Source organism: Mesocricetus auratus, unplaced genomic scaffold (assembly GCF_017639785.1).
Source record: "Mesocricetus auratus isolate SY011 unplaced genomic scaffold, BCM_Maur_2.0 Super-Scaffold_6730, whole genome shotgun sequence".
In the NCBI taxonomy this organism is placed as follows: domain Eukaryota; kingdom Metazoa; phylum Chordata; class Mammalia; order Rodentia; family Cricetidae; genus Mesocricetus; species Mesocricetus auratus.
Window position 1 is genome coordinate 70,693,713 of NW_024429184.1, and position 144,179 is coordinate 70,837,891.

The 144,179-nt window shown below is 39.5% G+C and overlaps 1 pseudogene; it reads right to left on the reverse strand.

Moving 5' to 3' along the window:
- Window positions 1–111,707: 111,707 nt before the first annotated feature.
- LOC101824140 lies at window positions 111,708–112,242 on the reverse strand (annotated as a pseudogene).
- Between the last annotated feature and the right edge of the window lie 31,937 nt (window positions 112,243–144,179).

Consider the following 144,179-nt stretch of genomic DNA (forward strand, 5'->3'; position numbering starts at 1 on the left):
TCTCTAAAAGGGCTGAGCTCCTCTCTCAGCACCACCTTACTATTTCCTGTCTCCTGTCTGTCCACAGTCCTCCAAATCTCTATGGTTAATTTTGGTCAGCTAGTGGCTAGCTCTGCCCTCTGACTCAAAGCAAACTTTATTTTCAGAATGAAATCAAAATAACATACAACAGGATCCAATTCCCAATTTTTGTGCTGCTGAGCTATATGAATTTGAAAAAGTATTGAATCTTGCCATGTCCAGAAATGTTATTTGCAAACCCAGAATGACAGGGTAACAATAGCAGCTCCAGTTTGTTATGGTTATTCAGTGAGATTGTTTTTTAGCTTGAGGAGTAGAGAAACTATCTTCACTAGGAATGGCTCAACACCTCTTTTCAAGGTGCGATCAAATAACTAGGACATCACCAATTCACTTCAGTCTTTAATTTTTTTTGAGATTTTGATTATTTTTATATGAATTAGGGTTGTGACTGTGATGGGGAAGTCCTATGTATATGTCAATAAAGAACTGTTGGCCAATAGGGAAGCAAGATAGGTGGGACTAGGAGTCCAGGAGGACTCTGGGAAGGAGAAACAGAGAATCATCATGTAGCTGTCATAGGGATAAGAAGCTCGGAACCTTTTCTCTGGTAAGAGAAATACTGAGATTAACAATTATGGAGTAAATACTTAAGTCAGAGCTAGCTAGTAAGAAACAAGCAAGGCCAACAGCTTCATAATTAATATAGCCTCCTGTGTGTTCATTTGGGACTGATGCGGCTCTGGGACCAGGCTGGCAGGAAGGCTACTCCCAACATGACTGAGTGTTTATCTGTGCATCATGTGCACGCTTGGTACCCATTCAGGCCAGAAGAGAGTATTAGATTCCCTGGAACTAGAGTTACAGAAGTGCGCCTCTATGCTGGTACTGGAAATCAAATCTGGGTCCTCTAGAAGAACAACCAGTGCCTCTCTCTAGTCTTTGATAGGCTGTTTGTCTGCCTGTCACCACCCTGATTTGCTTCCATGCAGTTTGCAGAAGATGATGACACAAACCCAGACAGTACACATGCTTTGTTTTGGTCCCACCTTTTCTCTGTCACCATTTAAATTTTTGACTTAGTTTTATTTGCATCAACTTCTTCTGTGTCATATGAGAAGTTTTACATGCAGATATCATCTTCAAATGAATGAGTCATTTCAAATAACTACACTAAAAGCAGTATTTATGACTTGAGAAAAAGGCAAGAACAATGGTTCAAGACTAACTCATTTTGTGAAACTGCTACAGAAGTTATTGTGTTAACTCTGGAAATTCATAGAGACAATTTATGAATGCAAGAAAAACAGCCCAAAGGCAGAAAACCTCATGTAACCTCAATAAACAGCAAATTAGCACAGGAATTCCTGAAAGGAAAGCCCTGTAAAGCCCAGGTATTTGTTATAGCAAGTGACATCACATATTTAATGTGCTTTATAGTGAAGGAGACTAGAGCAATGCTTTTCAGTTAAATTCAGGATATAAAATCTACTTCAATTGTGCTAATAGAAAAGCTTAGTGTTGATTATGGCATGACTTTGAAACTTTTAGACATCAATCCTTTTCATTAGTCATCATCACCATTAAACTTGAGCACTTTCAATAAAAGTAGGTTTTATTTTCAGATGTTAAAATGTAAAAGACTATAACGCAATGAAATACCAAGCAGAAATGCTCATGTTCATAGAGGATCTATGGACAGTCTAACACACGTAGCTTTACTTATCAGTATTCATGTGATACTGGAACATGTCTGAAATAGCTTTTTTATTCCTAAATTTAATACTAGAACACTTCTGTTGATGCTACACTATCCAGCAAATGGCTTAAAATCTTATGTTACTAAAATTTTGATCTCAATATTCCCTCAATGACTCTGCAAACTCTCAGCACAAGTGGGGACAGAAGTTGGGAGATGGGAATTGTGTTAAAGCCTGTCGATAATGGCAAGTGGTGTGACATTTCTTTAATGTATCTTGGGCTTGTTGGGATGAGACCATATTGCAGACCTCTCTGCACCAAGCAGAAGTGACCTTGGAAAAGAACTCGTTATAGGGTAACCCAGTCCTGAAAGGGTAGAAGGGGGCATTGAAACTTGGCTTCTTTCAACTTATGTCTGCTTTTTATTTCAGTGGAGAACTGTGTATGGGTTTATGGAGCACATACTGAGGTATTATACACCAGCTGTCTACCTGTACAGATGGCTCAAAGGGAAAGTCCCCATAGTCAACTTTCTATTTTTATGAAAGAATTCCTAAACTTCTTTTGGTGGATGGTGTAAGTTAGGCTGATGCCTATTTGAAATGCCTCCTGCATTGCAGTGTCTAAGCTTCCCACAAAACACTTAAAGCAACATGACATTTAGAGTTCTGTTAAAAACGAAGAAAAAAATCACCATTTCCACAGGGTTTCAACTGTAAGACTAGAAGAGATGAATGAAAAATTAAAGTAGGCCATGGAAGATATTTAGTCTCCTGAAACAGAAGCACTTCATCTACCAGAAACATGAGTCATCTCTCTATTTCTAGTCAAATATTTACTCTGGTCTCAAGGACCCTAGTGGGCTCTGGTATATCTAAAGTGACAAACAACATCATCACCACCAACAAAAAAGAAAACAAGATGCACAGGGATTACTTCACACTGAGCACTTATTTTCTTAATTGCTCCAATCCAACACTAGAGAGAACACTGTAGAAGAGGCAGTTAGAGTTCCCGCATTTGATGAGTTCCATAACTGTAGAGGTTTGGGGGAGGACTGATTCATGACAAACCCTTGTAGAAGAGGATACATGCAGAGGCACTAATACATTCACATATTAGTTAGAGTAGAGGCAAACCTAGGTGTTAGAATAAACAAGGGCTTCATAGAAGAGGAAAGCTAAGATGCATTACATTCCAAGGGAACTTACTGATGATATTACACCTTTATAGGCTTTAGTAGAAGAGCAAGTCTTCAGGTCTGAGATGAAACTTCATTAGAAGAGATAACCACTATGTAGTGCATGATGAGGGTTCTGCAGGGAGGCATCCTTTTTTAAAGAATATTGGGGACAGGGAGTGGAAGGAGAGGGAGAGTGGGAGAGAGACAGAGACAGAGACACACACACACACACACAGAGAGAGAGAGAGAGAGAGAGAGAGAGAGAGAGAGAGAGAGAGAGAGAGAAAGAAATAGGATTCACTTGAGCACTTGAAACCACAAAGTCTACCTCCATTTCTCCTAACAAGGCCACACTTCTTAATGCTACCACTCTCTAGTAACCAAGCATTCAAATCTATGGGGGCTCTTCTCATTCAAACCATCACATCACAGCACAACACAACAGTTGCTTATTAAATTTCTATTCAGGAAGATAGACTGCTATGGTTTATGGCCTGCCTTCTGGGAGAGAAAGGGGGATGTCAGAGAGAAGAGAGAGACCCCATGAGCTAATAGATAATGAGTGAGTTCTTTAAAGTTTTTAACAGTAATTTATGATTTCATATCCATATTTGATATGGATTCATGTGTTGAAGGTTTAACTCCAGTTGGTAGTGAGATTTTGCAGGGTGGGAACTCTGGGAGATGGGGCCCACCTGTGGGAAGGGGTTGCATGGGCATGAGCTTGTGAGGGTTGTAGCTGGTCCTTTTCTCCCTCTCTATTCCCTGTATGAAATGTGGTGTATAATGTTGTCTGTCACATTCTCTTGCCACTGTAATGTTCTCTGCAAGTGCATGGGGTAGCTGAACCTTATCAAAGCAAATCCTTTCCTCTTTACCTAATGCAATTATCTATAAGCATGAACTTCAAGGAAACTTTCTGCAGGAATAATGAGTAAAGAGAAGATTATGAAATTTTATTTAGGTTTGGGTAATATGGTGAGTTGAATGAGACATCACCTATAAGCCTCAGGTCTTTGAATAACTGCTTTTCATTTGGAGGCTATTTGGCAGGAGGATTAGAAGGTGTGGCTTTTCTGGAAATATGTCACTGGGAGCAGGTGTTGAGGTTCCAAAGAAGTCATTCCATTCCTAGTGTGCTTTCTCTGCCTTCGGCTTGTAGATCAAGGACTATGGATTTCACCTGATCCTGCTAACATGCCTTTGCTCCACCACTTCAGAGAGGCAGTTTGCCTCCCTGAAACCATAAGCCCAGTTAAATGATATCTTCTTTCCATAAGCCCAGTTAAATGCTATCTTCTTTCATAAGTTGCCTTGTTCATGGTGTTTTATCACAACAACAGAAAAGCAAGTAAGACAGGTGACAAAAAGGTTTATATAGTCTTTACGTATCTTGAAGACTCTGTACTTGGAGTGCATTGTGACTGAAGATTAATGAGGAATGGGACACCTTTGAAAGCATGAAAGAGACAAAAGATGACAAAGAATGCCCCATGATGTTTTTCTATTTCATTTAAAGGTCATGCACACACCTGGAAATGTTCAGTGCACTTGGTTCCTTGTGGTATACTAGCAAAAGCACCCGAATTTTCTATTTGTTCCCCTGTCAAGTCACCTGGAAATGCTGTTAACTCAGCGGCAGGATCCTTATCAGAGGTCCCATCATTCCTGAAGGTTCTAGAAAACACAAGCTATTCCCATAACATGCATAGGAAAGCTCACAATAGAGAATGTTGAGATTCTACAAGGGAAAGCATGGGTACCTGCTGTACAAAGGGAATTAGTTAGGAATTGTACTAATTAATCTCTGAGAGGAGACCAAGGGGGCACCCAGAGGCACCCACACAATGACCAGGTCTCCTTAGAACGAAGACAATTCTTCAGCTATTTTAAATGACCAAGGAATAGAAAATATTGTCCTTAAGGCCTAGCTGAGTAGCAAATCTTGTACAAGTTATATGGTTTGAACCCTATGAATACTTAGAATCCTTATTTTAAATGGATGACTATCAGTAGAATAAATGGAAATTTTCTCTAGGAAATATGTTCAGAAAAGAATTAGCAAAAGATGGGCTATGTGTATAAGAACACTTTCTGCTGTCAACAAATCCCATACATGAAATGCCTAGGAGTATTCTTACCTTGCATCACTGTATTGAGGGGCCAAAGAAGGTTCTCACAGAAAAGCCCCTGCTGTCCACATGTTTTAGATAACTACCAGCTTCCTACCTGCAAGTTCCTTTTCAGCCCTCTACCTTCTCCTGCCTTTAAGAATCAGATGGCTGCAGATCCAGACATATACATGTCTTTCAGGATTCTGCTGATGGGAGCAGAGACCTCCCTTCATACAGAATGCTATATTAAGGCCTCAGTCCTTGGTCAGATTAGACACCGAGCCTGAGGACAGTTCCCAACACTGCATACGATCCTTTTGAATAACTTCAGACAACACATTAGTCTTCTTCTGAGACTTGCCAGGTCACAAGACTACAGTGAATTTACCAGATAAACCAGAAAGTGTAGTTTACAAAGTCTAAAGAAAACCAACGATGCACGGCAAGGACTCATTATTTCTAGAGAAGTTAGAGGCAGATAATACTTTAATAGATTAAAAACTAAAATTAAAACAGTAGGGAGTATGATGCATGTGAATTTAAGAGACTTGCTAGAATGAAAGAACACAAGTCTGTATGGAAACTAGGTTCTATATAAGAAATGAAATGATACAAAATGTTAAATTATGGTATGAACATGAAAGTGCAAAATGATTCCAGTTGCAGAAGGGAAGGAAAACAGGAAACTAAATACTCTAAAAGGCAAAGAAAGAGGAAGACTCCACTTAAATTATAAATATTGTAAGGATGAATCTGACCAATGGATAGAAGTTATAATTCTGAGTAAGTGGAAAAGGCCCCTGACATTAGTAAAAATTGTAAATTTTGGTTAAAGTACTTGCACTCATTTAGGAAATGCTAATGAAAAGAGTCCTACCTAGACAGACTTGAGCTAAGTGTTCAACTAGCAGTATAATATATAATTCTAAAATTACTCTGCAGCAAGCTGCCTTTGTGCAGACAAACAAAAATGATTCTGATTTATAAAACTTAAGTCCATATTTTCTCCTAAGTTTCAAGGCAATGATGTGATTCAAGAAATTATCAACTGAATTATTATTTGTACAAAAGATAATTATGAAGGTTTGTGATATCCATGTGTGTATATTAAAACAAAATTATTTAGAGATATACTTCAGCCAACTGAGAGTAGCATCAAAATAAAAAGCCACAAGAGTAGATACATGGTATGTCCGGAGAAAGTGCCCCTCCACACAACATGTATCTGTTGAATCCCTAATTCCTTGGGTAGTTATATTGGGGAAATGTGTCTTTATGAGAGGATTATCCAGTTTGGGTGATGTTCTAGCAGTAGATGAACTGATGACCTTATAAGGTCACCCTAACCTTGCAAGATGATAGCCATCTATATGCCAGGAAAAGAATCTTTATTTAGAATGCAATCTGGCTTGCAATGTTATCTCTAGCTTCCAGTCTTAACTGTGAGAAATAAGTCTTGTTAATTTCTGAGTCCCCTAGTATATACTATCAAGCTATGGCAACTTAAATGAACTAAAGCAGTGTGTAGGAATCCATGCATGGTGATAAATAGAAACAGAAATAGAGAATTAATCCTGTATTATTTAGGGTTTCTATTCCTGTAAATAGACACCACAACCATGGCAACTCTTATAAAGGAAAACATTTAATTGTGGTGTCTTACAGTTCAGAGATTTAGATCATTATTGTCATGGTGAGACATGGTGGCATGCAGGCAGACATGGTACAATAGCTGAGGGTTCTTACAACTTGATTCACAGGCTACAGGAAGTAGTCTGAGAGCATATATGAGAACTCAGAGCCTGCCTCTACATTGACACACCTACTCCAACAAAGTCAAATATCCTAATGGTGCTATTCTTGTTTTGGGGTCATTATCTTTCAAACAACAACAAAGTCTAAATAGATGTAAAGTGCTTAAATAATAAAATATTTGAATGACTACTGAAATATTTATACATTTTTGAAAATTAATTTTCTTTACTTGATATGTTCAGAGCTCTGGTTTTTGTCTTTCATCTTATACTGGTAAAAACTAGCTTTTGAATAAATAAGAAATCAGGAAGACAACAGTAATATCCTATTTGATGTATAAAAGGTATAATTCTGTTTCCCTTCATAAACAGATAAAAGTGTACTTCTTAAAATTCAAAATTAACACAGATAAGAAAAGACCAAAAAAAATAGTCACTCAAAATTGACACAGCAGAGGCTTAGAAACAGAAATGGAGCAAAGGCATTTTAAATATGACAGAATTAAAACAACATTGTTTGTGACAACTAATGAAATAATAGTTTTCTGGTACTTTATTCCACACAAAACTGAAGTAAACCCTAACAACAGAAATAGTAGGACTGATATCAGCAAAATCACAAAGTCAGTAATTCTGAGCTCTCCTTTACTGAAAACCAAGCAGAGACTGTCAGAACCAATTTTCTCAGAAAATGGGAAGACAGCCAAGCATCTATAATACTAAGCAACTGGAAAAACCGTGAAAAGTCAACTTTACAATGGCAGGAAATGTTCCTAGCATTTTTACTTACCTCACCCTTGTTCTGCCTGGATACCACAGCAGTTCTGAAGACAGAAAGATGCTTTCAGGGAAATGTGATCTGGATCACTGATTTTGGATGAGTCAGAGACTGAAATCAGCACATCTATATATTGTCCTGCATCTGGTACTATTGAAGAATTTCTAAACTCTGGCAGCTGCCTTAAAACTCTTAGAAAAGCTAGTATAGCTCACAAACATTGTGGGCTTACTAAAGGAAAGGATTGTAGTCAAAACAATTGCTGAAGAATGCTTAAAGGATAAGAGCAGTTAAAATCTCTGCAAGAAATTAGGATGGGAAAATGCTTCACAAGAACAGATGGTCAGGTCTGTCACTATAATATTCCACTCTCCTGGTACCAATGGGCTGGCTACCAAAGGTATTCCACCAATCATTAATTAAGAAAATACCCTGACCAGCTATTCTGGTGGGACTGGGTAAAACAGGCCCTGCATCCGGGCTTGTGTTTCAGTACCTGGAGATTGCCTGGGAACTGCACAGAGCTTCCATCCTGGCAGGAGCCAAGCACCCCAGATTCCAGGGCTGCTCTCCCACCAAGGATACCAGGAAACCAGCCTATCCAGGGAAGACCAGGGGAACAGCTGTTTCAGCAGGACCAGGTAAAACAGGCCCTGCATCCAGGCCTGCATTCCAGTGCCTGGGGATTGCCTGGGAACAGCACAGAGCTTCCAATCCTGGCTGGAGCCAAGCACCCAGATTCCAGGTTTTCTCTTTCACCAATGACACCAAGAAAGCAGCAGATACACCAAAGGGACCAGAGGACCAGGTGGGAGGCTAAGCACCTCAGATTCCTGGTTTTCTTCTCCATCCATGGGACCAGAACCAGGATGAGGAATAGAAGAACTACTAGATTATTGGACTTGCTAGCACCCACCAAAAGGAACTCTGGTCCCCTAACCACCAGACTAATAAGGGGCTCTTTCTGCACCCACTAGAAGAAGAGATGGGAAAGGGACAATACAAAAACACACTCTGCAACAGAAAAACAAATATGACACCCCCAGATTCTAGAGACTCCACACCAGCAAGACTCCAACATTCCAATGCAAATGAAGCAGAAAAGAATGACCTTAAAACCACCTTCATGAAAATGATAGAGGCCCTAAAAGATGTAGGGAAATCCCTCAAAGAAATGGATGAAACAACAAACCAAAAAATGCAAGAAATGGAAGAAAAAACAAACCAAAAAATGCAAGAAATGGAAAAAACAAACCAAAAAAGGCAGGAAATGGAAGAAAACAGCAAAGAAAAAAAATGCATGAAATGGAAGAAAAAACAAACCAAAAAAGGCAGGAAATGGAAAAAAACAAACTAAAAAATACAAGAACTGGAAGAAAAAGCAAACCAAAAAAGGCAAGAAATGGAAGAAAAAGCAAACCAAAAAAATACAAGAAATGGAAGAAAGAACAAACCAAAAAATTCATAAAATGCAACAAATGGTTGAAAAGATAAACTGAAAATTGCAAGAAACAATGCAAACAGTGCATGGGTTGAAAACTGAAATAGAGACAATAAAAAAAAAACAAAATCTGAAGAAAGGCTGGAAATAGAAAAGCTGGGCAAATGGTCAGGTACTACCGATACAAGCATTACCAACAGAATACAAGAGATGGAAGAGAGAATTTCAGGTGCTGAAGATACACTAGGAGAAATGGACTCATCAACTAAAGAAAATCTTAAGTCAAACAAATCCTTAACACAAAACATCCAGGAAATATGGGACTCCATGAAAAGACCAAATCTAAGAATAATAGGTATAGAAGAAGGTGAAGAAAACCACCTTAAAGGGGCATAAAACATATTCAACAAAATAATAGAAGAAAATGTTCCCAACCTTAAGAAAGACATGCCAATGAAGGTACAAGAAGCTTACAGAACACCAAATAGAGTGTATCACAAAAAATTCCCCTTACCACATAATAATCAAGACCCCAAATATACAGAATAAAGAAAGAATATTAAGAGCAACTAAGGAAAAAGGCCAGGTAACATATAAAGACAAACCTATCAGAATCACACCTGACTTCTCCATGGAAACTCTGAAGGCCAGAAGGTCCTGCATAGATATTCTATCAACATTAAGAGACCATAGATGCCAACCCAGACTACGATACCCAGCAAAGCTCTCAATCACTATAGATGGAGAAAACAAGATATTCCACGACAAAACTAGATTAAAGCAATGCGTATCCACTAACCCAGCCTTACAGAAAGTTTTGGAAGGAAAACTCCAACCCAAGGAAGTTAACTACAACTAGAAAAACATAGGCGTTAGATAATCCCTCTCTACCAACAGCCAAAAGAACAAAGGGGTAAATTCCACACATAATTCCATCAACCACAACCATTCTAAATCAAAGAAGAATGAGCAATCAATGGGCATTAATATCCCTCAATATTAATGTCCTTAACTCACCCATAAAAAGATTCAGGCTAGCAGAATGGATTCGAAGACAGGACCCATGTTTCTGCTGCATCCAAGAAACACACCACAACCTCAAAGACAGACATTACCTGAGAGTTAAAGGTTGGGAAAAAAATTTCCAATCAAATGGACCCAAGAAACAAGCAGGGGTAGCAATCCTAATACCTAACAAATTAGACTTTAAAATAAAATCAATCAAAAGAGATGAAGGAGGTCATTACATACTCATCACAGGCGAAATCCACCAAGACGAAGTGTCTATCCTGAACATCTATGCCCCAAATTCAAAGGCATCCACATTCATAAAAGAAACATTACTAAAACTTAAATCACATCTAAAGCCCCACACACTTATAGTGGGAGATTTCAACACACCACTATCACCACAAGACAGGAATACCAGACAGAAACTCAACAAAGAAGCAAAGGGTCTCTTAGAAGTAATGACCCAACTGGGATTAACAGACATCTATAGAACATTTCATCCACATAAGAAAGAATATACCTTCTTCTCATCACCACATGGAACCTTCTCAAAAATGGACCACATACTTGGCAACATATCAAACCTCAGCAGCTTCAGAAAATTTGGAATAACTCCATGCATCTTATCAGACCACCATGCTTTAAAATTAGAATTCAACAACAACACAAATTGCAGAAAACATACAAACTCATGGAAATTGAATAATGTACAACTGCACCATTCCTGGGTCAAAGAAGAAATAAAAAAAGAAATTAAAGACTTCCTAGAATTCAATGAGAATGAAGACACAACCTACCAAAACCTATGGGACACTTTGAAAGCAGTGCTATGGGGGAAGTTCATAGCACTAAGTGCCCACATGAAGAAACTGGAGAATAGTTATACTAGAGAATTAACAGCACAGCTGAAAGCTCTAGAACACAAAGAAGCTAACTCCTCCAGGAGGAGTAGACGCCAGGAAATAATCAAATTGAGGGCTGAAATCAATAAAGTAGAAACTAGGAAAACAATACAAAGAATCAATGCAAAGAAGAGTTGGTTCTTTGAGAAAATCAACAAGATAGACAAACCTTTGTCCAAACTTACCAAACAGCAGAGTGTGAACATGCAAATTAACAAAATCAGAAAAGAAAAGAGGGACATAATAACAGACTCTGAGGAAATTCAGAGAATCATCAGGTCATACTTTGAAAACCTGTACTCCACAAATTTCAAAAATTCAAAGGAAACGGATGACTTCCTGTATAGCTATCACTTGCCAAAATTAAATCAAGAACAGATAAGCAATTTAAATACACCTATAACCCCTATGGAAATAGAAGCAGTCATCAAAAGTCTCCCAACAAAAAAAAAAAGCCAGGTCCAGATGGCCTCAGTGCAGAATTCTACCAGAAATTCAAAGAACAGCTTATGCCAGTTCTTCTCAAAGTATTCCACACAATGGAAGCAGAAGGGTCTTTGCCAAACTCTTTCTACAAGGCTTCAATAACCTTGATCCCCAAGCCACACAAAGACACAACTAAGAAAGAGAACTTCAGACCAATATCCCTCATGAACATTGATGCAAAAATACTCAATAAAATACTGTCAAATTGGATCCAAGAACACATCAAAACAATCATTCACCACGATCAAGTAGGTTTCATCCCAGGGATGCAGGGATGGTTCAACATACCAAAATCCATCAATGTAATCCACCATATAAAAAAGCTGAAAAACAAAAATCCCATGATCATCTCACTAGATGCTGATAAAGCCTTTGACAAAATCCAAAACCCCTTCATGATAAAGGTCTTGGGATAACAGGAACATACCTAAACATAATAAAAGCTGTATACAGCAAACCAACAGCCAACATCAAACTAAATGGACAGAAACTCAACACAATTCCTCTAAAATCTGGAACAAGACAAGGCTGTCAACACTCTCCGTACCTTTTCAACATTGTACTTGAAGTTCTAGCCAGAGCCATACGACAACAAAAGGGGATCAAGGGGATACAAATTGGGAAGGAAGAGGACAAACTTTCACTATTTGCAGATGATATGATAGTTTACATAAACAACCCGAAGAACTCTACCAGGGAACTCTTACAGCTGACTAACACCTTCAGCAAAGTGGCAGGCTACAAGATCAACACAAGAAAATCAGTAGCCGTACTATATACAGATGATAAAAGGGCTGAGAAAGAAATCAGGGAAACATTACCCTTTACAATTGCCACAAACAACATAAAATACCTTGGGGTAATGCTAACCAAACAAGTGAAAGAACTGTATCGCAAGAACTTTGAATCTTTAAAGAAAGAAATTAAAGAAACCCTCAGAAAATGGAAAGATCTCCCATGCTTTTGGATAGGTAGGATCAATGTAGTAAAAATGGCAATCCTGCCAAAAGCAATCTACAGATTCAATGCAATCCCCATTAAAATCCCAGCACAAATCTTCACAGAACTTGAAAGAACAATAATCAATTTTGTATGGAAATACAAAAGGCACAGGATAGCCAAAACAACCCTGTTCAACAAGGCATCACCATCCCTGATTTCAAGCTCTGTTTTAGAGCTATAGTCCTGAAAATGGCTTAGTATTGGCACAAAAATAGACATGCAGCCCAATGAAATTGAATTGAAAACACGGATATTTACCCACACACGTATGAACATCTGATCTTTGACAAAGAAGCTAAAAATATACAATGGAAAAAAGAAAGCATCTTCAAGAAATGGTGCTGGCATAACTGGAGGCTGGCATGTAGAAGAATGCGTATCGATCCATGTTTATCGCCATGCACAAAACTTAAGTCCAAATGGATCAAATACCTCAACATACATCCAGCCACACTGAACCTCTTAGAAGAAAAAGTGGGTGGCACCCTTGAATGATTTGGTACAGGAGACAGCTTCCTGAACATAACACCAGAAGCACAGACAGTGGGACCTCCTGAATATTCACTAACCCCACATCTGACAGAGGAATCTGAGGAATCTCCATACTGATTTCCAAGGTAGCAGAATAATTTGGCACTCCCAGCAGCAATGGAGGAGTGTTCCCCTTTTACCATATCCTCTCCAGCATAAATTGTCCTTGGTGTTTTTGATTTTAGCCATTCTGTCAGGAGTGAGATGGTATCTCAGAGTTGTTTTGATTTGCATTTCCCTGATGGCTAAGGATGTTGAGCACTTTCTCAAGTGCCTCTCAGCCATTTTAGACTCCTCTATTGAAAATTCTCCTTTTAGTTCTGTAGCCCTCTTTTTAATTGGGTCCTTTGGTGTTTTGGAGACTTGCTTCTTGAGTTCTTTGTAAATTTCAGAGATCAGCCCTCTGTCAGATGTGGGGTTAGTGAATATCTTTTCCCATTCTGTGGGCTGCCTTTTGTCTTGTTGACTGTGTCCTTTGCCTTGCAGAAGCTTCTCAGTTTCAGGAGGTCCCATGTATTAATTGCTGACCTCAGTGTCTGTGCTACTGGTGTTATGTTCAAGAAGCTGTCTCCTGTACCAATTCTTTCTTTTCTAAGAGGTTCAGTGTGGCTGGATTTATGTTGAGATCTTAGATCCATTTGGACTTAAGTTTTGGGCATGGCTATAGACATGGATCTAACCGAATTCTTCCACAGGCCCGCATCCAGTTATTCCAGCAGCATTTGTTGAAGATGCTTTCTTTTTCCCATTATTTATTTTTAGCTTCTTTGTTGAAAATCAGATGTTCATACATGTATGGGTTAATCTCAGGGTGTTCAATTTGATTCCATTGGTCTACCATATCTATTTTTGTGTCAATACCAAGCCATTTTCAGGACTATAGCTCTATAATAGAGCTTGAAATCAGGGATGGTGATGCCTTCAGGTGTTGCTTTGTTGAATAAGGTTGTTTTGGCTATCCTAGGTCTTTTGTTTTTCCATACAAAATTGATTATTGTTCTTACAAGGTCTGTGATGAATTGTGCTGGGATTTTAATGGGGATTGCACTGAATCTGTAGATTGCTTTTGGCAGTATTGCCATTTTTACTACATTGATCCTACCTATCCAAAAGCATGGGAGAATTTTCCATTTTCTGTTGTCTTCTTTAATTTATTTCTTTAAAGTCTCAAAGTCTTGTGATTCAGGTCTTTCATTTGTTTGGTTAGCATTACCCCAAGGTATGTTATGTTGTTTGAGGCAATTGTAAAGGTTTCTCTGATTTCTTCCTCAGCTCTTTTATCATCATTATATACTAGGGCTACTGAGAAAGAGAACTTCAGACCAATATCCCTCATGAACACTGATGCAAAAATATTCAATAAAATACTAGCAAATAGGGTCATCAGGCACGTGGCTTGCCGTGATCGTATAGTGATTAGTACTCTGCGTTGTGGCCGCAGCAACCTCGGTTTGAATCTGAGTCACAGCAGTTGTTGTCCTTCCCGTCTGACGTGCTGCTGTCTTTCAGGGCGTTGGTGGCACACGCCTTTAATCCCAGCCCTCGGGAGGCAGAGACAGGCGGATCTTTGTGAGTTCGAGACCAGCCTGGTCTATAAAAGCTAGTTCCAGGACAGCCTTCAAAGCCACAGAGAAACCCTGTCTCAAAAAACCAAAAAAATATATACTAGCAAATAGGATCCAAGAACACATCAAAGCAATCATTCACCATGATCAAGTAGGTTTCATCCCAGGGATGCAGGGATGGTTTAACATTTGAAAATCCTTCAATGCAATCCACCATATAAACAAGCTGAGAAACAAAAATCACATGATCATCTCACTAGATGCTGAAAAGCCTTTGACAAAATCCAAAACCCCTTCATGAGAAAGGTCTTGGAGAGAACCGGAAAAACAGGAACATACCTAAGCATAATAAAAGCTATATACAGCAAACCAACAGCCAACATCAAACTAAATGGACAGAAGCTCAATGCAATTCCACTAAAATCAGGAACAAGACAAGGCTGCCCACTCTCTTCATACCTCTTCAATATTGTACTTGAAGTTCTAGCTGGAGCAATATGACAACAAAAGGAGATCAATGGGATAGAAATTAGAAAGGAAGAGTTCAAACTTTCACTATTTGTAGATGGTATGATAGTTTACATAGGTGATGCAAAAACTCTACCAGGGAACTCCTACAGCTGATAAATACTTTCAGCAAAGTGGCAGGACACAAGATGAACTCAAGAAGAAAAAAGTTTTTTAATTGAAACTCCTCATCTTGCAAAACTGGTTTCACAAATAAAGATGGGAACTCCATGACATTATAAGAGGAGGTATATGATTCCAATCACATTGATTTAAGCATCAGATAAACCAGGTAAGAACAAGAAAGAAAATGTTCTGCCAATGTCTCTTATGACTGTGGAGCAAAACCCCTCAACACCCCTATCAATCATGTGTCTTGAATGTCTGTATATGTAAGGTGAATAATCTGGAAAGGAAACAAAGAAACTCTCCTAAAATAATAAAATGTCAGGGAATATATTTATATAACTAGTTAAAAGCTTTTTACACTGCAATTTACAAGTCTACAGTTTAGAGAACTTAAATAAGACCTAAGTAAATAGGAAGAGTCACTGTTTACAAGTGGAAAGTCTTTATACTGTTAAGATGTCAAAGTCATTGCAGGTTTGCAAGCTAAATGTAATCTTTGAATTTGACAGCCTCTACTGCACAAATAGGTCAAGCTTTAGGGAATGCAATGTGATACTTAACATCCCTGAAGATCTTGTCATTGGAGACCTTGTGGTGGTATATTATTTGTGATTTATTAAAGCTTGCCTGAGGATTCAGAAAGCAAAGTCAGCCACAAGCCATAGAATCCAGTCACACACCTTTAATCCCAAGAGTCAGAAGCTAGGAGGTGGTGGTACATACCTTTAATCCTAGGACTCAGGATTAAGAGACAGTTCTCTTTGAGTCCAAGGCCACCCAAATCTACACAAGATTGATCCATTCCTGAAGAGAAACAACTTGCACAAAGATGATCTTAGCATCTGGAATAGAATACCTTTAGTCCCAGGACTCATGAGAGGTGTGTAAGACAGGAGCAATGTCTCAGAATGAGGCATTCATTCTCCAGAAAGGCTGAGAATAGGAATGCCCCAGCCCTGTTAAAGGTAAGAGTCCTCTGGTAACTTGACAGCTTTGCTTCCCTGATCTTCAACTTGAACCCCAATATCTGTCTTTGGGTCATTTATTTATTCATGTCTAAAACATTTGTGATTTTTTTTCTTTGAGCTGAGCAATTAATAAAACTAAAGAAGTGACAAATCCAGAAAGCATGTTATATACCCCCAAATGACCATTTTAATACATTGTTAAATGCTTTACCAGTCAAGTCTGTTGATCATTATGTACTTTGTTTTTTAATATAATTTAAAATTGAATTAAACAAAGCAAATTTCCAAGCAGATATTTTTGAGCCAAGAAAAGTGATTTTAAAATATATGATGGAAAGCAAACATTTTCAAACAGTTAAAGCAATTTTGAAACAAAAAGTTAATATCTCTACCAGGCAAAAATCACAATAGTCCTGAAAATGAAATACAGAAGCCCAACCAAGCAGAAGAGAAGAAATCCATGTCTCTCCCCAGAATGTATCTATATCTCTATCTTTATATAATCAGTTGACGTTAATTTCATATAGGATGACAAAAGGAAATTGCTAAATATTCAGATAATCATGTTATCTAAAAAATACTAGCATTGATTAACCCTTTAGCAGGCAAAGGAGTTATGTAGTACCTTGTAGGGAAAGTACAGTACCTTTAAAATTGTTGGCATGTCTGAAGTTCGAAAAAGAGTAATATCTAAATTTTAAAAAGGGTAGAAAACTTTGTGAAAAGGTTTAATTCAAGGCCTAATACTTTTGATGTATATTACCACAAAAAGATGAAAAGGAAGTGAGAGAATATCTTTATGCCAAAGCATTTATTGCAGTAAGATAGGAAATGTTTACACAGAGTGGTAAGAATGAGGCTAAACCTCCTGTAGAAAACTGTCAGCAGAGTTAGCAAAAAACAAAACAAAATAAAACAAAAAAAAACAGAGTAAAAGTTGGAAATATTTATGGCTGAGCAATATGTTTGACTTACAATAATGAAAAGTTTATTAAAATGGTAATGGCATGCCATATTTTAAGTAATTAATTTTCTACTACACAGTTGAAAGATGGTGGAAAATATTTTTTTACAAACACTATAGAAGATTGCAGGAATATGCATACCTCACTGAAACTGAGCTCATATTTTTAATTTGTTTTTTTTTGAGACAGAGACAGAGTCTCTCTGTATAGCCCTGGCTGTCCTGAAAGTTGCCCTTAGACTAGGCTGGCCTAGATCTTACAGAGATCTGCCAGCCTCTGCCTCTTGAGTGCTGAGGTTAATGATGCTTGTCACCACTGCCCAGATATTGAACATATATTCTTTATCATTCATATTTTGAAAAATGTCAAATGTGGAATACATCCTGAAAAAAAAAAGCAGTTAAGAAAATACAGGTTTTTTTTTTCACAGAAGTAACAGAAGAGAGCACACCTAAAGAATGGCTATACTCACAGAGAATTATTTTGATAAGGACCTGGAGATGAAGTTCTAATCCATGATGATAGCTCTTGAAGAGCATGACCTGCAGGGGACACTGAAAATACCACAACCCTGAGTCTATCACTTTATTCATTTATTGTTCTTAAAATTTTATTTTGAGATTATAGTTAACAACATTTCTCCCAGTCCTTTCTTTCCTCTAAAACCTCCCATATACCCTTCTCTTCTCTCCTTCATATTCATGACCCCTTTTTAACAATGTTATTATATGTATATGTGTGTATACATATATTTTCCTTAATATAACCTGTTCAATTTGTATATTTTCTTGGATGTGTGTTTTCAGGACTGACTATTAGACGATGGACAACCAGCTGGTGTGTTTTTTCCTGAGGAAGACCTCTTCAGCGCCCAGCTTTCCTCAGCTGCCTATGGTTCCTTGTGCAGGTTTGTGTGTGTGTGTCGGGGAGCAAGGTCATGGTCTTTCCTTTGTCCACTTTGGCATGTCCACTTTTTCTAACCACATTTAGATATAATGGTGGTGAGACTTTAATGTATAGATTCGGCTAATACTAGGAGACAAAAATATCATAGCAAATTCCCTGACCTTCTGGCTTTATAGTCTTTCTGTCCCCTCTTCCACAATGTTCCTGAGACATTGGTGGATTGTAGATGGATCCATTAAGACTGAGCTCTGTAACTCTGCATATTCATTGGTTGTGATTTTCTGGTTACCTTCATCTATTGTAAAGACAAGTTTCCTTGGTGTGTGATGAGTACTATCCTTATCTGTGGGTCATTACAAATGTTTATAGATTGTTTTTAGGAATATTGCTGGTTTAGTAATCATTTTAGTTTCTCCTCCAATATCCATGACTTCACTAGTAGTGAGTAGTCAGCTAGGTTCTAATGTGAAGCATGATTTTCCACTGTTGAGCAGGTCTTAAGTTCAATTAGTGAACTGTGGTTAGGCCCAAGGTATGTGTGTCACTAGCTTTATTGTGCCATGCTATTCCTTATGTGGTTCATAGGCATCATAGCTAGGTGGGACAAGTTGGTTGCTTCCCTCCTTTGGAAGCTTTTCAGGGCTCCTTTTGGTACCAACAAAAGTTAGTCCTCAGGGAAGAGGCATTCAGGTCAGTTCCAGCTCAGGAGTCTCTGAGCCCTGTTTCTAGAGTGCGCAATGTCTTTAGAAACATGGAGTTATGTTCCACCAATGGAGGGTAACACGGCAACAGCAATAGGCTGTATATTTTTGGAGAATCTTGGACAGTCCTGGCCTATAACTCAACAGAGGACTTCTCATACCTGGCATTAGATTTTTTAAATGGTCCTTGGCTCTTGAAGAGAGAACTATCAGCACAGATTTAAAAAGTTCACAAGTTCCAGATCCCAGTTTTCAAATGGTCATTTTTTAAAAACTCTGGCTTTTGAGTTTTTTGTATTTAAAAGATACTAATCTTCTATCAGATGTGTAACTGAAAAAGAATGTTTTTCGGTGGGCTTTCTCTTCACTCAACTGATTGTTTCTTTAGCTGTGCAGAAGCTGCCTAGTTTTATGATGCTATCTAGTTTCATGAGATCTCACGTGTCAGTTGTTGGCCTCAGTTCTTGGGCAAATTGAAAGGGACCTCAAAGTCAGCACAAAACATTCCAACACCAAGGTCTCTGCACAAAGGAGATTTATTTTCCCCAGTGGGATAAAGTGCAGGGAATAAGAGACAAAGATAGGAGAGAGGAGGTGAGGGAGAAGGGAGAGCAAACAAAGGAGAGTGTTGAGGGATATTTGTCCCAGGGGGACAAAGAAGGCCTCTAGATAGAGAGGAGACAGATACGGCCTGCAGGAGAATTGCAGTTTATAAAGGGAAAAAGAGAAACCCTGTGTTAGGATAAATTGGTTAATCTTGATTGAGCATGATAATTAGGGTAACTAAAAGGGGCTTTTGATTGTTGTACTTCAATACTTTGATATCTGGACCTTGTTAGTCAACCTCAGGAGGAGGAAGTGGTCAAATAAGGGAGTAGACCTTGTGGCCAGCTTTTGGGGTGTAATTTAACACTTTTTAGCTAGGCAAAGGAAATGGGAGAGAAGGGCAAGGCCAGCCAGACTGGTGTTTGCCATGCTCAGGTCTGCTAGAGCACCTTCACAAATGGAGTCCTATTCAGGAAGTCTTTTTTTATACTATATCATGTAGGGGACTGCCTCTATTTTCTTCCGGCAGTTTTAATGTTTCAAGTTTCATGTTTAGGTCTTTGATTCATTTGGAGTTGTTTATTGCCTGACTGGGTCAGGTTTCATTTTTCTGCATGTGGGCATTGAGTTTTCCCAGCACTACTTGTAGAAGACAGTTTTTTTTTTCACTCTTCATGATATATTTTTTGTGTCTTTGTCAAATAATGGCTGAGATTACATATACTCATGTTTGGGTTTTTGGTTTGTTCCATTGATCTATATGTCTGGTTTGGTGCCAGTATTCTGTTTGCAATAATTTTGTTGACTACTTTTGAATCTGTTTCTCAGTGATACTGGAATGTAGCTTTCCTTTTTTGATTTTGTTGTGTCTTTGTCTCATTTGGGTAGTGGAGTCACACTGGCTTCATGGGAGGAGTTTGGGAATGCTCATTTTGTTTCTTTTATTCTTTCCCTTTTGAATAGTTTAAAAAGGATTGGCTGTAACTCTTTGAATATTTGGGAGAAAACTGCTCAGAATCCATCTGGTCCTGGACAGCTTTTAGCTGGAAGGGTTCTTATTACTATTTCAATCTCCTCCTGGAAGGGTTCTTATTACTATTTCAATCTCCTCATTTGTTATGGTTCTGTTTAAGTTGTTGACTTCTTGATTTAACTTTGGTGGTTTGGTTGAATTCAGAGATTTATCTATTTCTTTTAGGTTTCCCAGCTTAATAGAGTGCAGTATCATGAATTTCTTTTGAGTCAGTTGTGATATTTCTGTGTTTACTTCTGATTTTGTTAATATGGGCCTTCTCTTTCTTTCGGTTAGTTGGGACAAAGGTCTGTCAATTTTGCTTATCTTCTCAGAGAATGGAACTCTTAGGTTTGTTGATTTATTGTATTGTTTTCTTTGTTTCAATTGTGTTCATTTCATTGCCAGTGGACTAGTTTTGTGTTTGGGTTGCTTTTGGCTTTCAAAATTTGGGAGTTGTATTATTAAACCATTTATTTGTGTTCTTCCTGATGTTCTAATGTAGGGACTTTGGGCTATAGATTCATTTAAAAGACTATTTTCAATGTGTTCCAGAGTACGTTTCGTATGTGTTTTTATTTTTTTCTTGATTTCCTCTTTGATTCATTCATTATCCAGTAATGAGCTTTTTAATTTCCATAAGTTTGTATATCTGCTGTAGGGTTATATTATTATTATTTGCTGTCAGCTTTAAGTTTTATTGCATTGTTGTCAGATGGGATACAGGTAGTGATTTCAATCTCTTTGTATTTGTAAAGATTTGTTTTGTGTCATAGAATGTCTGGTCTATTTTAGCAAAACATCCCTGTGCTGCTGATTAGAAAGTGAATTTTTGGTATTTTGGCAGAACATTCTATAAATATCTGTTAAGTTCATTTGATGCATGCTGTCAATTGATTTTGAGGTTTCTCTGGTAATATTTTGTCCATATGACCTGTCTGTTGGAGGAAGTGGGGTAGTGAATTCATCTATTGTTAATGTGCTGAAGTTAATCTTTGTCTTTAAATCTAGTGATAGAATTTTTTATGAAATTTGGTGCCAGCGTACTTGGTCTATCCATGTTTAGGATAGTAATGCCTTTTTTGACTGATTGTTCTCTTGATTAGAATGAAGTATCCCTCTTTATCTCTTATGATTAGTTTTAGTTTCAAGTCTATTTAGTCAGATACCATGATAGTGATGTTTGCTTGCTTTTCTGATCCCCTTTGAAACATCCTTTTACTCTAAGGTAGTACCTGTATTTAAAACTAATATGTGTTTCTTGGAGGCAATGGATAGGTGGATTGTTTTTATCTATCTACTCAGTCAATTTATGACTTTTGTTAGGAAAATTGAGGCTATCTATACTTAAAATTAATATTGGAATGAGTATGTTAACTGTGGTCATTGTGCCATTGAGTTTGGCATTGGTTTGTGTGTGTGTTATAAGTGGTATTTTTGTGTTCTATTAATTCTGTCTTAATATGTCTTGCCACAGTGTCTCTGATCTGTTCACCTATCCCTTCAGGGCAAAATAATGTTCTTGTATTTTGTTTAGGTTTAGTTTGTTGGACATAAATTATTTTAGGCTGTTTATATTGTTGAAAGTTTTTTTATTCTTCTTCAATCATGGGCATATTAATCTAGGATGACTGTCCTTGTATTTTAGGACTTGTAATGCTTTGTTTCAGGCCTTTCTGGCTTTCAAAGTTTCTGTTGAGAAATCTTCCGCTATTCTGATGGGTTTCCTTTAATGAGTTTTTCTTCTCCATTTCTTTTCTTTCTTTTTTTGTAGTTCTCAATATATGTTCTTTGTTACATATATTTCATGTTTTAGCTATGGTATACTGTGGGGATATTCTGTTCTGACCTTGTATATTTAATGTTCTGTGTGCTTCTTGTGTCTGTATGGGTGTGCCTCTCCTTAATTTAGGGGAAGTTTTCTTTTTCTTGTGATCATGTTGAAGATCTGATCTGTGCCAATGACTTGGGATTATTCTTTCTTATCTCTGACTATAATTCAAGGATTTCATTTCTGTTTTATGGTATTCTACATATACTGTGTGTTCCTTTCCTGTGGTTTTTTAAAAATGTTTCATGTTCCTTGCTCATTTAGTCTAGATCCTCTAACTTCAAGACTTGATATTCTGTCTTCTGCTGGATTCAGTCTACTTGTAAGGCTTTCCTTCGAGTTTTACAGTTGGGATCTTAGGTGTTTCAATTCCATCTTCTTTTCAGCTTGCGTTTTCTTCAATGTTTCTATCTCCTGATTGACTACAGTTGTCAAGTTTTGGATTGTCTCCATCATCTTTATGATTGTGCTTCCTTGGGTATCACTCAGATTCCTAAGTGCTTTCTCATTGATTTTATTGAGGAGTTTCTTTGTATCCTCTTAAACTCCTGGAATTCCTTAATGATTTCCCTTTGAATTTTGTGTCCTAGAATTCATCTAGGACATCACAATGATAAGCATTTCTGCAGACTGGTATGTTCTGGAGAGATGCTGGTTTGATCTTTCATAATGTTGATTTTGAAATGAGATCTGGACATGTGGACTTCCTTTGTCATGGAGTGGACGCAGGTTGAGTCTTGAGTTTGGAAATGGCATGCGTGGAACATAGGTAGGTGCATAGAGGGACTGGGCTTCCTGTTCCAAATCTGCATTGTGGGGCTAAATCTCTCTGACTGGAAAGGCTGGATATGACATGGGAACATCTTGTAGTTTGAGTGAAAGGTAGTGAAGATCTTTGCCTAAGTCTAGAGTTTCCTTGTAGTAGTCAAGGCCCAGGTATTTTGTAACACAGGCTGTGGGACTTTGGCTAGATTATGGAAAAACGAAGATGGAGAATTGTGGTTAGGGGAACACACCAGTGTTCTTGTAGTGAACTTGTAGGTAGATGCAGGTAAGTTTGGTCCTGGTAGAAGCCTGGAGTTAAGCTGAGGCACAGGCAAGCTGATTTGGTATACTTTTTATTGTTGAAAGAACACAATGTTAATTTATAATAGAAAATCAAAATAATTTACCATATTGAAGGAATGATAGTGGAAATCCATAAAATGATGTGAAAACAACAGAGAAAATGATTTGGTGAAATTCAGTGCCTATTTGATAAAATCTTTCTGGAAATTAGAAATATTAAAGAAATTATTTGATGTGATAAATAGTGTCTATAAAAATGTGCAGCTGATACTATTTTAATGGTGAAAATCCAGATAGTTCCCTTTACTAAATCAGAAAAAGAAGGATGCTTTGCATTGCACTAGAGTCTCAACCAGAGGGAGGTCTGTATAAACTTACATGCATATGCATATAAGTGGCAGTTCCTAATGAACCTCCATATGTTTGTGTATATACAGTAGTTCTTAATGAACTTACATGTGTGTTTGTGTATGTATACATATGGCAGTTCCCAAGTTCCAGTTCCTAGAGAACAAAATGAAGAAAGACAGATGACATCTTACAGTACATTGTAGGCAGCCTGGGTTTTTGATAGTGGTTAATAAATTGATTGAAATTTTAGAAGCAGATACTATCTCTGACTTTCAATGCTGTTTGCTATACAAATACCTTTCAAGAATTAGACTGGAAAAATTAGTATTTTTATTTATTCTTTAAGAATTTAATACATACATATAATACATTTTTCATCATGTTAATGCCTCTCCAGTTCCTTCCAGATCCTCACTTATATCCTATCCCAACTTCATGTTCTCTCATCTCTTTCATTTTCTCTCAGTAACACTGAATATAGTTAGTGCTGTCCATATGCACATGGATGTGGAGCTATCACCTGCAGTATGGTTAACCTATCAAGGGCCACACCCTAAGGAAAACCATCCCAATTTTCTGCCCTAGAAGCTATTGTATATAACTCCTCAGCTAGAGGTAGGGGCTACTGTGCTCCTCGCCCATCCAGTCGAATCTCCAGCTTTCTAAAGATGAAAAGGGATATCTATCTATCTTATCTATCTATCTACTTATCTATCTATCTATCTATCTATCCATCTATCTATCTATCTATGCAGCTATCTGTATCTACTAAAATCTAGAATAGCAAACAATTGGAATTTGGAATTCGTGATGATTTTAAGATTTACTATGAAGCTGCTAATTATCGAAACAGATTGCTATTAACATATGAATATTAAAATATATAAATAAGGTAGAAAAAGCTTGAAATAGATTCATTTACTCAACTAACTTTAACAAATCACAAAAGTAATTTTGTGAGATGAGAAATTTAATTCATAAATGTAAAAGAGCTAAACATTTATGGTTAAATCACAAATGTTACCTTAAATTGTACATGGATACTGATTCAAGACAGATTATAGATATTAACATAAAATAATTAAATAGGCAAAACACTCCTTCCAAAAATAAATAAGATAAACAAAAATATATGTTCACAAAGAAATCAGTAAACATCATACAACTTCCTTTTGTAATGAACAAGGACTGATAAATAAACTAAATTATCCACCAATAGAATATTGAATTACCAAGCAATCACACAACAAAATTCCACTCAACAATTAAAAGAAACAATACACGAATACATTTAATTACACAGATCAATCACACAGATTTTTATGCAAAGCCAAAGAGCACAAACTCAAAGACAGTAGCATCTATATGAATTCTGATAAATAAAAATATAGCCTGCCACAGAAACAATCATAACATTAATTGCCTAGAATGCTGTTCTCTATGGCAAGGGGCCAGGTAAACTCTTAGGATCAATGGAAATCTTTGATATTTTGTTAATGTTGTGACTTACAAAATTGTGTGCTTTGGCAGAACTCGGGATTTTTATTTTGTGATTATCACATTTTATAAATTCCTACTTATAAATACCTGCAAACAAACATAATCATCAAGTGGTACAAGGAACTGCTTATTATAAAAAGCTGGTGGTAAGAAACAGCCCTTACAAATTGAAAATATGCTAACCCAAACCAGTAAAATAACAAAATAATCTTCAAGAGAGTTCAGAAGCAATTATAAAAGCAAATTATTCATGTTGAGAACAGCAGATAGGAGAAATAGGTAAGGACTCAGACTGAGGAGATTCTCAGCCTCGAAGAGCCTGGCTTTTCTTACAGAGGACCCTGGTTAATTTCCTAATACACATTCAGAAGTTCATAGCTGTCTGTAACTCCAGTTCCAGGGAATCTGATTCACTCTTGGCCTCTGTGGGTACTGCAGGCATGTGGCATACCTACTGACAAGCAGGTGCATACACATCAATAAAAATAAACGAATTTTTAAAATTCAGTTTTTGGTAGGATCATATGGCTCATTCTTAATGCTCTCAGAGGTAGCTAACCCAGAAAATATTATAAAAGTAATGCATCAAAATGATAGCAGATCATTTCTCAAAAGTGAAACAAAAGGAGTCACCATGTCTTCCGTAGCCTGTCATTTGCAGATGTAGATGTGGTTTCAACGATAAATACTTTCAAAGCTTTTAGATGCTAAGATTCAGCTTTGCTTGGTCAGAAGTGTTGATGCTGTGCAGGGAACCACATACAGGTGTTCTAGTGCATTGAGTGTTCATCTTCATTCTACTTGTTTCTACATGCATTAAATACTAACAAATGTAAAATTTTGAGTACTGAGCATCCAAGTGGCATATATAAAGATTTTTTTCATTTTGAAGCTTATTTTTGTTGGTCATGTTTTTGCTTATAAAGACAGATGTTATATGTGAAATGAAACTGTGACATTGCCATGTCAATTGTAAGATATAAGAAAGATCTAGGTCCTTCAGATGCCTAGAACAAAGAATGCCAATTAGAAAGCAAACCATCAGATTAAGACCAGGGTCATCTGCTGGAAATACAACAATGTACATTGTGATTTTACACCAACAACATCTTTAGATGAAAACATAATGAAGGAACTAAATCTCTGTTTAACTGTCTCAGTACTACAATGGGTCCCCTGAAACCCAAAGAAGTTACTTTCCTACAGCAGCATCAGAAACACCTTCATAATGGTGGACATAACAATAGAAAGTGATTTTATCCTTTTTCTGGATGTTAGAAGTCCAAGACCTAGGAAGCAGATGTTTATTTCTACCAATACTCCTTCCCATGGCTTTTGAATGTCACCTTTCCCCATGTCTTCACATGCTTTTCACACTGTACCCCTGTCTCCTATGTACGTTTTCTATAAGGGCATCGATCAGTTGTGTTAGGTTAAACACACAGACTGAAGTTCACTTCCATTTAATCCCCTATAAAGTCCTTGTCTTCAGATATTATCCCAGTCCAAGATAGCAATTACAAACTGAACATAGAAATTTTATGGGGGACATAATTCAATTTATAAGTGTCTGATGCTCCAAATGCATTTCCTTTTCATAGACAAATGTACTTATCTCACCCAAACAGTTCAGAAATATTTAACCAATTTCAGTATCAAGATCAACTTCAAAATTGAACCTAAATGTTCACCTATATAGGTATGGGTGATACTGAAGGTATAACCCATCATGAGGAAAAGCTCCTATCCAGTTGTAAACCTTTGAAACCGGACAACTGATGTGTTTTCAAATTGCATGCAATGGAAATATACAAACATGTTTTTAACAAAAGAAAGGACACAGGTGTAAGAAATAGATGATGGTGCTAAGAAGTATGAACGTAAGCAAGGAGAAGTTCATTATAGTTGAAAGTTCAAGTAAACCTCTTTGCTTCCATGCTTCATCTCATAGACTCGTTGCAAGGGTGCTGAGGCACTCAGTCAGGCTCCCCAGGGTTAAGTCTGTGCCTGCTTGGTTTGAATAATGACCTTATCAATTCTGGAAATAACTTACACTATGCTTGCAAAGCTATCTTTCAAAATTGATGGAGAAATAAAGGTATTTCAAGACAAACACAAATTAAAGCAATTAATGATAATGAAGCCAACATTGCTGAAAGTTACTTTACCGAGAGAAAAATGAAAGACAATCTAACTGCAGATCAACAATTTAGACTTGGAGAAAAAACAAACAAAGCAAAACAAGAAAACCTGTCCACCACCACATAACAACCCACAGAAGTCAGCAAATAAGAGAAAACAAAGCAAATTGTTTTCCAGTTCTATTTCTGTCATGGACTTAAGGGTTTGGTGATTGATAATTGCATAAAGTATATTTAATAATGAAATTGTAGAAGTTAGCATAATGCTTCACAGCTTCTGTTTTGATTGCTGTTTCTAGTTGTGTGTGTTTATTAAGTGGTGTAGACCTTGGGTCTGGTTACTCTGGTGTATGATGTTTTTATATACATGCATGGGTTTTTTTTATAACCAAGTTTTTTAAATAAAAAAAACAAACAGGAAAAATTCAAACAAAATAACAACAACAAAACAACTCTAGAAGCTAGGCAGATAACCTCGAGCCAGGCCAAATGGGGTGTCCTAGTGGTGTCTTGGAAACCTCTACATAGGCTTCTAGGCAATCTTCATCATTTCTTGCAGGAAAGCATGTGTTCATACCAGAGAACACTTTTGGTTCATTCTGTAGCACTCTATATATGAGACTTCTTCCACTTTGGCTCATTTCCATTGTCTTTAACACACACTTGGATCTCTGTTGCTACAGCTGTGTCTTGTATTCCTGACTTCAGTAGCCATAGCTAAAAGGATACATGAATCACATGCCTAATATCTCAATGGTTGTTCAACAGCATCCTTTCTATGGAGATCATGCCTTTTCATCTCTTGCAAGAGATAGAATGATCAAGAATGTTATCTTCAAGGTGGAGGGATAATGACCCAGTGCTTTTCTGTTTACAAACTACAAAGGAAAACCAGGGTGTTCCTTCAGTTCCTTTCTTAGCAATCTCCTTGATGAATATCCTCATTACTATAGATGCCAGAATGCAACATGCCAATTCTTTGGCATCTTTGTAACAAGGGTCATGATTTTTTGGTTGCTGTAAACTGTTCTTCATTTCCACCCAAGATCTTACCACAGGTAACTCTAGTTTCTATATTTCTACTGATAGTTTCCTCAAGACAACCTGGATATTTTTCTTAAGTAGGAATTCTTTCTGTTTTTATTGAAGGTAGACTCTTGTCATACAATATATCTTGATTACAGTTTTCCCTCCCTCTACATCTCCCAGTTTTTCCCCACATCCCCTTTCCTTTGGATCCGCTCCCTTTCTGTCTCTAATTAGAAAGGAATAAGCTTCTAGTAGATAACAACCAAACATAGCAAAATAATATATACTAAAATAAAAACCATCACATTTATGCTTAACAAAGCAACTTAATAGAAGTAAAAGAGCCTCCAAAAGCAGACATAAGAATCAGAGACCCACTTGTTCACACACCCAGGAATCTCACAAAAATACTGAGCTGAAAGCTATAATATTATGTAGAAGAACTCGGGCAAAGTCATGTAGACCTGCCCTGTGCTGTGAGGTCAAATGAACCTATCATGAAATTTAAAGGCAAACGGATAGAACTAGAAAAAATAGTTTTGAGTGAGGTAATCAAGACACAGAAAGATAAATATGGTGTATGTTCACTTGTATGTGTGTCTATGGATTATAGGAAGATTATCATTTACTTAATAGCAGACCTAGAAAGGTTAGGTATAGAGGAAGAGACTAGGGGAAACACATGGATCTCTCTTGGAGGGAAATAGAATACATTTTATGGATGAACTAGGGGCAGGTGAGGACAGGAATGGGAGGGTTATGTGGGGAGAGGGAGGGAAGACAGGATTGAGGGAGGAAATTCAAGGGGAGATATCAGGAGTTGAGATGCATTTGAAGAATGGCATTAAAACTGAGTGCAGTGGAAATTCCACAAGATATACCAAGAAAATCCAAGTCAAGCCTTCTAATAATGGAGGATACAGAGTCCTAACTGGCCTTTTCTTGTTACCAAAGGAGGCATTCAGTTGAGTTGTTTGCCAAGGGGGTTCCCATGGAAACCCCCAAACAACCCAGGCTGTCACTAAGGTAATGGATTGCTCCCTAAAAACTGACAGTGGAGGGGAGTATTGTTGAGGATAACACCCACACAACTCTTTTGAACATGGAGAAGTTGAGCTGGTTCCTACATGGAAACTTCATTCCTACATTCTGGTGTCCTTGGGCTGTAAGGCAATCTGCAGGCTACCAAAGAAAATGTAAAATGCCAACCCAGCCGCAAACCCATTGGCCTACAATTTGTTCTTCCTGCAAGATACGCTACAACAATGGTGGCACATAGGTTGTAGGAGTAACTAGCTAACATCTGATTTGACATAGAGCCACTCCATGAGATGGAACCGATATCTCACACTGCTTGAGAGTCTGAGAAGAATCAGGTACTAGACACCCCAGAGAACTCACATAAAACCAAGCATTACTGGTATTTTAAAAATATTAATAGAATGACTTCTGATGATATAATGCTATACTCATAGATCAGTTCCTTATTAAAAGTCATCATCAGGGAAACTTCCTCCTGCGGCAGATGGGAACAGAAATTCAGAGACCAACTGCTAGACATTCTTCCGACAGACAGAGAGAGAGAGAGAGAGAGAGAGAGAGAGAGAGAGAGAGAGAGAGAGAGAGAGAGAGAGAGAGAGACAGACAGACAGACAGACAGACAGACAGACAGACAGACAGGAACACAGAGAGAGAGAGAGAGAGAGAGAGAGAGAGAGAGAGAGAGAGAGAGAGAGAGAGAGAGAGAGAGAGAGAGAGAGAGAGTCCTTGGAATACACAGCTCCAAATCCCTGCCCTTAGAGTTAAGAGAATTCTGATGAAGGCGAGGTGGAAAGACTATAAGAGCCAGAGGGGATGTAGGAGAGAACAAGGTCCTCTGAATCTGGGATGACCTTGTTTTCTTAACATGTGCCTTCAAACATCTCTAGCCTCTACTATTGTCTGGTTCTGAAGTATTTGTTTTTAAGTTGTTATAGTGACACTATATTTCTTACTACCAAACTCTGCTTATTTACTAGAGGTAACATAGCAATTGCATGCCAGTGATTTAAACACATATATGTCCATGGTTCAGAATGACTATCTATGGTGTCCTCTGTGCAAGGCCATAGCCTAATTTCCTCCTCTTTGAAGGACATCATTCATCACATTAGACCTAAACCATATAATAGCATGGTTATAAATCAGCTCCTTAGAAGCCCTATTCTGTAAATTCAGTCACATTCTTAGGTACTTGGGTTTAAGTTCTGACATAATGAATTCAAGGTGGACATAGTTTGGCCTGAATCCATGCCAAGGATCTGTGAACACACTAACCTCCTGAATACTGATCTCAAACTTTTCCAAACTCATTTGTCATTTATCATTCACCTCATAATTAGCTGTCAACTATTACTGTTTTTCCTTCCTTCAAATGTTGTCTTTGAATAACATTGTAATTTTTCCTGGTGTTCCACTGTGTTTAGAACAAAATGTTCAGTTTTATCACACATAGGGGTTTGTTGACTGTCTTATTTCAAGAATGTACAAAACCCCTATGTGTGATAAAACTGAACATTTTGTTTATTGAGGCATGTACTAAGCAAGTAAACATAAATACAACAGTTGGCTTTAGCCAAAGGAACATATAGCACAGATACCTACACCTGCACAAACAGACTGAAAAAACATCAGATTGTTTAGGGATATAAAATAAGGAATATATAAATAAATGCTTGTTTGAAAATGTATTCTAGGCCAATGAGATAGCTCAGTCACAAAATCTTATCACATGAGTTTGATCTTTGGAAGTCATATGGTGTTAGAAGAGAGTAAGTTGCTCTGTGATTCCACATGTGTACTGTATAATGGATACACACACACACACACACACACACACACGTACGTGCACACACACATACACACACGCACCTACACGCACACACACGCACACACGTACACACACAATTAAGTCTAAAATATTGTGATGTGATTTGTAATGGCTTGATGTGTTTTTCTTTCTTTTGATTTTAAAGTGTAAAAAGCAGTGGAGAAATGGAAAGATCATCTCACTGACAAGCAAAGACTAGACAACACATTGCTTTCTTTTCCCCTTCCCTTTTCTTCTACTGTGGTTTCATAACACATCACAAAAGTTGGTGTACTTTTTACTATAAGATTCCACACTCACTTAAATGTGATGTTTCCTCGTGAAAAACTTGGTCAATGTAATGTTGATCATTGAAAATTTCCAAAACTAGATGAATTTCTTTCATAATTTGAAGTTATAAATCCCTTATTCACCATCAAAAAGTCCCCAAGGCAAGTGTCAACATACTCATTCTGTGGAAATTGGTTGAGGCACTTGGAAGGAATTCAGAAGATCCCATAATATGTACTTGATTTAGAGAGCTTCTAGCATCCCAGGTTCTCCAAGAAACTAAGTTATTGGCTGGTTCATAAGGAGGTCAAAAGCATTTCATTGTCCTAGATCCAAAATTTACAGATATTTAAATACAAAAGGCAGGAAAAAATCAGGAACAATATCAAACCTATTTATTTTATAATCTTGAAGAATAAAAATCAAGTTTAAAATACAGTTAGCATTATGTATTGATAGTTAATAACTGGACTATTTACATAGTAAATAAAAATTAGTAAAAGAAAGTCCCAAACAGAAGAGCAAAACGTCTTTGATTTGTCTTCTTATTTTTAGTGTTAATTTATTATCTAGCTTATAGAGTTCTTTTCATAGACAGCACTGAAATTTGGTTAAGCAAGTATATTGTTGAGAAAAATAAGAACATAAAAATAAGTTTCTCAGCCAGGCGTTGGTGGCACACACCTTTAATTCCAGCAGGCAGGAGGCAGAGGCAGGTGGATCTCTGTGAGTTCGAGGTCAGCCTGGTCTACAGAGCGAGTTCCAGGACAGCCTCCAAAACAATACAGAGAAACCCTGTCTTGAAAAACAACAACAAAAAAAATAAGTTTCTCACATCAGAAAGAACTCAGGTAGAATTCAAAACTAATATGGCAGGCCATTGTGTGCTGGTGGGGATGGAGAGGGATGCCTTTCAGGGGTGATATAGTTGATGTAGGATGGAGTTCTGGAGAGAAGCCCCCAGATCTCATTTCACTTTGTCACAGGGTCCATGCAACTTCCTCTTACTGTATATTGGCTGATTGACACAGAACATATGTTAGCTTGGTGGGAGAGATTACACTCCTTAGTTGGATGCAGATTATATTATCATCTTAATATTATTAGGTGCATGGTTAAGAGGGGCGCCTGGAAGAGGAAGGGAAATGGTCTTAAATTAAATACTTACTTCAGCTGTCTTATGGCTTTACTTTGCTATTCATAGCCCTTCTTGAGGTCATAAAGCCTTCAAAAGGACTATTATCAACACTTTTGAACAGCCGCCTGTCTCCTTGGCAGCCTTTATCAAATGATTCTTGGCTTGTACATCTAGTGACTGCTTTGAACCCAGTTGAAGTTAAAGAGATCTAAATTGTCACCATGTATACTGGCCTCATAAAATGTCAGAAGCAATGGCCTTCATAGTCTAAGGAGATGAACTGAAATTCACCAGCGAATGAAAGACATAAGAAGAAATAAACATTATTTCATAAATGAAGGGGTCTCCTTAATATCCTTTCAGCCTGATGAATAATTTATGAAGTGTCTCTAACTCTGATCAAAGATCTGCTTGTTACATGGTTATTTTCTTCCCATATGCAGACCTAAGCTTACATGGTGCTGTGTCTACCCACTATCCTTAGGTCTCAGGAGGTTCACGGCTTTAGACTAGTGTGGGTGCTGTTCTTTGGTTGTGTTTTAAGAATGTCTCCTGAAGGTTTGTGTGCTAAAAACTTTATTTCTAGTGAGGAGAAACTGGGGGATCGTGGGAACGTTAAGAGGCTGGGTCAAATAGGAGGTTATTTAATTCATTGTAAGGATTGATGATTTCTCATGGCAGTTTATGTGAGCTGTCCTTCAAAGCTCCTACAGAGGGGGTCATGTAAGTGTGTCTGGTGCCACTGTTTACACTTCCACCTCTTGCTCCCTGTGCTCACTCTTCCCCTTCTGCAAGTAGCTCTTGCACTTTCTGCTGCTCTGTGGTGCTGTGACAGAGACAGCCACTAGCTCTAGGCTGCTGAACTTTTTAACCATCCTCAGCAAAGACTATGGTGCAGCTTCTTTTCTTTAATACAACATGCAGCACCAGATATTCATGTCTTGGTTGTGAAGGTTAATGGCTTGAAGTTGGCACAGATGGTAGATATAGACAGTCTTCTTGGTGATTATATGAAACTGTTGAGTAAACTAAAATTGAAAGAGTGTACCATCTAGAATTCAATACAAACAGTAAAAATTTTCTTGGTGTTTCTGGTACTCTGGTTGCTTATTTATTTTCAGCTTTTTTAAAGAACACTCAAAATTCCTTACCCATATTCTTTCTAGTCCCGGGCTTCTTAAATTGCTTTTGAGAAACAAGTAAACCTTGTTGAGAGTTTAAATTCATCAAATCTATTTTCATACATCCAGGTGCACCTTGTATTGAGACATTCATCTCAGAAACTTGGTTAACATTAAAATGACTGCTAGGGAAGATGAGGCAGGAGCAACTTGTAGCACAAAGTGTTCTAAAACTGGTTTAAATCCAACTAATTCTTCAGGTGGGTTTACTCAGGAGAGAGAGACATTATACAAAGAAGGGGAAAGGGAGCAATAAGGATACTAGAACTCCATCAGGAGTCTGAGAGAAAGATAACATCATTAAGGCTATGAGGAGGAGGAAAACAGGGAGCCAGTGAGTATGCAAATGATGAATGGTGAAAATACTAAATATTCAATCTGCTGTCTGAGACAATGAAGAATTGCCAGCTAAAGTTTATAAATGAAGAAATAATTGCAGATACTTAAACCTATACATGCTTGAGTCCCTTAAATGTTTAAATATAAACTACAATATTATCTTATATACTTCATATTATATCTAGAGTGCCTACAATGACTGAAACAATGTAAATACTGTGTAAATATCTACTATAGTATATTGTTTAGTGATAATGATGAAAAAATGTCTTCACATGTTCAGTGCATGTATTTTTCCTAGTATTTTCAATACATTAATCAATAGCTGAATCTACATAATTGGAATCTGATGAGGCAGAGATGTCACTGAAAATGTCATTACTTTTAGTAAAACCATTCATGTTCTGGGGGGCATTGATGACCTTGTCATTACTAGTAGTTGGTGTCAGAGTCAAGTGCTTGCAGTTTTTGTCCTTTTCTTCAAGGAAATAAATAACCGAACCGCCCCCAGAGAATTGTAAAACTAGCAAAGAAATTTTATTTAAAGAAAATCAGGAGAAAGAATCAGAATACGTGACAAGAAAGCAATGGCCATATGAGTGAAGGTATGCAAGGGCCCAAATTGTTGCTAAGAACTTCCATTTACAGGGCTGGATATGAGGAGTTTGGTTACTTACGGGTACAGTAAAAATGGTTCTCTGGTTTTGATTGATATATTAGGTCATCATTTTTCTGCTTCACATGTACTTTCACAAAATGTATATGCATACCCTAATATGGGGACACAGTTCAAGTTGGATTGACCTTTCATATTTAGATGCATTGAGATTATGTTTGTATAGAAACTGTCAAGACTGATGTTTGTTAAGATGAGGAGAAACTTATCTCACTGTCCACAGAGAAGCATTTTTACAGCCTCATGTAGGCGGGGGTCCGAGGCTACAGTTGTATTTTGAGAGAAGGGTATGTATGCATAGTATATTTAGGTAAAGGAGCTACGGTGCCAAGTGGATTATTAACTAGTGGGACACATTGATATCCTGAGAAGAGTGAAAATGAATAAGTTTCCTGGATGGAATGGAATGTGGTAGTGGGAGGTGAACCAGGTCAAAAGGGATATGGGCTATGAGACTGAGGGAGGGAAGAGGGGAGAGTCAGCTAGAATTGAAGGTCATATGGGGGGTAGTATGGAAAACTAGCACAGTGGGACCTTCCCACCATATATGGACGTGATCCCAGTGAAATCACCAAATAATAAGGTAGATGGAATCACAATTGTTCATCTCTTGTCACCAAATGATTTTTCCAATACCCTGACTATGTTGCACTCAATTGAGTTGTTGGTCAAGGGGGTCCCATAGAAATCTCCAAACAACCAAGGGTGTTGGCAAGATAATAGGTTTCTCTACTCAAACTGAAAGTAAGGCCCCATTGCTGAAGAGAACACCAAAGCAACTCAATGAACATGAAGAGGTCAAGTTGTTACCTTCATAGAGCCTTCACCCCCACATTCTAGTGGCTATGACATGGAAAGGTACTCTGCAGGTTACCAAAAGCAAAATATAAATCCCAAGCCAATCAAAAAACTGTTAATTTTCAGTTTGTCCTCCCTGCAAAATATGCTAGGGCAATGGTGGCACAAACCTTGTAGGAGTAACCAACTAATATCTTATTTAATGTAAGTTCCACTCCATGAGATGGAACACACACCTGACACTGCTTGAGTGACTAAGAACCAGAGGCTACTGCTATTATAAAAAAGGTAAGAATAAAATGACTCCTAATGATATTCTGCTGTATTCTTACATGAGTGCCACATTCATCTATCATCTTTCCTCCTGCATCAAATGGGAAAAGATGTGGACACCACAGCTGGACATTACATGGAGAGAGAGACCTTGGAACACAGAGACATAATTGAGATGTTTCCACCAAGTCCTTTCCCTCAGTGCTCAGGGAAGCCCAGGGAAGAAGAGGCAGAAGGAGAAGAGGAGACAGAGGAGATGGAAGACAACAGGAGAAGAAGTCCCTTTAAAACACCTGGGTAAAAGCCATATGAATTCACAGGGACTGAAGCAGCAACCACAGGACTGATATGGGTCTGTACCAGGTGCCCTACATATGTACAATAACTTTCAGTTGAAGTAATTCTGTGAGACTCCTGAATGTGTAGACAAGTACGTCTCTGATTCTTCCACCTTCTTTTGGGGTTCTTTCATTTTTCTATTGACTTGTCCAAGTTTGAAGATGATTTTTTGTTTTTATCTTATTATATTTTATTTTTATGTTTTGTAGTTATCTCTTAGAAGCCTGCTATTTTCTAATGAGAGTCAGAAAGAGAGTGCATTCAGATGAGAAAGGAGGTGGGGGAGAAACTAGGAGGAATAGAGGGAAGGGAACTGTATTCAGATTATATTGTATGAGAAAAGAATCTATGTGTAATAAAAGGGAAAAATAAAAGGTAGAGAGGAGGTGTTACTAATCCAAACCAAGCTATTCTCTATGCTTGCTTTCTTTATCATTGAAGGAACCACCTATCCTAACATATATTCTTTATAGTAAAGCCTGGAAGGATATAGCAAATAATGTCCAGCACTCCAGAAATTTCACATTTATAGAAACCTAAAGCTGATATTACTAGAACACAGGGAAAAACAAACTGACAATGCCATAATATCAGCATTCAGTTTTATCTGTAAGTATGTACATACTTCAAGAATCACTGTGCCCCCAAGTAAACAGAATCAAGGATGAGATTTTAAAATCTAATACAACATAAAACTAAAGATGGAATAAATATGTTTTGCCAAAGACAAATGTGAAAATTTTCTAATTAAAACATTTAAAACTCTCTGGCCATCCCATGTGGCATTGAGACTCAGATGTGCTACCTGTGTTCCCCTTCTTGACCCCTCCATTCAGGTTACCCCAACCCTGTTGTCTGCTTGCCAGAAATGCCATTCTTTACTAGAATGCCTTCTGTTCTTTTAGACTTGTCAGATTACACCCCAACCCCCCATGAATGTCTTTTCCAGTCACCACACATGACATGGAAACCTGTTCATTCCTTCCTCAACTCCTTCATTTGGGTAACTCCAAAGCTCCAGGGCTGCTTGCTAAGGAACACCAGCTCTTCTTAGCCTTCCTTTCTTCAAGATTCACCAGATTCATACATACTTATCACTACCTAACCATGATGCTCTAGCTTTTTCAAAGGGTATGGGGACCCAGGTAGGATACTGACCAGCTCCTCTCTATTCAGGTTTCCTCAAAGTTTCTCTTGGCTGCCATCAATTCCTCTCACATGGCCAGAAGACCCAGGCCCCTCCCACCCTTTTGGATTCAATAGAATTTACCTACTGAGAACCTCTTTGTACCCCAAGTAGCCTTGAGATTCAAGGCCAGTCTACATTGTCGGGGGAATGTTCTAATCTCATTGACTAAGCTGCTACAAGTACTTTAGTGCAGTTGACAAGTAGAAGACCTTGGATAGAAGCTGGAGCCCTAAACACCAGACAGAGGAAATAAACATCCCAAGGCTGCTATGAATTAGCTCCTCCTGAAACTGTAAACTTCGCTGAAAGAAGAAAGGTACTGGAAAAAAAGACAAAGAACAACTCAGCTAACAAACTCACTCCAGATGTGCAAATTCCAGTGCAGAAATAAAAAACAATGTGAAAACACAAAGCATTATGTCTCTCTCTCCAAAACACAAACCATACAGCAATGGTCCTTAGTGAAAATGACTTGGAAAAACTTCTACACAAAGAATTTAAAAGAATGATGGTAACCATGGTCAAATAACTCACAGAAGAAAAAGATAATGAGATCAATAAAATAAGGAAATTGATTTTGAACATAAAAATAAATCTCAGATTACTGAAGAAAACCCAAATTGAAATATTTGATGCCAGAAATGAAAAACTTAATAAGCCCATCCAAGCCTCAATGGATAACTTCAACAACAGAATAGGACATGCTAAAGACAGAATCCTGATGGAAGACAAAGCAAAGGGATTGCATCACTCAGTAAAGGTTAATGAGAAATTTAAAAATCAAAACCCAAAAGAACAGAATGTCTTAGTTAGGGTTTCTATTGCTGAGATGAAACACCATGACTAAAAAGCAAGTTGGGGAGAAAAGGGTGTATTTGGCATATACATCTACATTGCTGTTCATTATTGAAGGAAATCAGGTCAGGAATTCAAACAGGGCAGGATCCTGGAGGCAGAAACTGATGCAGAGGCCATGGAGGAGTGCTGCTTAGTGGCTTGCTCAGCTGGATTTCTTATAGAACCCAGACCACCAACCCAGGGAGAGTACCACAACTAGGGGCTGGACCCTCCCTCATTGCTCACTAAATGAGAAAATGCCTCATAGCTGCACCTTTTGGAGGAATTTCCTCAACTGAGGCTTCTTCCTCTCTTTTAGCTCTAGCTTGTAATAAGTTGACACACAAAACCAGTCAATATACAGAACCTTGGGGCAGATGGGGGAGACTATGAAAAGAAAAACTTTGGAACTGTCGCATAGAAGAAGAACACCATAGCAAAGTCATGGAAAAAAGCTTCAGCAAACTATAGAAGAAAATTTCCCGAAGCTAGAGAAAGTAATTCCCATTCAGGTACAGTAGGCAAACAGAACACTACGTGTACTGTACCATAAAAGAAATTCTTCATTGTATGAATGTGTGTTCTTTGGGTATATGCCCAGGAGAGGAATTGCTGGATCTTGAGGTGACTCATTCCCATTTTCCTGAGAAACTCCCTAACCGATTTCCAGAGTGGCTGTACAAGTTTACACTCCCACCAATAATGGAGGAGTTTTCCTCTTTCTCCACATCCTCTCCAGCATAGACTGTCATTGGTGTTTTTTTTTTATTTTAGCCATTCTGGCCAGTGTAAGTTGATATCTCAGAGTTGTTTTGAGTTAATTTCCCTGATGGCTAAGGATTTGAGCACTTTCTTAAGTGCCTTTCAGCCATTTTAGATTCCTCTGTTGAGAATTCTCTATTTAGTTCTGCACCCCATTTTTTAAATAGGATTGTTTGGTGTTTTGGTTGCTAGCTTCTTAAGTTCATTGTATATTTTAGAAATCAGTCCTCTGCAGATGTGGGGTTGGAGAAGATCTTTTCCAATTCTGTTAGCTGCTGTTTTGTTTTGCTTACTGTGTTCTTTGCTTTACAAAAGCTTCTCAGTTTCAGGAGGTCCCATTTATTAATTGTCGATCTCAATGTCTGTGCTACTGGTGTTAGGTTCAGGAAGCTGTCTCCTGTACCAATTTGTACAAGGTTACCTCCCATTTTCTCTTCTAAGAGGTTCAGTGTGGCTAGATTTATGTTGAGGTCTTTGATCCATTCGGGTATATTTTTAAGTATATTCATAGTAGCATTATGTGTAATAGCCAGAACCTGGAAGCAACTTAGATGCCCTTCAACTGAAGAATGGATAGAGAAAATGGGGTACATTTACACAATGGAGTACTACTCAGCAGGAAAAAAAAACACGGAATCTTGAAATTCGCAGGCAAATGGATGGAACTAGAAGAAGCCATCCTGAATTAGGTAGCCCAGTCATAAAAAGACAAACATGGTATGTACTCACTCATACATGGCTTTTAGGCATAGAGAAAAGGAATACCAGCCTACAATCCACACCACCAGAAAAGCTGGAAAACAAGGAGAACCCTAGGAGAAAACCTCATGTTCCCCTGAAGAAGGGAAGGAGGACAGGAACTCCTGAGCAAATTGGGAGCACGGCGGGGGATGGTAATAGAAGGGGGATGAAACAGGGAAAGGGGGAAGCGGGAGAACTGGAGGGCTAGGACAGGGGAGAAATGGAGGAGGGCTGGAAGGGGGATGCCTTGATAAGGGGAGCCACTATAGGTTTGAGGAGAGGTCTGGCACAGAGGAAAGGGTAGGGGATTCACAGGGATAACTCCAACTAGGAATACAGGCAGTGGTGGAGAGAGTGCCTTTGATGCCCTTCCCTTATAGTGAGATTGATGATTACCTTGGTCGCCATTCCTAGAGCCTTGACCCAGTGCTGACTGAAGCAGAGACAAGCACCCCCAGCTGAGCACTGAGTCATACTCCTGGGGTCCATTTGTGGAAAGGGAGGAGAGATGACCAGGTGAACTGGGACGAAGCTAGAGTTACCTGCAGACAGTTGACCTGACCTAATGAGAGCACGCAGACCCTGGTTGCAAAGCAGGTGAACCAGCATTGGACTGAGTCAGGCCCTCTGAATGTGGGTACCAGCTCAGAGACTAGGACAGTCTATGGAGCCTCTAGCAGTGCAGCCAGGGTTTGTTCCCCAGCCACAGATGGACTTGGGGAGCCCATTCCCAATGGAGAGATGCTGTTGCAGCCAGGACGCAGAAAAGGGGACCTGGGCCCTCCTTCAAATGATGTGATAGACTTTGATGGTCCCCCATGCAGGGTCTTGCTGTCCCTGGGGGCTGGGTGGTGGATGGGTTGGGGGGCTAGTGGGGGACATGGGAGGATGGGAGGGCAAGGGAATGGGGAGACAAATATGTAATTTTCTATAAAACAAATTTTAAAAAGAAAAAAAAGAAATTCTTCATATCATGTTCATGTTAAAACATTAAAACCACAGAATAAATAAAGGATATTGAAAACTTCAGGAAGCAAAGGTCAAGTGACTTACAAAAACAGGCCAATCAAAGTAACACATCCTCATTTGCCAGAAATAATTAAGGTCAAAGGGGCCCAGAAAGGTATGCTCCAAGTTCTGACAATTGTCAACCCAGATCACTATACTCAGCAAATTTTTCCATTAAAGTTGAAGAAGAAATGTAAACTTTCCATGATAAAACAGAGAGAAGGAATTTTTGGCACTAAGCCAGCTCTACAGCTGATACTAAAAGACATACTTCAAATGAAAAGAAGGATAAACACACCCAAGAGAACATAGGGAAAAAAATAAATATTGCCACAAGATGTAATCAAGAGAGAGCTGAGAAATATCACAAAATCAACATAATGATAGAGTTAGTACAATTTTAAATAATAACTGAATATCAATTATTTCAATTACTAAATAAAAAGACAGACTAATAGACTGGATTAGAAGATAGGATCCATCATTTGACTGCCTTCTAGAGACATATCTCACCATCAGTGATGGATATCATCTTAGAATTAAAGAATAGAAAAAGTCATTCCAAACAAACAACTCAGAAAAAAATGGTATAGACCAGTCAGAAGAAAAGCATATTAGCCACAAAAGACAAGGAGTACACCTCATACTCATTAAAAATTTCCACCAACAGGATATTATATCTTAAACATATGTACACCCAGCACAAGGACACTTACTTTAGTAAATGAAATACTTTTATATATAAGCCCACAGATTAATCACAAAACAGTGATAGCGGATAACTACAATATGGTACTTTTAACCATAGACAAGTCATCTTAAAAAAAAACTAACCAGAGAAACTCTGGAGTTAGATTACATCAAAACCAAATGTACATAACACATATCTGCAGATCACTCCAACCAAACACCAAAGAATACACATTCTTTTCAGGATCCATGGAACTTTCTCTAAAATCCACTATACATTAGGACAAAATGCAACTCAGCAAATACAGGATTATGAAATAGCAACCTCCATTCTATCTGACCACAATTGACTAAAGCTGGACATAAACAGCAATAGAAATAACAAAAAGGTACTAAAAAGTCATGGAAATTAAGCAATAGACAAATTAATGATAATTTGGTCATTGAAGAGGTAAAAGAAATTAAGATATTCCTAGAATTGGATGAAAATGAGACACCAAAATCCATAGGACGCAATGAAGGAATTCCTCAGAGCCAAGTTCATAGCATTGAGTGCCCACATAAAAATTCTTGAAAAATAACAATTAATAATTTTATGATATAGCTAAAAGCCTTGGAAAAGTAATAATAAAAATGCACAAAGCAAATATATGGAAAGATAATAAAAATCTGGCTAAAATTAACAAAATAATAATAAGTTTAAATGTGAAGAATCAATAAAATACAGAACTGATTCTTCAAAAAGCTTAACAAATTTGAGAAAAACTTTAGCAAATTAACTAAAAGAAAGAGAAATACAACCCAAATTAATATAGAGAAAAGGGAGACATTATAAAAGATACTGAGAAATTTTAAAGATTTTATGAAGACATAATTTTAAAATACATCAATAGATCCATAATTTTCAGTGAGGTAGAAGCAGCAATTCAACTGAAAAAAACCTCAGGGCCAGATGCTTTCAGCACCATATTCTACCAAATCTATGAAGGCCTAATACCAATACTCCTCAATGTATTCCCTAAATTTTTATCTTTATATGTACGTCTATATCTATATATACAGATTTATAGATAGATATAGATAGGCAGTATATCCAGTGCTATTCTGATGCCAAAACCAGAGAACTCAATGAACAAAGTAAATTATAGACCAATATACCTGATAAACATGGTTGGAAAACTTACCAATATGGGTGAGGAGGACAGCCAGAAATCAACCATGAGATTTTCAGGCACCATTATAGTGAGTCAGTACAGGCTGGGATAATGGGAGAGAGAGTGAAGAAGAATGGTTCATGTGCTGGGGAGAGAGATGGATCTGAAGAGGTGAAAGCAGTGAGGAATGGGCTGACATGGGTGGCCCAAGGCCATGGTGATGTCTGTGCCAGGCTGCTGCTGAGGACAATATTAAGTCCATGGCCCTGATGTAGCTGGGCTCCATGCTGATATCCCAGGCTCTTATTGCCACCAAAGGCCATGTAGAGGCCTGAAATCTGGGCTGACATTTGAGGTCATGTTGGTCTTTGAGGGTCAAGCTGCCCCTAGGGTCATACAGATCTCAGTGGCCTGTGCTGTCACCAAGGACCATGGCATTGTATGGACCCAAACTGCAGCCATGTTTGGGCTTGTTACCGTGGAAGACCAAAGAGATGCCTGGGATCTGGGTTGCCACCTGGGTACATGTTAGCATTAGAGGGCCATCCTGCCACTTGGCCATGCTAATCTGGGTAATCTGTGAAGCCAACTAGGGCCATCATGACATATGGGTCCAAGCCGCTACCAGGGAACATGTCTGGGTCCTTGGTTCTACCATGGCCTGGGTCTGTGTTGATACCTATGGCCTGTGGTGCCTCTAAAGGCCACATGGATGCCCAGGGCATTGGTGTCCAAGGGCCATGTCACTGACAGAAACACACAGACCTGAGTGATACATTCTGCTACCGGGGGCATGGTGTTATCAGGGCTATGTCTGGGTCCAAGACCCTGCTGCAGCTGAGGTGTGTGTTGATGTCTGTGGCTCTTGTTACCACCGAGGGGGATGCACAGAGTTGGTCCCACCCCTCACAGGCTGCTGCACTCCAGAGAGTGGGCCCTCCACCTTGTTTGGTCCTCACAGTAGACCTGATTCTATTGACAGGGTTGTGAGTGAGCAGTACCTTAAGATGGGAGAGTGGCAGAGCTAGCTCCACTGTCTATTATATGGCGGTGTGGGCAAGGGAGAAATTTTTCCCTTACCCCTCACCACCTACTGCAGGCAGGAAAGCTAGTCCAGGGATCACAAGAGTGGGAGAGCTGTTTTTGTCCCTTATCAGTTGCAGCACTTAGGTGAGCAGGCACTGCACCTCACCTAGGAGCACAGTAGATCTGAACCCATTGACAGGCACAGAAAGTAATCCTCATGAACATGAGTGGGAGATATGGCCTTACTCTCTTCTGCCGTATGGTGGAGAGGGTGAAGGAGATATTCCTTCCCCCTCGTTGCCTATAGCAGGTGGTAGAGCTGACCCTGCAGTCATAAGAGTGGAGGCCTCGTACTCCCCCTGGGTAAAAGAGTAGAGCTGACCCTGGTGATGTGAGTATAGGACAGCCAGACCTGAGAATGTGAGAACAGAAGAACTGGACCTGCTCTTTACTGCTTGCTTCATTGAGTTAGCTAGCCAAGGAAGTACTAGGGGTTCCACTCTGGTGGTGATGATGAAAGAAAGCTGGTGGGCTGACCAACGAAGCTACCACTCAGGTCCAGAATCAGGAATATGTGTTATCCCACCCCAACATTCTCATCTATGAACTGCTGGAGCATGTAAAGGGGCTAGACCTGCAGATCCAAAGCTAAAGGATCTCCATGACACATGGCAACAACAGAATATCCAAGAGGAGCCCCCATAGGGGCCCAGTATTGCTAGCGTAGTTGAAGCCAGAGGTCTCTAACCAGACCAATGACTCATTGGACTGAACACTTGCAAGTAAAGATGCATGAACTAAGGCATATTGTATGACTCACTGTGTCCTACTACAGCTTCCACTCTGAGATTTTTTGTTTGTTCTTTCTTTACATTTTGTTTTGTTTTAAGGGGGAAGTCACAAGAGCAGAGGGTGGATGTGAGGGGACAGATTATTGGGACCAGAATGCAAGATGTAAATCCATGAAGGATCAATAAAAAGTTGAAAAAAAAAAGACTTTCTCTGAGAACCCATGCAACATGGAGGGATGCTCTCTCAGCCTAGACACATGGGGAAGAACCTGGGCCCTTCCCAGGATGATGTGACAGACCCTGAAAATCCCTCATGGAGGCCCTTGCCCTCCCTGGGGAGCAGAGGGGGGGATCAAGTGGGGGTGAGGAATTGGGAGGGTTAGGGGGGTAGGGGAGGAGGGGAGGGAGAGGTAACCGAAAGTGATATGTGTAAAAAGTTAAGTAAAAATACATGAAAGAAATTAGCAAAAAATATTTTAAAATATCAACATAATACTTGCAAATTGAATTCAAGAAGAATATATTACCAGTGTTAACAGCTCTGAAGGGAAAGACTTGTTGGGAAGTAAGGATATATCTGAAAGTGGGGTGAAGTGGGGGATGGTCTTCCAGCAGAATGCAGCAATCCTGCTCCACTCCTAGAGAGTCATTACAGCTGAGCTCTGCTTGGCTCCCCTAAGGGAACTCCCTAGTAGAGTTATCTGTTTCTTCTTCTGTTCAGGCACAAGATGTTACTCCTGCTTCACTCTGCTAAAGGTGAAGCCCCTGCATAAATGTAGAGATCTCCTCCAGCTCTGGTGAAAAGTTGTTACTTTTTCTGCTCAGCCCTCCAAGGGGACATTTCAGAAAAGGCTCTTCTGTTCTGTGCTGGTGAGAGACGATCTTCTTTTAAGAGATTTAATTGAGAAGGAGGAGTCCAGGATCGTGGCGGCCTCTACCAGGGTGAGAAAGGACTAAGCCAGCAACTGAACAGGCAGAGGGGCTTATATAGGACTTCTTGGGGGCGGAGTTTTCCCAGGGAGAAGATTTTCTGCTCAGGGATTGGATAGTTTCATGTTCATCTGGTCAGGAGCAGCTTTGGCACTGGTTTCAGGGTAAAATGGCATTTCTTTCACTGGCCCTTTTTAGCCTTTGGCTCTATTTTCAGTGCTAGGGTTTATTTCTTTCACTGGCTCTGGTTCAAGGGTCAAAGTGTTTCTTTGGCTCTGGTTTCAGGAATAGTGTGCATTTCTTTGGTCCGTGGTTCAGGGCTGAAATGATTCTTTCACTGGCTTGGGTTTCAGGGTCAGGGTAGGTTTCTTTCACTGACTTGGGTTTCAGGGTCAGGGGAGGCTTCTTTGGATGACTCTTTTATCCTATACATATCAAAAGATTATCACGAAGAAATTGGCTTCAATCTAGAGATTCAGGGAGGTTAAACATACATGAATCAATAATGTAATCTAACACAAAATTAAAAAAACAGAAATCAAATGATCATTTAGTAGATATAAAAAAGGCCTCTAATAAAATCCAACCCTCCTTCATAATAAAAGTCTGGAGAGTCTAGACATTCAGAAGACATATCTTAGCATACCAAAGTCAACATACACCAACTCCACAGCCAATATCTTGTTAAATTGAAAACAAAATGTTCAAAGAATTTCCATGAAAATCAGAAACAAGCATGAATGTCCACTCTCCTCCTGCTATTGTTCAATGTAGGAGTTAAAATCTTAGCAACAAAACAATTGAAGGAGAAGAAAAACAGAAAAAATTCTCACTATTATATACAGACTATATGATTCTATACATAAATGGCACTAAGTACTCCATCATATAAAAATTCCAACAACTGATAAGTCAATGTAACAGGATACAAGTTAGCATGCAGAACTCAGTAGCCTTTCTATTCACAACTGACAAACATATTAAGACAAACAAAACAATACCATTCACAGTAGCCTCAAAAGTATCTTAGAATAAATCTAACCAAGGAAACAAAGGAATTGTGCAATGAAAGCTTTAAGACACTGGCAAAATAAATTTAAGAAAATACCTGAACTCCCTGCTGCATCCTCGGGGACATTCTTTCTTAATAAGAAGAAAAATAAGTTGGTTGGAACCTGAAAAATCCCCAAACTCAAATCAGACCCAGGCACCAATTCTGTATAAATTTGCCACAGGAATGATAAATGGAGCTAATTTATTAGCTTGCATAGTGATCATTAAGATCACAATTGAGAAAGGAGAGTGTAGCTCCCATGTACACATTTAGAAGAAAGCATCACTATAAATAATATCCTGGTGAAGCCTTCATGGAGAATGGTGAGTCAAGGAAAGCCCATTTTTCTTTGTTGGGTGTTGTCCTGGCAGGCTCACTATCCTGAGAACACTTGAAATACACACAGGCTTCCCAGTGTTCCCTATCCTGAATATTCCCTTGAGATAAGGGACCCAGGTCTGATGCAGGACTGCAGCCCTTCAGAAGCAGGTGAACTGAAGGTTCAAGGACAGTGTGGAGCACCTACTAAGACCCTTGTCTCAAGGGAAAAAGGGAAAAAATAGGCTGGAAGACAACTGGCTTTTCCAGTGTTTGTGAGTCCCAAGTTCAATTCTCATTATTACAAAAAGCACCTCAAAGTATTGGTACTATACACAGTCATGTGAGTCTCCAAAGTTTCACCAATGTCTCAAATGCACCTTGGTTTCTTTGCATCAGCCAGCCACATCCAACAGCATTATTTCCTCCCATTAATCCACAAAAGCCTGTTGGCAGCACCTTTGCTCTGAAGAAGGATGGGGTTTTTCTGGATGGTTGGTATTGTGGCTAGAGAAAAAATTTTATGTGTTTTCCTCTTGTAAGTGTTTTAAGGCTTCATGCAGACAGGTTTATTGTTGGCTGCTGCTACATTCTTGGCTTCATTATTATGTTTTTATGCACATTTTTTGTTGATTTAAATCACTTCATGGTGATTTAACTTGATATCACTAAGCCATTTAAATAGGGCACCAACTATCTGGTATTAAATTTTGTTACAGGTGTTGAGTAACAATTTATTATACCTTTGAAAATTACTTGCAATTTCAAGTCCTCTTTACTGAACAACATGATTTCTCCATTTATTTGGAGGACATGATTTTTAGTTTATAAAATATATACTGTGTATCCTGTTTGCATATGTTCTGTTTCTGTAAACGTTACCTGTCCCTAAGTACCAGTATTTTTATTACAATAGCTTTGTAATGAGAATGAAAGAGGAAGCACACACCTGTGTCTTATTTTCTAAGCCTCTACTCCTCAATGATGGGAGCTGTTCTTCTGTATATATGTTTTTCTTATTGAGATGAATAAAACATTGGTTGGCCAATAAAGGCAGGAAGATAGGCAAGAGTAGGAGATGAGAATTCTGGGAAAGGTCTCTAGAGAGGCCAGGAAGATAGGAGTCACCAAGCGTTCTCAGGCAGGATAAGGCCACAAGAAGTAACAAGCCCGAATCCTACTCCAGTAAGGTAAGACCACATGGAAATACTTAGATTAATAGAAATGAGTAAATAATTAAGAGAGAGCTGGTCATTAAGAAGCCATAGCCCTTGGCCAATAGTTTCATAATTAATGTAAGTCTTTGTGTGCTTATTTGGGGCAAAACGGCTTCGAGAAATTCCAGCAACAGCTCAATGCTTAATCCTTTATACCCAGTTGTAAATCTTTGGTTAATTTTTTTTATCCCTCTCTCACATGCAAGCTTATTTTGAGTAAAAACATATTCATTATAGATTTTTGGAGAAAGGAAGAAATTACATCTTTTTAATATTATCTCCTCCACATGTGACAAAACGAGTCTCTTAACTCATTCAAATCTTTTTTTCCTGAAGTGAAGGAGATATAAGCTTACCTGGCAAAAATTTTAGGAACCCAAACTCCTACTTCTCAGAAAAAATAATACACATTTATATACCATTTTTTTGTAAAATATGTATTTAAAGTATCAAAAATTTAAAAAGCTACCCATGAGTCTACATAATAAAAACAGTAGTACTTGAAAAGCTTAAATATCATTTTTACTCTTTGTTAGTTTTGAAATTATATCATTTCTTTCTTTCTCCTCACTCAAACCCTACTGTGGACCATCCTTGCTTTTTTTAAAATTCATGTTAAGAACTGGAACTTTTAAGAACAGTTTGCTGAGGTCTTAGTTGTTTTATGATCTGCCTGTTTCCTATTAATTTTATTCTCTATGCTAAGCATTTAGATGGTGCAACGTTGGTGCGTGGCCCCAGAAGTCTATGTTCCCGTGCCCTATGTCTGATACCTCTATTTGCTAAATGTCTGAACTAACTCTCCTACCCTTATGCAGTTTTGCTTCACTATTCTTGCCTTTAAGATATGAAAGGTAATACTTTTAGTATCAACCTTCAGATATTTGTGAGCTAATTACCCTTATTGATTCCCCCACTACTTGAGTGCTATATGTTATCTATTTGAAGCAAAATATGGTTGTACAAATTTTTATATCCAGTCACTTACCCAAATCTTATTAATATGAATGGTTATCAAGTTTAATTTTCCTTGAATTTTCTAAGTGATTCTGGTAGCCTGCAAATAATATTTTGCTTCTCCTTTCCACATTTAGAACTTCTGTATATTCATGATTTCTACTGGGTGAATTTTGTAGGAAAATATCAGTGATGTATTATTCTTATGGGAAGAACATAATTCTGTTAAACATGTTTACGACTGATGTTTTCTAGTATGATTATGATTATCCTATCATTCCTAGCAATAATAAAAATTATTTTTAATAAAAATAGAAGTTACATTTTATAAATCACTATTGGAACTTCTTGGATAATCACCTTCACTTCCTTAAACCCAAGAAAGTATGCTAATTGATTCATAAGTAATGGCCATATAATAACACTTGTATTTGTTTGCATATTCAAATTTCAAGGCAGCCAGGCTTCTATCACTACAGCAACAGATATCACCTAAGCCTATAAACTCAGGTGTCCTCACTTTCTCTTAGTGTCAGTTCTGTCTTCCATCCCTGTCCTGACAGATTCTGACCAAATGGAAGACTCACGGTCTCTCCCCAGCATGTATGCTGAGGACCTAGTTTCTTGGGAAGGGCTGCAGTGAAGGTCTGCTTGTCAATGGGCAAGACATCCTCTATCTCTGGTCTATTTGCATTTGTTGTTTCTATGTCTCTTTGGATCTCACAATATTTGCAAGCTGAGAACACCAAGTCCACAGGTTTTTCTCCCTAGCTACACTTTCAATTGGTTCCTCTGTGTGGCTTTGACAGATAGCAGGGATTTCTGGTTCACAAATTGTACTGCCTAAGTTTTGAGCTACCCAGGGGTGAGTTCCTGCCTCAGGCAAAGCAGCAAAGTTTCCACTGCATTTCCTTTTGATCAGTCCCGAAATGTAGTTACAACCAGTTTTTGCAGAAGGGCAAAGAAAGTAAAAGGGATTATTAGCAGGACAACCAGACTAGAGGAATGATGGAAGAAGTGAGGGAAGAGCGATAATATGAACAAAGGAGTCAAGACCATGATGGGGAAAGCCACAGAATCAGCTGACCTGAGCTAGTGAGTGATCACTGACTCTGGTCTGACAAATGAGGAACCCACATAAGACCAAACTAGATTCCCTTAATATACATGACAATGGTGTGACTGGGACAATATATGAGGCCACTGGTAGTGGTTCCAAGATCTAACTCTAATGCACAAACTGACTTAGTGGAGCCCATTCTATATGGAGAGATGCCTTGCTCAGCCTAGACACCGAGGTGTGGAGTTGGAGAGGTGCCTTGGTCCTGCCTTAGTGAGATGATGGGACAGACTTAGTAGACTTCCTAGGGGAGGCCTTACCCTCTCTGAGGAGTAGATGAGAGGTGGTGAGAGAGTAGGGGGATTGGAAGAAGAGGAGAGAGGGAGAACTGGATTGGAATGTAAAAAAAATAATAAAAAAGAGGTAGGTAGTAACAAGCCTGAGCTATTAGTCAAGTGGTTATAATTTATATTAAGTCTCTGAGACAGTTATTTGAGATGTGGCTGCTAGTAATTTGGGAGCAGGTAGTTGAGACAGGAAGACTCTGCTTACAAAGTGTTTTTGTTTCTATTCAATATAAATTAACCTTTTGCTTAGAGTTTCTGCTTCTGTTTACACAATACAAGTGTCCTTCATTTTCTCTTGATCCTTGTCAGATTCTAATATCAATGACCCACAGGAAGTTGAAACTCTGAATCCTGTCCTATACTGGGCAGCATAGGAACATCAGATGAATGTTCCTAGAGATTGGATGGTGCTCACCATCTAGACTAGGAAAATATTTCGGCATAGTTTCTTGACAGGTCTAAAGCCTTTTCATAATTATTAGTATCTAGGTTTCTATTTTGTTGTGGTCTTTTTCATACCTGATTTTAGTGAAATGAGTATAGGGAAGCTAGTCACCAGTGGCCACCAGACCCATCCTTCCTCTGTAGCAAATTGTTTGTACCACTCTGTCCTGCTGGCCTATGTTATGGTCTAAAGCTAATTAAATCCTTTCATGATTCGTGCATATCCAGCCAGATATGGCTTACTGTTTCCTTTAATTATTCCCCAAACCTCTCCAAACACAATTTGTTGAATATTTATTGTTAAAAGAGAAAGTAGTGGAACATAATTTTGAACTGAGGGACTATGTTTACAGCTCCCATTGTGGAGCTGGAATTGGCAATTGTATAGTGGCTTCCATAAAACAATGTTATAATTGGAATGAAAGCAGTGACATTAGTGGCTAAATTACTGCTAGATCTTTAATTAATGAAATGTAGAATAATGAGAAAACAGTAAAAATGAAACCAAGTACTGAGCTCAGAAATTGGCTTCATAAGCTGAATTGTAAAAATCCCATTACCCCATTTGCTTGCTTTTTGAAATACTTTTATAACATGGCTGAGGCCAAGAGAAGAGTTCAGTTACTTGAAAATGACATAGACTTTTACATTTACATAAAAATGAGGCATATGTGGTAAAGCTTCATGATCTTTGCAGACTTCATAGTTGCTATTTTTAGTAGGAGCCAAATTTATTTTCTATTTAGAGATACTGAATTTGAATAACTAAATTTAATGTAGAAGGTAATTCCACCTATGACCTAGTTTTATATCTGTTGCTGTGGTAAAATACCTTGACAAAAACCAACTTAGAGGATAAAGGGTGTGTTTGGCTTAGAATCACAGATTGTGGTCTATTATTGTGGTGCAGTGAAATCAGGAACTCGATGTAGCTAGTCATATCACCTCCCACTTCAGGGAAAGAAATGAACATATGAATGCTTATTTGTACTTAGTCCTCCTTCTTCACTTACACAATTCAGGATGCCCTTCCTAGGGAATGGTGTGCCCACAGTGGTCTGCACTTTACACTTCAATTAATACAAGCAAGTTCAACCTGACCTAGACAATTCCTCTGTAAGACTGACTTCCAGATGATTCTAGATTGTGTTGACAAATAAAAATAACCCTCATCACTTTTTGAAAAATGCAAGTTACATCCAGGCAAATTGCTTTGAGTATTCTTGTGATATAATTGACACCCATACCTTTCAGATTGGACTATCAGCTGTTCATGAGAACTGATGGGTATTTCTCTACTTACAATGAAATCAACATTGGCAATTAGATGTGAGAATTTTCTGTAAACAAGCAGCTGATCATGTTTCAGTTAGATAAGCAACTTGTACTACTACAGGAAGAATCAAGCTAGAACTAAGCATGTCCAAGTCCCTGCTATTCTGATTTCAGAGTTGCCATCTAAAGCACATTCACACTCCAGTATTCCAACAAAATCCCTTAAGACATTTGTAAGTGTTTGGAAGTGGAGATTATGTCTACAAAGAAAATGGAAGTATAGTGACGAATGTTTCTTTTATAGTATTTTCCCTAACTTCTAAGCATCTGCATTCTCTGGGCTGGTCCAGCACAATGCATATCTATTGGGCATCTCACTATAGGCAAGAATCCCCAAGTACATTCACAGACTGAGGCAGGCTTTACTTGAAGCTGCTCACTGAGTGGAAGTAGCTGAAGCATGTCTCTGATCACTTAAAAATGAGAACAACTACTTGTAAAAACTAATTTCTCAGAGTGAACAAGAGGGCATCTGCTGCTGCCCCAGTGTATACATCTATATGTCATAACACTATGAATATATTTTATGATTTTTTTCAGGATATTTGGTATAAAAGTTTTAAGAATTTAGAATCATTGAATCAAAGTGTGTGAATTCTTTTGTAAGCTTTTATTCATAGGGTTTGTGATGGTTTATATTGGCTGACAATATGACAGAATCTACACTCTCTTTTGAGTCAAAGCTCAGGGAATGTCTGTGAAGGATCATTTGGATTAGGTTGGCTGAGGTGGGTGTGGGTGATAGCATTTCTCGGGCTGGGGTCTTGGACTGATAAGTAGAAGAAAACAAGCTGAGCTTGAATATTGCTGTGCTCTGATTTCTAAATGTGAGTGCAATGTGACCATCCTCCATCCTGCTCCAGTCTCCATCCTGCCCCAGCTTTTGTTCTGCCCCTGCTTTCATCCTAATCCAGTCTCCATCCTGCTCCAGCCTCCATCCTGCTCCAGCCTCTATCCTGCTCCTGCCTCAATGCTCTCCATGCCTGCTTCCATGTAACTGAACAATCATTCATTATCTATAAGCCAGAACAAAGTTTTCCTTTCTTAGTTTGCTTTTGATGGGTATTTGATCACAGCAATAAGAGAAGTTCTGAGAAAGGACTATTTAAATTATATGCAATTGTATGTAGTTTAGCTGTCTCTAACATTTTTCACTTCTAAGCTAAGAATATTAAACTTACCAATATGTTAATGATGTTACAGAATTCCTTGATAATTCTAAGTGCTTTGGATCTATGCCATTATTATGTCATTTGATACATGAATGTAATTCATTAGTAGTTTGAGTATTTTCACATTAGAAACACCCGCTTTTATTTAAGTGATAAATTTTTACTTTTTCACAGGATGCATTTGTTAGATATATATGATCTATTTTCTTTATGGTTTTCTTATTATAAATGCTATTTAATTAGAACTAGTTGTTTATCAAATCGGAATGCTATAAAAACAATTCAATTTGTTCCCATCAGTTGTAATTAATTTAGTGTTTGCTTTTATTTTCCCAGTTTCCTTTTCATACATTCTCATTGTTTCCTTTTTCCCTTTTTCTTATTTTACTGGATCAGTAAATTGTTTCTTTGGGGAATAGCACTTCGAAAAGCTACAGTTTACAAATAGCACTAAGAGTAGTTGCTACCAGCTGCTGCCAGTGGGGGTCTTAGCATGGGGGCTGCAGGCACACTGGGATCTCTTCCTCACTGTTGTTTCCACAGCAATCCTGGAGGGACTGAGAAAACATGAAGGGAGAGAGGCAGAGCAGGTGCTGCTAGCCACCATTAAAGCAGAGGAAGCAGGTGGAGACAGCATGGCTGGCGAGCAAACTCTTGGGTTCTACTTGTGAGTTACAGGTAATACATCCCTGCCCTGTGTTAATGTGGGCCCTGGCAGCTCATATTCAGTTTCTCAAGCCGGCAGAGCACTTACTCACTGAGCCACCTTACCAACTCCTAATGTACATTTCTTAACTAATAGATTGCTATTGAGTGGTTTTTATCTTCTTAACTGGAAATTAAGGCAAGTTATTTTCATTCCTTAGATGATCTTGTTTATTAAAATTTGGAGCATGCACAAACATCTCTTGAACTGTCTTAAATTCTTTAGACTCTAATAATGAAATCTATGTTTTCACTTTCAACATCAAAACGCATCTGTACACTAGGGAAAGAAGAGCTCGCAGACATCAGAAACCTGTTGGGTACAGTTTTTGAGCTGTCACTCACACTGGGAACCTGAAACATCAGCATTGGCTCCCAGTACGAGTGGCACTTAAGAAGACTGTATTGAGTGAAATCTTAACAGAAGTCTCAGGGGGCTGAAATGGATCATTTCACTGCCATCATTTCCTCAGTCACTTTTCTCTGGGTAGAACTGGGATAAATACTCATTTGTCCAATGTCTTATGGGCATTTCTAAACCTGCCTCTATCAACAAGGGCAGTGAGTCAGAAACAATATTTGTATCTCAGACAGTGACAAAGTGAAATCTCTCTCAGGAAACTGCAGTTTGCAGAGGTAGTGAACCTCATTGTATTCTCAGTTAATTGAATTGTAGTGTCCCTAAAAATGGTTGTGGTCTTGGTGCTGATGATTGACTACACAATTTAAACTAAATATAATGTTGAATTAGATATTTTTTTCAGACAACTCCTTAGAGGGAGTAAATAGGAAGACCATAGATGTATCTTTCCAATGCTGGTGGCTAGAAATGACTAAGGGCAATTTGCATCTTCATGGGAAGTGAAACAACGCTCAGCCACTCTCGTACCTCACAAATGTCCTTAATTATTTCTCTTACAATATTTACATCAGGAATGCCAATCTTCTAGATCCACTGTAGAATAACACAATTGTCCTCATGATTTGGGGATGCCTGTTGTTCTGGTGTTGACCCTGCACAAACTATTGTAGACTGAGAGCCTACCTGCCATGGGGAAGTGTAATAACAGAAGGCACATGATCCTGGAAGCCACTTTTCTTTCTTTTTTTACCATGTGACATAGCTGAGCAATCTCTGCTAAAACAGGTTTAGGATTACAGTGCTACAGAAGTATCTGCGTTCCCCAGAATTGCATATATTCATTGGTCATTTAACAGGATTAGATAGTCTCCTTTAGTTGTATACGTAATTGTTGAGGACATGTGTCAGGAAAAAATGTTGGGAATACAGGTGATACCCTAGTTACTATCACTCTTAAAGGCCCATTGCAGGATGTGCAAGTCCCTTTTTTCACAGGTCATGTTTTGCTGGGTTGGAGGTCTTATATCTCAAGAGGTAGGGTAATAGAATTTACTTGATGGTATACTGACAACATTGGTCAGTTTGGAATGTTCACATTGGTAGACCAACAGCAGCAAGCAACTGTAGCACAGAGAAATACCCATAGTTATTATGAGTCACCAGGGATACAGTTCTGGAGAGCAGAGGTAGAAAAGCATCTCTCCATAGTTCAGAGCATTGGTGGGATCATCTCTATCTCCTCTCATCCTCAGTAACAAAAGCCATGGGACCAATGCAGCAGTCACTAAAGTATGAAGGGTGCTCAGATCTTCAGACCAAAGAAGTCAGGGTTATTCAATGGGGTAAACACCTGCATTATCTCAGGAGTTGGCCGAGGAGGCAAAATAAGGAAGAAGGGGCCGAGGAGAAGAAAGAAGACAAAGTCCAATGTCGTCCGTGGTACCAGCTGCTCAGTAGAGACCTATGCCTGCTCTCCTACTTACTGTGTGCTTGCTAAGGAAGATATGGACTACCACCAAGAGGAGGCAGGGGCCAAGTTGATTAGCATGTGCTTACCTGATCCATGACAGAGACACTAACCAAATGCTTTTTGTGCCTCTTGCTGTGTGACTGAGTGTGTTTATACACTGCACACATCCCTCCACAACCAGTCTCCTTTTATTTGCTTCTCTCCCTCAGGATTTCTCTCTTTTTCTGTTTTGGCTAGGAAACAGACATCTTTTCAGTTCCCTGCAATCATAGTTGAGAAGTGCAGAAAGAAAGGCTCCTAGGGCCAGCATCTGTCAGAATTTATCAGTTAGAAAAAAACTCTAGGCAGTATCCTCACATCTTCAACCTCCCTGTATTTTCCTGCTGTCTGTGAATTCATTTTGCTCCCTGTTTTCTGCCCAGCTTTCTTATATTTAATTGACAACTGCTATTGTATTAATATATAATTGAAGTGTACAGCGTGATATTTGGCTGTGCATGGATGTTGTGAAATCAGTTACCCAATCAGAGCAACTAATTCACTCATCACATGCTCTAATCACCCTTGTACACGAATGTAATAGCACTAATGTCTTTTCTGTGAGGAGCTGTCAAGGACACCCTATGTTCTGATTAACTGCTATCACCATGTGCAGGGTGCTAATATAACTTACTCTTGTGACTGCAGATTTTTGTTCTTTGATGGACATTGCCTCCTTCCTCACTGCTAGTGACTGACTATCTGCTTCTGTGAATAGATTTTGTAGATTCCACGTAGACCGGGAGCACTTGCCACTGTGTCTGACTCGCTGTGTCATAAGGTCCTCGTGGCTGACCCATGCTGGCTGTGACTGTGCTATAAAGTCCTCGTGGCTGACCCATGTTGAGACTGTCAGAATTTCTCTCTTCCTCAATGCTGGAATTTTCCAGCGTAAGTACCACTGTAAAGCCAAATATCATATATCCTTATTCTTCATCCCCAAATCACAGGTTGTCTCTAGGTCTTTTTGAAAGCTTCCTACAGCCAAGGTTTTGCTCTATTTGAAGGAAAGCCAAAGTAAGAAATTTCAGTTAAAACTATTTTTGTGACAAAAGTGTCAATAAATTATATATAGTTGATCATTTCTTATATAAAGTATGATAATTTTTTAGTCTAACAAATAGATTTAAGTGAGTAAGTAGAATCTATTTATTTAAAGACATTTTTGGTTTTTATTGCCATTCATGAGGGAAAAGGTATGTTACAGGATGAAAACCTTTAAGTCTGAAGACAGACAGAGACAAGGCCACCACTTGAAACTGAGAAACACAACAAGAAGCAACACTGCCTCTTTTTTGAGAAAGCATCTGTGTCTCCTGAACAACAATGCTATACATAGGTCCTACTCCACTTCTGGCTTCTATTTGGTCTTTAGGCCCTTCCATTTTCCATAATTCACACTCTGGTCTTTTCTTATTCTTTGCCTTTTTAATTTTCCTTAATAAATTAATAGTTCATCATGTAAATCTACCTATATCCCATCCTAACCATACCTTTCCCAACCATACCCTAAACTTATCTAAAAGAGATACCGGAGTCTGAACATCACCTTCCATACCCAACCCTAAACAACTAAAACCCAACCCTATACAGGTGTATATTATCCCTTTATGCCAACAGTAGGGTAAGGGGGAATTGTTTTCTTATAATTACTTCCTGCTAAAATGGGACAATGGTGACTCCATGGGATTCTGTAGGAAAAAAATTAAAGTAACAAAAGTCTGTGGAGAACTAGCTGTAACGTTTGTAGCTAGACTTTGCCTGGCAAGAGATGCTTGACTGAAGTCTAAGCTGAAGCTCTGGCCAGGGTGCAATAAGAAGGTGCACCGTTTCAGCTAGATAATCTGGAGTTGTCTCGAGCCTTATAGTCCCAAATTGGTGTTATGGTGGTGTTTGTTAGTTCAGAGACATCAAGTTGAATCAAGTGGAAATGATGAAGTGGGCCACTCTTCTTTCCAGAGAGTTCAAAGATTGCTGTTAGGAGATTTTTTTGTTTGCTTTGGAGGACTTAAACATTAATATCAACACAGAATGTTTAACTTCCATAGATAAACATATAGGGAAATGTAACAATAAGGATGAAATTAAGAATGAGGAAAATTAGGATGTTAGAGGAAACAGAGTAAAACCAATAGTAGTTTTAGATTTTGTTTACTTCTGTCTTACACCAATGGCCTTTTGATGTGAGATAGAAACTCTGAATTTCATTTAAACAATATGTTTGAATTTGGAGAAGAATGTCCAAGTCTAACTCCAAAGCCATATGTGATTTTTATGTGAATAGGGACTACAATTGTGCTAGGAGCTAGAGGGTATGAGATTAGTATGAGTACTTTACCATATGTTAGATTCTTCTTTGTATGATGGTTCTTTCTGAATAGCTGTCCTTTCTTTTTTAAGCATCTACACATTCAGTGTCTTTTTGCTATTTTGGAGATGGGTTTTTTTCTGTATTCCTGGATAGACAAGGACAAATACTCTTACCTTTGTGAAACACCTTGGTGGATGGCCTATCATTTCCCCCATCAAGAGGTTTTTCCTGTTCAAATCAGATCTTGATCAACATTGATGGTATCCAGAGCTTTTCTTCTTCTGTAAAAACAAAGGCAAAATCCCTACCACAGCGTAATGCATATCCTGTTTTCCATACTGAAGTCATACATTCTTGAAGTACACCAACTGATTCAGTTCAGAAGTTTTTTCTATTGTGCAGTGTCTTTCTGAGTCTGTTTTTCCTTTTTCATTAACACTGAGAAAGTTTAATGTTAGTAAAGCATTATGTAATCCTTGGGGTTCTTTGTTTGGGGATCTTTGTTCCCTCTGTCTATTTATATAGCATTTCCTTTAAAGTCGGATTAGATCTCTCAACTACTGCTTGTCCAGTAGGATTGTGTGGTATACTGGTTATATACTTTATGTTATAATATTTAAAAACCTGTTTCAATTTGCTGGAGACATATGTTGGGGCATTGTCGGTTTTTATTTGTGCAAGTATATCTATAATAGTCATTACCTGTAATAGGTCTGTAATAACAGAATCAGCCTTTTCAGAGCTCAGAGCCGTGGCCCATTGAAACCCTGAAAATGTGTCTATTGTATGGTGCACATATTTAATTTTCCAAATATACCTGTCAGGGTAAGACAGCTTTTATACCTCCCTGCTTCTGTGTTGGTCAGTCAGATACTCTAGGCCTTAGACAAAGCTAGTTTCATCTATGCTGCTGTGAGACTTTGGGTAGCCTGCTCTTTCTGTCTTCACTGCACCTTTTGGAAGTTGCTCACCTTCACTTCCTGCCTACCCTAGTATTGTTATCTGCCTTCTCAGGTCTTTGATGAGGTCACAATTATTGTTGTCTCTTCTGAGATAGAAATTTTACATACAGTACTTAAATTTTCCAGCTTAGGACAACTTGATAGCAATCTCTGTTATGCCTTTACCCTAGGACAGGATATGTAGTTCTTGCATTTGCTCTTGTTGCTTAACTGGCTATAGGTCCTAAGTGTGTTTGTTCTTATTTTTGCTTATCCTAATGCATACTTGATGTTTTCTGTCTTTGCATGTAGTATTTTTTATCAAGCCTATGTCTTTTCTTTAGACTAAAAGGTGAATTGTAGTGAGATATCCACCCTGCCTGCACCTGTTGCACTGACCATGCCCATTTAGGCATGGTCACAGTTGTGAATGTGAAGGGGGAAGGCTATGTCTGGTGTCCTAGACCCCAGCTCGCTCTCTCTTGATTTTGGCTGGGCCACAGAGAGCAGCCTGGATGTGGATCCTCAGAGCAGGAAATTGCAGGTCATTGGTTTGTTATGTAAATGACTTCTCCCCAAATAAAATTAACCTATACTTAACCAAGTCCCATGTATCTTAATCTGTGCCTCCACACTGCTCATCGCCTCATCCAGTTTTCAGTAAATGGTATCATTTCGGGTTTTTTTGTGTCTGCTGTTATTTAATTAATGTATTAATCTACTATTGTTTAGATTATCTTTTCCCAGATGTTTCTCAAAAACACTGTGCTTCCCCCAGGCTAGTGCAGCAGCTTCAGGTAAACCTGATTTAAGCTGAGAGCATTCTTCTCTGATCTTATACTTCACAGAGTCCCCAACTTCTCAGTATTGTGTTCTTTTCAACCTTGAACTTTGTTTCTTTTTTCTTCATATTGGAACTCTAAAACAATCATGAGTGTTTTTCTGAAACCCTACTATCTCAGTGCTAAGAGTGAGTTCCATAGCAAAAATTCTAAGCATAAAAAGCTAAAAACAAGTCTTCCATGAAAAACTATCCCAAAATGGATCCTATCCTACCAGATGTCAGGGACACAGCAGGGCTATGATGTATGGACAGACTATGCATTGAGACAGTGTTTGCCAAGAGTTCCAGTCCAGGATCCTGAAGACAAAAATAGGGAATACATGCTGTGACTTTTAAAAGTTTCTTTAAAAATACTTATTTTGGCCAGGAAGTGGTGGCACACACATTTAACCCTAGCCCTCTGGAGGCTGAGGCAGGCAGATCTCTGTGAGTTTCAGGTAAGCCTGGTATACAGAATAAGTTCTAGGAAACTCAGGGCTATGAAGAGAAATCCTTTTTTGAAAACCAAACGTACATCTATATTATATGTGTAGGTGTTTCTTGCATGTATGTATGTATGTATGTTGTGTACCATAGAAGTCGGAAAAGGGTGTCTGATTCCCTGGAAATGGAGGTACAGATGACTGCGAGCCCCCAGCTGCCATGTAGGTGCTGAGACCCGAACATGAGTCTGCTGCAAGTGCTCTTCATTACTAAGCCACCACTCCAGCCCCTTTTTTGCATTTTAAAATCAATATTTAAAATAACATTTTACTACCAAGCAATGAAAGTGACACATGTCAAAAAAGTTTCATAGAAAAAAAGATTTGATATGAGACATTGGTTGCACCCGTAGGAAGAACTCAAGAGAACTCAAGAAAAAGGATATAGGGCAACCTTGGGGGACTTGTTTTTACTTCCTCTGTTTTTTCTTCTTTGTTTCACTTCTCCAAGTCCTCCCAGAATCATTCATGTGAGACAGTAATATTCATATAGTGAACTAAATATTTTTTTTCTGCACTGAACACACACAGAACAGGTTACTGTGAAAAATGAAGCTATTGCCTTAAAAGCCTTCAGGCTTTCCCACTCAGTGAGCAGCTTTATTGTGTGCTATTCTCTGCATCTTCTTAGATATGGTCCCTTCCAAGCCATTTCCCTAGCTAGAAAGTCAAACTCCTTACTTATCCAGTCTTTCGGCTGTGCTAATGCCTCTCTCTGTTTTGGCTTCCCTTATACATGTCTCTGCTTCCTTCCCCCCCAGTTGTTTTCTTATTGTCTTCTTCTTGGCTCACAATAAAATACCTGAGTTTTCTCTCATGAGGAAGTCAATGTGGCAGTGATGGGTATGATTGACCACATAAAACAAGGTCTTCAGAGAAGAAACCATCCTGAGTGAGGTAACCCAGTCGCAAAAAGACAAACATGGTATGCACTCACTCATATATGGATTTTAAACATGGATCAGGAGAGTGCCAGTCTGCACTTCCACTGACAGAGAGTCTGGGAAACAGGAAAGAACCTAAAAGATATGCAAAGTACCCAAGAGAAGAGGAATGAGGCAAGATCCTCTGAACAGATGGGGAACAAGGCCAGGGGTGGGGGGAGTGGGAGCTGGGAAGAAGAGAGGGGAGAAGAGGAAGAGAGAGTAGGTCATGGGGGAACAGGAAGGTTGAGTGGGGGGGTAGAATAGGGGGAAGAGGGAATCATAGGTTAGAAGACAGATCAGGCACCAGTATGACCTCTAGTGATCTAAAAGGATGACACCAATTGGCAAGCTAAGCAATAGTGGAGAGACCACCTCAAATGCCCATTCCTGATAATGAACTTGATGTCTATAACCATCCTGGAGCTTTCATCCAGTGACTGATGGAAGCAGAGGCAAACACCCAGAGTTAATCACTGAACTGAACCCAAGGAACCCAGTGACAGGGAGAGAGGAGCGATGAGCAAATTGGCAAAGAATGGGCTGGCAAAACCAGCAGTGACAGCTGATCTGAACAGGGGAGAGCTCTTGGACCCCTGACTGACAGCTGGGAGGCAAGCATGGGACTGATCCGGACACCCAGAATGTGAGTGTCAGTGAGGAGGCCTGGGCAACCTATGGGGCCCTGAGCAGTGGATCAGTGTTTATCCCTGAAATACAAACAGGCATTGTGTGTCCATAGCACAAAGAGGGATGCTCTCTCAGCCTGGACTCTTAGGGGAGTGCCTGGACCCTACCCTGGGTGAAATGACAGACTCTAGATATCCCCTATATGGAAGGAATTAGCAATAGGGTGGGAGGCTGGGGGGGGGATGATGGGGAGGTGTGGGAGGAGGGGAGGGAGAGGGATCTGGGATTGACATGTAAAACAAGCTATTTAAAATTAAAAAATGATTGCTAAAACAACAACAACAAAAACAAGGTCTTCAGAGAGCAATAGTATTTGAATGCATTCCCTCCAACCAGCATCTATCTATATATACTCACCACACCAGTCAGTGGTTTGGATGGACCAGTTCTTCCTTGGACATGAGACCTAGGCTGAATGAAAGGACAATGCCAAAAAAGCCAGTTCATGCACTAGGGATAAATATTAGTTCCACTGCCAGTGGCCACATAGACTGCCCAGGTCTCCCAACTCACACCCATGTTCAAGGGGCCTAGTTCATCTCATGCAGGTTTCCCGGTTGTCAGCCTGTAGTCTGTGAGCTCCCACTTTCTCAGGTCAGCTGTTCTGTGGGTGTTCCCAACATGGTCTTGATGTTGTTAAAATGTTTAGGTTCATCCAGTAAGGAAACACAAACCGCGACTCAACGATCCCACATGGAGTTTATTGATGGACAGGGAGGGAAAGAGGGGTGAGAGGTAACCAACCCATGTAGAGCAGAGAGAGGGAGAGAAAGAGAGAGATAGAGAGACACAGAGAGAGACAGAGTAAGATGAGAGTAAGAGTGTAAGAGGGAAAGAGAGTAAGAGAGCCTAAACAGGCAGGGGTCAGTCCTTTAAAGGAGTCCTTTGCACTTGCGCGGTTCTCACAGAACTTTGGGCTGTCCAGAGTGTTGCCTGAGTGCATCCTGCCAGGTAACAGGGCAGGCCAGCGTAATGCCTGAACCTTTCATTCCCACCTTTATTTATGATTAAAAAGAGATGGTGGTGTTAGACATGGCAGGTTTGGGATTAAGGACGTTGAGTTCTTAAGACTGCTTCCTGCTGACCTGGGGGCGTCGATCATCTTTGGGGGAACCTGAGAAAGTTGGGGTGTTGTCACGCTGGTTGTTCTATTGTAGTCCAGGCTGTATGGAACTCTCTGTAGTCCAGGCTGTATGGGACTGTCTCTGTAGATCTGGCAAGATGTTAGCAGAGTAGACAACAAAGTTAGGTTTAAAAATTTCTTTCTTAGGTCCTGGTAATTGAGGGGAAGACTGTAAGAAGAGGGAGGGGGTTCCCGCGGGGTCCCAAGATGAGGGAAGGGAGTTCCAGGACCAGGGAGAGGTTGAATAATATCTGGAGTGAATCTGACCTGTTTGGTTGGGTCCAATTTGGCCTTCTGGAACTTACAAGAATCCTTTGAGTTCGTGAAAACATAAGTATTAGACATATCAGCAGCATATATGTGTTAGAAGAGACTTGGCTGAAAGCATTAACATTTTTAAAACTGACAGATATTTTAGCACAATGAAAAGCACCTTAATTTGAGCTTATAGTTATGATCATATAGTGGTATAGTTGTTTAGCACTGTTAGAGTTAGATTAGTAGCTTATCAGAACTTTATTGATTAATGTTAAGACTATGAAAAGTAGTATAATGAAAGAGAAACCTGGAACATATTTTTTTAATGTCTCAACTTAAACATCTTATATAGATAAACCTTAGAGTACTCATTCCTGAAATCTGTTTTATGACAGAGCTTTGCCTTGTCTGCTACTTTAAGTTGGCAAAGCTACCAGCCGTCAAACGCATCAGAGTTCTTGAGAAGGATAAGATTTTACCTGAGATTGAAGAATGAGAGACTTAGTAGCTGACTGCATGGACAGCCATCCCCAAGGGCCTCCACAGTTGTTGAAATCAGAGGCTCCAAGAACACCTGCCTTTTGCTGATAGTGAGACCTCCACAGGGACTTTTTAGAAAGACTTTCCTGCCGTTGACCGGAGCAACATGGAGAAAGTCGATTCCAGTGTCCTTTTGTTCATGGCCTGAAGAGTCCTTTGAAGCAATTGAGGTGAAGGGCAGGGTTGCTCAGTGGCCAGCAATGCCACTTTTGTGGGCAGAGTTTCTTCAGTGTCCACCAGTCTTCTTGGAGAAAATGGGGTGGTGCCAGCAGCTGACCTGTCTCTCTGTTATAAAGAGCTCTTAAATAAAACATTTAAATGCCATGTTCTCTAGATCTATGAGCATTTGAGGACTGTTTGTCTGTTTAGTATATTTTAGTAGACAAAATTTATCTTTAATGACTTGCCTTAAGTACATAGATGGCTAGAGAATAGAATAGAAGCTTTACCTTTGTAACCAGCTTACAGGAAGGACTGGGTGTTATATTTTGTTAATTTTTAAAAGACCCTTATAACTTTAAATGTTTATCATCATTTAAAAGATATAACAATTTAGAAATATTTGATGTTTAGTATAGTTGAATTAAAGTTACTGTATTTTTTACACATACATACAGATACAGTAAACAGGATTGGGAAAGTGTTTAACCCACACTTGCAGCAAACAGATAGATTTAAAAAGACAGTGACGAGAAGGAAGATTTATTGCAGATAGAACAGGGGACCCTGGAAAGGCACAGTATTCCATAAATAAGTCATGCACAACAGGGCCAGTGAAAGATGAAATTAGAGACAAAAGTAAAAGCGCAAAAGAGAAGTAGCTTTCCCTCCGGCAGCATCAGGTAAACAGGCCGGTTTCCCGGCCTGTGTTCCAGTGCCTGCAGATCACCTGGGAACTGCACAGAGCTCCCAATCCCGGCAGGAGCCAAGCACCCCAGACTCCAGATCTTCTCTCCCACCATCGAGACAAGGAAACGAGAGGAGCCTGGGAGTCCAGGGAAGTAGCTATCCCTCCGGCAGCATCAGGTAAACAGGCCAGCTTCCCGGCCTGTGTTCCAGTGCCTGCAGATCGCCGGGGAACTGCACAGAGCTCCCAATCCCGGCGGGAGCCAAGCACCCCAGACTCCAGATCTTCTCTCCCACCAACGAGACCAGGAAACCAGAGGAGCCAGGGAGACCAGGGGAGTAGCTGTTCCGGATCAGGTACAACAGGACCCAGCATAGGGTCCAGGGGACCAGGTAGGAGGCTAAGCGCCCCATATTCCTGTTCTTCTTCTCCACCCACGGGACCAGCATTTGGACAAGGAATAGAAGAACCACCAGATTATTGGACTTGCTAGCACCCACCAAAAGGGAACTCTGGTCCCCAGACCAGTAAGGGGCTCTTTCTGCACCCACTAGAAGAAGAGATGGGAAAGAGACAATACAAAAACACACTCAGCAACAGAAAAACAAATATGACACCGCCAGATTCTAGAGACTCCACACCAGCAAGACCCCAACATTCCAATGCGAACGAAGCAGAAGAGAACGACCTTAAAAGCACTTTCATGAAAATGATAGAGGCCCTAAAAGAGGATATTGGAAAATCCCTCAAAGAAATGGAAGAAAAAACAAACCAAAAAAATGCAAGAAATGGAAGAAAAAACAAACCAAAAAATGCAAGAATTGGAAGAAAAAAACAAACACAGACTAGCAGAATGGATTCGAAGACAGAACCCTTCCTTCTGCTGCATACAAGAAACACACCTCACCCTCAAAGACAGACATTACCTGAGAGTTAAAGGTTGGGAAAAAATTTTTCAATCAAATGGACCCAAGAAACAAGCAGGGGTAGCAATCCTAATATCTAACAAACTAGACTTTAAAATAAAATCAATCAAAAGAGATGAAGGAGGTCATTACATACTCATCACAGGTGAAACCCACCAAGATGAAGTGTCTATCCTGAACATCTATGCCCCCAATACAAAGGCATCCACATTCGTTAAAGAAACATTATTAGAACTTAAATCTCATCTAAAGCCCCACACAGTTATAGTGGGAGATTTCAACACACCACTCTCACCACTAGACAGGAATACCAGACAGAAACTCAACAAAGAAGCAAAGGGTCTAATAGAAGTAATGACCCAACTGGGATTAACAGATATCTATAGAACATTTCATCCACATAAAAAAGAATATACCTTCTTCTCACCACCACATGGAACCTTCTCAAAAATCAACCACATACTTGGCAACATATCAAACCTCAGCAGCTACAAAAACATTAGAATAACTCCATGCACCTTATCAGACCACCATGCTTTAAAATTAGAATTCAACAACAACACAAATTGCAGAAAACCTACAAACTCATGGAAATTGAATAATGCTCAACTGCACCATCCCTGGGTCAAAGAGGAAATAAAAAAAGAAATTAAAGACTTCCTCGAATTCAATGAGAATGAAGACACAACATACCCAAACCTATGGGACACTTTGAAAGCAGTGCTACGGGGGAAGTTCATAGCACTAAGTGCTCACATGAGGAAACAGGATAACAGTTATACCAGAGAATTAACATCACAGCTAAAAGCTCTAGAACACAAAGAAGCAAACTCCCCCAGGAGGAGTAGACGCCAGGAAATAATCAAATTGAGGGCTGAAATCAATAAAGTAGAAACCAGGAAAACAATACAAAGAATCAATGCAACGAAGAGTTGGTTCTTTGAGAAAATCAACAAGATAGACAAACCTTTGTCCAAACTTACCAAACAGCAGAGAGTGAACACGCAAATTAACAAAATCAGAAATGAAAAGGGGGACATAACAACAGACTCTGAGGAAATCCAGAGAATCATTAGGTCATACTTTGAAAACCTGTACTCCACAAAATTCGAAAATTTAAAGGAAATGGATGACTTCCTGGACAGCTATCATTTGCCAAAACTAAATCAAGAACAGATAAGCAATTTAAATAGACCTATAACCCCTATGGAAATAGAAGCTGTCATCAAAAGTCTCCCAACCAAAAAAAGTCCAGGTCCAGATGGCCTCAGTGCAGAATTCTACCAGAAATTCAAAGAGCAGCTTATACCAATTCTTCTCAAAGTGTTCCATACAATAGAAGCAGAAGGGTCTTTGCCAAACTCTTTCTATGAGGCTTCAATAACCTTAATCCCCAAGCCACACAAAGATACAACTAAGAAAGAGAACTTCAGACCAATATCCCTCATGAACATTGATGCAAAAATACTCAATAAAATACTGGCAAATCAGATCCAAGAACACATCAAAACAATCATTCACCACGATCAAGTAGGTTTCATCCCAGGAATGCAGGGATGGTTCAACATACGAAAATCCATCAACGTAATCCACCATATAAACAAGCTGAAAAACAAAAATCACATGATCATCTCACTAGATGCTGAAAAAGCCTTTGACAAAATCCAACACCCCTTCATGATAAAGCTCTTGGAGAGATCTGGGATAACAGGGACATACTTAAACATAATAAAAGCTATATACAGTAAACCAACAGCCAACATCAAACTAAATGGACAGAAACTCAACGCAATTCCTCTAAAATCAGGAACAAAACAAGGCTGTCCACTCTCTCCATACCTTTTCAACATGGTACTTGAAGTTCTAACTATTGCCATACGACAACAAAGGGGGATCAAGGGGATACAAATTGGGAAGGAAGACGTCAAACTTTCTCTGTTTGCAGACGATATGATAGTTTACATCAATGACCCAAAGAACTCTACCAGGGAACTCTTACAGCTGATTAACACCTTCAGCAAAGTGGCAGGCTACAAGATCAACTCAAGAAAATCAGTAGCCCTACTATATACAGATGATAAAAGGGCTGAAAGAGAAATCAGAGAAACATCACCCTTTACAATTGCCACAAACAACATAAAATACCTTGGGGTAACGCTAACCAAACAAGTGAAAGACCTGTATCGTAAGAACTTTGAATCTTTAAAGAAAGAAATTAAAGAAGCCCTCAGAAAATGGAAAGATCTCCCATGCTTTTGGATAGGTAGGATCAATGTAGTAAAAATGGCAATCCTGCCAAAAGCAATCTACAGATTCAATGCAATCCCCATTAAAATCCCAGCACAAATCTTCACAGAACTTGAAAGAACAATAATCAATTTTGTATGGAAATACAAAAGGCACAGGATAGCCAAAACAACCCTGTTCAACAAGGCATCACCATCCCTGATTTCAAGCTCTATTTTAGAGCTATAGTCCTGAAAACAGCTTGGTATTGGCACAAAAATAGACACGTAGACCAATGGAATCGAATTGAAAATCCGGGTACTAACCCATACACGTACGGACATCTGATCTTTGACAAAGAAGCTAAAAATATACAATGGAATAAAGAAAGCATCTTCAACAAATGGTGCTGGCATAATTGGAGACTGGCATGTAGAAGAATGCGGATCGATCCATGTTTATCGCCATGCACAAAACTTAAGTCCAAATGGAGCAAAGACCTCAACATAAATCCAGCCACACTGAACCTCTTAGAAGAGAAAGTGGGTGGTACCCTTGAACGAATTGGTACAGGAGACAACTTCCTGAACATAACACCAGTAGCACAGACAGTGAGATCAACAATTAATAAATGGGACCTACTGAAACTGAGAAGCTTCTGTAAGGCAAAGGACACAGTCAGCAAGACAAAAAGGCAGCCCACAGAATGGGAAAAAATATTCACTAATCCCACATCTGACAGAGGGTTTATCTCCAAAATTTACAAAGAACTCAAGAAGCAAGTCTCCAAAACAGCAAAGGACCCAATTAAAAAGTGGACTGCAGAACTAAATAGAGAGTTTTCAATAGAGGAGTCTAAAATGGCTGAGAGGCACTTGAGAAAGTGCTCAACATCCTTAGCCATCAGGGAAATGCAAATCAAAACAACTCTGAGATACCATCTCACTCCTGTCAGAATGGCTAAAATCAAAAACACCAATGACAATTTATGCTGGAGAGGATGTGGTGAAAGGGGAACACTCCTCCATTGCTGGTGGGAGTGCCAACTGGTTCAGCCACTTTGGAAATCAGTATGGAGATTCCTCAGAAAAATGGGAATAAACCTACCACAAGACCCAGCAACTCCACCCTTAGGCATATATCCAAAAGATGCCCATTCATACAACAAAGATGTCTGTTCCACTATGTTCATAGCAGCTTTTATTTGTAATAGCCGAACTTGGAAGCAACCTAGATGTCCCTCACCCGAAGAGTGGATAGAGAAAATGTGGTACATTTACACAATGGAGTACTATTCAGCAGAAAAAAATAATGGAATCATGAAATTCGCAGGCAAATGGATGACACCAGAAGAAACCATCCTGAGTGAGGTAACCCAGTCACAAAAAGAGAAACATGGCATGTACTCTCTCATATATGGATTTTAGACATAGATCTGGGGAGTGCCAGCCTACAATCCTACGGCCAGAGAGTCTGGGAAACAGAAACTTCATTTAGTGGCTGATCGAAGAAGAGGCAGACTCCCTTGGTTAAGTCCTGAGCTGACCTCAAGAAAGCCAGTAACAGAGAGGGAGGACTGGTGATCAAAGGGATTAAGACTGGGCTGGTTTAACCCCCAGAAGCAGCTGACCAGACAAAGGTTAACTCTTGAATCCCAGGCATCAGCCTGGGAATCCAGCATGGGACTGATCAAGACCCCCTGAATCTGGGTGTCAGTGAGGAGGCCTAGGGAATCTATTGAGCCTTGGGCAGCAGATCAGTACCCATCCCAAGTATACACAAGGACTTTGGACTCCCATAGAACAATGTGAGGTGCACTCTCACCCTGAACTCTTGGGGAAGGGTCTAGGCCCTGCCCTATATGAAATGACAGACTATGGACACCCCCATGGAGGGCCTCACCTTCCCTGGGGGAATGAGGGGATAACTGGGGGGGGTTGGGAGGGGGGCACGGGAGGAGGGGAGGGAATGGGAGAAGGACCTGGAACTGACTTGTGAAGCAACCTCGTTTCTTATCTAAATTTAAACTGGAAAATAAAAAAAATAAATAAAAAGCGCAAAAGAGACAAAAAGTAAATGAATTGTATCTATCAGCAGGTTTGGCCGGCAGAAGCTGGCTGGACTGAGTGGGCATGTCTATAGCTAGGTCACTCAGTAAACATGGCGGACTCAGTAAACACATTTCCAAACTAGGCCGCATGGTAGGCTGCATGGTTTAGATCGCCAAGATGGCGGCCTCTATAGGCACATTTCTGTCTGTCAGCAGAAGTGGCCTTTTTCCTCCACGAGTGAGGCAGAAAGATGTGTGACCACCGTAGGTCTAAGATACAAATGAACGGCCCATGCCAGGGTATAAAACCTGAGAGACCCCTCATGGGTCTGAGCAGTAAAAAAATCCGAAAACCTCAAACCTCATTTGTGGGGAAAAAAATGAAAAACTCTGAGCAGACGCTACACTGGGATTAATAGGAAAGAGAGGCAAAACAGGACACTCCCAGGTGAAAGGTGGTTCCCGCCCCAAGGCAGGTTTAGCCAAGATGGGATGTGGTGGGAAGCCTCTGTGACTGGCGGGAGTTTTTAAAGCTAGAAGAATGAGATTTAGAGGAAGAAAGAATGTTGAAGAGAATGTTTAGGGGAGAGGTAGAGAAAAGCTTGAACATAGGGCAACTCCTTCAATCGACCAGATCGCTGGCAGTGACTAGAGAGGTCCTGTAAAATATACTGAGATAAGTGAGTCTGGATGCCTTAACTAGAAGCATTAAGTGAAAGGGTTTTAGGTTCTCCAAGAGGTATCCCAGAGGAGATGATGGGTCAATTTCTTTTGTCCGTTTGTTACCCATGAGCCCGATCTAAAGGAAAATAGAACAGCCAGATCAACTCTTCAGAACTCGTCAGCCCGAGAGTCTAGTAAGGGCAGAAAAGACCACGTGAATAGGAACCAGTGTCCTAAAGGTGAAGAGCCACTGTAGGCTCAGAAAGGAGTGGACAAAAGGAGAAGAGCCACCGTAGGTTCAAAGAGGAGCCGAAAAATTACCAATAGGCCGTGCCCGTGGAAAACAAACCAAAAATGATTGTCAGAAGATGGGGGTCAACCATGACCTTGAAGATCGTGGCTGGATGAATTCCCCATGTTTCCAAGAACACCATAAGGGTGGCAGATGCTCAACGGTCAGCCCTTAGTGTTTAGGGAAAGGTTTCACTGACTTAAAGAGGGTCCTTACCAAATCGTAGTCAGTGTTGGATGTAAAATGTAGCGTTCCAGTCGATGGAAAGTGGGCCGTTGGTCCGATGTTACAGGTTACCTGCATGGTTGCCTGCTAGGTTGGCAGGCGGCAGAGCCGCAGGGAGAGCCTGTCCAGGTCAGGGAACCAATGTTGTTAAAATGTTTAGGTTTATCCAGTAAGGAGACACAAACCTCAACTCAACGATCCCACATGGAGTTAATTGGTGGACAGGGAGGGAAAGGGGGGTGAGAGGTAACCAACCCATGTAGAGCAGAGAGAGAGAGATAAGATATGAGAGAGACAGAGAGATAAGATGAGAGTAAGAGTGTAAGAGGGAAAGAGAGTAAGAGAGCCTAAGCAGGCAGGGGTCAGTCCTTTAAAGGGGTCCTTTGCACCTGTGTAGTTCTCACAGAACTCTGGGCTGGCCAGAGTGTTGCCTGAGTGCATCCTGCCAGGTAACAGGGCAGGCCAGCTTAATGCCTGAACCTTTCACTTGACCCCTTTGCTCATCACTCCCCTCTCTCTACAATTGGACTGCAGGAATTCAGCACAATGCTTAGCTGTGGATTTCTGTTTCTGCATCCATCAGCTACTGGATGAATGCTCTAGGATGGCATTTAAGGTGGTCATCAATCTCATTATAGGGGAAGGGCATTTAAAGTTACCTCTCCACTATTGCTTAGATTCTTAGTTGGGGTCATACTTGTGGATTCCTGGAAATTTCCCTATGGAGGAATACTCTGTCAGCCTAGATATAGGGAGGAGGGCCTCTATCCTGTCCCCAAATGATGTGACAAACTTTGGATATGTCCATTGGAGGCCTCATCCTCTCTGAGGAGTGACAGGGGTAGGATGGGGATATAATGGGGGGAGGGAATAGGAGGACTGGAGGGAGAGGAAACAGAGCCTGGTATGTAAAATAAGTTTGTTTTGTTTGTAATTTATGTGAAAAATTAAAAAAAGAAAACAACAAAAAAGACAATGCCTATTATTTCCACTTGCTAAAAGCAGTATAATTTCTAACTGTATTCTAAATACTTATGCTTTTACCAACAGATAAATGCAGCTCTCACTCCTCAAGAACTTTTTTTATTTTTTGGAGCAGATGGAGGCTGTGGGGGCTGGGGGACCTAGTTGGGGGGTGGAGGAAGGAGAGGGAGCTGGGATTGACATGTGAAGCAAGCTTGTTCTAATTTAAATTTAAAAAAAGAATAAAAAAGAAACACATCATCTTTTTTGTATTGTGAAGAATATAGTGCTTTCTATAAACAGTGTTTACAAAAGTAAAAAAAACAAAGAAAGCCACAATTAGTCATAATGCAGGGAGGTGTGTGGTTTTCCCAGTGGGGGCTGGGGGGTTCTGGTGGCAGGGGTGGCAGAGCAGGGGAGGAGGGGAGGGAGAGGGAACTGGGATTGACATGTGAAGCAAGCTTGTTTCTAATTCAAATTTAAAAAAGAATAAAAAACCAAAAAAGAAACAAGTCATCTCGTTTGCAATGTGAAAAACAGTGTTTATAAAAGCAAAAAGAAAAAGAAAAAAAGAAAGCCTCAATTAGTCATAATGTAGGGAGTTGTGTGGCTTTCCCAAGCTCAGTTGGTTTATCTATAACACAACTCCTACATCCATGCCTCAGGGAATATTTTGGAAGATAGGGTGGAAAGAGTGGAAGTCCCAGAACACCAGGACCCTTACTATGAGATAGTGTCTTCTGTGTGGAAGCTGCACTCAGAACATTTCAAAAATATGGTTACCTAACAAGACATTCTCAATGACAACCCCAGTCGGCATGCCATTGTGCATGGGGGAATACTGGAAAGGATCAACACTGAGATAAAGAGCTAGAGGCAGTAAGTGTTTCTCAGAGAAATAGTCTTCTTCAGGGGAAAGTGCCTGGTAGCTTACCCAATTGCAAAAGGTTACCCTAAACATGTAAATGAGAACACTCAACTAATTCAATAGGTTGGTCTTTTGTTCTTGTTGTTGTTTTAGTGTGTGTGTGTGTATGTATGTGTGGAGTAGTGATATATGGAAAGAGTTGGGGAAGGAAAGAGCAGAGGAAATTCTCAAAAAAAAAGCAAGGATGGAAGGAAGAAAGGAAGGAAGGAAGGAAGGGAGAAAGCAAGGAAGGAAGAAAGAAAGAAAGGAAGGAAAGAGAAGATAAGAAAAACAATGCAAATGCAAACTGTACTATGAAAAGCTGGATGTTGGAATCTCATTTGAAATGTCTGATTCTGACTCTGTAGAGTGTGCTGTGTCTGGTGGCTGCTTCCTTTCTAAAGAAGGTTTTGATTCATGCATACACTGCTGTGTTTTCTAAATCCAACAACCATGGGAAAGCCTTGAAGAGAATTTTAAAAAGACTGAGTTCTGACTTGCTACATGGATTTGCAATGTTGTACAAAATAGAGAAAAGAAACTGGAATGATTTGATAGGAAAGGTTACATTTTTAAACCTTGCTAGAGTTTATGATAATATAGTAAAACTATTTTTCCTAACTGCAAGTGTTAGCATTTTAGGGCTCAGCAATGTGTGAATAGAGGGTCAGTTGTTCAATGCATCTATTGTTTGCACACTTCATCCCTTCTCTTCAGAGTCTCTCCCCTCCCCTCCCTTCCCCTCTATTCCTCTTCTCACCTCTCCCCTCCCTCCTCCCCATTTCCTTTGCTTCTCTTCCTTCTCCTTTCCTCTCCCATCTTGTTTACTTCGTATCTTTTTTTACCAAATGAAGAAATATGTTTAAGGGTAAAACATAATAATAAAAAGCCCCAACATATCAAAGCCCACACATTAGTTTCAATTATTATTCATATGATCCACATTTAATGTTAAACCAAGTCTGTATTCTTCAATACTTATGATTTAGTAAAATGCCCCTTCTGTAGACTGCAGGGTTATCAGGTCATTATTTACTGCCAGTCTCCTTTTCTTATGCATACTGCACTCTGGATTTCTTGATGGGTCTGGCTGTGCTGCTAAGGTCCTCACAGACACCCTCTTAGTGAAATTCAGGCTCAGGCTTTCCACCTACTGGTGTTTTTTTTTTTTTTTTCACTTTGCTGTGGAGCAGCTTATCAGTCTTTTGACTCAAGTTGGATCATTTTGTTTGACCACATGCATTTATTTGAAAGGAACTTTGGACTTGAACAACGCCCATGTTGTTAATGTGTAGGTTATTTCCTTTAGAAATGCAAAGATTGTTGATTTTGCTGACTTTGTAGCTTGAGAAAAGCCAGACACCCAACACAGCAGAACACTGAAAGTGTTGGTTTTCTCTATGGAGTGCTGCCAAGTATGGAATGGGATTTCTTTGCATCAATCTTTGGCTAAACTGTTCTGATGTGATCTATAGCCAAGTCCTTATCCTCTCTCTCTCTCAGCAGTCCACTGTCACACAGTACAGAGCCCTTGCTAATCACAACAGGGCAATGCCTACACTGGGCTCTTTTCTCAAATTCCATGTTCAGATGACTCATGTATTGAGAATATACGAGCATGAATATCACTAAAAACATATGAATTAATACTAATTTCAAAAAGCTTTCATTTGAGAAATTATCAGTATTTTGTTTATTTTTATTATTTTTGCCAGAGAAGACTATTTTCTAGTGTTTCTTTATCTTAAGAAATATAACATGACCAGACAGTGGTGGAGCATGCCCTTAATATTACACACACAGGAATCAGATCTACAGTATTCAGCATTTGGAATCCCTCCACATCATGCATTTTAGGAGTGAAAAGAATTTGGTTCCCTTCTCATATTGCAGCCACACTAGACAACTCCTGTCTGTCTTGGCTAGCTGTGGTTTGCATCCTGGTTCTTATACTCTAGAAGGCAGGATCCTCACAAGGGCTGATTATCCTGCTCCAGAGTTTGGTGAAGGTCACCTGAGGTATGTTTTTATTATTCAAGATGTCTCAGACATCATTATTCATTTAGATTTCTAAGTACAGTCCATTAACACAGTAAGTTCTGTTTCCTATCTTAATTATAAAGAGAAAACTCAAGTTTAAACATAAACGAATTAGTTTCATTAGATGTTGGCATGGTCCAACAGAAGTAATGGCAGGAACAGGACCCATATTCTCCAAAATCCCAGAGAACTCTGGGATCAAGCACACTGTTTAGAATTGTTAACAATCATCCAATACGAAAAACACAGTCCAAATCCCCAGCAACCTCCTGGGTAAAATTCAAATTTGACTGAATATTCTTGGTAATAGGATGCCACTGTGCATGTTCCAAATGATTCCTTCACCTTCCAGGAAGGACTGTGAAATATCTTAAATGTTTTAGAGTATTTCTATGGGTGAAATTTTTATTTTATTTTTTTATCTAAATTAGCAACATATGTCAATCCCAGCTCCCTCTCCCTCCCCTCCTCCCCCTGTCCCCACCAGCCCCACATCCCATTTTCTCACCTCTCCCCAGAGAGGGTGAGGTCTCCATGGGGCATCCCCAAAGTCTGTCATATCATCCAGGGCAGGGCCCAGGCCCTCCCCTATGTGTTCAGCTCAAGAGCACATCCCTTCATGTGGAATGGGCTCCCGGATTCCATTTGTATGCTAGGGATAAATACTGAGCCACTACCAGAGGCCCCATAGGTTGCCAAGATCTCCTCACTGACGTTCATATTTCAGGGGTGTGGATCAGTTCTATGGGGGAAATTATTTGGTCTTTTGTACATATGTATTTATCCTGACTAGCCCTGTAGCACAGCTCTGGAGAAAGAAATGCAAGAGATGATCTTGTCAAATCTGTTCTGTGAAAATTAGAAAGTCTAGTCTCTATTAGATAGTACTTTGCACCGGGCGGTGGTGGCGCACACCTTTAATCCCAGCACTCGGGAGGGAGAGGCAGGCAGATCTCTGTGAGTTCGAGGCCGGGCTGGACCGATAGCCTCCGAAACAATACAGAGAAACCCTGTCTCGTAAAAACCAAAAAAAAAAAAAAAAAAAAAAAAGATAGTACTTTGCATACACTGATTTCCCAGGGAAGCACTCTAGAGAATGTGTGGCCTGTTGTAGTGTACAGAGACTATTTCATGACTAATTTGTTGTTTTGTTGGGATTCCCTGTACTCTACCAGTCTCTTAACTATGAGATTAAATCTGAAGCTCCAGTAAGCTCTTGGCTCTTGTAACAGCTGATGGACCTTTGATATTAGCCCACTATCCCAGCGGAATGCCTGAGGAAATCTATGTTGGAATCACTTATTCACATACACCTCACAAAAATTGATTTTTCAAGAGCATTTCTTACACAAAAATACACATACAGCCAATGTGTTTTAATAATAAGACAAAACTTACTCTTTTGCTGTTGTTTTTTAGTCCCATATTCCAAGGTATGGAGAGCCTAGTCAAGATTTCTCTGCCAATTTTAAGTGGAATTACGTTGAGTTCATAATGTTTAATTGTATAATTGAGGAAAAAGCTAAAGAGAGCCAAGACTTCCAGAATGAAGCATAGCAGTGGAAGTGTTGACATTTGGTATTCCATCACATCAAGCCCAATGGTTGAAAATACTGTTGGACCTGCACATAGAGGATTTTTCTTAAAATACTCAAAAGAAATGATCAAAACATGAAAATGTACTGAAATGGCCATGGAGCATAAAGCATAAATTCAAACTTTTCTGGAATTAGTTGCTTTAAAAACTTTGTTACTACTTTTTAAAATCTAAAACAATGTTATTCTTCCAAACTAAAAAGAAATTATAAACATGTGCAATAACTATTGATATTAGCTGATAAGGAAACAAAATCTGAAATAGTTTTATTCTATCAGTTAGGACACCCAGGTTTAGTGTGAAAGAGAAGGAAGAAAGAGAACAATATATTAGAATAGAAACATGTAGAGAATATACATTTTAGAGACCATTATGGCAGATGCATATTTTGTGTCATATCCAGTGGAAATTAATGAAGGAAATACTAGAGAGAGCAACTGAGTTTAGAAGGCATCTCTTGAGCACAAAAATGAAATTATCATTCATAAGAAAAATTCCAGGAAAAGTGCCAAATAACATGGATTTGGAAACATAATATTTATTTTAACTTAGATTATCTTGATGTAGTATCTTTCCAAGGACATGGCTGTTTACAGAGAAAATACATAACATCCTACCATAAAACTTAAGATATGAATGGTTGCAAATACAGATAATCACTTCATGACTGTTGTGTCTAACATAAAATGACTAAGACAAATGCAGGCTTTCTTTAGAGAGCATTCTTGCTGTATAATGTTCAACATAAAGTTGAATCTTTCTGAGGCAAGAGATTTTTCCCCCCTTGAGGTCCTGTGACTCCTCATGTAAATAGAATTAATCCTTGGGTGAGACATTCCTCTGTTGACCTGGAGCCTACCTTGGATTCTCCACAGTGTTTTCCAGGAAGTGTTCAGGAAACCTATTGTTAGCCTAGTTGCAAATCCCCTACAATAAAGTGAATGAATGAAAAGCTGTACATCTCTTGTTATCCTAAATGAAGTACCAAGCAATATTTATCAAAGAACGAGCATAGGAACAAGCCTTTCTAGTGGGAGAATATACATATAGTGTTGTTAAAGTGATACTAAACATCTTTTTCGTATAAAACACTGATCTCCTGGGCTTGAATTAAGGGCATATTTTGAAACAGCATGATTTAGAGAATGTTCTGGTAGTGAAAAAAAGAGTTCCCTGGTTTAGTTCTAAAGTCATATCCGTTTTTATGAAGAGGAACATATCTGTGTTCCCAAGCAGGGAAAAAGAGTTTTGCACTAGGAAGGTACCAGGTTAAACCAAGAGTACAGCATACGGGGGAAGAAAGAGCTTCCAGCTGGAGAGCAGGAACAGGTCAGTAGACATATCACTAAGAGCTAGCATCAGTAGTAAGGGAGATATTGGTTAAATGAACCTAGCAGGATTTGGTGGAATGATCAGACTTGCTAGAATGATCACACATCACCTGGGGAAAAGTGGAAGATGAGGGGCCTGGTCAAATACCAGATTCGTGTGAAATTGACTCAGTAGTGCTCATTGCTTGTATTTTACTAGGAAATCCATAAATAGGTCTTGAGAGGGGTTATACACCTGAGTGAGGCCTTTGTCTGCTTCTCTAGATAGGATGGGACAGTTGGAGAATGACCTTTATTGTGAAATTTGGAGGACATTAGAGTCAGCATAAAACGTTAGTCCCACCAAGAATCACAAGGTCTATGATTCTTACTTCACCCTCTAGTAACACTCTGGTTGCCTGTTCTTTGTGTTTCCTAAGTAAATTACAGGAAGAATTTACTTCAAGTCTATTCCCATGAGATAATTATGCTTACAAGCCTAGTTTCTTTTAATCTGAAAATAAATTATCAAGTAATCTAAGAGTATCTAAGAGCTGAGCAAATGTTCTATTGAAGATCCACTCCTCCTTGTGTCATTCCTTTTCTGCCATGAGTTTGGGGGTACTGTGGCAAAGTGCCTTACATTGCAGGACTAAGGGTACAAGGAAGTGCCTACATCATATCTCAGAAGGACACACTGCAGAAACTACATCCATAGTCAGTGAAGCCCAGCTCAACCCCCCCAGCACATCCATTAGCTTGCAAGGCCAGGAAAATCACCTGTATTCTTCATTGTACCTGATACAGATATTCTGTCACCATAATTACATATCCACACTTTAAAAAAGAATTTCATGATTTATTAAGTTACAGTTATTATTATTATTTTGATGCTCATATTGTCCAATCCTTGGCCATTAGGCAGCCATTCAAGTTTGCTTCTATTGAAGCAATAACTTGAACCCTGAAGTCACAAAAGCTTCCCTGCATTCAGATGTAAATGTTCTCACCTCATTTGATGTTTGTCCTGCTTCAGAATTGGCTTTTTTTTTTTCAATAGAAAATGGTTCTTAGAGTCTAGCATTTGGAATATAGTTGGCATCATTACGGAAGTGGTCATCACTAGATTATTGAATACATGAAGCAAACAAATATATTTGAAAATATTTCAGTATTAAATAATGATGTTTTGAATTTACAATTAAGTTTCTGGATTTATTATTTAACTGCCTTGATTTTTCATGTGTAGTTGTTTTCCTTGGATTTCTCTCTAATGAGCTAATATGTTCATTTATAAAATAAATGATTTTATATGCTATACTCATTACATACAGTGATTTCAAATCCTATTAACGTCACTGCACCAATATAACACTAAATACTTAGAAGTGGTATTTGTCTTTATGCATGAGTTATAGTCAATGAGAATAATGTAAGTGCTGTTATATCAGTCTCACTAGAGATAATTTTGTCATAATACCTATTTCATACAGGTAAGTGTAGTTTATTTTGTTTTGGAGTTTCAGAATTTATTTTAAAAATTATTTTCTATTTTGTTTAAGATAAAAGCAAATAGTCTGATTTCTCTTCAGATCACATAAATCTTTCACCTTTAAAAATGCAGGCAAAAGTTTTAGAAAGCTCCAAAGTAAAGCTAACGTAGTTAAGTGATAAGTACATAGGACCCCTTAACTGACTTTGCATCTTCACTCTCCAAATGAAACTGTTGTTATCTGCTTTTTATTTTCCACCATGTGTCAGGTCAGAATGTGTACAAATATTACTATTTCTTTCTTAAATGTCAGCCTGCCACATACAGAATTCTGTTTCTAGATTTTGTAGAAATCATCCAATAAGGTTGCTTTTATGCCTTATGAAGTGTACATATAGGATACATCATAACACTTGAACACTGCTAGACCTGATAACAAAACTTTTCTAGTGGTTTTATTATTCTGATTGTTGTTGTCCTTTCTTAAACATCCATCCATTTAAACACAGTGGCATTTCACAATATTCTAGCACACTTCAGTATTTCAAAATACATAATATATCTGTGGCAGATATTGAAGGGACCTATGATATTAACCCATTGTAGAGAAATTAAAAATTCCAAATTCAAAAAAATGTATTCGCCTCTATGAATTTCAGAATAATCAGTTCTAAGGACTGGCTTATTTGGTGGACTGTAATATTTGTATTCAGCAAAAATAATAAAATAAAATTCATAATAGTAAGTAATAAGACAGTAACTAATTTGTATCTGGGGTTAAGAATCCCCAAATTAGTCAGAACCTGAAATTACAAACTTAACCAAGAACTTTTTTCTTTCATATATTTCATCCCCCCACAGTTTCCCCCTTCTCCCCTCCCCCTAGTACCCCTTCTCATTTCCTCTCTCCCAAATCCATTTCTCCTCCATTTTCTTCAGAACAGGGCAGGCCTCCCATGGATATCAATAAAACAGAGCATTCAAGTTTTAATAAGGCAAGGCACATCCCTTATATTAAGTCTGGATAAGGCAACCCAGTAGGAGGAAAAGCATCCAAAATACAGGCAGAAGAGTTAGGACAACAGGAGCCCCAAACTACACAGCCATAACATATGCAGAGGACTTGGTCAGACCCGTACAGGATCCCTGATTGTAGATTCAGCCTCTGTAAGCCCCTATGGGCCCTGGTGAGTTGCTTCTGTATGCTGTTTTCTTGTGGTGTCTTGAACCTTCTGGCTCCTACTATCTTTGCCTGCTTTTCTCTGCAGGATCCCTGACCTGTGCCTGATGATTTGCTGTGGGTCTCTGCATCAGTTCCCATGAGTGTCTGGATGAAGCCTCTCTGATGACAATTCTGCTAGACTTTTCTCTGGTTATATAAAATGTCTGGTTCAGGTTCCGTATCCTCTAATGGAAAAAAAAGAAAGAAAGAAATGGTGCTGGTCTAACTGGATGTCAGCAAATAGATCCCTATCTATCACCCTGCCCAAAAACTCAAGTTCAAGTGAATCAAAAACCTCAACATCAAACCAGATACACTGAACCTGACAGAAGATAAAGTGGGAAAAATAATTATGAATGCATTGGCACAGGAGACAGATTCCTGAATAGAACACTAATTGCTCAGGCACTGAGAGTGGCAGTTAATAAATGAGACATCCTTGTGGATTCTTGGGAACTAAACTTGGGGTGGGAGGGAGACGAAGGGGAGGAGAGGGGGGATGAGAACAGGAGGGAATGAGATGGCTGAGGTGGGGAGGAATACCGTGGAAGAGCAATTGAAGATAACTTAAAAGAGAGAGCTACTATCTGCCTAGGGAGAACCTGGTAGTAGGGTAACTCCCAAGAATCCACAAGGATGTCTCATTTATATATATATATTTATTGTATATTTCTGGCTTCTTTGTGAAAAATAAGATGTCCATAGGTGTGTGTTGTAGAATATTAGTTAAAGATGTGCTACATTTGCTTATGCTATGGAACAGTTGTTTAATTATGCAAAGATGTGTTGTATTCTTTTAAGTTGTTTTTGTTTAATTCTGAAATTGTGTTACTTTGTCTGACTAAAACACCTGAATGTCTAATAAAGAACTAAATGACTGATAGCAAGGCAGGACTGGCAGGCAGACAGAATAATTAGGAGGAGAAATTTATTGCTTCTCGGCCTTTTGGCTAAGATCAAGTGTAGGAGGAGAAATTTGGGAAGAGAAGATTGAGGAGCAAGAAAAGGAGAAAGAGAGGAGAACATCAGGGGCTAGCCACCCAGCTACATAGCAAGCCACAATGTAAGAAGTAAAGAAAGGTATATAGAAAAGTAAAGCCTAGAGGAAAAAAATATATGGAATAATTTAAGAAAAGCTTGCTAGAAATAAGCTAAGCTAAGACTGAGCATGCATAAGAAAGAATAAGCCTCCCTATGATTATTTGGAAGTTGGGTGACAGGCCCCTAAAAGAGTAAGGAGTATTAGAAGAAAAGCAACATCAAGGTGTGTGGATTTATGTCTGGGTTTTTCATTCAGTTCCATTGATCCACCTGTCTGCTTTTATGCCAATACCATGTAGGTTTTTATTACTGTAGCTCTGTAGCAGAGCTTGAAGTCATATAGTGATGCCTCTAGAAGTTCTTTAATTGTAAGGATTGGTTTTGCTATCCTCTAATTTTTGATTTTCCATATGAATTTGAATTTTGTTCCTTCAATGTCTGTAAGTAATTGTGTTGGGATTTTAATGGGTATTGGTTATTGCATTGAATATATAGAGTGCTTTTAGTAAGATGGACATTTTTACTATGTTAATCCGCCAATCCATGACCATGGGAGAATTTTCCATCTTCTGATATCTTCTTTAATCTCTTTCTTCAAAGACTTGAAGTTCTTATCTTACAGGTTTTTCAGTTGCTTGGTTAGAGTTGCACCAAGTTATTTTATATTATTTGTGGATATTGTTGTTTTAACTTTCAAAAGCAGTGCAAAAGAGAAAGATACCTTCGGATAGGGCTTGAGTGGAGAGAGATTTTATTGGGGGAAAGTGAATAGGAAAAGGAAGGGAAGACTGACCTCTGGTGACAGGAGTAGCAGAAGAGAAGAGAGAAGTAGAGAGAGGGAGGAGAAGGAAAGACAGGGAGACAGGCAGAGAAACAGAGAGAGCAGAAATAGAAAGAGAGTTAGAGATATGTAGAGAGAGACAGAGTTAAAGAGAGAGAGACAGAGAGAGAGAGATGGGAGGTTGGCAGGGCCCTTTTAAAAGGGAACATGGTAAATGTGTGCAGGTAGTGCTCTTAGTGGCTGAGGTGAGGGTATATCCTGTCAGAACCCCAAGGACAGGCCAGTACAGATGCATGAATGCTAACATTCCTTCCTTTTTATTTATTATAAAAAGATGAGGAGTTAGGGGCAGCAGGTGGGGCAGGGATGAGGATGCTGTGTTTTCAAGATGACTCCCTGCTGACGTAAGGGGTGTTGTTCATTTTGGGGTATCTGGGGAGGCTGGGGTGTTGCCATGTCTTAGATTAGCTGGCTGTTTCACGTCACTGTCTAGGCTCTGTTGAACCATCAAGCACCACCTGGATCTGTCAAAATACTGTTCGAGATGGATTCAAGTCAACTCCCAAGAGCTTAAAGCACCTGATCCTTTCCCATCAAAACAACATCACCCAGTGTGGCCAACAACTGGTTGTCCTGTAATAATAACTGATTAGGAATATTCAGTGAGTCTCCAAAAGAAAAAATAATCCCAATGTGATCAAGGAGGTATAGATGATGATATAGCTCCCATGAGTGATACAGAGAAGTAAGACCCAAGGGTCTGTCTGCAATTCCTAGCATTCCAGGAATTCAGAGAGGGTTGATTTCAAGATCCACAGGCTGCACAGTGATTCATCAAACACAGAGCAGGGGCCAAGTACTCTGAGCCCTAGAGAAACAGTCACCTGGTCAAGACTTCAAGAAAAGCTGGAAGGCAAGGAGAAGACTGTGTTCAAGAAAGGAAACCTAACATCCAGGGGAATGGCTAGCCCTGCCAGAGGCACAATTGCCAATATTGAATGGAAGGTGAATCCTGCTTGGGCCACCCAGTGGGTTGTCACTCAAAAGGCATTAGGATGAGTTTTGTGTCCTGGCAGGGTCCCGCCGCTTCAGCCCCAAGTAAACACTTGGACGCTACATTAGTTATAAAGCTGTTGGCTGTTCCTTATTGGTTACCTCTGTCTAAAGCATTAACACATTTCTAATAATCTAAGTATTTACACGTGGTCTTCTCTTACCAGAGAAAGGGTCTGAACCTGTTACTCCTCTGGAATCCTACATGATGACTGCTCAGTGCTTCTGCAAAGAAGAGAAGAGAGCGATTTCTACTTGTGCCTCCTTATATTCTTATTCTGCCTAGATACATCACTTCCTACCTGTCTGTTCAGACCTCCAGACCTCTATGGTTAGCTAGTGGCAGTTTCTGCCCAGCTATGTCCCTTCCTGGGATCACATGATGACTCCCCTATGCCTACACTTCCCAGAATTCTCCTTATATCCCAGTCCCACCTATCATGCTGCCCAATTGGCCAACAGTGTTTTATTCATCAGACAATATACACAGAGGATCATTCCCCCATCATCTCCTCTTTTTTGTCTAAATGAAAAGAAGGATTTAACATTTACATAGTAAAATTATATATAATAAAACAGTTATCAAGTAAGAACTATAGTCACAATATTTAGTCCATTAACATTCAGCAAGATTTAAAGAAAATATTCTATCATCTATCCTATCTTTGTGAGTCTAAAGTCTTATATGTAGCTATTTAACTTACCTTTAATCCTAACTAAGGATAACTATAACCATAAATATCTTTCTTCAACTCAATCTAAGACCACAGAAGGATAGCATATAAACTCTAGAATTGACAGAGACCCCTTGCTGCCTAGACAGCCATCCAAAACTCTTCTGTAATGTTGGGGCATCCATCTTTGGCCCATAGGCCATAGTGTGTCTGGCAGACTTCTCAGCAAAGCAGGATGCATTAGCAGTTTGTCAGTCATTTTTCTGTGTCCTGCAGAATGTCTGGCAGACTCTTCCATGAAGCAGGAACCCCTCAAGACTGTCTCATCTTTGGCAAATTCAGCAGTCACTTTCCTGTGGGACCTGTATGTCCAGTTTATACAGTATACAGTCAAACAATCTAGGCAAGAGTGATTTCTTGCCCAAATGGCTGGTCTCACCTAATTGAAAGCAACTCCATAACAAGTTTCTTCTATGCAATCTTCCTTTCAGAAGGAATTGGTATTGCCAGGGGCAGTTGTGTCTCACTGTCAAGAAAACCCTAAACCATTTTAAATGCCATGTCTGTAGCTCTTAGAAAGGTTTGAAGACTATCCATCTCAAATGTATCTGTGTATATCTAGATAACCTAACTAACCTAACAATAAGTTTTGACTATTATGGGTGACTATATACAATCTGTACTTAATTATGCATTACATTTTAAAAGATCTGTATAAATACAATACCTAAACAAGAGGAAAATACACATATAACAAAATTGACCTTAAATTTGTATCAATAAATGAAAATCCATATCAATGCAAAGTATTAATTTCCATATTATTTGCTTCTTTTTATCTTTAGAAGATTGACTGCAATCACTAATAATTTATAATCAACTCCATTTAAATGAGAACAAACATTTATAAACAGTACTTTGGATTTTGGATGTCCTTCTCTCCAAGCTGCTTCTTGCTGTTTGAGGGCACTGTTCATACCATGGGGATCATGACAAAACACAGAAACCTGGCCAAGTCCTTTCATAGTCTGCAAGGCTACATTGTCTCAGCTGTTTTAGATGCTGGATCACCTGGGACACTGTTTCAGGAAGTCTTTCTTGGTGTGTGGCACCACTGCTTGGCCTCTGTGGCTAACTAGTGTGGCTAGCTTTGCACTCTGATCTTTAGGCAAGTTTTATTTGCTAAATCATAAACAAAATTATCACCACAGTGTCCTTATGAGTCTCTTTTGATTAACTATTTTGTTAGAAATTAGAATGGCCACACTAGCTTGTTTCAGCTTATGTCCATTTGCTTCTTCCATCAGCTTATGTCCATTTGTTTGGAAAATCTTTTTCTAGACTTTTACTCTGAGGTAATTCCTATCTGTGATATTGAGGTGTGTTTCCTGCACACAGCAGAAGAATCAGGCCTGTTTTTTTTCTCCATTCTGTTAGTTTGTGTCTTTTGATTGGGGGAATTGAGTTCAGTGATATTGAGAGATATCATTGACCAATGATTGTTTCTTCCTATTCTTATTTTTGTAGTGGTGACCTGTGTGTGTGTGTGTGTGTGTGTGCGCATTTTCCTTTTTAGATATTGTCTTGTATGAGATTATTTATTGCCTGTATTTTTGTAAGAGGCATCCCCCATGTGTGGATACAAAATGTCACAGAGAAATACAATGCAGATCCAAGAAAACACACAACATTCAATCTGAGAATTGCAATTACAAACTGCATGAACATTGTTCAGTATATATTTTCATAATTACATAACTTTACTTCAGTATTTTTGTTTAGATTAGTAATTGTTTTATCTACTGGTTGGTCCTGATGAATATTTATATAATGAGGGAAAGAAAATAAAAGTACAATACAGAAGTCGTGGGTGGTATGAAAGTGTTTTGAAACTCAAACTCTGAAGACAAAGGATTGACTGTGTGTTTATAAGTTTACATATCAGAGAACATAGATATGGATAACAATGGTTTAATGCAAGCAAGAGAAATAATGCACATTTTGAGACTTTTTCATGTATGCCATTTGGAAACACTGGTGGAGTTTCCATAAGTTATATTATCCTGAAGGGAGATGTGTGTTGGAAGCTCTCTAAGATTTCTCACCTGAGTTACAGGATTCTGTAATAACACTAAGATTTTATCTTCCCTGCAAAGGGACACAGTGGGGACTTGAGGAACATGGGGAACCTCACATAGTTGTGCGTGACTGATATCCACTCTCAGCAGTGCACGGATTCCTTCTGTCAGGTAGATCTTCTTCCTCCAGCCTTGCTGTCTGCTGAACACTCATTTTCCCAGATCAGTAAAATCAATTTACCTATCACCATGCCATTTTATGTATCTCTGACTCATAATATACCCACTTGTTTTGAGAAATGCAAAATTTATGTTTAATGTGTACTGATAAGACTTTGGTGCAAAGTGTGTGTGTGTGGGGTGGGTGGGTGTGTACAAAAGATCCTAGAATCCTGCCCTTTCCCTTGCTTATCACCAGTGTAGGACAAGGGATTAAGTAGACTGATGAGGAACTAGAGACCTGGTTGATTGACTTTAGTTAGGAAAGAAGAGAGGACCTGGACACAAGCCATGCATGCCCACTCCAGAAGAACCACTGTTCTCAAAAACATGCTAGATGTTGCTACATTTTACATCTTGAGTGTTCCCCATATGTGAAAGGCTCAGTGAGAGGGTCATAGCAAGGGTGATAGAATCCTCAAAAGAAGGAGCCTAGTGGGAGGTGCTTAAGTTATTGGGGATCTGATGTCTTCTTCTGGACCCCATGGCAACCGAACACACGTGGCATACTCAGATAGAAATAATGCGCACATAAGTGAAAATAGTAATAGAAAAATTAAGGTTAGCTATACCCAATATTCAAAAGGTCTCTGTGGTTTTGAGATCTGCAGTAACCCCTGACACCACCTCTGTGGTAGACAGAGGGTCTTTCTGCTATTCCCTTCACTGCTTTTTATGCCCATCAAAACTCCTTTGATCGCCCTTTGAACAATAGGAGAGACTCATTTAGAGCAGAGAGCTTTTGGTTAGAGAATGAGAGGGAAGGGTTAAAAACAGAATAATATGGTAATTCATAGGATTTAGAGAGGGTAACACTTTCTGGTGAAACCACTAAGCGGTTTCTCATGCATCTCCAGATCTGTGGGGTTCTTGAATAAGGAGTTTCTGACAAGTGTTTTCTGTCAGCTGGAGGCCAGAGCATCTGTCCTTTGCTGCCCAGGCAAAGACAGCTCTGTCAATGGTCACCAGGGTGTCAGCAGTTGATCTGCTGCCTACTCTGCCCTCATGTTTTTTTAAATTACTAAATATTCAAGTTGAAGATTAAATTGTAACAAAAGCAACATCTCTAAAGGCCAAGAAAAATCTTTCTTTTATTATGAATAAGCCCAGATGAAAAGCTTTCCCACCAACAAATACTTGGACCAATGTCTCTTTAACAAAAAGCCTGTGCAAAAGTATGCATCTGGTTCTAATGATGCATTCTGATTTGCCTAATTGAGTTGCTGGGGAATCAGTCCCATGATAAAGAGAAAAACTACTCATATATTTTTGGCATGATTGAACTGATCAGACATTACCAAAGATGAACAAATTCCTGGTTCATTTCCACACAGAGAAGCTTGTCTGGGCATTACAGGGCATCTTATGATTTCAAGAACTGGTATTAGACATCACTATTCACTAGCAACTGGATGCAGACATTATCCAAAGTGTTTAATCTATTAGACTTACTTCAGGCTTTTATGACCCCCAGGAGTCAAGGAATGCCACTATCCTTATTTGTCAGGTGGAATATGCTAGTTATCTTGGAAAATATCACACAAGAAGTCAGTATGAAAGCTGGAGTTATATCCCATTCAGAGCACCAGAACTGACCACACAATTACTGAGTGGGTTCCTCTGAATCTGGTAAGACAGAGAGCTACGTGACCCAGGGCCTGTGGCTCACAGGGCAATGCCCAACTCTGGCTACATGGGACTTGGACTGTACTGAGGTGATGACAAGAGTAGTACTAAACTACTTTTTCTTCTAAGATACTTTGTCAGGAATGGTGCCAGTACAGGAAGGGGCACCAAAGTTCTATCTGGACTAGCTTTCAAGATCCACATCAGAGATGTGATCAGCCTCATGTCACAGTCAGCATTTCAGAGTGAAAGCTAAGCCCTGGACAGATGCTTTTTAACAAGATGTCTTATGAATATGATTGTCTGTGTACCACAGTGTTATGGATAGTTGTGATCGGCCATGTGTGCGCTGGGCATTGAAACCAGGCCATTTGTAATAATAAGTGCTCTTAATTGCTAAGCAATCTCTCTAGTGCTTGGGCATATTCTTGACAGGTGTCTGAATCAGCCATTTCCAACATAATGTGTAAAGGGAGTCATATAAACCTCAAGACTGAGATTTTGTAGGGCTTGCTGGGAGTCAGCACTATTCAGCCAATACTTCTCTCTCTGTTATGGCAGACCATCAGAGCTCTCAAAGAGACACACACTCTCAGTCCTCTGTATCTCAAAACAGGTGAGCTTTGTGAGCTTCCATTACAAGTGAGGAGGGCTTTTCTGAAGGTGTGCCAAGAAAAAAGAGCATGGTGTGTGCAATGAATGGTTCTGGGGAAGAGGGATGATACAATACTGTGTCAACAGACAGGATAGCAGAACAGCTGAAGAGCTCACAGCAAGACTTAATGACTCAGAACCATTTGTGGGCTCCAAAAGAGCTCTCCCCTTAACTGACATGTGTGTTTATGTTCCTTACAGAATGCAGACATGGCTAAAGGAGCTGTTGTCTGCATAACTGCTATGTCATCTGCTCATCAAACTGATTTTCTATCCATTTCCTTCAGCCACTTCCTTGCTCTGTGTTCATGTATCTTCTTAAGGTGCAGTAAATTGGCTGGGAAGTTATCCGTGGGAAATGGGAGGATACACATAGCCCAACAAAACAAGTTCAAATGTGCATATGTGCACATTGTCAGGGAGGAATGGGCATGGTGAGAATATGATATTTAGAAATTTTAGATCTTTTATGATAGATTTTAGCACACAGAAAGCCAGAAACATCTGTCAAATACTGTGTGAGGGGGTCCAACTTTTCAATAAGCTCCACATGTACCATCAACAGTAAGCAAGGCAAGACTGACTGTTCCTGGGACTTTGTTTCTTGAAACTCAACCTATGGCACATTCCTGCTTTTCTGGATGCAGAGAAGAATGCACCACAAGTTGGACTGTCCCAAGGCGGTAGAATGAGAGGGCTGCAGCCGGAGGACCAGTTCCATTCTTTTAACTAATTAAAATTAATTAATTAATATTTGAGACAGGCTTTCTTTGTGTAGCCTTGGCTGTCCTGGAACTTTTCTGTAGACCAGTATGGCCTTGAACTCAAAGAAGTTTACCTATCTCTGCTTCCCAAGTGCTGGGGATAAAGGTATACACTACTATGCTGCCTGGCCAATTCCATTCTGATGCTGACTTTTGCTCATTAGTCATTTGTCAGAATACCCTCCCTGCCCTTGAATGAGTAGCCTTTCCACCACAATCAAATGACCCCACAAGGCACTTCTTAGAAGGGTTAGCCTCATTATGGATGCTTCTTGTAGTTAGCAATATCAATAGTACAACAACAGTTAGATACGGTAGCAATATAAATGAAAAGACTAAACTCTGTGGTGGTCTTCTCCATACAAAAACACTCACTTGCCTATCCAAACATGACAGCAATAAAATACTCAGTATCTTGGAATAGTGGTAGTCCATTTTGATGACCAACTTGATTTGACTAAGAAACCCTGAGGGGGTTAGTGATGTGTAACCCTGGATGTCTGTGATGCAATTTTCAGAGACAGCTAGCTCCTCAGAGCTCTTATTTAATCAGCAGATTATTCCCTGGGTAGATTTATACCATAATACTTTATTGGGTGTACAAGGCTCTTTCTTTTGGTCCACCAACCAGCTCTCAAACTGTGAGATTTGTTATTACTTTTGAATGCTTGGCCTAGCTTAGGCATGGTTCTGACTAGCTTTTTTAGCTTAACCTGTTTCTCTTTATCTACCTTTGTCTTGGGGCTTTTCAGTTTTATTTCTTTCTGAATATCTTACTTTCAGTGATTCTCTTGTCTCCTGACTTGTGGCTGCTTGGCTTTTTGCCCCAGGCATCTTCCTCCTACTCTTCTTCTTCTCTTGCCTTTCTCTAGAGACTAGATTTCTCCTCTTATTTATTCTCTTTGCCTGCCAGCCCCACCTATCCTTTCTCTGCCTAGCTATTGGCCATATAGCTCTTTCTTAGACCAATCAGGTGCCTTAGGCAGGCAAGGTGAAAAAAATTAAACACATCCTTGCATGTTAAACAAATGCTGCATAAACAAATGTAACACAGCTTAACATAGTTAAAGTAGTATTCAACAACATAAACAAATGTAACGCATCTTTGCCCAGTTAAAGTAACATTTCACACCAGTCGGGAGTGGGTGAAAGCAATGAGGTGGATCCACTTGGAGGAAGCCCAGGAGTGCATGCTTGAATATATCCCTTCCCTGGGCTTCTTCCTTGATGGCCCTGCTTCCTTCACACCCTGAAGAAGATCCTCTGTCACATACTTCACAACCATGATATTCTGTTGTGCAGTGCTTTTGGAAACTCAGGCCAGGAAGCCAGGGGCTAAATTCTCTGAAGGGGCACCTGAAATAAAATTGCCTCTGTTAGGTATTTTGGTCAAAGCAACACTGAAGTCATTAATAAAGATGGTGATGGTTGCTTGCAGATGTTTGGATATGCACATGAGCCTTGTACTTCTCATTATAACTCAAACATATGTTAGGTAGTGGCTCCTGAGGTAGGGATGATATTTGTATATGTTTCCTTAAAAAATGGACAGGTGATTCACTCAAAATACTCTTTTTACCCATCCAGCTATTTTTAAAATCCAATGTATTGATCAGAAAATGAAAATGTTTCACTCATGTGCAACTAGCACCAATCCAGGGGGACTGAACTTATTTTTTTTTCTGTAAACATAAACCTTGGAAAATAATACAGTTTTCAATTCACACCAGTTTTCAAAGTTAAAGCTTCTTCTGTCTGGCCTCGATTACTCTCCTGAGGCCTTTCCCACACGTCTCATTGATCTAAGAAACACAGATGGTGAACCTTCCTCCATGCTCCCTGGCCTTTGCTTCCACTGCCTACCAGCATCTCGTTTTCAGCTGTCAGTACCTTTTTCTGACCTAATGATTCTTACAAGGCTTTGCAGTTGTGGAAGCTTCCTTTCATCCCCTGCTTTTGGTTTTGCTCCTAGCAGCTCATCCCTTCGTGCTCTAATCAGTCTGCATCCCTGTTTCTCTGCTTTTTGCAGATTTGTTTCCTTGCATGCTAGGTTATACAGAAACATGACATGCTAATGAGATGAAGATACCTTTTAAAACTGTTTCCAGCAGTCTTACCAGGACATTGCACCCTGGCATCAGGAAATTTCTTTTTTTCTTTTCTGCCCATAAACATGCATGCCCTCTGAGTAAAGTCCTTTAAAATTGTTTCCATTTTTTATATAGACATACAGATAAAAGGTCACATAGATTCAATACCAAAAAGGACAAGAAGGAACACAATAAAGTATCTCCTTCCTATTTTTGATTTCTAACAATTCAGGCTTTGTCTTTCTTTCCATCAACTTCCCTTCCTCCCTTGTGATATAATTCTTGCATCTGTGGAGGGCAGAAGCTCACAGACAGCAGGATTAAACACACAGGGCTTTTCCCTCAACGGAAGAAATTGACACCTGTTTTCCATCCAAATGCCTGGGAATGGATGTGTTAAAGCCTGCTATTCTGTACAACTAGTCCTCCCTGGATCCTCCAGATTAATGGATTCCCCAGAATCCAGAGCATTGTTTCTCCGTCAGTAGAATTAATATGAAAAGTTTTCCCTTAAGTTTTACTGTCTTTGAATGTGTAAAAGTTAGACTGGTTGGCATCAGAATCAGGAAGTTTGGGCCCAGCACTGCCTAACTAAGTTGAGCTGGATGGAGTTTCATTCTTGCCTCACTCAGATCATTCTCCTTCCTGCTGTGATGCTTGTTAGGCCCCCCCCCACCATCAACATTCCCTGTTCCCTTCTCATGATTTGTATTAACAGATCACTATATACACTATTCATCAATTGTACTTTTTTACTGAGCAATGTGTCCTGGGGTTTCTTCCTGATGAAACATAAGGAGGTATCCTTATCCCTTCCTTTGTTTTTATTGTTCTTTGAGAACTTCAGACAATGTATTTTGACCATATCTATCTAGCTCTGCCCCTAACTCTTTCATATCCTACTTTACCTCCTCCTTTTCCAACTTTGTGACCTTTTTCCTTAACCCATTGTTTCCAATTTGTGATGACCACATACTCCTGCTCCTGGGTGTGGCTGACTTACCAAGCACTACACCATCATCACAAAATGACTCTTTTTCCTCGGGAATCCATTGAGTTTCCATAGCCCCTCAGTTACAGATAGAGGCTCCTGAATGCTTTCCCATTGTTGACTAGCTTGATTTGTGCAGGTACAACAATAACAGCTGCCTGCTGTGTCTTCTTGGGTGCCGGTGTTATTGTCATGCTCAGAAGATACTCTTTGATCCTGGTCCTCCCTAATCTCTGACTCTTTACCCTTTTGTTCAATAGTCTCTGCATGTTGCAGAGGAAGTGTGACAGAGATGTCCCATTTGTGGCAGATCACTCTGCTGTCAACTATTTTTTGCACTTTGACCAATTGTGAGTTTATACCTTAACCAGGATCCACTTCATAGAGAAAGTTCTCTGATGAGGTCTAGAGTTGCACTGGATATTGTGAGTTTAGAAGGTAGTTTGATACTATGTCCTTTTAGTCAGAATAATAGTAAATAGACCTCTGGGACCTGTAAGATGCCTGGTCATGGGATTTTGGACAGATTTACAGTACCACACATAAGTTTATTGCTATGGAATAGGCCTGAAATACAATCAGAAAACAGTTACCCTATAACATTCATATGACTGTTGCCCTAGTGTTCATATCTTGCCATGCTGGCCATTATTATAGTTCATAGAGTTTACCATTGTTCCTTTTTATATATGACTAGTATTATGTGTTATGACTATGGTCTCTTTTTTAACTTTTAAATTTAAATTTAAATTAGAACAAGGTTGCTTCACATATAAATTCCAGGTCCCCCTCCCTTTCCCTTCCCTCCTCCCACACCCTCCCACCAACCCTTCCTGGATTCAGAGCATTTCCTGAGCATGCGGTCTGATGTTTTTCATGTGTCTGGGGAAACCAGAAGCCATTTTGTCTTGGGAAGAATATAAGGCATTTGTCTTCAAATATTTTTCAGAACTATTCTCTTTTTAGCTTCTTTTTTACTCTAATTATGCATTTTAATTATGTTCTGTATTTTAATTAAATATATATATATACATATATATTTCCAATCCAAGGATTCACCCTCTAGCTGTGTCTAAGACAGAAAGGGTCTTTATTTCCTCTCCTTCACCTTCCTGTGTGCTCACTTCCATTTGATCATGGTTTATCTACAGGAACTCTACCATTTTGTCAGTCAATCCCTATACTATATTAAAGTTGTTTTTAAGATCTTCTCTACTAACTCTATCTAGATGTCTCTTAGCTCACTTTTTTATTCAAGACAGAGTTTCTCTGTATAGTCCTGTCTGTCCTGGAACTCACTCTGTAGAACAGGCTAGTCTCTAACTTACAGATATCCACCTGCCTCTGCGTCCTGAGTGTTGGGATCAGAGGTGTGTGCCCCCACTGCCTGGCATCTGTTAGCTCTTTAACTTTGCGGGGTTGGCCTCAGAGGTTTCATATTCGATGATATGCTTCATTATTTTTGTTGAGTACATTCTGTTACATTTAACGCATCAAAAAAAAAAAAAAAACAAACCTGAGAATCCTTGTGGTATCCATTTCCTCCAGAGACAATTTACTATTTTTATTTTTTAATCAACAAATCATTGCCCACATTTGTAGAAACCAGTGTGATTACCATATCAACCAAGAGTTTACTGTTACACACCTGCAGGCAGCTGAATCATATGTCAATCACTTTATCAGGGTTTCAAGTAACCATCTACAAATTTTACAACTATATTCCTCTGTGTGTGCATGTATGGGGGGTACTCAGCTGACTTTTCTGAACAAGCACTTTACTGTAAGATTTGTTTGCCAGATCTCTAAGTTGTCAGTGACTCTACCAAGCTTCTCTTCCCCCACCCTGCTATTTTCTCTGCAGTCACTTTGGAGCCAGCACACATTCCGAGACAGAGTAAGTCTCTCAGGAAAGCCTCAGTGTCTTCCATTCTGGATCTTAGCTGCTTACATTTATGTTTGTTTCCAACTGCTTCAGTTTTCACAGTGAAGTCACTCTGCAATGCTATAGTCTGTTGTTCCACTGCACTTTTGACATCCTTGAGCTGCCCATACAGTCTCCTTGTTTTTCACTTGATTTTTAGGGTTTTGAAGCTCAGACTTTCTAGATGATGCAGTTTACACACATATTTTTCTACTTCTAAACCTGTCTCACAAATTCTTTTGTTTTTAGTGTCAATGTATAAAGTATATTCTATTCTTCCACCCAAATACTCCAGTTCATAATTGGTGTAGTCTGGCTACTGTGTACTCAAGCCTTTCTGGAATGGCCTTGCATTTAGCACTCCCTAAGATCGTTCCCTTATTCCTGGTTTTGAAACTTCATCTTCCTGGTGTTTTTTCATTCACACACATTGCTATTCCACCTTAATTTGTAGATAAATGTATCTTTTTATCTCCAAGATGCCTTCATAATCCTACAATCTGTTTATTCTTATATCTTCCTTTGTGTTATTTTTCTCCCTGGAGTACAATTTTCCAGGTGTTATGTATCATTTCTTTTTCATTGCCATATGTATATGTATCATGTAATTTATGTGTCACCTCTCTGGCTTTTATTCTTCATGTATACATTTTTATGAAGAGTCTCTTTACCACTTTCCTTGAGGTTACTTCAACTATTTACATATTTCTTCTACTAAGTTCTGTAAGTTCACATTCATTCATTTGTTGCTTCCCTGCATTTCCTACTTGATCTCATGCATCTCTGCTTCATGCTCCTCTCACGTAGAGACAATTCTTCCACAATTTCTGTACCTTAGGTTTATGGAAAGTATGTTTACACATTTTTATGTTCTTCTTGAAAATTTCTTTGAAAACACTCTTTACCTTTTGAAAAAGTTTGCTGCTATTCTTTGACACTGTGATATCTTTACACATTTGCCAAACAGTTCCTTTTAGGCCTAGTCAGCGTGTTCATTGTTGGCCTTGGGTCACTATCTAGGAATGTTGCCCACATGAAAGGTGTGTGTGTGGAGTGTTAGCTCAGATGCTAAGTACAGGCACTTACTGAAAAGACATTGTCTGCCATTAGTTTAGAAGTTCTGTCTTTTCTGTTCCTGGGAACCAAGCTAGACATAGGAAGGGCTTCTGCCATCATCCTTGTTTCCTCAGTGATGTTGCAGAGACTCTGGTTTTGACCCCCTCCTTTTTTATTTTTTATTTTTGGTTTTTTGAGACAGGGCTTCTCTGTATTGCTTTAAAACCTGTCCTGGAAATCGATATGTAGACCAGGCTGGTCTCGAACTCAAAGATCCACCTGCCTCTGCCTCCCAAATGCTGAGATTACAGGCGTGCGCCACCAATGCCCTTTAGAGTGCTACTTGTATGTTCAGTGTTTCCTTTTGCGATGTTTTCTGTGATGCCATGTCCCAGGCATACTGCAAAGTTTCTTATCCTTTTTTTGGGGAGCTTTGTATAAAGTCGGCTTCTTTAAAACAGTTTTTACCTCACCAAAACTAAAAAAGGCTCTTGCAGTGGGCCTTTATTTTCCTTGAAGCTTCCCAGTGGGTTCAGAACAAAAGGGAGATATTATACCCTCCTCTGGGCACTTACTAAGCTAGAGACAGTGACACTGCTATCCACATGTTTGCAGAAGTGCAATGGATGTGGGTAGCATGCAGTTTGGTATTGTGCAATAGCAAGAGACTATGAGACACAGTTTTGAGAACTCAGGAAGAGATGGGATTGTATGCACTTCATTGATAGCTTGCAATGTGCTGCAAACAGCATATTTCAAATTAACTTTTTTTGTCCCCTTTGAATTCATGAGCTAAATATTACTTTTGTTGTTTTCTAAAGTAAATGAAATTTATGTCATGGGATGAAAATTGTTCTGGTCAAGCAACTTAAGAGGAGGAGAGCTTTCTTTGGGCTCATGGTTCCAGAAGTTCCAGCCTATGATCTGGAAATGAGCTGAGGCAGAGTGTTGCGGTAGGAGCACAAGGCATGAGGAGGCTGTTCCCTTCATAGTGGCTGAGAAACAAAGTTAGAGAGCAACAAGTAGGTTCAAGGTCTCCATATCCCCTTCAAGGATAAGGTACCAGGACGCTAACTTCCTTCTGTAGGCTCAGCATCGTAAAGGATCTCTCAGCTCTCAATAGTATCACAGGATGGAAACTAAGGCTTTAACCCTTGACCTCTGAGAGACATTAAAGATCCAATCAATAGCAGGCTTCTGAGTGAATACTGGTAAAAACACAGAATTCCTAGACATCAAATAGTACCTCCTTCACATGTGTCCTGAGCCATTAGATGGTTAAAAGTAGCAGTCTAGCCGGGCGTTGGTGGCGCACGCCTTTAATCCCAGCACTCAGGAGTTCAAGGCCAGGCTGGACCGACAGCCTCCAAAACAGAGAAACCCTGTCTCGTAAAACCAAAAAAAAAAAAAAAGTAGCAGTCTACTGAAGAAAAAAAAATAGAATGTTTGTGAAAGAGAACTTTAGATGTTTATGCAAAGACAGAACAAAAAGGATGTCTTATTTCCCTATTAATGTTTTTTCTTTATTATTAATTTTTTAAAATTTATTTTACAACCAACCATAGTTTCCCCTCCCTTCTCTCCACTCATTCCCTACTTCACCTTCCTTCTATCCCCCAATCCACTCCTCTTCCATCTCCATTCAGAAAGGGTAAGGACTTCCATGGGATTCAACAAACCATGGCATATCAAGTTTAGGGAGGACCAAGGCTGCATCAAGGCTGAGTGATCCATCCCAGAAAGGACGTTGTATCCACAAGAGATATTTGTCTAGTCTGCCTCTGCTCTGACCTGGGCCCAGCAATATGAAGCCAGGACAGACATCTGTCAACTGGCACATAACTTATAGGTATTTGGGAGAGAGAAACATGCACACACACACACACACACACACACACACACACACACACACACAGACACACAGGTACACAGACACACAGGCACACAGACAAACAGATCGGGGAGGAGGAGAGGGAAGGGGAGACCTGTTATCTACATCAGAGAAAAATTCATACTCATTCCCCAACCTCCCATGGCACATGTGTGTCCTTACATATTCTTATATGTGAAGAGTCCCTAGGATCACTCAGCCTGGAAAGATGTGCCCATTTAGACCTGGAACATACATGAGGGAAAGGACGTGCATTGTGTCCCAGGGAAAACTGAACCACTAAGTACCTTGTCAAATACTCACATGCCAATGTAAGCAAGAAGTCACATAGCTTCCCAAAAGCTTTTGCTTCAGTATTTCACTTATTGAAATATATCTTCTTTTTATCCCTCAAGGTATTCATATGAAGGCTGTTGAGGAAAAATTCTGTCCAACTGCTTACCTCACTAGAGGAAACACAATTGAAAAATTACCTCCTTCAGACTGGCCTGTGGACAAATCTGTAGGTTATTTTCTTGATTAATGATTGTTGTGGGATGGCCCAGTCCACTGTGGAAGGTGTCATCCCCTAGACTGGTGGTCCCCAGTGCTATAAGACAGCAAGCAGACCAAGCCATGGAGAGCAAGACTAGAAGCAGCACCCCTCCATGGACTCTACATCAGCTCCTGCCTCTAGGTTCCTGCCTTGAGCTGCTATCCTGACTTCATAATAGACTGTAAGCTGTAAAATGAAATAAATCTACGCTCCCACACACACATGGAAATGAATTTCAAATGCAAAGCTCAAACTCTATAAGAAGAGCCTGTTTTAGATGCCTTACAAAAGTGTCCTGAGCCCACATATCAGAATCTCAGAATCACAGGAGATTATGGAGTGAAACACTGTCCACTTTACCTAATGGAGGGTTAGCATTTCATATACTATATAATTCACCAATGTAACATAAATTATTATAATGTGGAGGCCAGGTACAGAAGAGTGACAAAAGAAACTTGTGTGTGTGTGTGTATAAGAGAGAGAGAAAGCAAGAGAGAGTGGGAGAGAGAGTGGGAGAGAGAGAGAGAGAGAGAGAGAGAGAGAGAGAGAGAGAGAGAGAGAGAGAGAGAGAGAGAGAGAGAGAGAGAGAGAGAGAGAGAGAGAGAGACTGGGATCAATTTCTTTATTTACCTGAAAATTAATTCACTTGTACATTATGCCAAGTGGATATGTGTAGACAAGTTACTGTTTTATACAATATTTAAAAAAGACCCTTGTCATTGTTGGGTGTAAAGAGAAGGATCAGGCTGACAAGCTGCAATTTAAAGTGATTCTGTAAATATTTAAAAGAACTTTAATATCTATACAATAAGCAACAAATATAATCAGTTGCCCCTAGCAACCACAAGCTGGTCTAAACACCTGTGAATCTGTAGTAATAGCCCAAAAGACCTTCAAGAAGATATGGTGTTTCCTCAAGTAATGAAAAGTAACTACTTGAAAGCAGGGTTAAAATTGAGATTGATCAGGAGACAGAGTGAGTTATATAACCTCAGCCCCTTCTCTACTCAAGAGCAGTATGCATATAATTTAAGCACAGTCATTTGGAGTTTAGCCTATCTCACAGTTAAAACAAACTAAATGTTGCTTTCTCAGCTATGAGTCTATACAAAATTTCTTGACAGTATCAGACCTGTAACTAAGTCTAGAGCCTACAAGGGGCTCACACTAAAAGTTAAGCCTATCATAAAAATAGTCAGAGAAATAGGTCTGAAATTTTACAAATTCTGAGAAATCTTATGTGAAAAGTTGATAAAATAGAAGAGACATTCATATAAACACACCGAAAAGATTACACATATGCCTATGAACACATGTATGACATACATGAGCATAATATAGTAATCATGTGTATATCAATATCAGAGATAGATATTATATGCCATATGTATTATATAAAAACGCGTATGCATGCACACACACTCACACACACACACACAAACACACACACACACACACTGACTCTATAGAATTATATGAATTACTGTATTATGGTCCATTTTACACTGACAAGTTCCAAACCATATAAGCATCCTTGTTTTGTAAATGTATCCAAATGTCTCCCAGTGGAAGTAACAGTAGTGCTAAAATTATAGCATCAGAATGCAATTTCTTTTTTTGTTTTTGTTTTGATCTTTTTGAGAAAGTGTTTTTCTGTGCTGCTTTCAAGCCTGTCCTGGAACTCACTCTGTAGACTAGGCTAGCCTCAAATTCACATGTATGTGCATGCCTCTCTGCCTCCCAAGTGCCGGGATTAAGGCATTGGCTACCACTGCCCAGCTCAAAACACAACTTCTTTAACACTGGAACAACCCACAGAAACAATTTAAAGCCTTATAATTTATTCTAGATCAAGTCTTTATTTACTAAAACTTCTTCTTCTTCTTCTTCTTCTTCTTCTTCTTCTTCTTCTTCTTATTATTATTATTATTATTATTATTATTGTTATTATTACAGGGTCTTAACCTAATCAAGGAAAGCTGAGCTGGGTCAGAAGGCTAAGTGCACTGCCCCTTTCCCAGCCTCCCAGGATCCAAGAGACAATCAGACACAGCAGGGAGTCTAGTCAAGCAGGAACTCATTTATTGCCCCACAGCAAGCATCCTTTAAAGCAGCAAACTGCAGAGCAGGAAAACAGACAGCCAATGGTTTTAAAGGTCAGCCTTACATGCACCTAGGTGCCCTATGCTTTATTGAGTGAACATGGGTCATTCATGCAGTGACTTCATCTGGTTCCATCTTGGCAACCAGTCACCCTTTTTTTGTAAACATCTCAGGACTTGCCCTCCTGACTTCCCCTTGGTGCCATCTTTAACAGGCTCATGTGCCCTTCAGATTCACCCTTTTTGTTTTAGACCATGGCCCACCTCATTTCAAAGTACAGGCCTCTTGGCACCACCACAGAGGTACATTTTAAAAAGGTTCACTCAAAAGGGAGATATCCTTAGGGCTGAGCCTCTCACAATGTACACGAGGAGTCATCAGTTGGATCTCTTGAGTCTTTGTTCTGATTAATCTGACCAGCCTATTAAAAAGGCAGGGTTCAAAGACACAAATTAAGGTTACTATTATAAAGGGACCCAATTGGATGGAGATCAGGGTTGTTAATGGCCCAATGAGCTCAGGGCCTTGTGTTGGCTAGACTGTTCTTCTAATGATAAAGAGTAACCCTTAATCTTGTCCCTTTGGATACAGTCAGAGCCCCCACATCTTCCCAAACTCCCAATGGGGAATCCTCTCTCCCTCTTCAGTAATGGTAATCTTAAGGGGGTAACACCGATATGACATACATTTCCTATACAGAGAATTCTGGGAAAGCTTGGAATGGTTCACCCTCTCGACCATAATGGGCCTGGTCTCTCTTATCCAGGAGCCTATCCCCATTTTTTCATACCCCCATTGTGTACCACATTTGGATATGTCCACTGATATTCGATTGCTCCCTGAGCCTATGTGAAAGTCAGTGTTCCATAAGGCTGTCCTATTGGGAACATGTGAGCAGCCCAGGGATTGGGGCCCAATATGTGGGGCAGGTAGCAGCCCCCAATTGTTCATATTCAGACCATCCTTGATGAAGAGGGTTCCAGTCTCCCATGTCCCAAGATCCTCGGGCCGGGTCAAAGAAGAAGAATGTTGGCCACCAGGTCTGGGGGACTCCCTCATTTGTGGTGCTGTTGAGGCCATCTCCATTGGTGGCATTGATCACCATCCATGTCACCTTTTGGGCATGATGAGGGTTTTGCTGGGTGGTCACTGGAGCAGTTAACATTAGCAGTAGGAGCATTAGAATGGTCAGGAAACAGGACATCATCTGTAATTTTTAAAGAACATAAGAGCTTCTCAAGGGTCCAGCACCCTTGGACATGGTAAGGTAGGTATCATTGTATTGGCCCTCTTACTTTGGAAGATGAGCCTTGACCACCATTGTCACATTCTCCCTATTTTTCAACCTATTTTTGGTCATCCTGCTGCATTGTGGGAACAGGTGGGAATTTTAGATTTCTGGCCAGAAGCAAGATCATCCATTGTAATTAATGGGTCTGGGCCCCCTCCATTGGGATGTTAGAGGGACTTTGCATTTGACCTTGGGGTTTAGGTAGCTCCAATGTTTTAGATTCGGTTGCTCCCTTAGAAATATTCAAAATATTAATAGTAAATAAAGCCATTCATAGTTGTAAATGGGGACTGATTCCCCCTTTTTGTTTTAAAAGTTGTTCTTTAAGACATTGATGGTTTCTTTCTACAAGTGCTTGTCCCTGAAGGTTGTAAGGAATTCCTGTAATACATTTGATCTGCCATCTATCGAAAAATTCTGCCATGGAATTACTGGCAAAGCAAGGGCCATTATCAGTCTTAACCTGTGTAGGTAATCCTAGAGTTGTGAAACATTGGAGGAAGTAGGCTTGAACATGTTTGGTCTTTTTCATGGTAAGTGCAGGGCCCAACAGGCCCCTGAATAAGTGTCTATGGAGACAAAAACATACTTCTGTTTAACATCAGTTTGCCACAGGGTATTGGGTCATAGGCCTCTAGGGTTATCTCCTGGCTGCTGTAGAGAGGGAGCTCCTAGATATGGTTGACATGATTTGTAGGTGTGAACTATCTTTTTTAGTTCTTTTATAGGAAACATTGGGAATCTATCATGTAGCTCCCTCAAATTTACCTGGTCATGTCCTGCAACTAGGTGGTTTCTTGTAGGGTTAGTGACTCTAGGGCTGCTGTCAGTCTATCTGCCCATTCATTGCCCTTAGTCAGGAACCCCAGGAGGTCAGAGTGCCCCAAAGGTGTTGAAGATAAATTGGTGCCCCTCGACCCTCTAAAAGGGCTTTAAGGGACACCATGGGGGATATAGGGTTATTATCTAATGGGATGTGTGCTTGTGGGATATGGGGAAGTAAGTTAACCAGATAGAGACTGTCTAAAAGAAGATTGCAGGGCTCAGAGATGTCCTGTAATGCCAGTGTCACAGTCAGCATTTCCTTATATTTGGTAGAACCCTGCCAGGGTTGAAATCTTTGGTGGATTGGTGTCATTTGTTATCCCCTAATGGCAAAGTAGGCAGAGTCCACTCACCTCCCAGTCAGTGAAGATACAAATGGTTTCTGGGATGGGCTCAGGTGGAACCAGGAAGGCATCTTGAGGGGAGTCTCTGTAAAAGAGGAGCCTATTTGGATGGCCCATAATGGCAATCAACATGCCCCCATAAATCCCTCTAAGGTGACAGCAAGGTTGGCATTAGCCTGAGCAAGCCATTCAACATCCTCCACCCAGAAAGGGAAGACAATGGTGTGGGGGTCTATCCCACAGTGTTGCTGGGTCTGCGTCCTGCCTTTATGATGGCATCAGTGAGCTGCTCTGCCTGAGAGTAGGCTTATGGTATTCCTCCCAAAGAAGTGTGGATCCATTCCAATGGCTCCCTCTCCCGGGTTAGAACCACTGTAATTAGGGAGGATCCAGCAAACAGTCAGAGGTCTAGTCACCGAATACCTCCTTAGAGTGCACTGTCTAAAGCCTTCTGAAAGACAAGGAGTATCTCATGGTGCTCCTTTGTCATGGTTATATAATCATGAGGAGCCTTGTCCTTTAGCAGGAAATACAGGGGTACCAGGTTTTCTGTGGGGATTGATACCCAGGGTCTCAGCCAATTAATCTCCCCCAGTAAGCATTGGAGTTGAGTCAGGGTCATAGATTCAGGTACCTCAAGAACAGGCTTAAGAAAGCTAGCCTGTGTTAGTTAGTGTGAGGCTCAACCCAAGTACTTTGAAGTGGGGGGGGGCACATTTTGGACCTTTTCTGGGGCCACAGTAAAGCCCCCTTTTTTAAGTAATTAGAGTACCTGGACCACAAAGTCCTCCAGGTATGCTGGATCCTGATGTCTCAAAGTTAAGTCATCCATATAAGCATACATTATTGAAACCTTAGACTTTAGCATAGGTCTTAAGAGAGCAGCAAGATGCTGTTGACAGAAAGCCAGTCAATTAGCCATTTCTTGTGGTAGCACTACACATTCAAACATTGATCAGGTTTGGAATAATTAAGTGAAGGAACAGAGAAGGCAAAGTTATCACAATTCTCTGTATATGGTGGCATAGAAAAGAAGCAATCCTTAATATCAATTACTGTATATGTATATTCTGTGAGAATAACAGGGGTCCAGTGCATGCCCTTTAAGGGGGTGCCCACTAGTTCCATCCTCTCATTTATCTTGCAAAAATCTTGGAGCATGTGCCAAGAGCCCAAGACACCTTTTGAATTACAAACACCAGGGTGTTCCATAGGCTCATAGAAGGGCAAGTATATCTGAGTCTTAATTGTCCACTAGCTGGTGGAGTGCTAACAACTTAGGTTTAGTCAGTGACCACTGCTCCACCAATACAGGTTTTCCTGGTGTCCATCTGATAGGCTCCCCTCAGGGGACAATGACCTTTTTGATTAGGGGTATGCCGGGATAAGCCTTTCAGGCTCCCCCCTGTAGTTGTGGAGGTTGAAAAATCATTCTCTGTGACCCCCCTTTAGGTCCTTTCCCACACTTTGTGCCTCTTTGTTTTCCAGGATATCCTCATAGAAAGCCCAAAGATCTGTGATCACAATGGCATCCATTTGGCCCAGCCTGTCCTATCCCCAGCAAATTGACAATGAGGCCTTTGACCATTAAGGGGCACATCCTTCCTTGGTCCAAGTCTAGGCTAGTCCAGCACATTAAGGGCACTGTTTCTCTTGATTGGGAGTTACCTCCCACCACCAAAACCGGGGGCACAGGTGCAAGCTCCCAGGGAGAAGGTACTTCCTCCTCCCAGAGTACTGTACTGTCTGTACCTGTGTCTATTAAGCTGAGAACCTTCTTCTTGCCTATAGAAATTGTCATTTTTGGGCAAAATTATTCATCCAAGGGGACAGTCTAGTGGGCTTGTGTTGTCGGGGTATGAGACCTTCCAATCCTATCTTTACATGGGCTTCTTTCCTTTTATAACAGGGCTAAGGCTGCCCCTCCTCTAGTTTAAAGGCTTCTCCTCCAGGCCAAATTTTGGTTCACAATGCTTCCATTGGTATCCCTTCCTGCACCAAGGGCATGGGGTAGAGAGGGACTGAGCCCCCCTCAGGCTCACGGGTGGGGGGGATGTTGAGTGCATTGTCTTTTAAAATGTCCTTCCTGCTCATGTCTAAAGCATGCCCCCTTTCCCAGCAGCCTCAAGGATCCTTGACCCTGGGTTTCCAGGGCCTTGGTGATGGCCTCCGTTATGGTCATCATCTGTGCCTGTAAGGCCAGGGCCACAGACTGGGATTGGTGCTACTGGGTACCTACATCTCGGGAGGCTACCATCCGTCTGCTCAGAGAGCTCTTTTAATCCTACACAGGCCATTCTGTGGTCCGCATTCATTCCTTCCCATGCCAGCAGTTTGATAAACTCTGGGAAGGGCTTTCAAGCCTTCTGTCTCATTCCAGCTATGGGGGACTCAGTAGGCCCATCATCCAGTTTAGCCCAGGTGTTCAAACCAGCGTGTCTTACTTGATTCTGATACAAGCCAGGGACCCCTGCTTGCTGGACCCTAGGGTAGTAACTGTCTCCCATTCCAGGCAGAATAGCATAGGTAATAGGGATGGAATCTGCCAAGGTCCCTCACATGCTTTATCATAACACAGCAGGCTCGGGTGACTACTGATTAGGGAAGCAGAGGAAGGCTAATAGGAATGGGGAAAGTCAGGCTTAAAACCACATTCAGTAGGCACACAAAAGGTCAGGGAAAAGCTCATACCTGAGTGTAGAAAGTCTAAGTCTAAAAGCTGGAAAGCAAATAGGTAAGCTCCAGGAATCCACACCAGAAAAGAAGCTATGAGTTCAGGGTTCCATTGTGATCTTTACACATTTTCCCAGGTGGAATTTTAGTAGGCATTGTAAGAGGTTACTAAAAACAAAAGGGGGCAGCCCTTGACATGAGGGCACAATGTACTGAGGACCTCAGAGGTGGGGCCTAGAGCCTGCCACCTACCACTTTCTTGTGTAAGCCAACAGAATTAGCCATAGAGATCTAGATGTGAGGTCATTCCAGGAGCAAATGGAGCTTTACAGCTCTCTCATAGTTCTCCTTATCCTGTCAAAGCAGGCAGAGTGATAGTGAGAATCTTGGAGCTAGTAATCATGGGCTTTTCCCTGCTGTGTGATTGTAGATGATCTCATCTTTTTCTCTTTTTTTGCTTCTTGATTTGTTTCTTTCTTCCTTTTCTATTTCCCCACTTCTCCTTTCTACTGCATACCCACTTCATCCAATATCTCCACTTCCTCTTCCCTTCCCTTTCCATCCTTCCCTATTCCCCTCTCCTTCCCCTTCACTTCTCTTTCTACTCCCCTTCCCTTCCCCTCATCTTCCTTCCCTCCCCTTCCCCTTTCATCTCCCTCCTATCCCATCTCCTTCCCTCACCATTCCCCTCTCCCTCCTCCTTGTCTTCTCCTTCCCTTCCTTCCCTTTTCCTTCCCCTCCTTTCCTATTCCATCCCCTCTCCCACCTCCCCTTCCCCCTCACCTCTTCGTTTCTTTTGTTTCCCCTTCCCTTCCTCCAATCTTTTTCTTTCTGTTTCTTTTAACCTTCAAGATAGGGGCTCAGGAATCCCATACTTGCTGTAAAAATCGCCATTTAGATGAGGAGAAGCTTGAATGTTTGATCTTTCTGTTTCCATGCCATGAGTGCTGGGATTACAACACCACCATGCCTGATTTTTTTAGTGTGGTACTGGGGGCTTTGCACATGATGGGGAAGCACTCTACCACTGAGCTATCGTCGCAGACTAAGCAGATTCATTTTTCTGATTCCTTTTATCTTCCTTTCCATGTTGGACACTAATATTGTTGTTTTAAAAAGTCAACAATAATGAATTAAAGTTATTTTTCCCCAAGTTGTATTTTTCTTATTTTTCTTATGGCTGTGACAAATTATGTAACAAAATAATTTAAGAAGTTACAGTTTATTTGGGGTCAGTTTGAGGGTGTTTTCTGTTAGTGTGAGGATGTTGTGACTGCAGGAACTTGAGACAGGTAGTCACATTGCATCAATAGTCAGGAGGCAAAGAGATATTCTTGTCTTGATGTCTCCTTTTTATTCAGTTCATAGTTCCAGTATATTGACTGATACCATCCACAGTAAGGGTAGGCCTTACTGTAATCTATGTTTGCCTAACCTATAAACTCCCTCACAGATTTGGTCTCCTAGGTGATTCTAGGCTCTGTCAAGTTGACAACTGGTATTAAACACCACAGGCAGAACCTTTGTCAACTTTACATCAAATACCTCACTCTTCAGCCACAACTTTCCAGACTTTGTCCTCACAAGATCATAGATATCTCATAATGTGAAATACAGTTTGTCAACATTCCCCCTCATATTTAATAACTCCAAATCTGTTTAAAGGTGTTGATACTGAATCTCCGATGAGACTCTGACAACCCCTTGGCTTCCCCTTCAAGCATTGCCTCCTGCAGCACACATTAGACTCTCTCTGTAACTGATTCCACTTTGTGTAAACAGTTTCAGTTATCAAATATCCCATTGTCTTATGAGATTAGGAATTGGAGATGGAAACATAAAGATTAACATATAAAAGAAATGAGTTGGTAGAGAATTAGTAGGCCTTCCTGGTTTGACTTCATGTAGCAAAAAGAGATTGTTCAAGAAAAGCTTTAGATATAAAAATATGAAGGAAATGGCTAAGCAAACTTCCAGAAATGGTCATGGGTTCCATGGCCCATGGCTGTTTGGGCTTTTCCCCTTAGCTCATGAGCTCACTCCTGTACTAAGGAGTGTTTTCTTCTTATTAATAAGCTACCTCCATTTTTGTCTCTGATCATATGTCTCTGGTGCAACCCTTTCTCTTGCCCGTATAAGGGCTTTAAATCAGGTGCACAACCCAATAAACTCAGATACATGACTTCCCTAAGCATGTTTTTCTTTTTCTTTTCCTTCCTCCTTCTTTTTATCTCTTATATGGATACTGAACAAATGTCTTTTTGATGTATCCTGGCCAACAAGCATGTTTTTCCTGCCACTTTTAATCTCCCCACTATTTCTCTACCTCCATGACTAATGTTAAATAGTACAGCTTTCTCCCCATTTTCCTTCTCCTGACTGTTGTAATTGTTTTCTTACTTGCCATGTTGTTTTTCTTCAATAGTCTAATAAAATTATTTTCAAGCTTCCTTTTGAGTTTACTTCTAAATTCTTTGCTGTCAAGACCAAGAAGCCAAAGGAACCCTATTTTCCCAGGCAACACTGGTATCTCTAGCAACCTGGGGTATCCATGACCGCTAAGGCTCTAACTTCATATCTCCCACAATGGCCTCTCAGGGTGTCCTTACAGGAACTCTGACTCTGGTTCACATTGCCTGGCTCTAGTCACTTTCTGTATTCTTTGAGGAAGCCTCTGTCATCTCACTCTTGCAGAGTTACAATAGATGGTCCCAATATCTGATGCCTGATTGGATATACTATTGGATATACTTGGACCACAGCTAAAGTGGCCTCTGTGTGCCTTCATGGAAAATCTGGGTTAGCACTGACTAAGAGAACACACTGCAGGCTACATGAGCACATCTTGGAGCTCTGAACAGGGTAAGTCTTGCCTTCAAGCACCTTTCCTTTTGTTTCAGAGGAAAGTCCTAAGCTTTTCTTTAATGGCTCAATCCCGTGAATAACTGCAGCTGCTTTCCCACACTGTTGTCCTTGGCTTTAACCAGGGTCCCACTCCTTTTCTAGTTGTACTGCACAGCTTTCAAAGCTCCACCCCCTGTTATTTCTCACTGTAAACCTAAGAGAATGTAGTGAGCCATGCCATGGAACCACCTGAAGGTTATGCTATCAAAAATTTCTTCTGATAAATAGTTCAATGTTTTATTTCAACTTCACTCATTTTGGCAGGAGATGGCCAGATTCCTTACTAGAATATAACTGAATGGTCTCTAGCCTCCATGTCTGATAAACTCCTTATTGTGAACACAATCTTCAAACTCGGCATTTCTATCTACATTTTGATTAGCTGAAGTCTGAAAACAGTTAGACTGTGGTTATAACAATATAGTTCTTCTGTAGACCATAGCCAGTGGCAAAGACATATAAACTACATGATCAGATGTATTACACTAAGGGCCCTGCTTCTTGGTACTAACATTTTATATTTGTTTATTTCTCATGTGATAACACCTGGTGTATTAATTAGAGTTTTATTACGATGAAGAGACACTGTGACTACAACTCTTCTAAAAGAAAACATTTAATTGGAGCTGGCTTCTGGTTCAGAGGTTTAGTTCATTATTGTCATGGCAGAAAGTATGGCAGCACACAGGTAGACATGGTGCTGGAAAGATAGCTGAGATCCCAAGGTAGCAGGAAAGTAATGTTACATCAGAACTGCCTTGAGCATTTGAGACCTCAAAGCCCACCTTATAGTAAAGCACTTCATTCAACAAAGCCATACCTAGTTCAATAAAGCCACATCTCCTACTAGTGCCACTTCTGTGGGCCTACTGGAGCCATTTTTATTCAAACCTTTCCTTCTGGCAAGAAGCAACTTAAAGCAGGAAGACTTTATTGTGGCTCATGATTTTAAAGAATACAGTCTGCCGTGGTGGGGAGCAAATGGGGCCAGGTGGCTCCATGGAAGTTGGTCTGCATGGATGGGCCATCTCAGTGGAACAGGAAGCAGAGACTGAACAGGAAGCAGAGGCAGAACAGGAAGCAGAGGTAGGACAGGAAGCAGAGACAGGACAGGAAGCAGAGGTAGGACAGGAAGCAGAGACAGGACAGGAAGCAGAGTCAGGTTATAAAACTGAACTTCTATCCTCCACTCACTACTTCTAGGTTCCTTACCTCTTAAAGTTTCTTCAACCTCCAAAAAAAGTTCCTTTCTTGAAGACTAAGTGTTCAAGCTTATAAGGCAGTGGGGGACATTTTATATCTAAATTATAAGATATGCCAGGCATTATTCTCAGTGCTTTAGGACATGAGCTTATTTGGGCCTCATGATAAATTTTTCCTGCATCCATCTCCTCATAGATGGTGAAACTAAAGAATGAATTAGTGGAGTAACTTGCACAGCAGGTCTTTGACCCCAGGAACTCTAGATACAAAGCAATGTTATTTTTCCTTCTTTGAGTTATTATTTTTTTTTAATTTTGCTGCCTTAATTTACAATACTACAACACTGGGGAGGATAAAAACTCTAAAATATTTTCCAGAGAGGTAACATGTTAACACATTCTGCTGTCCAGAACATCAATTCCATTCTTAATTGAAATAAAATGCCCTGTTGCTTTGTGACTTTGCCTCTTTTTTCATAGTGTCCTTATATGGTAGTTTGAATGAGAATGCCCCTCATACACTCATATATTTATGCTAGGAACACAAAGGTCCTTGCAGATCTCCAGAGAGATCAGGAATGTAAATCATGTAGGATTGTCCCTTGAAAGAGTGGGATGAATAACCTGCTTTTCCAGAAAACTGAGAATTGAGGTAATTAATAGCCTGATAGCCTGTTCTATCTGTTTGACCAGGCCATATCAAGCTCTCACAACCAGGACCAGAGGTGGCTAGAAGTCTAAATGGCCCTTAAATTATCTTTATAGTCAGGAGCTCCCTCAAGCTCCCTTAACTATGACTGGTGGTGGCTAATAATCCAAATGACCTCTACACTATCTGAGTGTCCAAGATCAGTTCATATCCTTCCCTGAGTACTTAAGCTAATACATGTGGCCTATCTTTACAACCCATATTCTTGGGAGAAATCACACACTTTGAATTTCAACATAATTGTGCTTCCTTGAGCACCAGGGTTGTATTACACCAGTAAACTTCTTTCCCCTCCAGACTTTATTGCTTAAATATGCTGGTAATAAATTGCCTAGTATCAGACTCCCAAAACTTGATGCAGCCCAAGTCAGGCAGAACCAAGTTTTCATTATCATCTCTTCATCGTTCAGTTTTCTCCCTGTCATGACACCTGTAGGACACCTCATATTTGAATTCTTAGTAACCAGTAAGTGGAACTCTTTGGAAAGTATCATAGGTGTGGCCTTGTTCGAGTAGGTGTCTGTAGGGAGTCATGAAGTTGGCCAGGTATAGTTGCCTTTAGAGGCAGTATCATAGTTTTCTCAGGTTAGAGTCTGTGAATCCTAGGGCACTAAGTGCCTTTCAGTTCCTGAGAAACTGAGGCACTTCCTCAGGCAGTGAGACATTCAGGCCACCTGTATATCTCTGCATTCCCCAGAAGTCAGTGAAGCATATAGGAGTTTAGCAAAACAATAAGTCTTAGACATTAATCTTGTCTACCCTGTAAAAGTCCTGGTAAGTACAATCATATTCTGCCTGGCAACTGCCATTTTACTCTGTTTCTAATAAGGGCATTAAAAAGTCTGATTGCTTGCAATATACTTGTCATAGCCTCAATCTTGCCTGTTTTTATTTCCTGTCAACCATATCAGGAGACCCTGGTTCAATAAGTACACTCTAGCAATTATAGTTTTGGCCTTGTTGGAAGAGTGTGTCACTGCAGGTGGGCTATGAGGTTTCAAAAGTCCACTCCAGGTCCAATCGCTCTGTCTGTCTGTCTGTCTCTGTCTCTGTCTCTGTCTCTGTCTCTGTCTCTCTGTCTCTGTCTCTGTCTCTCTCTCTCTCTCTGCTTGTTGCCTGTGGATCAGGATATAAAGCTCTCAGCTACTGCTTCAGCTCCATTCCTGTCTACTTCCCACCACAATGATCACCAATTAACCCCATAAAACTGTAAGCAATGATTTCTTTTGTAAGAGTTGCCTTGGCTATCATGTTATCTCTTTACCGTGATAGAACAGTGATTAATACACCCTTCTTTTTTTTTTTTTTTTTTTTTTTTTGGTTTTACGAGACAGAGTTTCTCTGTTTTGGAGGCTGTCGGTCCAGCCTGGCCTCGAACTCACAGAGATCCGCCTGCCTCTGCCTCCCGAGTGCTGGGATTAAAGGCGTGCGCCACCAACGTTCGGCCTAATACACCCTTCTTATATCTCTGGAAACATTTATTTATGTGTATTTGAAATCCCTGCTGTGTCTGGTTAAGTGATTCTGTAGCCCCTGATAGAGGACTTATATATATAGAGCAGTGGTTCTCCACCTGTGAGTCATGCTGACCCTTTGGAGGGTCAAAGAACCCTAACCCTTTCACAGGGGTCACCAAAGACCATTGGAAAACATGTATGTTTACATTATCATTTGTAACAGAAGCAAAATTACAGTTATGAAGTAGCAATGAAAATAATTTTTTTCTGGTTATCACATGTCTTTTATTGAAGTATTTTCTCTTGTTGCTTCTTAACTAGCTGGGCATTCCACTATGCCACTGTTGATGTCATCAATGATGTCATGAGGGTGGCGGCCAACCACATTGCAGCCCACAGACTATGCAGTACCCAGGATCTCTTTAATAGTTCCAGAAAGTTCTCTGGCTAAAGATCTGTATCGCATCTGCCAGGCAATGCCGACAATCTCATCAAAAGTGATATTTCCACTGCGTTTAATGTTCTTCTGCTTCTTTCTGTCTCGTGGTGGCTCCTTGAGGGCTTTAATGATCAGGGCAGAGGCAGAGGGCACCACCTCAATCTGGACCTGTCTGTTCTGGATGGTCAGCTTCACTGTGATCCTCAGGCCTTTCCAGTCACCGGTCGCTTTGGCAATGTCGTCACCAACTTTCTTTGGGGACAGACCTAGGGGAGGGACCGATCTTGGGGGCCAAGGCAGACGTGGCACTGACTTCACCTCTGGTGCACCTCAAATACACGACTTTGACCTCATTGGGGTCGAACTTGGGTGGCATGGTGGAGGTGGCTGGTGTCGGAAGAACCTGGATTCGGGAAAACCTCCTAGCAGAAAGCCGAAAAGCATGAAAATACTTATGGTTGGGGTTAACTGTAACATGAGGAACTGTATGAAATGGTTGCAGCATTAGGAAGGTCAAGACCACTGTTATAGAGAGTCATATTTTGCCTTTTGTGCCTTCGAATTCTCTATTACTCTTGATTCATGATATGGTTGTGGAGAAGGGAAGTATTCTTTAAAATAATCCATCTTGCTTTTTTTCATTGGAACATTTGGACTTGTTGCTTCAGGATAAAAAAACAACATTGGTCTTGTCACCTGACCCTTAAATATTGGCATTTCTTCCACTCCTGAGGAATCCCTGCCTTGTGAACTACCTAAGACTCCTCCAAGGCAGGTTCAGAGTAGGAAGACAGCAGGCCATGTGATCTTGCCATCTCTGCAACTTCACTACATTTAGGAGGAAATGAATATACAGCTTTGTATATTCATTCTATTTTGAAATAATTAAAACAGGGCTTTGTACTAATAATACCAGAAGACTCAACTCTGCCACTTATCATCTATGTGCCCTTGAGCTTAGACTTTCAGATGGCTCATTTGGAAGTTGAAAAACTAATGCTAAGGAACTGATTTACCAGATCCTATGCATCATGTGTAATATGAAGCCCAGACCACTTCATAAGACAGCTTGGCTTTAACTATTAACTTGACATATTTTAGACTCACCAGGGAAGGGAGTCTCTATGAGAAACTATATAGATCAGGTTGATTTATGGGCATGTCTTTGGAGGGTCATCTTGAGTGTTAATTGATAGCTCTCAGCTACTGCCCCTGTACCTACATCCATGTTCCCTGCCATGCTGAAACTGTAAACAAGCCACAAATTAAATGCCAATTTTTTTCTTGGTCCTGGTGTCCCTTTACAGCAATAAAACAGTGACTAAGACAGTGCTTAAGGACTTGGGATCTGAAATTATAAATATTTAAGTTCAAATCCATTTTTACCTTTTTACTCAGATCTTTTGATCTTTTGAGCAAGTAAGGCATTTTTTTTACAGTAATAGTGCTTCAAGATTTAAACTGGAAATAAAAACCCACATTAATACTTTGTATGAATTTAGCAGACAATTTAGTAAAGTATTCAGTGTTTACTCATGGACTTTGATATGTATTCTATAAACATTGTCCATGAATGTATTTGGTCTTTTCCTGCAATGGTGACATTCCATTGACTTCAATCACATCTCTAGGGAAATTACAGGGTTGTGAACTTACTCAACTTAATTCTATAGACTCTAACTCTAGTGGATTCTTATGGATTGCTGAATGACTATGATGACATGATCTTCACTTTAGAATGTTTCCTGAACTAGTTAATGATTATATTGTGGTCTTTTGTTGTCAGTAATTTCAAATTTATTTTAATAGACAACCTCACAAACATTCTGAATTTTAAAATCAGGAGTAATTTCAAAAACTTCCATGCATAATGATACCAAATAAAACCCAAAATATCCAAGCTTTATTTTAAGTAGAAAGGAACACAAGCATTGGCACGCCTCACATATGCTTTAAAAGAGTAAACATCTCTTAAAGAAAAACAGAGGTCATATTTCAGTGATGAAAAAACTAAGGACAAAATTTTCCAAATAGTAGCCAGTACTTCTGTTGTAACATATATTATTAGTGCAAAGAAATGATTAAGTAATACTAATATAATATTTGCAAAATTGAGGCAAGAGGGAAAACTTTGAAGTACTGAGTTTTGGTTGTTTCCTTTTAATCTTCTGGATGCATTGCTTCAAGACCAATAACAAATGTGGTTCAGTCAAGTCACCAGTAGTGTAAACAAGTAGTTATATACCTGCTTTTTCCTTGATGTGGTGATGACTATGATTCTGTAGAATGATATATATGTCTGGCTTGACTACTGAGTCAGCAATACCAAGGGACCTATCTATGCCTCGATGATCTTACCCTTGGCATGATTTCACCATTGATGCATGGAACAATCTTTTAGGACAGGTCACAGCAATGGAGCCATGGGACAAGCAGCCACACTCCTCTTCCTTATTGAAACTACTGTGAGAAAATCCTTCATCCTCCTACTTTGATGGCAAGGACCACTTGCCTTTCATGTCTTTTTCCTTTTTTACCTCTATAGGAAGTGACTGAAACCAAGTTATCAACTCATTTATAATAGTAATTACACCAATAAGAGCTAGGGCCTTTTTCTGGTCATGAAATTGCCACATATTGAATCATAGGCCAACACTTAGAATAGATATAACCAGTATCATTGGACCCTCAGTTATTTCAATTACAGAAAGTACTTCTTTTCTCCATGTCTTTACTGTACATTCATTAAAGTTACCATTTGATTTACTAGCTCTAGAGTAATAAACCCTTATATAGGCATTACCTAGAGATTTGCAGAGAACATTGCCACTGCTTTTGTACTATTTAGTTTAGAAAGGTAGTCAGGGATGAAGAGAATTTCCAGACTATCTTCACAGCTACAGAGTATTATGATCTTTAAAGCAAGAGCTATGACATTTCTGACTCTTTGCCTAAGGACTTGCTCTTGGGTAGCACCTCAGCATTTTGAAAAAAGAAATGCTTTGCATAGTAAGAATTCATAATTCAACAGAAATGTGTGTAGACTAGACCAGTATTGTGGTTTGAATGAGAATGACCTCCTCAGGCTCATATATTTGAATGCTTGCTCCCCTGGTAGTGAAACAATTTGGGAAGGTTTAGGAGTTAAGGCCTCCTTGGAAAAGGTATGTGACTGCAGGGGGATTCACTTTGAGGTTTCAAAAGCCCATGATATTCCCAGTTCTCTCTCTCTGCATAATGCTTGTAGATCAGATGTATGGTCTCAGCTACTGCGCCAGTGCCTCTGCCTGCTTCCATGTTCCCAATCGTGATGGCTATAAACTATAACCACCTGGAATTATGAACCCTAATAAACTCCTTTCTTTTATAAATTGCCTTGTTAATGATGTCTTAGCACAGTAATAGAAAAGTAATTAAGACAACTAGCTAGTGAAAGGTATAGGTGGGAATAGCAGAGGCTGGAGATGGACCAGCAAGAATGCCATGATATGATGCTAGGTCCTGGTGAATCCAGGGTGGACCCAGGTGGAAGCTTGAGAATGAGGAGTCACATTCTAAGCCAGCATTCTCCTCCACTACATTTGCTAGTAGCTGTATACAGTTATTAAATACTTGACAGATGCTTGGTGAGCTTGAGCTGAAAATAAGTCTCACTTCATTCTTCCTGAAGTTGAAATTGAAATGGACAGTAATGCCTACTGTGTCACAAGGATAGGTAACTGGCAAGATATGATGTCAGATTAAGACTGGTTAGTGAGGGAGACATAACCCCACAAAGAGCTTCATGGGAGGATACTGGGGAATCAGGAATATGAGGATGCCCTTTGTTTCCTTCAGGGTCCTTTAGACAGCCATCTGTTCTTACCACATCCACAAACCCTCTGCCTCTGTCACCTTGTCATCACCTTGTAATGTTCGCTAACATTTTCCCTGGTCATAACCACAACCCATGCTCAGAGCCCAAAGAAGCAGCCAGACATATGGTGTGGTTTCTCCTGAGGCCAGAGAATAGTATTGACTGTGAATTGAGGTCATTGCTCACAGCATCCAAGGGGCTCCTGCAGTTAGTCCACTGTGCCTAGGCACCAGCATGACCCAGATTTATTCATAGATAGTCAGAGTTGTAATTTACTAAAAGATAAGCTTTATTTTAACTTCTTTTTTTCTTTGGCTAAGATATGTAATTAGGAATGGGAAATGTACACATGCATGTACATACCTACATGCCTCCTCCTCTCCTCTTTCTCTGTATATTTCTCTGTTCATCTCTCTCTCTCTCTCTCTCTCTCTCTCTCTCTCTCTCTCTCTCTCTGTGTGTGTGTGTGTGTGTGTGTTAAGGTTTCTATTGCTGTGATGAAACACAGCATAACCAAAAGCAAGTTGGGGAGGAAAAGGTGCTGCTTACTGACTTGCTCATCCTTGTTCAACCTGCTTTCTTATAGTACCTAGGACTACTAGCCCAAGGATGGTACCACCCACAGTGGACTGGGTGCTCACACATCAATCACTAGTTAAGAAAATGCTCTGCACCAGGATCTTATGTCTTATGTCTTATGGGAACATATGCTTCCTTCCTTCCGTTTTTTTTTTTTTTGAGATAGAGTTGCTCCATGCTGTCCTGGAACTCACCTTATAGACCAGGCTGGTCTTCAACTCAGAGACCCAGTTTCCTCTGCCTCTTGGGTGCTGAAACTGAGATTAAAACTGTGCATTGCCACCACCAAGCTGGGTACATTTTCCTGAATGAGGTCTCCTACTTTTACAAAACTCTAGTTTGTGTACAGTTGTATTAAAACTGACAAGCGCAGTGTGAGTGATTGAAGACCCATGGTATATAGTCTTATAGATAGGATCACTGATAGTGAATTTAGAAAAAAGAAAATGGAGTCTGAAGAGATGGCCTATAAAGGAAAATGTTTGCTGCACAAGGACCTCTATTTAGATCTGAGGCATGTATGTAAAAGCTGGGTGTGCTGGATCCTGGATACTGGGGGCTTACTGGCTAGTCAGACTAGCTGAAATAGTGAGCTCCCAGTTCAGTGAAAGGGCTTATCTCAAAAAATAAGGAAGGGAACTGTTCAAGGAAAATATTGTCAGAGCTCTGCCCCCCTCTCCATATATATATATATATATATATATATTCTCCTCTGCATGCATGAGTATAACACACACACAAATATGCACGCGCACACACACACGCATGTGCAAAGGGAAAGACACTGCTTTTTTGGAAATAGAAGACTTGATGATGACCTCATACTTGTTTGAAGCTGTAAGTCTATATGGATTTCCCAAGCCATATGATACCCTGTTAAGTAAGGATGCTACAGAAATTCCTTGGTTGGAACAGCAGGTGGAGTATCCCTCCAGCCTGACCCACTGACTTGCCTGAGCATTAGATGAGAGGCTGGAATATCATTTAGCTACTTTTATCAACACTACATTCCTTTTCTAAGTAGCAGATGAGTGGATTGTCCAGCTCTGCACAAACAATTCTGGTTACATCCGAAATATCAAGAAATGAGAATTATGGGGGGATATATGGGTGGAGAATGTCCATTATACATCACAAGAAGATCTCCACAGATAAGAGCAAATGAGGATGCAACAGGAGGGCACACCACATTTCTATTGCTCAGAACTGTAGTATCTTGGACATATTCTAGGAGGGATAAAATGCTCATGGCTTCAAGCAGACTTGACATGTCTTTTGTGGTCATGGTGCTAACAATTTTCCTAATTATTGACTGATATTCCTGTGTTTATAATATCTTATGAAACTGAATGTTATACTGCAGAATGGTAAACATCTGCAGTATAACAGATGCTAAATTGGTCAAAAATTCCCAAAGAAGAAAAGAATCATAAGTTAAATCTCTTTATTCTATTGCTGAGCCAAGATGCTAGATGCGTTTTCATTGTTTATTTACACTTTGGGGAAGTTTTCAGACTTTTATGTTATAAAAAATGTTTGTAGGAATGAGGAATGGGTAACAGTTTATAATCAGTTTATAATTTTTACAATTAGTCATCCCTTTAGACAAAATATTCTGAATTTTGAGCAATGCATTCAACTTATTCATTCAATTATGTGACAATTAAAATTTGGTGGGTACCTGGTGTCTGTGTGAGTGTGTGTATGTGTGTTCTGTTTGCTGGTCTGTTGTAAAGATTTTAAACTATCATGAATACATGCAGTAGATCCTCATCAGTGAGAATATCTATGCTAATTCAGGCTCCTCCATCTTACTGGATTACCAGACAATAATAGAGACACTCCTTTTTCTATTACATGATTTCATTTACTAAACAACTTGATTAGAAATATGCTTCTTTTAACCAGAATCTCAGTATGGGGAAAAATTGAATTGGCCTGTGAATGGGGACGTGACAAGTGACTCTGACCACTCCTATACTTGGTCCCCTCTATGTTGCTCCAGAATGGGACTCAGACTCAGTAAAGGTATTTGACTCCAGCCCCCTCTTATTCCAGACCCATACACCATGAATACTTCACAAGTTCATGACAGACAGGATCTGATAAAGGACATATTTCCACTCTAGACACTGGCAACTCTGCTTTTATATCTTCATATGACAACCACTTCACAGGGTCATTGAGACTAGTACCCAGTCCTGGAAAGTGCTGCCTCTGCTACAATTCGCAGACACCTCTGCCTCAGCTTCACCAACTCAATCAACTTTTTTTTTTTTGGTTTTTTGAGACAGGGTTTCTCTGTGGCTTTGGAGGCTGTCCTGGAACTCTCTTGGTAGTCCAGGCTGGTCTCGAACTCACAGAGATCCGCCTGCCTCTGCCTCCCGAGTGCTGGGATTAAAGGCGTGCGCCACCAATGCCCGGCCTCAATCAACGTATTTATAAGCTTCTCTGCTGATGACCCATTCTGGAACTGTGGCCAAGTAGGATAAATCTTCTGTTAAAAAACAACTCACACCCTCACTCTAAATTCCTCAGTCCCATTGCAAGTAAATACACAAATAATAAACCAAAGCATCATGTATCTTCTCTCCCAAATCACCAGAAGTTATGTTCCCCAAGAGAGCAAATTAGTCTAAGTTCAGATCACAGATTAAAAAAGAACAATTATAAACATGTTCAATGAGTTCAAAGCTTTTAAAAGGAACACAAGTAAACACTTGGATTACATTAATGAGAAAAAAATAATGTCCAAGAAAGTGCATGGCTGAATCTAATAATGAGGACAATTCAGGATACAAATATCAAATTCTGTAAAGGGAACTCAAACTGAAATTAAGTTTAATAAAAACCTCACCAACAGAATGGATCATAGAGAAGATTGAATATCATGGGCTGAAGACAGGGTAGAGGAGCTGCCTCACTTAATTAAATAAAATAATAAATACACTCTAAAAAGTTATAAATAAGATATGTGGGATACCATAGGAAGACCAAGTCTTCAAAGTAAATGCATAGAAGTAGGAGAAGAATTCCTGGACAAAGTCATTGATAATGTTTTCACTAAAATCATAATTGAAAACTTCCCAAATCTAGGGGAAGAGATATTCATTCAGATACAAGAGGCTGTCGGAACACATGATACACAAAAGACACTTCTTTTTTTAAAGTTAGAAACAAGCTTGTTTCACATGTCAATCCCAGCTCCCTCTCCCTCCCCTCCTCCTCTGCCCTCCCCACCAGACCCTTCAGTCCCCCACCCAATCTCCATTCTGATCCCTAGGGAGGGTGAGGCCCTCCCTAGTGGATCTCCAGAGTCTGTCATTTCATCCAAGGCAAGGCCTACACCCTCCCCCAAGAGTCCAGGCTGAGTGAGCATCCCTCATTTTGGAATGGGCACTCAAAGTCTATTTGTATGCCAGGGATAAATACTACCCTAGTCCCCATAGATTACTTAGGCCTCCTAAATGACACCCACATTCAGGGGCTCTGAGTCAGTCCCATGCTTTCCACCCATCCATCAATATTGAGTCCAAGAGCTCCCCCTTGTTCAGGTCAACTGTTTCTGTTGGTTAAACCAACCCAGTCTTAACTTCTTTGTTTATCATTTCTCCCTTTCTGTCACTGGCTTCCAGGGGTTCAGCGCAGTGTTTAACTGTGGGTTTCTGCCTCTGCTTCCCTCAGTCTCTGGCAGTGGGATTGTAGGCTGGCCCTCCCCTGATTCATGTCTAAAATCCATATGTGAGTGAGTACATACCAGGATGGTTTCTTCTAGTGCCATCCAATTTCTCTATCCACTCTCCAGTTGAGGGGCATCTAGGTTGCTTCCTGGTCCTGGATATTACAAATAATGCTGCTATGAACATAGTGAAACAGACATCCTTGTTGTATGAATGTGCATCTTTTGAGTATATGCCTAAGAGTGGAATTGTTGGGTCTTATAGTAGACTGATTCCCATTTTCCTGAGGAATCTCCATATTGATTTCCAAAGTGGCTGTACAAGTTGGCACTTCCACCAGCAATGGACGAGTATTCCCCTTTCTCCACATCCTCTCCAGAATAAGCTGTCATTCGTGTTTTTGATTTTAGTCATTCTGACAGGAGTAAGATGGTATCTCAGAGTTGTTTTGATTTGCATTTCCCAGATGGCAAGGGATGTTGAGCACTTTCTCAAGTGTCTCTCAGCCATTTTAGACTCCTCTACTGAGAATTCTCTATTTAGTTTTGTACCCCACTTTTTGATTGGATCCTTTGGTGTTTTGGACACTTGCTTTTTGAGTTCTTTGTAAATTTTGGAGATCAGCCCTCTGACAGATGTGGGATTAGTGGGCACGTGCATGTTTATGTGTTGGGAACAGTTGTGTGTACATGTATATGGTGTATGTGGAGGCCAGAGGTTAATCTTGGGTGTTGCTGATTTCGTTTGCTCAGTAGTTTATTCTTATTTTGTGGGTATATTTCCTGGTTTTGAGTTTCCCAGAGACAGGAAATATATGTATGTTCAGTCAATTCATCTATGTCTTTTAGTTGGTGATTTAAGGGCATTTGCATTCAAGACTGCAAGTGAGAAGGATTTGCTATCATTTTTCATTTTGTTGTTTGCTGTTCTGGTTCACTGGTTGATTGGTTCTTTCTTCTTCTCCTATAATGTTGGTGATTGCTGGTTTGCTGTGTTACTCATGACTGGTTTTTCTATTTTGTATCTGACACTCTCATGAAACTAATTTTCTATGTTCCCATATGTGAGATTTTCTTCTTCCTCTAAATATACTCATTTAAGAATTTTGTGAAATGTTTACTAATCTCATGAATTGCCTTAATTTTAGCCCGACTTGAAATAGTTTTATTTCTCCATATATTTTAGCAGGCAACTTTCCTGGGTAATCTTAATTGACATTTATTTTCATGGCTTGAGATATGTCATTCCATATATCACCAAGCTGTTGATGATAGATGTGATATTATTTTGATATTTCTACCTCTGCATGTTAGTTAGCATTTTCAATTTACACCATTTACAACTTTTAGCAGTCTTACTTATTGAATATGTTTATTTTATGTTATAGTTTTATTACCAAGAATTAATTGTAAATACTAGTGGTATTCATTATGTCATTTTTCATTCATGTGTAGTGTATTTTGATAATTTTACTATCTCTTCTGTTGCCCATCTTCTTCTCACTGATTCCCTTCTTTTTCCCATCCAGTATCCATGATCTTCTCATTTCTTTGCTTCCAATTCTTATTTACCTTCCTTCCTTCCTTTGTTTCTTGTAATCTGTTGAGTATAGTCAGCATTTCTTGCAGAAGTCAATTATGGTATTAACAGGAACATGAACACAGTAAAGAAAATGCCTCTCCCTTTCCCAGAAACAGTTAACTGCTTCATATCCTAACGGCCCCCTCTCTACTCCAAAACAGAATGTTGATGGACACAATCTTTGCACATCTTTTGCTGATAATTAGAGCTGATGAAACTCTAAGACAATAGCAGTTATGCCCTTCTGGTGATACAGCTTTGTGTCTTCCAGTCATTTATGTTCCTTGTAAACAGCCTTTCATTTATACTTGTGAAACCACAATCAAACTCATTTTCACTAAACTGGTTCACCAAGTTGGACTTTTTGATATCCATACTTTGGTATGCCATGATTTTCCAATCTAGAGTGAGTAGATGTTTCTTCATGTCTCTACAGGAATTGTGTCACACAGATCTACCCTCTGACTCTTACATTCTTTCTACCCTTTTTTGTGATGTTTCATGAATGCTGGATGAGAAGTTGGCAGTGGTTTGTTTAGGGATCAGTTTACAACACTCAGTTATTCTGAGCATTTGATGAGTTATGGGTCTTTGTAGAACTGCTATCCACTGCAAAAATAAGCCTTTCTGCTGAAAGTGGACAGTAGTATTGATCCAGACATCTCTTTTTGCTTCATGTATTAACATTTTGGGTATTATATTCAGGAACAAGTTCTCCTCTGCTGGTGTCTGAGATTATAACTGCTTCATTCTCATATCTATTTCTTTCTCTGAGTTTGGAAAATTTCTGACTACACTATCACTGAATAGGTTGATCCAGTCTTAGTTTCTTCAAACTCATGGATGTTTAGGTTTGGTCTCTCAAATGCAGCCTAGACTCTTAGGAATTTGGGTCATATCCATTGATTCTGTAACTGCAATTTATATATGTCTAAATATTATTGTCTTTATCTCGGCTGCCATTCTTGTGATTATTCCTTTGGCTTGGTCTTGTGTGTTAACGATGTTTTACAGTTTTTCTTTTTAATTTGATTCTTCCATTTCCAGAATATCCCTTTAGCAACTAAATTATTTTGCTGAAATTTTTCTCCATGTTCATAAGTTTTTCCTTCAATTGGATTCTTCCATACACTTTGGTAACTTTTATGTTGATGTCTTAAATTGATTTTATAATAACATTCCTGTTCATATCTTGAATTAAATTCTTTATTTGTTTATTGATTTTTATCTCTTTGTTAAAATAAAGACTAAGAAACCTTTTTCTGACTTTTCAACTGTCTCATCATCTTTGTTTTCTTATATTGATAATCTATCAGCTTGTGAATGTCTTGTACTGGCATGTTCTTTCATGCTTAGGGTGTTTCTTTGTTGTATTTTGCATATCTTCTGGGGTTGTATATCTTTGGCTTGTAATTTTCCCTCTCCTTCTCTGCTTCTTGGTTGTTTGTGTTATGAGAGTCCTCTTCATTTATTTTTCAAGGGGAAAGTCAGCTGTCTGGGTTGACAGAAGTCCCAGTGTTTACTGTATCAGGAGATACTGTGTTTTTAGCCTGTGTCTCTTATAAGCTGAGAGATGAGGATACTTGGTATAGAGATAGGTGCTAGTCATCGCTTCTTCCTGGTTGGGCAGACACTGTTCCTTCTGTTTATATCAGTTCTAACAAGCAGCATGCTCATCCAACTTCTATCCAATTATCCTTCTAATTCCAATGTGGGGTCGCTGGAGTTGGGGGCTATGGGGAGTCTCCCAGCATCATATTCCCTTATCACACTTCTGTTGTCATTTACACATTCTGTGCAGCTCTGAACCTGTTCCCTGGACCCAGATTCTACACTCATTCATCATTCTGCCTCCATCCTTGCCAGAGTTCAGAAGGATCTCTTGCTCTACAGAGCAATAGTCTGACTGGCTGAGAAGATGTTTTGTGGGAACTTCCCAAAGTTGGAAAGTCTGGAACAGTGCCCATGGATTGATGAGTTACTTTCCTTTGATGAGGTTCCCAGGAACTTAGCTCACTTCCTGCCAAACTTTCATACCTCTTGCCATCGGGTCAGATCTCAGTTCTAGTCTGAATCTCTAGTGGTCAGATTGTGTGCTCTGGAGTACAGCTAGGGCAGAACTGTGAGTGTTGGACAAATCCCTTTCAGATTTTTGTGCCACTCATCTAATGCTTGCCTGAAGTTTGCTGGGGACCAATTCCCACTTCATTGCCTGGGTCCAAACTATGATTCAAGTTACTAGTAGTGTAAGCTGTCTCTCCCTGATTCTGGCCATGCTCAGTGTTTTTGTCCTTTATGGCACTTTTTGGTAAGATTCAGCTCTGAGTAATCAGTTCGTGTGGTTTGATGTGTCACCTAGCTTCTTTGTGGGGGGAAAATCCTACCTTATCTTGACTCTGCTTTCCCTTATTTATATATTGGAGAGTTTTAATCTTGAGATTGTTATATTCAAATTAGTGGTTTCAAAGAAGCTGTTTCTGATCTGCCATCTTCGTTGGTATATATTATTCCTTCATCTTAGTTAATAGGACAATACGCAACACCAAATGCCAACATTTTCCCTATGGGAAATAAAATTTATCTTTTCTTGTTCATCGGGTTTCCCATTGCTACTGTTATCCCATGGTGAAAAGTAGGGGGCAGCACTTCTACTTTTTGGTAATAGTTATTTCAAAAGCATTAAAATTCTTTTATTTCTCTTTGTAATTTTATTTTAGAAATTGTTTTAATATGAAGGTCCTGCCAATGGTACTAAATCTTGCTTGAAGAAGTATTTATCAAAGTGGGAGTATCAATTTGCTTGTGAATTATTTGCTAGGTACAGTGAAGGTAAGACAGCTGTGATGTCTGAGGGAAGAAGCCTTGTGTTCCTTATAGGAGAGCTTGACATATATTCTGAGAGAGCAGATGAAATCTCATTTATGTTGAACTTACTAGTGTATGAATGCTACCCTCAAAGTATGAAGTGCTGGGGGAGCAGGAAGGTTGAGTCGAGATAAGAACAGAGGACAGCAGGATGAGAGACACCATAATAGATTGAGTCATTACAGACTTGAGAAGAGAGCTGATACTAGTGAGATTTCCAGAGATCTACAAGGATAATACCAACTGGCAAACTAAGCAATAGTGGAGAGGCTACATTAATAGCCCCTCCTTGATGATAAGGTTGATGACTACCTTATATGCCATCCTAGAATCTTCATCCAGTGACTGATGAAAGCAGAGACAGATACCCACAGCTAAGCACTGAACTGAAATCTTGGAACCCAGTGACAGAGAGGAAGAGTGATGAGCAAAGGGATCAATACCATGATGCTGAAACCCTCAAAGACAGCTGACCAGATAAGGGGGAACTCTTGAATCCCAGACTGCTGGCTGAGAGGCCAACAGGGTACTGATGCAGACTCCATGAATGTAGTGTCAGTGAGGAGACCACAGAAATCACTGTTTACCATGGTGTATGAATGATCTTTGGGAGCCCATTCTAAATAGAGAGACGCTCTCTCAGCCTGGACACATGGGGAAGGGCCTAGGTCTTGCCCTGGATGAAATGACAGACTTTGGAGGTTCCCCCCCCCAAGGAGGGCCTCATCCTCCCTGGGGAATGATGTAGGGATTGGGTGGGGGGCTGGGGGGACCTGATGGAGGGACACAGGGGGAGAGGTGGGAGAGGGAGCTAGGATTGACATGTGAAGCATTCACATTTCTAATTTAAATAAAAACATATATAGAGGGAAAAAACTGGAAACAATTTGTTGCAAGTCACAAGAATAAAAAAGAGACATGGATAGGAAAAAAAAGTATGAAGTAAAATCACCATAAATGAGAAATTAAAGGAATTGCCTCTAATGGTAACATATCATGATTCTGAAAAACATTGACCCTGACACTAAGCTGGAGAATGGAAATTGAGCTCTACTGTCTAACCTTGATAACCAAAGTATCTGCCCATCCTCTAGAAAGGTGGTTTTGGTAAATGACCTGAGTGTCGCCAGAATGCACAAATGTGTACAAAGGTCAGACATTCATTCATTATCATTAGTGTGGTGGCAAATCATGATTCAACTTGACTTCATCTAGAATTAACCAAAAAGCAAGCATCTGTGAACTTCTGTGAAGGGTTTGTCTCATTGTATTACTTAGGTGTGAAGGCCACTGCAACTTTGGATCTTTTGAGATGGAAAGAACCACTGTAAATCTGGGTCATACATTCTAGCGACAGTAGACATAGAAGGTTGTGGAAGAAAGTAGCTTTTGCTTTATGCCTGCTTGCCTCACTCTCAATGACAAGTTCATCTAGAAACTACTTTTTCAGACTCCAACATAGATCAAAACCCAGCTGAGACATCCAGCTTCATGGAATGACTTGACCTTTCTCATGGGCCAGTGGGCCACAGCCTGTAAGATGCTGTAATAAATTCCCTTTAAGCATAGATTAATTCCATCAGTTTTCTTCTGGAGAATTCTGACTGGTACAATTAAGTAAGTTCAATTCTCCTGTAGCGAATTTTGGAAAATTAAATATTATTACTCAGGTGGAAGTTTAGAGGTCAGGATGAGCAGTATGCTTGCTATCAATTTAGGAGTTACTCCTGAAACATCAGACAATAGATATATATACACACACACAATCTTTATATATGCTTGTTTCTAAAGAATAGTCAGTAGAAGAAAGTGATCTAATAATTATTTTCATAATTTAAAAATCCACGTATAAAACCCATTGCTATATGCTAGCTACCGTGTAAGGTAATTTGCCTTTATGTTCCTATTTACTGCTCTCTGCGGTTCTTGAAGATGAGTACTATTATCACTCTGTTCTGAAATGATGAAGCAAAGTATTAAAATGATTAAGCCATTTGCCCAATCTTCCCTGGTATGGATGGCAATAGGGCTGTGAGTCTGGGTATATCAGTCTCAAAATCTCGGAGCCTTCAGCTGTGATAGTAGCAGCAGCAGCAGTAGTAATGGTGGTGCCTATGGTAAGGTAGCCAGCATGTAGTAGGTATTATTTGCATGCAAACATCTGATCTTCACCCCACACAGTTGGCCTGGGTTATCCTGAACAGAGCCATGCAGAGAATGGTTCTAGCCTCTCCCAGTATCATTCAATGGCTAACAGTATCTCCAGTGCCCACCAATTTCAGGGATTCTGCATCCTTTTGGGGCATGTACCCCCCAGCACCCAAGAACGGATATTTTCATCAAGTCCCCAAAGGGAGACACCTGAACAACTTTTCTGCTGTCAGTGATTTTCAGTTGTGCGCTCTCACACATCTGATTTCATCTGGGTTGGCCCTAGAAACTGAGGTTTATTCCATATATGTGTAGGTCCTTAGGTTTTTAGTATTCTCTTTAAACCTCAAGAAACAGGAGTATTTATGCATGTTCTACTTAACGTATACTGGTCTATAAGAGAGACTTGAGCATCTGCATAGTTTTGCATTTGAGGGAAGGCTTAAGGCCAATTCCTCATAGATTCTTGAGGTGACAATAATAAAGTAATTGTGGATACTGGGTTAGTTTTGTTTCCTGACTGGAGCATTACTAAATGTACTGTAAAATTTTAGAACAGTGTATATGAACAGAGACAGTCATTAGCTAACTTTTTTAGGTTAGACAATAGAGAGCAGTTAACATGATTTGCTTGTATTTGTTAGTTCTGTTTCTTTGTGGAAGTGATTCTGCTCTGTTCCCATTATTTTTTAAGTTTGGAATCATGGTACTGTCCACTAATGTTCCTTTCCAGCCTTACACATTGTACAGAAGTTACAAACCTTAGAAACATCAGAAATGTCCTCCTTTATGCAAGCATGTTGACTCAGTACATAGAAGTTAAATCAATCCGATACCGTGTGATACCTTAAAGTAGTCCAGAATTGTGAGTAGTTCTGATGTATGATGCAATCATACATATATACACAGTTTGAGAAAGTCACACCCGAATTAATGTCTTGTGAAATACTCACTCTTCTGGCCCCAAATTCATCACAGGGGGACTTGCAGCAACTGGGAGCTGAGAACATTTTCTGTGCCAAAGCTGCTTAGTGAGAGACTGAGAATGCAGAACAAAGAGAAAGAGAAACAGATCTTTCACTTTTGGAAAAGAAGCAAGCTAAGGTGCTCCCAGCTAATCTGGGTGCTGCATTTCTGAGGCATCATGAAAAGGCAGAGGCAGAAGGAGCCCAGACTGTGTTTGTTAGTACACACAGTGAGGGACAGCCTCTCTCCTGTGGGACTGGAGCATAGGCAAGAGCACAAGCCAGGTAGTACCCTTTATAGGGGTGGGGTGGGGATGGGTCTTGGGAATGAGGAAGTGGCTGCAGCTGTGGGAGTTGTGGGCCTGTGATTTCTCTGTCTTGGAATTGTTTGCTTCAGGGAAGACAGATCATCCTGAGAGGTTTTCTCTGTAAACATTCCTCTCTGGGCTGAGCAAGGGTGACAAATCAACTGTAATAGCACAGGAATTCTGTTTTTACAACAGGGGTACTTTATCACATGGAATTACATGTTTTCATTTGGAAAACCTTAAAAGAGGGATCTTTCCCATCAAATTTCATGATACTCAGCTACCAGCTTCTCAGAAAGATACCAAACTTTTCTACACCATTTGTGCTCAATATGGGGTATCTAGACTAAGAGCATCTCCAAAGAACAAAGTAAAAGTTCAAATTTTTGAATTCCATCAAAAGAAAAGAAACTGACAGAAGTAGAAACATCACAGAGATGAGGGGCCCTTCAGGGTCTGCTTTTGGAAAGCGTTGGTTGATTCTGCTGCATTAACTCAAGTTAAGAGTCTCAGTCCTCATGAGAATCATACTTGGCCTCTCATCTCTCTGTGATTCCACTGAAGAGTGCCTTTCCCTTCACTGCCTTTGCCTGGGTTTTCTATTAAATGTAAATTGTTCTGCCATTTGTATTGGCTATTATCCTAATAATTAACACTGGATTATTAAATGAATCAATATGAGTTCAAATGTTTATGCATCTGTACTTCAGAAATATTTTTTACTCAGTGTTATCATGACAAATAATGACTTAATAGATTGAATTTTCTTAGTATTTCATAATATTAAGAAATTTCACAAGTGTGTACTAGTGTTCCATATAATGCTTCCTCAAACAGCTTGTGTAAAAGCAGAACATATGTAAATATACTGAGTAATTATGGTAATGAGTCAACTCCATAATTTTCCAACAAAGCATCATATGTGTTTCATTTTATAAAAATAAGATCTGTGAATTCTTAATCCTTAAGTAGTTCCAAAATTCAGACTAATTATCAAAAGTTTTCAAATTGCTTCACACTTCCCACTCATCCTCAACAGTATTTAATAATGTTTTGGAAAGAGTGAATCAATTCATACTTTTATGTTTTGCAAAAGAATTTTACTTTGCTGCACTGCCCCTTTAAAAATGATTCTTTCTAGATAATAAGGTTAAGTACATGACTATCAGTATTGATTATGAAGAGAATTCTTAAATTCTCTGAAAACCACATAATAAGCATCATGAAACATTGATACAACTACTTACATTTTTATTTAAAAATGTGTCTAGAAGACACAATTTCTATGATAGCATTTATGATATTTATCTTTCAAAGGTTAGAGTTTCCATCATTTTTGTTACCATGTGAGCCCTTTCTACATGTTTCAACCATGTGATGCATCAACTCTGCTTTGACAGGAAGAACTCAACTGTTGCCATTCTGTCTGGACTTTCTCTCTACCAGAACAATGTATGAAACCTATTTAATTTATAAAACAACCCATCTTTAGTGTTTTGTAACAGAAGCACAAAATCTACTAAGACTTCTAAAATGTCTGTAACAATGCATTCTGAAACAATAATTCTTGATAAACCTGAACATTGTTTTATAAAGTGTTCCTCCAAAACTAATTGATATTTCTAGCTGGGTCTTTTCTTCTTAGTAGGAAGAAATATGCATGATCTTTAATGGATGAAAAGAAGGCAGTCAGGGAGGGAGGTGTGGTACTACACAGCATGAATCAAGAGCTTGAGGAAGTTCATGTCTTTCTTATTTATAGGAAGACTTGTATGTATAAAAAATGATATAGAGGGAATTGTGAAATTTGTAACCTTTGTTTCAATTCTGAACAAAAGTATGAAAGGAAAGAAAAATCTTAGACTAAAACACATAGTTTTCTTCCTTTACTGGAAATGGAACAGTTATCTGACAATACTACTTCACAATTGTTTTTCATTATTTTATCTCATTTCTTCCTCTCTAAAACACCTATTTAAATGATTGTTTCTAGAAAAGAATGGGATATTTTTTAATTACAGGAATAAATGAGAGGGACATTTCAGGATTAAGCACACAGGACACAAAAGAACAACAGGACACAAAAGAACAGCAGAACTTATTCATAAGTGGGGATTACTTCTAAAGAGTCTAACCTGGAGAAACGGAGAGTGGGGATGACGAATGGGTGCATAAGTGAATAAAGCCAATTGGCAGAGCCCTCAGTCATCACGAGTATGGTACTCTGAATGTTGATAAAAGGACTTTCAATGTTCTCAACACCAGAAGCTGAGCAATACTTCATTGTGTACTACATTTTCTTTATCCATTCTTCGGTTCAGGGGCATTTAGGCTGTTTCCAGATTCTGGCTATTAAAAATAAAGCTGCTATGAACGAGTGTCCTTGTGGTATGAATGAGAATTCTTTGGGGATATGCCCAACAGTGGTATAGCAGGGTCTTAAGGTAGATTGATGCCGGAATTTGTGAGAACCCACCATATTGATTTCCAAAGTAGCTGTACAAGTTTGCATTCCCAATTCCCACCAACAATGAAGAAGTGTACTCCTTGTTCTACATTCTCTCCAACATGAGCTGTCACTTGTATTTTTGTCCTTAGCCATACTGACTGGTGTAAATCTCAGAGTCATTTTGGTTTGCATTTTCCTGATGACTGAGAATATTGAACATTTCTTTGTAAGTGTTTCTCAGCATTGTGAGACTCTTCTCTTGAGTACTCTTATGCCATCTTTTTAATTGGATTATTTGGTTCTTTGGTGTCTAGGTTTATAAAAGTTGTTTATCTGGTCTTGATTTTACTTTGGTAAGTGGCATTTATCAAAGGTTTTTTTCTATTTCTTTTAGATTTTCTAATTTTATGAAATACAGATTTTTTAAAATAAGACCAATTGATTCTCTGGATTTCCACAGTGTCTGTTGTTAAATCACTCTTAATGTCTGGTTTTGTTAATATGGATAGTCTATCACTGCTTTTTTATTACTTTGGATAATGGCTTGTCTTTTTTATTTTCTAAAAAAATCCACCTTTTTGTTTCATTGATTCTGTGAGTTGTTCTCTTTGTTTCTATTTTATTGATTTCAGTCCTCAGTTTGATTGTTTCCTCGTGTCTACTTTTGGGTGAGTTTGCTCTAGAGCTTTGTTATAGAGATTTTAGGTGTTTTTAAGTTACTAGTTTCTTTGTGTAGGCACTTATTGCTATGAACTTTCATCTAAGAACCATTTTCATTGTGTCCTATAAGTTTGGGTATGCTATGTATTTACTTTCATTGAATATAGCAAGTCTTGTTTCTCTCTCTCTCTGTCTCTCTGTCTCTCTGTCTCTGTCTCTCTCTCTCTCTCTCTCTCTCTCTCTCTCTCTCTCTCTCTCACTCTCTCCACAGTAGTCATTCAGTAGACAACTGTTCTGTTTTCATGAGTTTGTAGGCTTTCTGTTGTTTCTATCATTTTTGAAATCCAGATTAATCCATGGTAGTCTGACAGGATGAAGGGGGTTATTTCAATTTTCTTTTATCTGTTGAGACTTGTTTTATGACTGTATATGTTGTCAGTTTTGGAGAATGTTCCATTAGGTGCTGAAAAGAAAATGCATTCTTTTGTGTTTTGGGGAAATATTCTGTATATATCTGTTAGGCCCATTTAAGTTATACATTTGTTAGCTTCAACATTTCTCTGGTTAGTTTTTGTTTAGATGATCTGTCCATTGGTGAAAGTTGGGTATTGAAGTATCCCACTATCGATGTGTGACGGTCAATATCTGATATAAACTTTAGTAGTGTTTCCTTTACAAATGTGGGTACCCTTGTTGGGGGCTTAGATGTTGAGAAATGAGATGTCATCTTGATGGATTTTTTCTTTGATGAATATGAAGTTTCCTTTGCCACCTCTTCTGATTAATTTTGGTTTGTTAGATATTGGAATAGCTAAACCAGTTTACTTCTTAGAGCCATTTGCTTGGAAAATCTTTTTCCAACCCTTTACTCTAAGGCAATGTCTATCTTTGATGTTGAGGTATGTTTCATATATGCAATAGAAGAATGAATCTTGTTTTTGCCTCCATTCTGTTAGTCTGCGTCTTTTTATTGAGAAATGAATCCATTGATAATGAGAGATATCAGAGACCACATCCTTCTTGATTGGAGACCAATGACTGTCAATTCCTGTTACTTTGTTGTAGTTGTTGATGGTGGTAGTGTGTGGTGTGTGTGTGTGTGTGTGTGTGTGTGTGTGTGTTGTGTGTGTGTTTGTGTATGTTTTGCTTCTTTGCGTGATGCTGGTATGAGATTATTTATTGCCTATGTTTTTGTGGGTGTAGTAATCTTTTTACTGTGTTTTAATGGGTGTAGTAGCCTCCCTTGTTTGGAGATTTCCTCTTAGTTGTGGTGATATATTGTTTATGATTTATTGAAACTATTGGAGATCAAAATATCAAAGCAGCCATATTAGTTAGCTATAGAAGCCAGGCAAACACAACTCAGGGTTAAGAGGTAGACAGATCTGTGTATAAGGCAACACTGACTATGCAAAATCAATCCAGTCCTAAAAGAAACAGCTCACACAAAGGTGATCTCAGCACCTGAATCCCAGGACTAGGGAAGTAGAGACAGGAGGATATGGCTGGGCTGAGATAGGAATGTAAGGAGGAGACAGAAATAAGGGCTTTTTGCCTCTGATGATTCCAGGGACAGGATTGCCATTTCAGCTGGGTATAGGTAAGATCTACTGGCTTGGCTGTTTTGCTCTTCTGATCTTGAACTTGAAACTTGAACCCCAATATAAGTCTCTTGGTCTTTTATTTTTGTGTAGAAATTGGTGACCAATGTTAAAGTATGGATTCACAAAAAAGGCGCTTAGAGGCCATAGGCCCAGGTCCATGCCTGAGCTGCATGTGGGACTCCCACCTGAGTCCCTGTCGGACTAACTAGATTTTCTTCTGTTTTCTCCTCAAATCTTTGAGCAAGGTTGGAATTTTTCAGTTGTAGATTTTCTAAACAGTTTTCAGATGTCCCCAAAATTTGGGAGGCTTTCATGATTTTCCTACAGCCCTTCTCCTCAGGCTGACTCTCTCAACTTATGGCCACAACACAGTTCTCTGATTCAAATGTGCTACACATCTCACAGTTCACTAACATTATCAGCAGATTTGGTAAGTCAATTAGAAATTTTTAAAGGAAGGAATTAATTAAAAAAGAAGAATTTTCCCACACTAAAATAATAGAAAACACTATTAACATGACTTTCAAAGACTGTTGGAGACATTTCCCTATGTGTATGGAACATTATTGGGATAAAACCTGATCAACTGATTAATATAAACAAAACCTTAGATACTGACAAGGACTTAAACAGTTCCAGTGAATTAACAGCTGAAGCTGAGAGTGAATTGGCTTTGGTGGAAGAGGAATTTCAAAATTCACATGTGAATCATGTGAATCCAAACCTTAACTGCATTCTAGTCATATTACCCTCTAAGCATTCTCCTACAGGAATTTTAATGGTGACAGGAGGTATTATTATAGAATGGATCTTTTTAAACACATAATCTGAATAAAAGGTTAAAAATTTATGTGGTAAAGAACTGTGAGTTGATTTTAAAAGGAAAATTGAGATTTTATCACCTAGCATGAATAGATCCAGCAGAAATTATAGTACTTTTTATTAATGATGAAATTAACAAATTAAGAGTAGACAGTGAACCCTGGCAAAGAGTTTGTAGTAATTTTTTTGGAAAAGTTAGCAGCAATTATCGCAAAAGTTAAACAGTTCAACTTAGAACTAACTGAATTCTCCCTCACATTACCTGGAGCCTCTACATTCTATACTGATGCAAATAAATCAGGAGAGGCAAGTTACAAATCAGAAAAGTTAAGTAAAGTGGACTTAAATCCTTATGATTCAGCCTCAAAGTCAGAATTGTATGCTATTCTTATGGTGTTAATGAATCATAAAAAACTCTCAACATAGTTACTGATTCATAATATGCAGAAAGAATTGTTTTATATATTGAAACCACTGAATTTATACCAGATGATATGAAATTGACTTTATTATTTATTCAGGTATAAGACATAATCAGGGATAGGAAATATTCTATATATTCCATATATTAAACACACATGTGATCCTATATAGGTGTGCCAGGCCCTCTAGTACAAGGCAAAGTAACGAAGTTGATCAACTGATGATAAGAAATGTGCTATAGATCTCAGAATTTCATAAAAAACACCATGCCAATACAAAAGTTTTGAAAAAGACTTTTCCGTCACTTGACAATGAGCTAAGGATATTATAAGGAAATGTCCTACTTGTTCTTTATAAAATCAAACTCCACTACCTGCAGGAAGTAACCCAAAGGATACTCAAAGGAATGAAATCTGGCAGATGGGTGTATCTAATTTTTTAGAATTTGGAAATTAAAGTATTTACACCACACCATTGATACCTATTCAGGTTTTTCAATGGGCAATTGCTTTGAGTTTGGAAAAGACTATTGGTAATTACACATTTGCTAGAAGTCATGGCCATCATGGGTATACCTGCACAAATAAAGACAGACAATGCTCCAGAATATGTCTCTAAGAAAGTGAAAGAGGTTTTTGCTTATTATAATATAAATCATATTACAGGTATACCACACAATACTACAGGGCAGGCAGTTATAGAAATATTAAATAGAACTCTAGAGAATATGCTAAATGGTATTTAAAATACCATAATAGAGGGGGTCATAGGTTAGAAGAGAGATCTGGCACCACTGAGACCTCTAGTTATCTATAGGGATGACACCAACTGGCAAGATAAGCAATAGTGGTGAGACCACCTTAAATGCCCATCCCTGATAATGAACTTGATGTCTACCCTATATGCCATACTAGAACCTTCATCCAGTGACTGATGGAAGCAGAGGCAAACGCCCACAGTTAAACACTGAACTGAACCCATGGAACCCAGTGAACAGATAGAGAGGAGCAATGAGCAAATTGGCAAAGAATGGGCTGGCAAAACCAGCAGAGACAGCTGATCTGAACATGCAGGAGCTCTTGGACCCCAGACTGACAGCTGGGAGGCCAGCATGGGATTGATCCGGACCCCTTGAGTGTGAGAGTCACTGAGGTGGCCTGGGCAACCTATGGGGCCCTGGGCCGTAGATCAGTGTTTATCTCTGGCATACAAATGGACTTCGTGTGTTCATAACACAAAGAGGAATGGTCTCTCAGCCTGGACTCTTAGGGGAGTGCCTGGATCCTGCCCTGAGCAAAATGACAGACTCTGGATATTCCCTATGTGGAAGGAAGTGGGGATAGGATGGGAGGCTGGGGAGAGGGATGGGGGTGCAGGAAGAGGGGAGGGAGAGGGAACTGGGATTGACATGTGAAGCAAGCTATTTATAATTAAAGTAATTTAAAAAAGAATATGCTAAATGAACAGAAAGGGATGATAAAGAACCCCCAAAAAATTGCATAGTGATTTATTAGGTTTGCATTTTCTGAATGCTAATGAGAATGGAACAACTGCAGAGTGACATTTGATAATAGAAAAAACGATAGAATTAAATCAGCCAATATACTTCAAAGGTGTGCTGAGCTCTCAATGGAAATCAGGACATGTGTCACATTGGGGAAGATGTTTGTTTTTGTGTCCACAGGTGAATAAAAAGTATGAATACCATCAAAGCTGATAAAGACTCAATTTCAACAAGGCATCTCTTAATTATAGGAGATGATAGTTTATCAAGCAATATGGCAGCTTAATTTAAACTAACCTATAAAACTAAATAATATTTTTCATTTGATCAGATGTAAGTTGCCAATGGAGAACCTCCCCAAATTTTAGGGTTGAGGAAAGGTTTTATTTTTGTCTTTTCAGGAGAATAAAGGTATCTAGCTAGGGAATCAGGAGACCATTAGACAAGTGAAACATCTGAAGAAAAAAGATAAATGATCCAAAAAATTGTCCCAAGGAAAGTAGTAATCTGGTCTACTGGTAAATCCTATTTCTAATAGGAAAAACTTTCCTAAATCTTCCCAAATGATTGCTTCTGCTTTTCTCTACAGACATAATGAGCATGGTTCTTTTTTTTTAGTCTCAGTCCAATCAAAGTTTAAAGATGGCTTTGGAGTTAGAATATGGCTCTCTCCTTCTCTAAAACCAAGCATGCTTGTTAAAGAAGAGTAAAAAAAAATCTATCTCATGTCAGAAGAGACACCTGATATGGAACAGAAGAAAAACATATATTTAAGGACAATTGCATTGCCAATAATTTCTTATTTTTCTTTTTTTAATCATTTTTATTTTAATTTTAAATAGCTTGTTTTACATGTCAACCCAGTTCCCTCTCCCTCCCCTCCTCCCGCATTCCCCTTCCCCCCACCCTCCCAACTCTATTGCCAAATCCTTCCACATAGGGAATATCTAGAGTCTGTCATTTCACTCTGGGTAGGGTCCAGGCACTCCCCTAAGAGTCCAGGCTGACAGAGCATCCCTCTTTGTGCTATAGGCACAAGATGACTGTTTGTATTCCAGGGATAGACACTGATCCACAGCTCAGGGCCCCATAGGTTGCCCAGGCCTTCTCGTTGACACTCACATTTGGGGGGTCCAGATCAGTCCCATGCTGGCCTCCCCACTGTCTGTCTGGGGTCCAAGAGCTCTCTCCTGTTCAGATCAGCTGTATCTGCTGGTTTTGCCAGCCCAATCTTTGCCAATTTGCTCATCACTCCTCTCTCTCTATCACTGGGTTCCTTGGGTTCAGTTCAGTGATTAATTGTGCATTTGCCTCTGCTTCCATCAGTCACAGGATGAAGGCTGCCGGATGGTTATAGACATCAAGTTCATTATCAGGAATGGGCATTCGAGGTGGTCTCTCCACTATTGCTTAGCTTGCCAATTGGTGTTATCCCTTTAGATCACTCGAGGTCACTCTGGTGCCTGATCTGTCTTCTATCCTATGATTCCCTCTTCCCCTATTCTACCCCCACCCACTCAACTTCCTGTTCCCCCATGACCAACTCTTCCTCTTCACCCCCTCTCTTCTTCCCAGCTCCCACTGCCCCCCACCTCTCGCCGTGTTCCCCATCCATTCAGAGGATCTTGTCTCAAACCTCTTCTCTTGGGTACTATGCATATATGCATATCTTTTAGGTTCTTTCCTGTTTCCCAGACTCTCTATCAGTGGAAGTGCAGACTGGCACTCTCCTGATCCATGTCTAAAATCCATATATTAGTGAGTACATACCATGTTTGTCTTTTTGCGACTGGGTTACCTCACTCAGGATGGTTTCTTCCAGTGCTATCCATTTACCTGTGAGTTTCAAGATTCCATTGTTTTTTTCTGCAGAGTATTACTCCATTGTGTTAATGTACCACATTTTCTCTACCCAGTCTTCAGTTGAGGGGCATCTAGGTTTCTTCCAGGTTCTGGCTATTACAAATAATGCTGCTATGAACATAGTGGAGCAGATGCCCTTGTTGTATGAATTTGCCTCATTTGGATATATGCCTAAGAGTGGAATTGCTGGGTCTAGTGGTAGATTAATTCCCATTTTCCTGAGGAATCTCCATACTGATTTCCAAAGAGGCTGTATGAGTCGGCACTCCCACCAGCAGTGGAGGAGTGATCCTCTCTCTCCACATCCTCTCCAGCATAAATTGTCTTCGGTGTTTTTGATTTTAGCCATTATGACAGGAGTAAGATGGTATCTCAGAGTTGTTTTGATTTGCATTTCCTGATGGCTAAGGATGTTGAGCACTTCCTTAAGTGTCTCTTGGCCACTTTAGCCTCCTCTATTGAGGATTCTCTATTTAGTTCTGTACCCCACCTTTTAATTGGATCCTTTGGTGTTTTGGAGACTTGTTTCTTGAGTTCTTTGTAAATTTTGGAGATTAGCCCTCTGTCAGATGTAGGGTTAGTGAATATCTTTTCCCATTCTGTGGCCTGCCTTTTTGTCTTTTTGACTGTGTCCTTTGCCTTACAGAAGCTTTTTAGTTTCAGAAGGTCCCATTTGTTAATTGTCGATCTCAGTGCCTGTGCCACTGGTGTTATGTTTAGGAAGTGGTCTCCTGTACCAACTCGTTGAAGAGTATCTCCCACTTTCTCTTCTAAAAGTTTCAGTGTGGCTGGATTTATGTTGAGATCTTTGATCCATTTGGACTTAAGTTTTGTACAAGGCGATAAACATGGATCTATCTGCAGTCTTCTGCATACCAGTACCCAGTTATGCCAGCACCATTTGTTGAAGATGCTTTCTTTTTTCCATTGTACAGTTTTAGCTTCTTTGTCAAAAATCAAGTGTTCATAGGTGTGTGGGTTAAAATTAGGGCTTTCGATTCGGTTCCATTGGTCTACCTGCCTATTTTTGTGCCAATACCAAGCTGTTTTCAGGACTATAGCTCTATAATAGAGCTTGAAGTCAGGTATGGTGATGCCTCCTGAAGTTCCTTTATTGTATAGGGTTGTTTTGGCTATCCTGGGCCTTTTGTTTTTCCATATAAAGTTGATTAATGTTCTTTCCAGGTCCTTGAAGAATTGTGATGGAATTTTGATAGGGATTGCATTGAATCTGTAGACTGCTTTTGGCAAGATTGCCATTTTTATTATGTTGATCCTACCAATCCAAGAGCATGGGAGATCTTTCCATTTTCTGGTATCTTCTTTGATTTCTTTCTTTAAGGACACAAAGTTCTTGATATACAGGTCTTTCAATTCCTTGGTTAACATTATCCCCAGATATTTGATGCTGTTTTTGGCTATTGTAAAGGGTGATGTTTCTCTGATTTCTTTCTCAGTCACTTCATCATCTGTATATAATAGGGCCACTGATTTTTTTGAGTTTACCTTGTATCCTTCCACATTGCTGAAGGTGTTTATCAGCTCTAGGAGTAACCTTGCGGAGTTTTTTGGGTCACTTATGTAAACTATCATATCATCTGCAAATAGTGAATGTTTGACTTCTTCTTTTCCTATTTGTATCCACTTTATCTCCTTTTGTTGTCTTATTGCTGTAGCTAGAACTTCAAGTACAATATTGAAGAGATATGGAGAGAGTGGACAGCCTTGTCTTGTTCCTGATTTTAGAGGAATTGCTTTGAGTTTCTTTCCATTTAGTTTGATGTTAGCTGTTGGTTTACTGTATATTGCTTTTATTATATTCAGGTACGTTCCTGTTATCCCTGATCTCTCTAGGACCTTTATCATGAAGGGGTGCTGGATTTTGTCAAAGGCTTTTTCAGCATCTAGTGAGATGATCATGTGGTTTTTCTTTCGCAGTTTGTTAATATGATGGATTACATTGATAGATTTTCTAATGTTGAACCATCCCTGCATTCCTGGGATGAAGCCTACTTGATCATGGTGGATGATTTTTCTGATGTGTTCTTGAATCCGGTTTGCGAGTATTTTATTGAGTATTTTTGCATCGATGTTCATGAGGGAAATTGGTCTATAGTTCTCTTTCTTAGTTGTGTCTTTGTGTGGCTTGGGTATCAAGGTAATTGTGGCCTCGTAGAAAGAGTTTGGCAGTGAGCCTCCTGCTTCTATTGTGTGGAATACTTTGAGGAGTATTGGAATTAGCTCTTCTTTGAATTTCTGGTATAATTCTGCACTGAAGCCATCTGGGCCTGGGCTTTTTTTGCTAGGGAGACTTTTGATGACTGCTTCTATTTCATTAGGGGTTATAGGTCTGTTTAGATTGTTTATCTGTTCTTGATTTAGTTTAGGTAAGTGATATCTATCCAGGAAATTGTCCATTTCCTTTAAATTTTCAAATTTTGTGGAGTACAGATTTTCAAAATATGCCCTGATGATTCTCTGGATTTCCTCAGAGTCCGTTGTTATGTCTCCTTTTTCATCCCTGATTTTGTTCATTAGCATGCTCTCTCTCTGTCTTTTGGTTAGTTTTGACAGAGGTTTATCTATTTTGTTGATTTTCTCAAAGAACCAACTCTTTGTTTCATTGATTCTTCTCAGTGTTTTCCTGGTTTCTACTTGATTGAGTTCAGCCCTGAATTTGATTATTTCCTGGCGTCTGCTCCTCCTGGGGTAGTTTGCTTCTTTTTGTTCTAGAACATTCAGCTGTGCTATTAATTCTCTAGTATGACTGTTCTCCAGTTTTTTCATGTGGGCACTTAGTGCTATGAACTTCCCCCGTAGCACTGCTTTCAAAGTGTCCCATAGGTTTGGGTATGTTGTGTCTTCCACTCGTTGAAATCGAGGAAGTCTTTAATTTCTTTTTTTATTTCTTCTTTGACCCAGGGATGGTGCAGTTGAGCATTATTCAATTTCCATGAGTTTGTAGGTTTTCTGCAATTTGTGTTGTTGTTGAATTCTAATTTTAAAGCATGGTGGTCAGATAAGATGCATGGAGTTATTGCAAGTTTTTTGTAGCTGCTGAGGTTTGATATGTTGCCAATTTGTGGTCGATTTTAGAGAAGTTTCCATGTGGTGCCGAGTAGAAGGTATATCCCTTTGTATTTGGGTGGAATGTTCTATAGATATCTGTTAAACTCAGTTGGGTCATAACTTCTATTAATTCTTTTGTTTCATTGTTAAGTTTCTGTCTGGAGGTCTTGTCTAGCGGTGAGAGCGGAGTGTTGAAGTCTCCTACTATTAGTGTGTGAGATTTTATGTGCATTTTGAGCCTTAGTAATGTTTCTTTCACGAATGTAGGTGCCTTTGTATTTGGGGCATAGATGTTTAAAATTGAGACTTCGTCTTGCTGTATTTTTCCTTTGATGAATATGAAGTGTCCTTCTTCATCTCTTTTGATTGATTTTAATTTGAAGTCTAATTTGTTAAATATTAGGATTGCTATACCTGCTTGTTTCTTGGGACCGTTTGATTGGAAGATCTTTTCCCAACCCTTTACTCTGAGATAACGTCTGTCTTTGATGTTGAGATGTGTTTCTTGTATGCAGCAGAAGGAAGGGTTCTGTCTTCGTATCCATTCTGCTAGTCTGTGTCTTTTTATAGGCAATTTGAGGCCGTTGACATTGAGGGATATTAATGACCATTGATTGATGATCCTTGTTTGTGCTTGATTTATTGTTAGTGAAGTTATTTTGTGTAGTTTCTCCTCCCTTTTTCTTTTGGTGTTTTGTAAAGTGTGATTATATATTGCCTGTGTCTTTGTGAATGTAGTTATCTTCCTTGGATCTAGGTTTTCCTTCTAGCATTTTCTGTAGAGCTGGATTCATGGATACGTATTGTTTAAATCTGGCTTTGTCATGGAATATTTTGCTTTTTCCATCTATGGTAATTGAGAGCTTTGCTGTATATAGTAGTCTGGGTTGGCATCCTTGTTCCCTTAGCGTTTGTAGGACATCTGTCCAGGATCTTCTGGCTTTCATTGTTTCCATTGAGAAGTCAGGTGTAATTCGGATAGGTCTGCCTTTGTATGTTACTTGACCTTTTTCTTTAGCTGCTCTTAATATTTTCTCTTTACTCTGTAGATTTGATGTTTTGATTATTATATGGCGAGGTGACTTCTTTTTCTAGTCGAGCCTATTTGGTGTTCTGTAAGATTCTTGTATTTTCATAGGCATATCTTTCTTTAGGTTAGGGAAGTTTTCTTCTATGATTTTGTTGAATATGTTTTCTGTACTTTTGAGTTGTATTTCTTTGCCTTCTTCTATACCTATTATTCTCAGCTTTGGCTTCTTCACGGTGTCCCATATTTCCTGGATATTTTGTGTTAAGGATTTGTTGGTTTTGAGATTTTCTTTGATTGACGACTCTATATCCTCTAATGAGTCTTCAACACCTGAGATTCTCTCTTCTATCTCTTGTATTCTATTGGTGATACTTGCATCTGTAGTGCCTGATAGTTTACCCAGCTTTTCTATTTCCAGCATCCCTTCATTCTGTGTTTTCTTTATCATTTCTATTTCAGCTTTCAATCCTTCAACTGTTTGAGTTGTTTCCTTAATTTTTTTGGTTGTTTTTTCTTGGTGCTCTTTAGATTCTTTGAGAGATTTGTTTATTTCTTGAATTTTCCCCCATTTCATGGATTTGTTTGTTTGTTTTTTCTTCCATTTCTTTAAGGGATTTCCTCATTTCTTCTTTGAGGGTCTCCATCATCTTCATGAAATAATTTTTAAGGTCTGTCTCCTCTTCTTCGTGTATGTAGTCCTTTTCGGGTCTTGCTGGTGTTGGATCCCTAGATTCTGGTGGGGTCATGTTGGTGTTTCTATTGCTGAGTGAGCTCTTATTCTGTCTTCTTCCCATCTGTTCTTCCAGTGGGTGCTGGTGGGGTCTTTCCGTCTCCACTGGTCTCCTTCCTTCCTGCAGCTGAAGCTGGGGATGCTGACACAGAGTTTGGGGTCTGGAAGGGCTGATGTCTTTCCTGAAGCTGGACTCGCTGGGGTTTGGGGCTTGAAAGGGCTGATGTCTTTCCTGTGTGGGCAGGTCTTCTGGATGCCAGGAGCGGCCCCGGAAGATCAAGGGGATGGGTGTTGTGTGGGCAGTCTCCGCCCGAGACCCAATCTCACCTGAAGCTGGACTCACTGGGGTTGGGGTCTTGGAAGGGCTGATGTCTTTCCTGTGTGGGCGGGTCTTCTGGATGCCAGGAGCGGCCCAGAAGATCAAGGGGATGGGTGTTGGGCAGGGGGTCCTGCCGGAGACCCAATCTCATCTGAAGCTGGACTCGCTGGGGTTGGGGTCTTGGAAGGGCTGCGCCAATAATTTCTTAATCCTTCTGTTTTACATATTCTTTTATTTAAAGCATTAGTATTATATTTATATAAATATTCATAAGGTTAATTTACATGTATATTAAGGTTTTTGTCATGAAATTAATGGTCATATAGACAATGGAATATTTTCTCTGATTTTTCCAAAGTAAATTGACTAGATATTTTATCTGAATTTATCAAATGCAAATGAACTAGACATTGTTGAGTAATTTGTTGCCTGTATATATTGTATATACTTATTGCACTTACTTTATTTAGTTTTCTTACATTAATTATAGCCTTCTTTTTTGTATTAGACAAAAAAGTGGAATTGTCATGATATATTGTTTACGATTTATTAAAGCCATTGGAGATCAAAATTTCAAAGCAGTCACAATAATTAGGCCTAGAAACCAGGCACACACCTTTAGTCTAAGGATTCAGGATTAAGAGGTAGAAGGATCTCTGTTAGCTCAAGGCCGCACTAACTACACAAAATTGATCCAGTCCTAAAAGAAATAATTCACACAAAGGTGATCTCAGCACCTGGGATTACAAGCCTTTAATCCTAGCACTAGGAAGGTGGGGATAGGAGGATATGACTGGACAGTGAAAGGAATATAAGGAGGAGGAGACAGAGATTAAGAGCCTTTTGCCTCTGATGATTCATGGGGACAGTATTGCCATTTCATCTGTGTATAGGGAAAATCTACTTGCTGGCCTGTTTTGTTTCTCTGACCAACAGCTTGAAGCTTAAATCCCAATATCAGTCTCTGGGCCTTTTATTTTTTATGATACACTTTGTACCTTCTATAGTACTGGATCTGCGGATAGGTATTGTTTAAATTATCATGGGATATATTGTTTTCTCCATCTATGATGATTGAAAGTTTTGCTGGGTATAGTAATCTGACTGACATCTGTATTCTCCTAGGGTCTGCAGGACATATGTCTAGACCCTTCTTGCTTTTAGAGTCACTATTGGGAAGTTGGGTATAATTCTAATAACTCTGCCTTTATATGTTACTTGACCTTTTTCCTTTACATCTTTTACAATTATTTCTTTGTTTTATGTGTTTAGTGTTTTAATTATTATGTAGCAAGGAGGCTTACTTTTGGCTCCAATCTATTTGGTCTTCTGTAAACTTCTATATAGGCATATCCTTCTTTAGGTAAAGACAATTTTCTTTTATGATTTTGAGCTGGGCTTCTTCTTCTTCTTCTTCTTCCTCTTCTTCTTAGTTTTGTTTTTTACAATCTTATTGTACATATCAATCCCAGTCCCCTCTCCCTCCCATGCCACCACTGACCTCCCATCCTATCCCCTGGGGAGAATGAGACCTTCCATGTGGGATCATCAAAATCTGTCAAGTCATTTAGGACAGGGCCTAGGGTCTTCCCTGTGTATGTAGGTGGAGAGAGTATCCCTCCATGGGAAATGGATTCCCAAGTCTGTTTGTGCTGAACTTCTTCTCCTTCTTCTATTCCTATTCTTCTGAGGTTTGTTCCTTTCATGGTGTCACAGATTTCCTGGAAGTTTTGTGTCAGGAATTTTTTAGATTTAACATTTTCTTTGACAATATATCTATGTCTTCTACCCTGTCTTCAACAACTGAGATTCTCTCTCCCATCTCTTATATTCTGTTGGGGATGCTTGCACTATATTTCCTGTTCACTAACCTAGATTTTCCATTTCC